We start from the raw sequence: 144,179 nt of genomic DNA on the forward strand, positions 1-144,179 counted from the left end.
AGGTAAAGCCTAGACCTTACTTCTTAAGAGTTTTTATTTAATGGGTGACTTTAATGGGTGGATATACTAGCGACGATAAAAGCAGGTCAATTAGCCCATCGTAATGAATTCCACTAGAATTAACCACGATGGTTTCTAGAGGGAACAGCGTGGAGGTCTAGGCTCCATTAATAACAATCCCTTCCCCCCCTATTAGTCCTAAAAAATAGCAACACATATGGGGTACCATAGGCATCATAGTGTAATTTGTGACGCCATGGACATTACAATTCATTGTCCTATCTATAGGCAACTCGTACAGTCGTCTGCATGAAGACCTTTGTTCTATCCATGTTTCTGCCGAGAAGCCGCTGTGCTTGCGTAGCTTCTTATGTTTCAGTCTAAAGTGGGATATGACAGTAAAATTAAAGAACGGGCATAAAATCTTAGTCCTCAAGAATGGCAACGCATAAAGGAGTAGCATGGGCATCATAGTACGAGTATATTTTGGGATGTACAGTGGTGCAATTCATGTCTAAGTAAAAGTGCTACATTCCATCAGGTGGGTCATTAGCTAGTATGTCATTATAACTATCATAAAAAATATAAAGTATTTCTTTTTGATAATTTCATCATATATTCAATAGATGCTAATATGTATGATAAGTAAAAACCAAAATAAATTTGCTAAGTAACATTCCCAAAATTTCCAATAACGGAACAATTCCGGTAAGAATCACAAACAAAAAGTTGTCAACTAACGTAAGCGAGAGCTGTACATTAGGGTAATCAAGTACATCAATAATAACAAAATATTGCTTTTAAATTAATTATAAATAATAGAAAGTTAACAATTTCTGCAGTTCAAATTATTCAATTCAATAATGTTTTCAGTTTCAATGCAGAAACAGACAAGAAATTATTAAATACTAGTTTTATCCTGTATACAAACAGTATGTGAATTTTAAATTTAAGATTTTTTTTTATACAACTTAGAATGGCAAACAAGCTGACGGCTTACCTGATGTAAAGTGGTAACCGTCGCCTATAGACATGAGCAGTACCATGGACATAACAGAGTATACTGTTTCGCCCATAATACCCCCCATGCGTTGCCATTCCTGAGAACTAAGGTGTTATGCATCTATACCATGTAATTTCATGAGACACAGCTATTCAAACACAATTGCTTCATGGTACAAACACGAATGGGACAGTGGTACCTAAGTAGATGACTTTTGTACAGTCTTCTTCTGGTGTAGTGGTAAGGAATTCATCATCTATATCAGAGAGTTTACACTTAACTAAAATAAACTAGAATATATAAACTATAATTTATATATTTAATTTTATTATACGTGTTGTTTACAAATATTTTAAATTTCGACATTTCGAGGTGGATTCAATAAAGAAGCAGGTACGTAGGTACCTGCTCCTACGTACTCAGGTGTAATTCCTCTGTACCCAGTAAATTCACACCTGATCCCACTCTTCAAACCGAAACACAGCCATGAAAACACAACTGCTTTACGGTGGAAACACGAATGGGACAAAGGTACCCAAGCAATCGACTTTTGTACAAAGTCTCCCTCTGGTGACTATAGTTGTAAAAAAACATCAAAAGGCAACAAAAAAACAACTCACTTTGACAGTTATAATATTAGTTAATTGTAATTGAATTATAATTTATTTAAGCCAAAAATAAGTTCTATTTAACATTTTACTTAGGAAGAGATTGGTCAGTCTACATTATGGACAGTACCAGGTGCGTCTACATAAAAATCTCATAACAAAAATTTCTCGAAGAAATTTTGACATAATTTTAATATGAAGAGGTCAATTCTATTTCCACACCAATAGAGCTTAATTTGAAAGTATAAAAATTATGAGATTGATATGCAAAAGAGGCAATCTATTTGAAAAACATTCTGTGAGATTTGAGGATAACGTCACAGTCACAATTACAATTTATACCGATAATGTCGTGGCTCAAATATAAGTGAAAGAATCTTCCAATAAATAATAGGTTCAAAATTCTAAACCTAAGAATCTCGCGAGTATTAACAGAGACACATGCAGAGTAACAAAATTATAATAATTATTTTTAATACACAATCAGGACTTAACGCAATGCAAAACTATTAGGCTTTTGCAGGTAAATATTACCTACGTACCTGCTTCTTTATTGAATCCACCTCGAAATGTCGAAATTTAAAATATTTGTAAACAACACGTATAATAAAATTAAATATATAAATTATAGTTTATATATTCTAGTTTATTTTAGTTAAGTGTAAACTCTCTGATATAGATGATGAATTCCTTACCGCTACACCAGAAGAAGACTGTACAAAAGTCGTCTACTTAGGTACCACTGTCCCATTCGTGTTTCTGCCATAAAGCAATTGTGACTGCATAGCTGTGTTTCATGAAATTACATGGTATAGATGCATAACACCTTAGTTCTCAAGAATGGCAACGCATGATGGGTATCATGAGCGACACAGTTTACTCTGTTATGTCCATGGTACTGTTCATGTCTATAGGCGACGGTTACTGCATTCCATTAGGTAGACCGCCAGCTTGTTTGCTATTCTAAGCTACATAAAAAAATAACACAAATATATAAATAAATTAAACTATCATCGCAGTATAAGTATTTAAATAACAGTATTTAAAGTACTATCACTTATAGTTCATCTTATATCTTTTGAAAATCAATATTTTTCATTTCTCTGCACAAAACATTACAAAAAAAAGTAATACATGTAATCCAATATTCTTGTCTCTATTAGAGACTACCGTTTAGTCTCTTGTATTAATTTTGTGTATTAATATTGTTGACGATGATTGTACTTAGTGTCGGCAGTGTCTGTGGCACCGGTCCAGTGTAATCGTCGCAAACAGCTGTCGCGTCACGTGGCTACACGGATATTGTGCCAGCACACCCACACTTGACCACACTAACTACCAACTGTTATGAACACTAAAACCATCGTCCGTTGGTTAGCAACCTTGTAATTTTTGGTCTTTAATACAAAAGGCATGTTTCAATCTAATGTATAAGACTTCCCAGTGACTTTAATATTGACCAAATTATTGTTTAGTGATAATAATTTTAGGATGGAATCAATCAAAATTATTGCATAACATACCTACATACAAAAATAGAGCTGAATTAAAAAAAAACTCTTTTACGAAGTCTGAATAAAATGAAAAATATAATTAAAGTGTAAATAAATTACAAATATTTCTATAATTCACTCATAAGCAACTGTTTGTTGCGCATAAAATAAAAGTAAAAATAAAATACAAAAATATGTATAAAGTTTATAGATTTATCTGTCTAGATTAAAAAATACTGTTTATTTTCTGAAGAAAATAAAAAAAAATTATCTCGAAAGATACTTTTTAGTCTATTTATTAATCATGATCATCAATTTCACGAAGAAATTAAGTAGGATTAAGTAGGCGATAACTTCGTGGTTGTTCAAAATAATATTTTATTATGAGTTCTAGAATATCTAAGTTATTAGAATACTAGTTCATAACGAATCAAAGAGTCATCAACGAACTAATACCCTGAAAGCAATTTTTTAAATATACTCAGAGAGGTTTATGAGCTCGTAAAATGCCTTGAGCGAATTTAAGCTGTAGGTAATGAAGTAAAAAGATGTTATTAAGATAGATTAAATTTACTTCATAAAATTAAAAAGTAAAAATTACAAATAATTCATAATGTTAAGAAAATCACAGGAGTTATAATATATGCAAGTTTGTGACGGTTTTTATCCTGCAACAAATAATTTAAATTAAATGTATTGCAAAATGTATTATTTTCTTATGCATGAAATCATCATAATCATATCAGCCGTTAACTGTCCACTACTGAACATAGGCCTTCCCCATAAATATCCATTGTCATCAATTGGAGTACACATTATTTTTTTTAAAAAAGTATGCAAGTATTGCCATCTAATGAGCGTATGCTTGTTTGTCATCATTATGATACACTTATATGAACATATTTTCATAAATTATATTTTTTTATCCATGAAAATAGGTTCGTATAAGTGTTATTTGAATTAAACAATGTTTAATATATAACATAGTAACTATAAAACAAACATTACCATGCCCAGTCACAATATTTCTAATTTATCTTATATTACAAAGTCATCCATCACTTGTGTTTCCCCAAGGGACGGTGTATGTCCGTACTCGTCCTGAAAAATAACAAATGAGACAGAAAACTTGCCGCCATTATTCGAACTTTTAATCCGAATAATGGTGAGAAAAATTGCGTGAAAACACTAGAAAATAATGCAATATTGAAATATCTCTATAATTTTAAAAGGAGCAAATAAACGTTCATTTCCATATTGTGCAATAAACATAAACGGTACGCAGTGGTTTTATGTAAAGCAGCTCGCAGACAAATAATTTTATTTTGCAATATATATTGTACAATAAAATTTACCACTTGGTAATTACATAAAATTTTATGTATATAATAAAATTGTAATATAACACTGCACAATTGTATTGCAGGTTTATTCAACGCCTTATTCGTCTTAGCATCAACCGCATTATACCTTATTTCTGCAATACAGCAGTGATGAGAGCACAGTTCTTTTGATTTCAAAGATAAAAATAGTACAAAATCTGGGATGGCAACATGAAATCAGAGATGGCAACATCGTCACAAGATAGATAGTATTATTCGATATTTTTTATATACAACTTACAATATTTAGCCAACGTTTTTTGCATGTTAATTTATGCATGTTTTTCCTAAATAATGCTTAAAAAGTAAAACGAATTATGTAACATATGTACATATGGAGTTTAACACATAAAAAACTTTTATCCTAATTTACGTGGGTGAAACCATGGCTTACAGTTAGTGTTAAAATTCATAAAAATGGTTGATTTTGTTAGAAAGATTGGAAAGCTGAATTGGCAACGAGCCGATCTTATAGAACGAAGTACGAATAACTGTTAGATGGGAAAACAACTATAAATGCGATTTAGTGGGTAAGGGATTATTAGTAATGGAGATTAAGGGTCTCATTGCTTTCACTTATCCTGTTAGGTCGACCTCCACATGGTGTACTCTGAAAACCAATGTGGTTAATTCTTGATAAATTTATTACGATGGGCCAGCTGACCTGCTTTTATCCTCATCTATTATACCTCGCTCGTGCCCAGCCAGTATATACCGTAGCGCAGGTAGGGTTATCATTATATTTTCATTCCATAAAATAATGCGCGTTACATACGTATAAGATATAATTTAGCAATGTACAGTGACAAGCGATAATATTGCTGATTCATCATAGCAGCCTCTAACTGTCCACTGCTGAACATAAGCCTCCCCCTTGGAGGGTTTTGCCAGTAGTTGCCACGCTTGACAGGCGGATTGGCAACCGCAATTAAGCTTTGGAGGTATTTTAATAGGGACGCTGATTAATTTAATCTAAATAAATAATAAAAAATAATAAATACCAACATAATTCCGCTGTAGGCTTCATCGAATGATTTTACTTTTATATTAGGCATATCTGGATATTTGTAAAACTTTGGCAGATAATCTGGATACTTCAATTGGTATAGATGCGATTTTAAATACAATTGCATGTCTTTTGGTTTAGGGTACACAGTCGCTAAATCTGTAAATAAATGTATGAAATAGTGTTTATAATAGAAAATGTATAAACCACTCATTAAAAACTAAGAGTGTGCTTTTTTCACACGTCAACTCTAATATGATATTGTTAAAGAAATATATATAATATATATAGTAATCTATCCGTCTATATTGGCCGTGTGGTTCCAGCATAGAATGGGCCACCCCTTACTTTCCTGTAAATGTCGTAAGAGGCGACTAAGAGAACTTAATGGTAGAGAGATAGACAGCAACGTCCTTCTTAAATCGCCAATCCGCCTATTAAGCATAGCAATTACTGGCAAAACTCTCCCTGTAGAGAAGGCTTATGTTCAGCAGTGGACAGTTATCGGCTGAAATGATGGTAATCTATCAGTCAATTTTATTGATTTTCAATTTAATTACTCAATTATTTATTTATTTATTTACACTTTATTGCACCAAGTAAAAAGAGAAATAACAAATACAGTAAATATTAATGAGAAGTGATACAAAAGGCGACCTTATCGCTAAGCAATCTCTTCCAGACAACCTCAACCAACAATTACCAAGTGGGTACCAATAGAAAAAGCTAACTTCTTCAAGTAAATCTTTGTAGCAGTATGTAACTATAATGCAATGTACTGGTATAACCAAAACGCCTTACAATTCAGAAAAATAGGGCGTCATTATATTCGCTTTTAATTTGTAGTGCTTTAGGCTACATGCCGGTAAAATAAAACATGTATATAGCGGTCATAAACTGTCAGAAACTTTTGTGCATACTTTATTAATAGGTAAAATACAAGATTTGTTTATATAAATATGAGGACATATGTATGTTTTGTAGTAACTCGTGTTCTATTTTGATGGAAACGGGAGGGAACGGGCTTTATTCTTGCATTATTTTCATTCATTGGTTAGTGAAAAATGAATTTGATAACACATTTTCAATTTGATTTTCAAACAGAAGCACAAGTTAATACACACCTTTTTTATAGGCCATTTCAGCAACTTCTGAAGCTATAGATAACGACACTTCCTTTATTTGTTTTAAAGGAGGATATAGGCGGCCAATTTTCAAGTCACTCTCATGAACAAATTCCGCCAATGTCTAAAAATAAATCATATTACTAAAAAAAATCTTATAAACAAACAAGCTTAATATTCATAATAATTATAGAAAATTATTGTAGAGACATACAGGGAGTCAGTAGATGCAAGTGGCTCAGGACCGTTCAGGACAGCAGTGGACAGATAATGGCTGAGATGATGATGATGACTGAGTATTATTAACATACCTTTGCAGCCGTCAAAAAAATATAATCGGGTATATGATGCGCTGATGTTGCAATAACTCCAAGCGCTACTCCAGGAAAGATATAAGAGTTATTTCCTTGTCCTGTATGATACTCCTTTCCGTCGTAAGACACCGGTGGAAATGGAGATCCGGATGAAAAAACACAGCGTCCCTAATCAATACACTTTATTTATATCGTAATCTTTTAGAGCGCAGTTTTAGAGTAACTTCGTCCCGCAAACGCTCAAAATAAACGGAGACGAAACCTTAGCAGAGCCTTAACGAATGCCTACAAGTATAAAACTTACGAAGGCTATACGTAGAGCGCAGATTAATCGTTTAACATCAGATAGGTATAGGATCGCTTGCCCAATAAAGATTGAAATCTAAAATTTGGTAAAGAGGTACAGGTCGCGGCAAATATCTTGCACAAATTTGCAAGTGAGAAAGCTTTTATAGTAGACGTTTTAGCATACAATTGTTACTACCACTTAATACATAATTGTGTTCCCTTACAAAGATGTGTTTTAAGTCAATTCGCTTATTATGTTATTTGGTAAATGATACAAATGGAATATAAATTATAACTAATATATAAAAAAAATAAAAATATTTTGTTGTATATCTATTCATATATAATATTAGACTATTAATCTTTCTAGAAGTAAATAAATAATTAATACTAAAATAGTTTTGAAATTCATTTCATATTTTTGAACATAAAATATATACATATTTTATAAAATAGTATTCTAAGTAATTCTATCTTCCAAGAAGTAAATACATATATCTTTAGAGTCCATATCATACCTTAATATGTAAATATAATATAACTATAATATTCTCTCCTTTATCGTATCATAAGATGCGACTAAGAGAACTTAACTTCGAGGTATATGGAAGCAGCGTTTCTCTTTAAACATCACCAAAGTGCTAACTAACTGCAATTGCCAACCTACCTACGAAGCATGGGATCTACTGGCAAAAGTCCCCTAAGGATAAGGCCGCAAAAAGTTTCAACTTTGATATGAGGTAAATAACAAAAATAATAACACCAATAATTAAAAACTAATTGATGAAAATATCACGTAACATTGAGAATTTAGAAGTAGCTTAAAAACTATCATATACATTCAAACTTACCTCTGTATTGTCATAAGCAGCTTGTGCGGTACACTCTGCTTTGTTCGTCGGGTTCGAAAGCGCAAAGATGATCGGTCTTTGATTGTGTTTACCCATCAACTTCAATATGGAGGGCGTGAAAGCGCCACCTATTGTGGAACAACCTGCAATTTTGAAATAGTATATAAATCTATATTTAAGCCTATCTATACTACAATCTATTACTGTTATATACAGTATAGTATATAATGTTCCTATTACCACAGGAATAAATTATGGCACAAAAATGTTTTTGATCCATTTGCATGTACCCTCCGCGTTTCGCAGCTCTACCTTAATTTTTTTTTTACTGTTTATATAAACGTTCTTTATTTCCATTTAGTTTGATTTTTAAATAAAAATTTAAACGTTTCTTTTTTTATTTGAGATTACAACACTTCTATGGTCCACTGCTGAATATAGGTCTACCCATCCCATAGGATCACACGTCACTTGCATCCATAGACTCTATCCAATACTCGTTACTAATGGAATATGCCCCATACTACGCTTGCTTACACGAGCCACTCAAGCACCTTCCTACGTCTTCATTACTTAATTAAACTTAATTGCACGGTTTTAAATAACACATCTTAGATTTCCTCATTAACATATCTCACATCTTCTCTAATAGTAATCATTAAAATTATCTCTACTATATAACTCGATTGCCTATTTACCTATTAAACATGTTGGCTTCACAATCTCCACACATCTTTCAAAGTCCGTCTCCGGTTCCATATCCTTGCCAAAGTTCTCGGCATGCTTCGGAACACCTTGAGAACGACGCGTAGACAAGAGTCCATCTACATCAAACATGAATATCCGGTCTCGAGCATCTTTCTCTGATAACCCTTCGTCCATCATTGCTAGCACTGTTAAATTAGCAATTCCATTCGCCGCCTATAAAATACTAGCAATTCTCGGTCATCAACGTAAATTATTCCAATAGTTTAAAAGTTGATTGTTTTTTAACTTGGGCTAATTACCGTAAAGTGTAGCATACAGGATAAGTTTTTTTTGCAACTTACTACTCATAGTTTCTGTTGCTAGAACTGTTTAGAGATTTGATCTTTTTTATATTATTATTTTTTAATTTCTGATATAGAATTGGATATATCGTTATAGCGATATTAGACAAATACTTACAGATCCAGCGCCGAGATATAAATATATATTCTCTGATAATTTTTTCTTGGTAATTCTTGTAGCTGCCATCAATCCAGCGACTACCACACTGGCTGTGCCTTGGATATCATCATTAAACGTACAATATTTTTCTTGATATTTCTTTAAAAATCGTCCAGCGTTCGGAAGAGCAAAATCTTCAAACTGATTATAAAAAAAAAATATTACTGCATTAAAATAATGCAAAAATTCTTAAATCTGAAATTCGTTTAAAATTTCACTATCATCATACAACACATTTCTTTAACAGTTGAAAATGGAATGAAATGCCCATAATTACGAGTACCATACTGGCAGCTTTATACCTACTTTTCATACGTACTTTAGTTAAGGGGCTTTTGTCTTTAAAAGACAAGCCAATCCCACTGTACTACCTACACTACAAATTTTGGAATATTATTAAATTTTACTACTCTAGCTAAGTATCATAGACTTAATATAACGTATATTTCATAATCTATGATAGTTTATTCTTCTTGTTGGCTCTTACGATACTTCGAGCATAAAAAAATAAATAATAATCTCCATTGTGGCAAATACTTTTGAACATTGGGATCGATTCTGAGTCATCATTGTCTAGTCTAAACTCATTACTAAAATTAATATAATATTTCGATTTGATATTACAGAGAGAACTTGGTTCTAAGGACTATTATACTCGTAAACTATATTTTAAATAGATTTAAATACAAACTATTATAAATTTATGATTAATAAAATAGTCCATTCTCTATAATGTAAACTTAAAATATTAATTTTAGAGATAGGCTTAAATAGGAGAGAAATAGAGAATAGCGCCTCAGAATCCCATTGTATTTTTAAATCGTCGTCTCTGAGATATGTTGGAGTAAATAACGGGGATTAGAGAACTTAAAAAATGAAAACAGAATACATAAGTATATGTTTTATCTTTTACATTTCTAATAGAATTTAATTGAATTTTCGAATTCTATATGCCAGCCTACTGTTAATTACATGCTTAGGCATTCTAACATTTAATATCATTCATTATCACTGCGTCGGAGATTGACGTACAGCAAACTAGAACTGCGAAGCGAAAGTCATTTAGAAGTGCTTCTCAGAATTCAACTTCGAAAAACCTTTTTAGTCGAAAATGTTAATAGCCGTGAAAGTTATTACGATGAAATAATATTAAGTAAGTACTTAGGTAGGTGCCTATTGAAATATTAATTTTGTTAAAATTTCTTTAAGGGCAATTCATTATACCCTATAGGAAGTACCATTACGTATTACATACTATATAGAGGCCAATGTAATATATACCTACTTACATATAATTAGTCATATTTTATTCGCATTATAATTATAATATTGAGAATAAAAGAACAATATTTTAAATCCTAATACCTATTTACTCATACTTAATAATACAGATGCCGTAAGGGACCTCATATGAAAATAAATATGTCTAATCGATCACTGAATTGAATACAATAAACTGAGAATCAATATAGTGAGAATTTGTAAAAAAATAAAAGCCTGCATGCAATTCTCTTCTATATAGACAGATGCGATGGTAATAGTGGGTCGAGATATTTATGATTATGTAATATAATTTATTATTTTATAACCAGCTAGAGAGAGTTAACAAATAGGAAATTTTTTAACTTTTTTTTGTTTTACCGGTAGTGGTTGAAATGTTAAGTCATTCAAAATACTACATGTAATGTAATACAATTGTTACTTGTAGAAGCGTATTCGGTCCAAATCTTGTGATACATGCTTTCATAAATTCATCTACAAACTCGTCGTACTTTTCGCCTCGAACTCTTTTATGCCGTAGACCAATGTACAGAGGGTCTTCTAACAGAGTCTAAAATAAAAAAATAGCGCTCAATACCATAAAATAATATTCAGAGGGTGACCACTAATTACAATATGATAAATTATTCAGCTAACGATATCGATTGTAAAAGTAACTAATTTAGAACTAAAATTATAATATATCCTATATTCAACAGTAACTAATTCATATAAACATGTCATAAACTATTTTACTACAACTTGCCTTACTCTTCAAAAGGGGGTTAAAGAAGTTGCTTCAGGGTCAGCAACGCGGTCGTAACATTCCTGGTATTGCAAGCGTTCATAGGCTATGGTAACCGCATACCATCAGGTGGACCGTATGCTTATTTACGACCTCAGTGGTATAAAAAAAAATGCTATTTTTTGTCGTTCGTTAATTATTTTTGTGTATAAGTAAAAAGTTGGTAGCCTATCTGACGAAAAATAACCAGACATAATACAACTAGGGACTAGAATAGACAATATCGTTCTACATTCCAGACAAAACTACTCAACGTTGTCTGGTATGTAGACGTACAGTAGATACTTGGAACCATTTTTAGAGTTATATTTCTACGATAATTGGGATTGTCAGAGATCCTACATACTGATTATTTAAAATAATTGTCCATAGATATACATACCGAAGTAATTTTATTAAAATAATGAACTATATATAAACCATGTTATACATATATACGAGTATATAATTATCGCTACAAAATCGTACCTCATTGTCTGTGCCAACGTCTAACAAAATCGGTAAACACTGATGCGGTTTTATCCCGGCGAGAGCGGTGTACAGTGACAGCTTGCCGACCGGTATGCCCATACCGTAAGCGCCCAGGTCACCCAGGCCCAAGATACGCTCGCCGTCTGTAAACACTATCGCCCGTACATCGTGTTCTGGCCTATAACATTAACATCCTGTTAATATTGTACCCCATCTACTATACAAGGTGAAATGGAAGTCGTTGGCCTTATATAAAAATGAAATCTACCTATACTTGGAATACATTAGAACAGAAATGTTATAAATAAAAAATGACTAAACATTTTGAGCTTTCAGTATTAACTTAACACTTAGACGTATCGTGTTAGAATTAAAAGCTCAACATTTTTCGGCCATTAATGACTTATGTTTCTTTGAAAAAAAAAATAGTTTTAATTAGTAGAACAATGCGTTAAAATAATTATAATTTCATCAGTATTACGAGTATTAAATGTGTAAGGAATTTCATGTTAATGCAGTAAATAGTGTATTTTATTATGAAACCTAAAAATATGCATTTTTAGAATTTTTCAAAAGTTTTCAGTGAAAAAACCTTATCTATAGGTAAGGTTTTTTTTAAATTAATGTTGATTTTTTGAAAAAAAAAAGCTATTCGATTGCTACCAGACTTCTACTCACCAATTTCTAATTATATTATACACATATCCCTTGTCGTTAATACTGATAAATAAACCTCTTGCTCTTCTATAGATAAGTCCAAACCTCTGACACGCTAAACCTACCGTTGGGGTATATACAATAGGTAAATATTTCTCGATGTTCTGATCCAGTAAACTAAAGAATAGCCTTTCATTTGTATCCTGAAAAATATAGTATAACAAAATATATTCATTTTAAAGGTTGTATATATTGTTATATTTAAATGAAGTTTACAATTGTTGCATATAGGGCTTCCCTATATTGTTTAGTTACACATTACAATTAGATAACTATGGCAACACTGTAAAAATTAAAAAAATACCTATAGGCGCTCCGAAGTTACTATGTATTTTATTTAAATTAATAAGTATAAAAATTCTGCCTGCCCTGTCATATAGAACAACAATTATCCAAAAAGGAGTATTATAATTTTAGGATTCAGATATGTAAGAGATTTATAATTATAAATATGTACCTATAATATTAAATATGATTGCGGTAAAACGAAAATTTTGTGACATAAAATGGTCCAAGACCAAAAAACTTGTTTTATATTTTTTTAGACACCATACCTGCAATTCCACAAGATACAAATATTTATTCAAGTCACTTTTATATCTATCCACAGATATTCTCGCTATATCAATCTGCTGTTCTTGGGTTTTGAAATTCGTTGCCAATAAGCCTTGAAGACCTAAAGCCTGGCGCTCTTCTAACGTGAACGCGAGACCCTAAAAATATGTGAAAATAAATATTTATAATATACACCCAACTAACAACCATTTTCCATTTAACTTGTAATTTTAAGAGCACACAGGTTATTTTAGGCGAGCATTAGAGTTAGCCACGCCCACGTTCAAACAATAAATTTCAGGGAAAAGCTTTAAAGTACAATTAAACAGCTTGTTAGCGAAGAGCTATATTTTATGTACCCACCTAATAAAAATAAGATACTGAATAAAACATTTTGAAAAAGTTATTTATATATAGATTATTAATAATTATTTTTGGTTAAAAAAAAACTACAACTTGTAACAAAGTATTTAGAAATCCTCAAATGAAACTACACATGACGATCTTGTTTTTATTAAAGTTGGTTAAAAAGATAACAAAAATGTAGTTTATTATATTTACAACACATCTGTCGTTCACAGTTGAAATTAGGTTTCTCGTCTCATATTGCACTACAAACTAGATACTATTCCCAATTGCATCCATCGGTATATTCCTACACTTGAGGTCGTTACTCCATCTGGATTGTTATTACAATTCATGCTTCCTAACAAAATTGTATATCTTTTTTGCTTCCTAACAAAATTGTATATCTTTTTTTTTTATACAACTTAGAATGACAAAAAAGCTGACGGCCCACCTGATGGAAAGTGGTAATCGTCGCCTATAGACATGAGCAGTACCATGGACATAACAGAGTATACTGTTTCGCCCATGGTACCCCCCATGCGTTGCCATTCCTGAGGACTCACGTGTTATTCTTCTGTACCCAGTAAATTCACGCGATTAATTGTATATCCAGTTTCTTTTATTAGATCTTCGCTAAAATAACTGTGAATATAAAATTACCTACCTACGTAATAGATAAAGTAACAGTATTTTTTAGTAATGATAATGATTTGGGATATGAATATAAAATTACCTGCCTAATAAGTGGCAATATTTTTTTAGTGAATATAATAAAATGGTCCACCTACACTATCGGTATAGAGTAGCAGAGCACCGGTGAGAGATAGTAGGTAAAGATAAAAACAGATCAGTAGGCCAACGTGACAAATTAAACAAGAATTAACCAAGATGGTTTCCAGGAAGAACCGTGTGGAAATTAACCTAACAGGTTATATTGCTAGTAATGAAGCTGCCCCCGTTACAAACAATCCTTTTTTCCCAGCACCTATAATAATAACCTTACGAATCAAGATTCGTTTCATAAATTAACTAAAAATTTTATATACCTTATTCAACCGAGGATCTTTCAAGTGGTCAATTCCCCTCACCATATTCGGGACGATTACGTTTCCTGTGACTTCATGGAAATTCCGACATTGTTGCATTATTAGTTCAAGTATTTTTTTAGGTTTTTTTAGTACATACAGTAATTCTCGGCGAGTTGTTCGTGTATTTCTAAAAAGATTAGCATGTTTCAAAATATTTTTGTAAAATATTAAATTTTTCTTCAAGCCAGTGCAAACTCAAGACCTTAAGATCACTAACACATAATTAAGTCTAAAATTATATTTCATCTTTTTCACATTTCTATATAATTTAACAATTAAATATGTTCAATTCAACAATTTTGTTAGAAGCGTTCATGAAAATAATATATTATACTTACAGTAAAGATTTAGGTAAAAACATCGTAAAACTTTTCTCAAAACTTGTAATTACATGACATCTACATAGAAAATCTTTTTTTTCTGTTATCTATCCTTTTTGTAAAAAGTTAGGGCTGGTTTATATCATTAACCAGCCTTTTATTATTGCCTAGAAGTAGTTACATTGTTTTTCATATAAAGTACGTAATATTAAGTATATGGATAAAACTCGAATATTGTTCATTGAAAAACGCCTCATGGAGAACCGAGTTCGTAATATTTTATCCGTATAAGGTTTTTAGGGAAAGAAAAAGATTGGGAATTGGTAGAAAGATTCAAGAAATCACATCATCTTGTTGAATGCATAGGATCTTGTATCAATAAAACCACAATATATTTCGAACATGTTTAATTAGTAACATCTATAATTTATGTAACAATTGAACTAACTAAACATACAACTTGGTACGCCGAAAAGCTGCGTTACAGTTGCCAATGGGAGCAGAGGTAATTGACCTAACTGTAAAATTAAATAGACCCTCATAAGTCAAAATCATGGTAAACATATTGCATGATAATTGACAACATTCACAACAAAACATGTCTATAGAACATTGAATCAAACTGGGCTTAATTAAACATGTATATTTTGAATGATTGATAACATTAACTCATAGTTTAAAAATAATTAGGTATATTTTCACAGCTAAAAATCACTATGTATCATTAAAATATTTGTAAATTAAATAAATAACAAAAATTTTCTTCGCTTTGCGAAATGTGTCTCACTTTAAAAATTATAATACTATAATTTGCAATAGGGTAATCTAGATCAAGTTAATGACTAAAATGTAAAATACATTTTTCTTAAAATTATTTAAATAAAGTAGTCAAATTTAATATCATTTTTTCATGTAAAGGCTATGTAAATTATACAATATGGAACAATACAAAAACGTGTTTCCTAGTATTCATTACTGAAAATATAGTTAACAATTGCTGTTTTGTTTAATCTTTGCACATTTAGATTCTACGTTACTTTAGCCTGTCTCCATTCAAGCACAGCATAATAAACACAAATTATTGAACCGCAATTAATGTCTTAATCTGAGGCATACTGCAGTATCAATTAACGATTACTACACGTCAAACTTTTTTACAATATTTAATTAGACAATCCATACTACTTTTATTAAATTACAGTTCCATTAATTCGTTATACACAAACATACGTAAATGTGTAAAATATCTATGTCAATTATATTGAAAATCCAAGATTAGCATGTTTCTACTTTAATTTAAAAAAAAAAAACTTGACAGCAAACTGACGCGATCATATCACGTATGTTTTTGCTACACTTTTTCAAGCCTTAAGTTTATGTAATTGTCCCAAGTCGCAATTTTGGCAAAACTATTCGCTTATTTAGAAGAATAAACGAGCTTGCAAAATACGTCATTTTTGATAAAAATTTTTTATCGTAATTAACGATTTACAAAAATAATACGAATTTAGACAGGACAGTAGAAATAATTTGTAAACACTAATGACATTTGATAATCGTATAACAACTGCTATTTAGATATATAATGTCTTAAAGATTCGAGCAAATGATCACAAATTAATAAAAAAAATTGTGCCACTACAATTATACCTCATCGAATTTATGCATTTAATTAGAATAATTTTCTAACCGAGCTATATTTTTATTCTACAATCATTTACATCCAAGTTATTGTGTTTTATCTTAACATTAATTGTATAATTACAAACCTGCATGATAGATATCCGTAATATAGTTTTAATACCGCGGTGACTAGAGTATTACTTTAAAATCCATTTGTAGTTATATTGTATAATATCAAATTATCATTAAAATTTTTGCCATTCCATAAAATAATACATCGTAAGTAGATACTGTTTCGTTTTGTAACATTCATTTAAATCTTAAAAATAATAAAAAATAATATTAATTCAAGCAAAAGTGCGATTAGAAAAAAACGTTAAAACAAACTGTAATAAAATAAGTTATAAGTATCTCCAAATGTGTCAGATGTTAGTCACAAAAAAAATTATGAGCTATGATATATTTATATTATAAAAAGTCAGTTTTCGTCTTTATTATTATTTTGACAAAGAACTAATAATTCATTGCTATATTTTGTACCAAACATTCCCAACTCCAATGAGATACATTTCATGAAATTAAATCATTCCAAAGGCCACGATAAACATACATCGACGAACATTGTATATTACTTTGAACATGATTATATTATGTAGATTCAATTCGCATTTCTACTTACTACCTTGCACACAAACATACATTAAGACAAATACTACGTGAAATACAAATAGATCCAGTTACTCTATAAAGATTCATGAAATCTCGTGAAACCAAAGACATAAAATATTTTAAATAAAATAATTGTCTTTGGTATTAGAATTGTTAATTATTCTAATACGAGGTCTGTCCGGAAAGTTCGTATAAAAGTGTTCTGGAATGCGAGAAAGAGGAGTGGGGAGGCCAGGTAAGCGCAGGACCCCTTCCTTATGTCCCTAACAATGCTTCAGTTCTGGTCTGACCGCCGTGCGGTGCGAACTGGCTTGTCACGCCATCTGTGAAGTTACCTCTTAACGAAACCCCGTCGGCATGGAGCCCGCTTCCGTTGAAGAGCAGCGCGTCGTAATCAAGTTTCTCTCGAAACTCGGCAAGAATGGCCGTGAAATTTTTGCCGATCTCAGAACAGTTTATGGGGATGATGCAAACCAACCGTCCACAAGTGGCTAAAAAGATTCAGAGAGGGCCGAGAAAGCATCAAGAATTCGTCCCTCCAGGCCAGACAGTTGATGGAAAATTCTACGTCGATGTGCTCAGACGCCTCAAAGCTCGTGTGGCACGAGTTCGTCCAGAATTGGCGCGAGAGGGGCGTTGGATTCTTCACCACGATAATGCCCCTGCCCACACCTCTCTTGTTGTCCGTGGGTTTTTGAGTAAAAATTCCATTACGGTGACCGAACACCCCCCTATTCGCCGGATTTGGCCCCGTGTGACTTCTTCTTGTTCCCAAAAACCAACTTGGTACTTCGGGGGCGGCATTTGGGGGACATAAATGAGATAAAAAAAGCTACGACGGGGCAGCTGAGAAACCTACAACCAGAGGACTTTCAAGGAGCCTTCTCACAGTGGAAACGGCGTTGGCACAAGTGCATTATGTCACAGGGGGAGTACTTTGAAGGGGATAAAATTGATTTACCTGAATAATTGTAAAATAAAATTTTTAAAAAACTTTTATACGTACTTTCGGACAAACCTCGTACAATAAATCTATATCAAGTTCTTCGTGTTATCACGAAAATGTGTCGTTTAACGCCAGCGTTACGAGTCACGCAACTGGACCAAAGCCCTACTTTCCAAATAACATACGTCTATAAAGTGACATACAGATGCATTCTTAAATCCTTAATTCATATTGTAATATTATTTAACATAATATTGAACACTCCCATAAAAGCGTCATGTGTCCATTGTAGTTGACTCTTACAGTACGTGAGGCGATGTGTTTTGCTCTTATACAATAAAATAAATAATAAAATAATAATACTGTTTAGATGTTCTTCGGTACTGGTTGAATAGGTTTTACGTTGAATTTCTCTTCTGGTTTCCAATCCCACACCACTGGCATAGCGCTCTCGTAAAAATAGTTATACATTTGATTCTCGACGTGTTTCGCGAGATCTTTTGGCTCGGGGTAAACAGACGCCAAACCTGTAACAAAGTCCTTCTTAAGTACACGCACAATAAAACAAATTTTGATTTTATTGAAATCTTTAAATTTGATTTCGTCTACCTATTCTTGTCTACTTTATTATTAGTAAGTAATCTATATTACTAAAGTAAATTAAAGGCCTGTGCATAGATACAACATCCGTCAAACTATCAGTATAGATAAACAGCCAGTTTTAGCCAGTCACCTGTAGTTTTAGCCCTAAATATAATATAACAAAATATAAAAATAAAACAATAGCACATGATTTATTTACATGAATGAATATATTAACTTTTACTGGCAATTTGTAAATAATCGTCAGTGTCTCTTAAATACTACTAAAATATATCTGTATTACTAAATTATATTGTAGTTAAAGTAAATTATACATTTTATTTTCTTACTTTATTTTATTTTTTTAAAATGAAACACATTTTAAAAAAAATGTAGCGAGATATTTTATTATTATAAAACAAACGACCCGCTTATTGAGGAATGCTAACAGTCATCACTTATAGACGTGAATAATAATATTAAGAACGTCCTAGAATATTGTAAAGATAAAAGTTTTAAGCTTCTGTAAAATTTAACTTTATTACTTTCTAAATTTATACAAACAATATACGCATAGCTGCTTAATTGAAGGAATGATGGAACTGTATAATGTAAGATGAACGGACAAGTTTTAGAATTTAGTTATTTTTTGGTTATTTTAAGTAGGAAACCTTCAACAAAAAAAAATTATGATATAAATTACATAATTGTCATTTTTGCATAATTTACATAATGAATGTGCTGTCATACGATATATAAAATACTGTATCAACATCGACATCATAAGATTTTGATAAGTATAATTAAGTAAACAACTAAAACATTTAAGACGTACTTTTTGTTTACAATAGAATCTAGTTTTATTATAGGAAAATTAAATACACAAATTACAAAATGTTGTAAGGAGTAAAACTAATGAGCAGAAGTACATTATCAAAGTAAATATTTATAGTTACCTATTTGTACCGTTTCGTAAGCATCATAGATAAAGTTATTATAAAGAAAATATTTGTCTTCTTTAGAATTTTTTTTTTTTTATTTTTGTATAAATATTTTAAGGTTTCCTCTGTAGTATTTGTTTTAAATCCATTTTTTCCTCAAAACCCAGATTTAATTTTTTCGTCATAACTTAATATAAATTTTATTACATAGCTACTTTAGCAATATTTCTTATATAGGTAATCTTTCTGAACTCTATTATAATAAATTATTTTAAAATGAAAGCAACACGCGACCCGCACAGTTTTGTATTCCCCCTTCCATTAGTGGTATATTAAAATATATAATAAAAAAATATTTAAATGTTAGTGACCTTCAATGTTAGTTGTAATGACTCTAATTATATTCTATTAACTGCTTGTCTAAGGCAGGGTGCTCAAACGATCGATCTTGATCGATAAATCGATAACAACCTTGACTAAAAAAATGCATATTGTGCGGAAAACTAATATCTATGCCACGATACATCCTACCTAATGACAATCCTGCATTACAAATACTTACAGGCTCTTTGGCATGGCTTTGAAATAATGGAGTTTACGTTTCACTATTATTTTACAAACTCTCAAAAAAAAAAAATTATTGTACAGTAAAAATTGAAAAGACATTTTCCAGATGCTTACATTATTGTAGTCAAACAAAAATAGAGTAGATCATTAATATAACTTTGTAAATAAATTATTGATATTCATTTAATGATACAAGATTCCTGGGATACAAGCCTTGAGCTTAGTGCAGGAATTGCTATCTTAACGAAGTATGTAAAATCAAAAAACAAATAATGCCTTAGAGGTCCGATCAGGTTCATATATTTATATTACACATATACAGCCTTTGTAAAAATTCATAATAATCAATTGACCGATAGAATGAATTTGACCTAAACTAATAGTTAATATTTTTCTATTTAATTGCTATACACTCACCTTCATCGTATGCCATCTTAGCGACTTCAATAGCAATAGAAACCGACACTTCCTTCACCTCGGCCAACGACGGATATATGCGGCCGATTGACAGATCTTCTTCACTTACGTAGTTTGCTAATGTCTGAAAGAACATTTTCTTATTATAAACAACTGTGCATGAATTAAATAAAAGGTATATTGAGTTAAAGATAGGATAAGATCTGTGTGCCAAATTTCATAATAATCTGTTAAGCCATTACAACGTGACCAGATAACAAATATTCTAACATCTTTACAAACTTTCACATTTCTTATATTACATATCATAAAAAATAAAGATAATTGCAGTGGTTTAATATATATATACATCTGTACGCTCAATAGTAAATAATAAATGCAAATAGTAAAACACAATGGATTCATACATAGATTTTGTATATTGAGACAATTACTTTTTATTCAGCAGTATAAAGTACTTTACATACTTTTTAGAATTTTTAGAATCTAGATCGTAAAAAATTGTGTGCAAATTTACAACTGATAGGAAATACCGAATAGTAAGTAATAGTGGTAAAGCTCACACCCTGCCACACAAAATTCCAATGTACTGAACAAAATGTAGGCATGTTTAATGTATGATAATGGAATGGTAACCCTGCCTGCGCTAACGATATACGCTGGCGAGGCACCAGTGAGGGATGACAAATAAAAATGAAAGAGCAAGTCAGTTAGCCCATCGTGTCAAATACACCTGGAATTCAGCACGATGGTTTTCAGGGGGGACCACGTGGAGGTCGATTTACCCGGGTATATTGCTAGCAATAAGACTGGCGGTCCACATTACTAACAATCCCTCCCCCTCCTCCTAAATGTAGACATGTGTGACTCGATATTATATTACGTTCACCACAACGGTAACAGTCGACCAATGCCTCTGGGAATTCCATCAAAGATTACAACTGTGAACATATCTATTAAAAAATATTACGTACTCTTGCGGCAGTCAAGAACATAGTCTCCGGTATGTGGTGGGTAGCGGTGGCAATGACACCAAGTGCGACTCCGGGGAAAATGTACGAATTATTGCCCTGCCCCGTATGGTACTCCTTGCCGTTGTATTGTACTGGTGGGAACGGTGAGCCAGACGCGAATACGCAACGACCCTGAAATGAAGTATGAATATAAATTTAATTACAATTTAACAACTATAATCTCTGTACTCTTCGCACTATAGCATGATGTCGATGAGAGATTATTACTAACATAATAACTAATGGAGTCAACAAAACATGCTGAGAAAGTATTGATTATAATAATTATTAGAATGATTTAACTCTATAAATCTCACACAATAAAACTAACTCTGTAATAAAAAAATGCCAAAATATCAACTGTCGCACGCACATGCAATGCAACGTAGACCCTATGTGCATCCAATACTACAAATATATGTATAGAATAAAAAAAATGGCACATCGTACTTATATAAAAATGTAACACATCACTAACAGATTTCTATGATTTTTCTTTTTAATCTAAAGATTAACTTCCGTGTTGGACTACATCGAAGTAAAATTTTTGTGAAATAAAATTTTAAAATAATCAAGTAATATATATTGTTGACTGCCATGGAGTCATATCTACTCGTATGTTTATACGTGCAGTACAGTAAGAAAATAGTTTTGTTTATTAAAAGTTTTAATAATTGTCAATTTAACACTGCACGTAATGGGTTAATGTGTCGGTACGCCATTTCTAATTTAATTTAATTTGTTTGTATTTAATATATAAGTTAATATTTATTTATTATTAACTGTCAGTTACATATCAGATGCGAGTCAGTTGCAAGTCAGTTGTAAATCAATCGAAATATACCTCACTACCAACCTCGTCGTATTAGTGTTTTTCGCAACAATTACCACTTCCCATAAGATGTGTACAGCTTAAAATTAAACAAACCTCCGTATGGTCGTACGCGTCTTGAGCGGTGCACTCGGCTTTGCTTGTCGGATTAGAGAGAGCAAAAATGACCGGTCGCTCTGTATTCTGCGCCATTTGACGCAATACGTTGGGTGTGAAAGCACCACCCACGGTGGAGCAACCTAAAATCAAAATTTTAAATACAATTAAAAAAATTTGTGGTTGCTCTACAAAATTGTAGTGCAAATTACCGAGTACTATGATTCAAGATCTTCAAGTGACAAGCGTATTGCCTCTAGTATTACAAACGGGAACTCATTATATTCAAGCGGGCAGTGTGCGTGTTTAGCATCTTCGTTGTAATAAAATAACCCTTAGTTATAAAAACATCAAACATCTAAAAAAGTTATTGTAGCCATTAAAATGTTTGCATTTTTCATGACTGCCTGCACCTCTGCCTTGAGAAGGTAGGCGTTGACAGCCACGACACAGTTATTTTTAACTAATGTGGCTGTTATCGTACACTACCCTACTTTTGTAATTTTTTATAGTTCCAATAAATACATTTAATTTCATTTTTATTTATTTATTTATTCAGCACTAATTATTAAAATAGGTTTGTAGAATGTTTTAATTTTTATTAATAAAAAAAAGATAATCTTTACCAAAAATACAACATTTCTGTTAATAAAATGCATTATATTGTATGTATTCATCTCGGAATTTCTACCTTATTACGAGTACCAAGAACATTATTTACAAACTAAAATTTAATTCCTTTTGATTAGTTTGTTTATTTATACTTTTGCACGCATTAAAATATGTCCATAGGGAGGACTTAATGCCTAATGGCATTCTCTAGTACAGTAAGAGTAAATGGCGGTGCATATATTATATTTTTAAGTTATCGTATGTATCACTAATTTGAAAATACTTCTTTATTTAATTCTAAAACTACAATAAACCCTACTCACCAATGAGACAGCTCGGCTTTATTTTAGCGACGCACTTTTCAAAATCTTTCTCCGGCTCGATATCCTTGCCGAAATTCTGGGCGTGTTCAGGCACACCGCCCTCACGACGCGTCGACAGCAGTCCGTCTACGTCGAACATGTATACGCGATCGCGAGCCTGCCTCACGGAGAGACCTTCGGCGACCATAGCCGCGACTGTTAGATTGGCAATGCCGTTGGAGGCCTGAGGAAAACAAATTCAACATTCCGTTAATGGCTTTCATTTTTAGCGCTTGGTGATATTTAAAATTCATATTTACAAGTGAGAACACTTGTACTTCCACACGTTTTTATTTAACCATGTTACATACATCGTTAAAAAAACCATTATATAAATAAAAACCAGTATTATAAAATCCGGTTTCTGCGTATCAAGGCGTGTATTAAAATCGAAAAATAAATGACTATCAAATTCTTATTTAAATTTGGTATTATATTAACTAGTTGAAATGGACTTTATCTGCTGGTTTTATATTTATGTAACTTGTAATAGCAAACAATCTAACCGCCTAGCTGTTAAAAAGTGGTAACCATCGCCTATAAACATTAATATCAAAGATACCCTCAGACTCACATGGTATCCCATATGCATTCCTCAGGACTGTAACTACTAATGAACTGTCACTTTTCTCATATTGGGTTTGCTGGAAGAAATCTCTATTGGAGATAAGCTCGCCCTTGTGCACTATTATGTTTGTTTTTACATTTCAATAATTTTTTGTGTACAATAAACAATAAAGAAAGAAAGAAATATTATGCCTCCATGCCCTGCGAATTTACTGTCACATCCTATCTTTCAAACAGAAATATAGCTGTGCAAGCATAGCTGCTAGTGATCGAACAGAGAACATTTTGTACAAAAGCAGACAACTTTTGTACAAAATATCACTCTGGTATGAATAAAACCAGTCAAGTACGAGATGAATCCACACACATGAGGGCTTCTCCATATATAAAATAATTTGTAAATAGATAACCCACCAACAGCAGATATAGCTTATTGCGGAAAATCTTAGACATAAATTCTTAATCTACTTATTATTCAGATAATCTTATTGTTATTGTTAATGATTTATTAAATATTATAATAGTGCATGTGGTGTTCGCCTATAAAAGACTTTTACATTAGGCAAAATTATTTTTTGTGTTATTAAGTTGCATGTAAAATGTAAAAGTTGTATGTGAACCTTATTAAATAAAAAAATAGATTTTTATTTTATTTTTATATAAAAAAATATTAGAAGATAATGTGATTAATTGACTTTATGTACAAATATGTATGTATGTATGTATATACTTTGGCTATAAACGAAGCACCAGCTGAATCTAATAGTGCGCATAAAAACAGATGACCATTAAAAGATCATATTTTATTAGCATACAAAAATAACAAATAAATATATAAATAACGGGTAAACAACTGGCAAGCGACTAGGATAAATCAACCATTGATGCCAAGTGGCTTAAAGAAAGCGCATTACAGTGGTATGTAGTAAACAAATCAAACATTTGATATAGCTTATTATAAAAATCTATGATATTTGGACAATAAATTAAGTGCAACGTGAAATATACCATATTTCAAATTAAAATAGATTATAGCAATTTGAAGCTGATCATTTACTCGTATTAAATTCTAACCTAACTTAGTCAAAATTAGTCATCCATGGCTAATAGACCATACAGTATTTTAGTCATCCGATAATTATAAATAGATATTGTTTTGATACATCCATAAATAAACACGAGTAGAATGCAATCAAAATCATTAGCACATTTTTAAGGGAATGTTCTAATAAACAAGCTAAGCATTCCTTTCCAAAAAACAAGACAAAAAACTTGAACCTCTCCTATTAACACAGCGCGTTCCACTATCCAATTAATATATGTTAAGATAATTCTGTTGCTTTGGAAAAATATTTCATTTTAAATATAGAAAAAAGATGCTGAATATGTCTATTTCAACCTGTTGTTATCATAATACGTAAAAAATCCCGTGTAGCTACGCTCAATCATACTAATTTTCGAAACCGCTCAACCAATTTTAAAGCCAGTAAAGCAAAGTTTTAGTATTCTGCCACTTGAAAGATAGAATAGTTTTTATACCAATAAGTGATCAGCAAATGTAAATCACATGTATATCATAATAGTATACTCGTATTACTTACAGATCCAGCGCCAAGGAACAGATATATGTTCTCACTGAGCTTCCTCTTGGTGACCCTGACGGCAGCCATCAGTCCTGCGACGGCCACACTGGCAGTGCCTTGGATGTCGTCGTTGAATGTGCAGTACTTGTTGCGATACTTATTCAAGAGGCGACCAGCGTTCCCCAAAGCGAAGTCCTCAAACTATAATTAAAAAGAAATTTCATTTTAGCACGGCACGATATCGTACGATTTTAATATCAATATCAAGATGAAGTAAACAAAATTGCATAAACAAAAAAGCAATTTTGTAAAGACGCTTTTAATTTTTTTTTACAAGTCGGGTAAATTTTTTAATTTTGTATTTAGTGCAATGTTCTCATGTTTGTAATTTATAGGTACTTCAAGCGTCACTAGAGCCTATAGCCACCGAATCGTTAGTTAAATCAGTAAAAAAAAGCACTCAATGCAATGGAACAATTGACAATTTGATTGTTTGACTAATAGGAATACAAGTAAAACTGCTGAATGATAAAACTACACACTATTTTCCACTCCATTAATTCTTGTAATGGGCTACATACAGATAAAAGATTTATATGACATTGAAGTAAATTGAATGTAGAGGAAACGACAAAACTGACATTTAAATGTAACAAAATTAATCAATTCATCCGTCTATCGTTTTTGCTGCTGTTTAATCAAATTACTCAAGTAATCAGTATGAAAGATAATTTAACCGTGAACCTGGTCGAAGGATGGGCAACAGCGTCCCTCTTAAAACATCACTATTACCAAATCATAACTGTGGTTGCCAACCCGCCTGTCAAGCGTAGCAACTACTGGTACAATCTTCCTCATATGGGGGAGGCCTATGTTCGGCAATGAACAGTTAACAACTTTTATACCGTTTATGAATGAACCTTAATTATTGAAACCCCTGGTTAGAGAATTATTCAGACTGATAGACATCAGTCTAAAATAAAGAAGGTCTATTATAAATTATTTTTATAATAAAATATAAAATAATCTACACTTTTTATTCCAACAAAATGTTTTGGTGATTTTATCATTTTCGCATTAGATAAGTAATGTGTCTTTAAATTTTCATATGAAACCCAGTGCCGCCTAATACAAAATAATGAAATATTCCATAAAACCTGTATACAATGACATGGTAAGATCACAAAAAGCACGTCCGTTAACTTAGCAAATTAGTGACAACTTCTTTTTATAATTTTGATTACATTCCTTTCTTTGTATTTCTCTATATTTCTATTTTTTTATGTCTATCTATGTCTACTGTTATTTGTGTGCTATGTTGAAAATAAACTATGTATTTTAAAAGGTATCTATCTATAGATATCTATAGATACAGTATAAAATAAATATTGTGTGTTATAACACACAATATTTATTTTATACTGTCATCAACGCATCAAGTAGGCTAAACCACTAACAAAAATAAAATTACCAATACCCCATTAATTAAAATCGGTCAAATCTAAAAAACTACACTATGCAACAGGTTTTTACATACATTATTACATCTGTAAAACATCAAAAACCCTTTCTTTCGCAGTCGGTTAAAAAACAAAGGGCACGAGCTCCGTGGTATGAACTATTAAATAGCATTGATTCTATATATATGTAGGTATAACAGCTGCCAAGACCAGCTGTATTTACACGATATATTTATATCTTTGTATAATGCTATATTGACACTTATGTTGTTATCCTATAATCTAACTCTTGAACACACAGACGCCGCCGTTGATATGATTACATAAATACGTAATACACTTATCTACACTGATGTTATACAAAAGGTGAAATTTGTTTGTATGTGGAAGTATTTTAATGTAATAACTACCGGTTTAACTTACGTGTAATTAGATCGAGAAAGCTCGACTAGTTTCGGGATCAATTCATGATCCTTAATCATGAGCGACTGTCATGCAAGCACGAGCCTGAGTATGTGGGAGTAATATAGGAAATTGGTGAATCGTGAATACAAGACAAAAACAGATAACCGAATATGACTTTCTATTAAACATTTTTTGAAGAAATAATATCTATTTTTTACCCGCGACTTCCGTCTGCCTGACTAGAATATTGATTGACCTTATTAAAAATAGATTTCAATCCCAAATACTCCATATATGTCAAATATTAGACTGGTTGAGCGAGTAGAGCACCGAGAGGTGAATAAAAAACAAACAAACTCAATTTCATAAATATTGATAAGAATGACTTAGGGAACTAGTCGACTTACTTCAGTCACTTTACATTTGTCACACTGCATTGATAACCGGCGAAAGACAGGCTACTCATGAATAATTTATTGCCAAATCGTTACGGTACGATTCTTAGAATAATTTAAAAGGCCATAGCAAAACATCCATTATATTTTGATAAATATGCCGAAAGAACCAAAATGTTACATACATATATGTTACATCAATATACATACAAAATATAAAAGATTTTTTATTAACAAATTTTTGTTGTCATGGAAAGAACATGACAACAAAAAATGAACACACTAAATCGATCCATCTATAATTGGCATATCTTGTAGTAAAACATTACATTAAATTATTCAGTTCTACAAAAAAATGTATATAAATAAACAGAAACGGCAAGACCTATTAAAATTTAGTAACAAAAATAATTATCAATGACTACGGGCAATTATTTGTTTTTATTAGCCTAAAGTATAAATACTATAATTATGAATAAAATTGGTTTACGAAACATTTATAGTATAAACAGTGCTTAATATTATTCCAATTAATTTTAGCATACCTACCTATCTATAAAAAAGTAAACATTATATGTATTGATCATGACCTTAGTCTGTTCACACGTACCGAGTACCGGGTTATCGACCGACGCGTAGTGTATCATAACTTTCATACATTACCGAGAAGTCAAGGTGATTGCCTATAAATTATCAATCACTGTGCATAGCGCCGCGCCTTGACTCCGCGATCGATTTTATATTGATAAAAATAATTGTATTACATAAAAAAAATCATTGAATGTAAATGGGACGACCGAAGAAATGGTAGATGGACTGTGTAAAAGATAATATGCATAAAAGAGTGAGTCCAGAAATGACAGTTGACAGAGATTTGTGGCAGATGAAGACATATTGCGCCGACCGCAAATAAATGAGAAAAGGCAAAGGTAATGATAATGATGATGAACAGCACGATTGTTTCATAGAGGTAAGATGCACTTTGCATTATTAACAGGCAAATGATAGGACTAAGACAATAAAACTAATTTATTTCCAAAGTACGGCAGAAACAACACCAATATTTCCTACTGATATAAAACTTGTCAAAAATGAAGATAGAAAGCAATTATTATGCAATTTGCTACTATCATAAACTGATTGCTATATATTGCGGGAGAGGAAATCTGCAAGAATATAATCGCAGACGACTGCGAAGTGTATTCTCGTGAAAACTCGGCAGCTAAAGTATGTAAAAAGGCAATTTTATTAGTTTACATAGGTCATTTTTTTTTTATTCAATCCGTACATTTCAGTCATTAGTGACTAAACTAAGCGCTCGGATTCTTTAAGATTTCAAATACAAGTTGTTTGCTCTTATCCTTTCATTGAAGAAAATAAAAAAAAATCACGACTAATCGTACCAAAAATCAAAAGTCATTAAGCGATAAATGACCATAATAATCAACATTAGATAAGTTATCATAATAGCACAATAGATGTCAATATACTTGAATTTCCTAGCAATAAGATTATGAGTTACTTTATCTAACATGTTAAAGAGTGATTGTTAAGATTTATCATTTTATCGATCGACTATATCATGCCAATATCAACATCAATATCTAATTAATACAAGTTAAAGTAAATAACTATATATCGAATTAGTTTCAATTAAAAAATTAAAAGATTTATAGTCATTTTTAGATAAAAAATCATAAAAAATAGAGTGCACGTGTACAAATAAATACCAGGCATATGTAAGGTCATATAGATATATATAAACTAAGAATAACTTACTTGTAGCAGTGTATTTTGGCCATATCTTTGCACACAGGCTTCCATGAACTCGTCAATAAATTCATCGTACTCCTTTCCTCGCACGCGTTTCTGCCGCAAACCAATGTATAATGGGTCCTCCAATAGGTCCTGTAAAATAGTTCATATAACGTTACAACAGGATACAATTTGGAATGTAAGATTCTACAGCAATTGTGACATATTAATAATACACTGACACTGACCTAGTGTTGACAGGATAAACTAAATTGTGTACGGGTGACAAAGGCATATTGAATTACATAACAAACATTATTACAGTCTATTCACCTTGGGAAATAGCTAGAAGTGAGAGTTTTGTTCTGGTAATTAAAACTTTTAAATATTAATTACTTTTAAATATTATTTTTTCTGATACATTCATATCATATCACTAATATGTATATACAATATACATAGATAGCTTCATATCAATATAAAAAATTATCTGATATGTGATCGACTTAATGACGTAACATTTCCGAATGTCGCTGTGCGTCATACATGTCTGATGCGTCTACATTTGTTATCACAATCAGGTATTTGCAAAAAAAGTTTAAAAGACTGATTAGAGATACCTACAGCATTAAACCAGTAAACAATGTAATATGGTCATAAGATTAGTTCGATAAATAAAATACTCTATGCTATCCAGCTTCAAACTGAGCAGCAATGAGGCATTGTTAAAGATAGGTAAATATTGTAAAATAGATATACCTATGTTTTGATATTTCCGAAAACTTTCCTATTTTTAAATAACGAATATGATAATTATGATAAAAGGCCTTATAGTATACGTATTCGTTAGCAACAATAAAGGTCATTCACCCTTGTGATTTGAATCGCAGCTCTCAGCAATTCTACTATTATAATGTTAACCTTCAAACCAAAATATGCCATGAAATACTATAAATAAGTTAACCTGGTTGTCAGTGCCAACATCCAACGTTATGGGCAGACACTGGTGCGGTTTTATCCCGGCAAGTGCGGTGTACAGTGACAGCTTGCCGACCGGTATGCCCATACCGTAGGCGCCCAGATCTCCCAGGCCCAAGATACGCTCGCCGTCCGTAAACACTATCGCTCGTACATCTGGTTCGGGCCTAAAATTGAAAATGATATTAATTTTAGATGTAGTACAATGTTATTTTATTGTCAGGTGGCAATTTTGATATTGCTTATTCTGTAGGCTATGATAACTGATTACTATCAGGTCAATGATTTGTGCTTGGAGTCACCTTGCATATTTTATGAAATATATGATAAGGAGCGATGTTTCAGAAGATTACATATGTAGTGTACCAATGTTTATATATTAATATATATTTTTCTATCAATTCCTTATATAAACTTCCTTCATTAATTGTAGGTATATAACCACATTATAATATTCTTTCTTTTCTAACTACTTTTATATTACTTCGTCACCTTAATATCAAGCAATTGTGGTATTATTATTTCATTTTAATGCTCATATATATATATACATATATATATATATATATATATATATATATATATATATATATATATATATATACAAAGCAAATTTAGATAACAGACATTAAATACAAAAAATAAATTAAAGATATTACTTGAATTACATAACAGTCCCTCTAGACGAGTGGCAAACGAAAAATAATAAAAAAGAACAAGAGACCCGACGTTATTGTAGCGTTATCTCTTTCGTACGGTGGCGTAAACATATTTACAAATATTCGATTGCCTCTTGTCTAGAGGACAGGTACATAAATGTTGATTCTGTACTTTACGTATAAACAGATAAGGATAATTTTATTAGGCTAATGTTTAAACTTAAGCGATTAGAGATAAGAATCGGTTGCATCTTATTTATGCCCTCAGCCTCCTGATCGTATCGTAATTTATATAATTAAAGAGTGTGTCCCACGAAAAAAAAAACACTTCAATTGCGACAAAACCAGTTATTTTGATTTAAAAAGTAAATTACTTGACCGAATTTTATAACATTTTTATAAAATCAATCTGTAAGTATATCCTATTATATATATAAAAAAAAAATCGGTTTAGACCTGACGGAGCTTTAGCTTCTTTTTGAATTTGGTTAAAAATTAAGACCATTCGATTACTGCTTGCGAAAATCACTTGTACTTATTTCAAATATAAATAATATTATTACTAATTAGATCAATACCTAATTCAAATACAAGACACCAGTTATGAATAATAATAAACAATTAAACTGAAAGTCACATAAGATTGTCAATTATTACACATATAGACATTGCACGAAGTCAGTGGATGCAGGTGGCTCGGGACTATTCCTTATGACAGTCTATAGAACTTATGTTCAGCAGTGGGCAGATAACATGATATGATAATGATGATGATAATGCTGATTATGCATATACAAGTGTATTTATAGTTTATTTTCTTTTATTCCCTGCTATACAACGCAAATAAACGTATACTCGTTCATTCATTATCAGAATTATTTAAATGCTCTCTCCTTCACAAAAGGTTTCTGTTCACAAGGCGAATATTATACTTTTATAACCCTGGCTAGGCGACGTAGGTTTTATTTCATGTTTTTCTACTTTAGGATGGCCTAGTTACTTTTTACAACATTCTCCGGATAAAAAGGATTGGTCACTTATTGCATTTATACACCGTTACTGGACGGAAATCAATTTGTTACTAAACACTTACCAATTCTTCAAAATATTAAAAATATGTCCTTTGTCGTTGATAGTGATGAAAAGACCCCTGGGTCTTCTGTAAATGAGACCGAATCTCTGGCAGGCCAATCCCACGGTCGGAGTGTATACAATGGGTAGATATTTCTCCACGTTCTCAGCAAGGAGTCGGAAGAACAACTTTTCATTTCTATCCTGCAATAGTTCAATGCCGCTACAAATAACATGCATGATTTCATTTTATAATATAATTAATATGATTTGAACACCTAGAAATCAGGAACTCAAGTTTATTAGTATGGCATACACCTACAACTACTTATCGATCAATAAATTTATCTCATTCTTCATTTTGTATTACTTTAACAAAAAACTCCAGCCAATTTAGAATAGTTCATTTCTTAAAGTGGTCAAACCAGTAATTTAAATCTAGACCTGTACGCCAAGCAACATGGCTACGCTATAAAAGTCATAAAAAAAGATGTTGTGTAACAAATTTTTTGCTCGGCTCAAAAATTGGACCTAGTACCTCAGCGTTTTCTGCCAATATATGAAGAGTTACTCACGTAGATAGAAAATTGAGTAGACCAACAAATTTGTTCTTAATACCAATCATTACATTAACGTTACACATTTACCAACGACCTTGCGTGTGTTAATATGTTATTACCTTAATGGACAGATACCAGCTTTAACCGGATCCATAACCATCATGCTATTAAACTTAAACCACTACAGATCCCCAAAGTAACAAGCGCCCAAAATTTTAAAAACAGTTATAAAAATACAACAGTTTGTTTACATGAAAACCACAAAATTTCTAAATAAACCAAATTGATGATCATTATAAAATACTTATCATTTATAAAAAGCATTTGTCACAATTTTAAAAGATGTCATTTACTACTACCAATCAGCAGTGATCAGATACGCTGACATTATTGAAAATAAAATGTATTTAACGACTTAACCAATTTTCGTGAAATCTGGCTAACACATAGTATTTAATTTTGGCTTAGAGGACACATACTAACTATTATCCCGCTTAAACAGTATATTCCCAAGAGAAAGAGCTAGTTATTTTACATTGCTTCATTTCATTATTACACGTAACTTTGTTGATAAATGAGAGAGGATTATAATTTTAATTACGGAAACAGTGCAAATACGAGGTCTGTCCGGAAAGTTCGTATAAAAGTGTTCTGGAATGCGAGAAAGAGGAGTGGGGAGGCCAGGTAAGCGCAGGACCCCTTCCTTATGTCCCTAACAATGCTTCAGTTCTGGTCTGACCGCCGTGCGGTGCGAACTGGCTTGTCACGCCATCTGTGAAGTTACCTCTTAACGAAACCCCGTCGGCATGGAGCCCGCTTCCGTTGAAGAGCAGCGCGTCGTAATCAAGTTTCTCTCGAAACTCGGCAAGAATGGCCGTGAAATTTTTGCCGATCTCAGAACAGTTTATGGGGATGATGCTGTGAAGGAACCAACCGTCCACAATGGCTAAAAAGATTCAGAGAGGGCCGAGAAAGCGTTCAAGATGACCCACGTTCAGGACGTCCTTCCACTTCACATTCCGACGAAAACGTGGAAAGAATTCGAACTTGTGTTAATGGGGACCGTCGTTTAACGGTCAGACAGGTGGCTGAAGAGCTTAATTTGGGCAAAACCGTGGTCCACGAAATTCTAAGAAACGAACTTCAAATGAAAAAAATTTGCGCCAAGATCGTTCCGTGAGTTTTTGAGTAAAAATTCCATTACGGTGACCGAACACCCCCTATTCGCCGGATTTGGCCCCGTGTGACTTCTTCTTGTTCCCAAAAACCAAATTGGTACGTCGGGGGCGGCATTTGGGGGACATAAATGAGATAAAAAAGCTACGACGGGGCAGCTGAGAAACCTACAACCAGAGGACTTTCAAGGAGCCTTCTCACAGTGGAAACGGCGTTGGCACAAGTGCATTATGTCACAGGGGGAGTACTTTGAAGGGGATAAAATTGATTTACCTGAATAATTGTAAAATAAAATTTTTAAAAAACTTTTATACGTACTTTCCGGACAAACCTCGTATAGCCACAGTGTTACCTTGAACTCGACTCGGCCAACAAATATAAATTTGTATTATAATTATCGTGCTTACCTTGCTCATATATTCTCTCTTATAAAAACGTCAAATGTCCAATAAACCTATTATTAGTATATTGAAGTGTTTCATCTCTTCCTTTCACGATACATTCTCAATTCGGAAAAGTAACAAAGCACTAATAGTTAAATTTAAATAGGTATATTTACGGAGACCTAACGTTTTAATTAATTATAGAGAATAACTACACATTATAAGGATATCCATACAAAAAGAGATAATAAATATTAAAAATTTGAATTTTTATTAATTTATGAATTACATTTATTCTGCTTCCATTGATAGGAATCTTTAGAAATCATTAGAATCAAGTCTCTTTCCCTGTATTTATTTGGAGTCGAGATAATGTTTTCTTCTTACAATTAACTCTATTTACAGACTTTTCTGGCCATGTCATCTTTTACACAGTCCATCGAATCAAATAATGCCATATAATTTAAGTTAATTTTATATAATTTTATAATTAAATTAAATGTAATTTAATTTTATATTTAATATAATTTTATTACTAAACAAAAACACAAATTTAAAGCTTGACAAAATTAGTACGCGACCAGCACAAGATTAATTAAAAACAAATCTTCAGAATCTATTCATAATTTTCGACAATCACATAGCATATGCATAAAAAAACAGAGTCGAATTCCGAACTTCCTTTTTTGAGCTCCGTTGAAAATATAATATTATGGCTCCTGTTACAGTCGTGAAAATAACGGGCTATTATAAATAATAGAATTTAATTCTCACTTACTAAATGTATTTGATTTGAGATAATATATCTACGTACATTTTTATATTTACATGAGAGGCAATTACGCAATAAAGATAATATTATATTATCTTTATATACACACTATAATAAAATCGCAAGGAGCGGAAAGTCGAAAACTAAAAGAAATCCAATTCAAATCAGTCATTTTTAGAGATGACGTCTAATCTGATACGTCATCACGGGAAAATGCAGTAACGGATTTCAAAGAAATTTTGTAGTCGCATACCTAGGTATTTATGTGTATATAGAGAATGAATTTCAGCTCTACCCTTCCAATGTGTAATCTTGTATAACATAGAAAACTTGGTTAATTGGTCATGATTGGATATAATCTTCTAGATGGTATTATGTGTGTGTCGTAGTATCAAATAATTACTTTTTTTTTTTTTGTTGAATTCCCAGAGACAAGAGATTCTGAAACATATCATTATTCTCTTTCGTATGCTTGATACCCTTATAATAGTAATAAAACTTATATACACAACAAACCATTTCAGAATGTTAGATTTTCCTTATCCGACCCCAACATTAACTAGTAATAAACATAATCATAAAATCAATGGTACCTTTGTCTTTTTTAGTCACCTGTAACTCGACGAGGTAGAGATATTTATTGAGGTTGTCCTCGTATCTGTCGATGGATATCCTGCAAATATCCAGCTGTTCCTCCTGACTTTTGAACTTGGCAGCTAAGAGGCCATGAATGCCGAGAGCTTGTCGTTCTTCCAATGTGAACGCTAGACCCTAAAAATACACAACTTATTTACCAAAGGAGACTTTTTTATGGATAATAATATAATGCCCACCTGCACAATCAGTATGCATTGACGAGCTGAAGTGAGGGATGACAGATGAGGACGAAAGCAGGTCCGTTGTCTATCGTGATGAATACATCCTTTTAACATTATAAATGCGGGAGTTTGTATGGACAGACAGATAGTTGTTACTCTGTCATGCTAAAACTACTGAACAGATTTGAATGAAATTAGGTACACAGCTACGTCCTAACTATGCACATAGGACATTTTGTGTATCTACTAGTTTATATAATAGAAAAAAGCCAACCATACTATTTCTGCCTACGACAAAAATGGATGGATTATTTTCAATGAATTAATGCATAATTGTAAAAAATAGGTTTATCAAAAGAGATTCTATATCAATCGTAAATATATAAAATTATAATAGATCTTGAACAATATCCTAGTATTTTTTTTTCTACTAAAAAACCCGTTAGCAATTACAAAATAACAAGGAAATATACAAATAAAGGAAAAGTAGTAGTTTTTCCTTACATTATTCTTATTTAACAATTACAAAATTTGAAAAACTTTATTCTTTGTAATAAATAATAATAATACAATAATTTAACATAAAAGTACAAATAGAAGAACACGTACGTACTTATAGTAAGTTTCATCATCATCTTAGCCATTATCCATCTAATGCCATAAGAAATGGTCCTGAGCCATCTGCATCCACCGACTTCCTGCAATGCGTTTGAGGTCGTCACTCCATCTAGTTAGAAGGGACGTCCTACACTGCGTTTTCCCGTACGGGATCGCCACTCAAGAACCTTTCTTCCATATCGGTTGTCGGTTCTTCGAGATATTGCTACGTCAGCTTGCTTAACCTTTGGACTATGTCGGTCACTTTGGTTCTTTTACAGATATCCTCATTTCGGATTCTGTCACACAACTAACAACAACGCAAGGAACTTCGAGTATAGCCCTCTCTATAGCTCGCTAAGTAATTTGAATCTTTTGCATACGAGCAACCGTGTAGGACCATGTTTCAATTCCATAGGTCATCACTAGCAAGACGCACTAGTTAAAGACTTACGATTTTATTATTATTAATCGAACTTTACTCAATACAAAATAATTTCTAATTTATCCCGTAAAGTTCGTCATCGATGATCGATAACAACAGATATTCATAACAATAATTTTTTTTACATACTATTATGATTTTATTATTATTAATCGAACGAATAATTGATGTAATAACTTGTCGTAGAATAATGATTTTGGATATATATATATATATATATATATATATATATATATATATATATATATATATATATATATATATTTAATCTTTGTCAGATCCGTCAGTATTCTACGACTATGACGATTTGTACTTCATTTGTAAATCAATATCTGTAAAAACAATGATCTGGCAAATAAATCTACCTATCTATCTAATATCATCTACGTTAATATAGATCTATACCTAAACTTTATATAAACATGTCTAAAATAACTAAATCTATTTTAATGAAATCTTGTTAATGTATATTGTCTACTCCAACTTGAGAAATAGGATAATTTTCATCTCAATAAGAAAAAAATGTACCCGGAAGGTGGCGATAGGAGGCAAAACAATAAATAGCAGGTCAGCTAATAGTTGCCTACTATAAATTTCCATAACGACACGTCTCTAGGTCGATTACGTAGGTAATGAAAAAAATGTTACAAAGATCCCATTTGTATATAACAAACAGATATCACGCATCATTACTACATAAATTCGTGACATTCTGACCCACTAACTCTACTACTACAATGTTCCTTGTTATTTGACGTACAAAGTATATAACTGGTTATATGATTACTCACCTTGTTCAATCTAGGATCCCTGAGATGATCGATGCCTCTAACCACGTTCGGGCACACAATATTACCGGTGACCTCGTGGTACTCCCGACATTGCAGATTGGGGTTCTCGAGGAACGGACATTTGGTGAGCGCGAACGCTAACGCCCTGTTCGGGACTATTACGTTCGTGCAACATCTATCAACAACAATATAAGGGTGTTTTTAACCGACATCACATAATTAAAGATTACAACAAAACAGACTACTTCAGTAGTACTTTCAAGTAGGTTTATCCTTTTATATAAAAAAAGAATAATTTTCCAAATCGATCATACTGACGGAGTTATAAGGTAACATGTATAAAAGAATACAACCGAATTGAGAACATTCTCCTTTTTGAAGTCGGTTAAAAAGGAGGAGATTTTATTCGATTCTATTTTATGTTTGTTACCTCTAAACTCGGTCATTTATAAATCGATTTGGAAAATTCTTTCCTTTATCTGAAAGGTCATTTTTAGATTGATCCCATAGTTTTATCAAAATTGGTTGTGTACGAGTAGTTTAGTACACAACCAATTGTATACTAAACCACTATTGAAATCGGTTTTTTTTTTTATAGAACACAATCTTAAATTGTAAAATGAACTCCTAAAATCTGTTTTGCATTGAACACCACAAATTAATTTTTATTTGTACTAATATTGGACATTAGCAGTTTCAGGAAAGTATCTTATGGTCACGTCAATTATTCGTTTGTTTACATTTACATTACATTCTAGTAAAACAGACTATAGGTGTCTTTGTTCTTTCCGCACTGTTCCTTTACACAGAGAGAGATTTCCCCATGCATTTGCCGACATTTTTTTAGTAGGCTATACAAGAACATTCGACTGCCGCAAGTAGTCTGTGGTCTTTCCTTGAGACTACTTATATAAAACCATGAAAATAACTTCTTCACAACATATTTATCAGGTTTTCGTATAACTTAACATTAGTATTGTTTCGTATTTACAATGAGAAGTACCTCCTCATGAATTTTCTTTACGATCCACAGTACAATTGTTTTTAAGAGAATAAAAAAAGAACGAGTCTATACTGATGAAGTCACGACAAACGACTTATCTTAAAAAAAAGTTTGAATAGAAAATAAAAAAAGGTCGATAAATTAACCCTCTTATTCATAAAAACTAAAACCTTGTACAAGTTTAACTATTACACTGTTTTGTCACTTTCTTTCAAATTTGAAATTTAGTGTAAAAGAAAGAGCCAAAACAGTTCAATAGCTAAAATATGTTTATCAGGCGTTTGACGGTTTTATGAATAAGCTCTACTTGCGTACATAAAATGTACGCAAATAGAGCCGCAAATATATACAGCGAATAATTAATTATAGTACTCTTATAAGTACATGCCAGATTCATTGTTAACATACCGCAACTTCAATACGTATCTTGATTATGGCAGATGTGACTGCATTAAATGACGAGATATGTAAGAATATAGTTGAATTATTCGTAACGTTCTGAAAATTTGGCTTGAGACACTAGGTATTTCGTGACTGTTAAATATTTATTACGCTTGTCCTTCGTGCATTTGGCAGGGCTTACGGGAGGTGTGATTTTACGTCGAGACTATACCTATCACTTGTTATTATGATATCACGATTCTGATGCATAATTTTTATATAAGTACATGCTTATTAACACTTAAGCATTTAATTATTTACATAAAAATAAACATGAAGATATTTAAATATTTATTTTACGTATAAAAACAAAATACCATCTATTTTATCTATCTAAAATACAAAGTATATTATGTTGTTACGTTTATTAGCATACACTTTACGTCACGCATATACGTTTCACGACAGATTAAATAATAGCTCTGAACGGGAGGCATTCCTCCCAACTATATACATCACATACATGTTTACATCTTATATATACAATAAAATTGTAACTAGATAATGTCTGTACATGGAAGATATTTAAAAATATAAGAAAAATCAATATGAGGGATCTTAATAAGAATAATAGACCAATAGAAGCCAAAACAATATTTTTTACAAATTTTGTCTGTCTACATGTTTGTTCAAGCATCACACAAAACTATTGCACTAGATTGGATATGGTTTTCACAGTTATGTTTATAAAAGTCTGACCTAAAATCTGGTATAACACTTTATCTTAATACGCCATTTAGAACTGTATGAAGTAGCGGGCAAAAATATATAAATTTTATTTTTATTTTTTTTGTTTGTATATAATTTGTCAGTTTGTCTCTTTCTTAGCGTTTTACTTAAAAACGACTCAACTTATATGATGAAATTTTCACTGAATAGGCTCAAGATATAGACTACAAAAAAAATATAGAAGTATGTAAAAATGGCACAACGCAAACGAAATTGTGAGCACAGCTGATTTAATATAGAAGTGTGTGAAATTCATATGCACTTCTTGCACGTACTTCACGCTATGTAGTAAGTCTCTTACAGGGTATAGACAGTGAATTGAATCCTAAATTAAAACATTTTAACCTTTTTTCCATTTACAATTCAATGTATTATTCTTAGCTATTATTTCGTCACCTTCAGATGGCGGATTTATTTTTTGCAATATTACTTTGCGAGTACACCACGGCCCAAAATGCATGATGCGAGACAATTTTATTGTTTTTATTCGGTTGTTATTGTTGTCCTAATATAAAAAGTGATATTCATTTATTTTTATCAATCTTACGAGTCTATTATCAACTACCTATCACTCTGCCAATTTCATGAGACTAACCTTGAAACTCGTGAAAAGTAAATAGTCATACAAACTCAATGTGACTTTTAAAATATTCGTAGGGATTACCTATATAATTTACAATATATTTAAATTTCGCAGATATAGATGCATAAAGATATGAAAACTGCACAGCTACATCAAGTTTACAATGGAAATCAATATTGGCGAAAGATAATACACAATGCAGTGTCAAGTATTCCGTAATAACGTAACCTTGTGTGTTCAACATAGCATTATACGATCAGAAAACAACTGAAATAAAATACTTCGAACACAACTATAGCACACATAGATATTTCACCACATTAACAAATACTTTAAAAGAGAGTGATTAAAACAATAAGAATTATTAAGAGGGCTGCTGTTTGTCATTTTCACAGAGGTGTATGCAAATTTTATAGTGGTGCTAATTAGCGTCATCTCCAGGTTTCATTTTTGGCATGCTTTGTACCGTATCTACTTTTTTAACCGACTCCAAAAAAGAAGATCAAATTCGCTTGTATTTTTTATGTTTGTTATCTCATAACACTGTCATTTATAAACCGATTTGATTTCTTAATCTGAAAGGATATACTTTTAGATTAGTTCCATAGAAATTTTATCAAAATCGGTTCAGTGGTTTAGTTTGATGAAATCAAAGGAACTAGTTTGGTCAGGCTTGAAATATTTGAGGAACAAAATCTTAAATTATTTGTTTTATTATAAAATTATAACCGTAACAGCGTAACCTTGTATGTTCAACATTACCTGTCACTACAGAGTAACATACAAGTAGATACTCGTTGGTAGCATCATTTAACATTTACCGTGACCAGTCATTCCATTTTCAATTTTACGACTACAATGTTATGTCATTAACTACTTTTAGCATGGCGTACGGATCATACGAAACGAGGAATCTCAATTTAGTCCGTTGTACGTATATCGCCGTCACTCGCTAGTTAGCACACGTATACGTGATATAATAACTTATTATATTTGTTATTAGCTGCTCTCGTGACTGACAAAAATCGGTCAAATCGTTATACCAAGAAAATATTTTATATGAGTGTATCGAATTACAACAAAACAATTTTTTTTTTCTTAAAATCCTTGAATTATAGATGAATGTTGGGTACTCTTTTACAAAAATTACTAAACACATTTGAATGAAAGTACACGAATCAGTACGCTACGGGATCCAATTTATATAATAATAAGAAAAAAATTATAAATATGTAACAAGCGCGCCAAATATTAAACTTGTAGATGACGCTAAGTTTCTATAGCATTTGCATTCACTTTTATCCATTTGTCAATTTGGCAAACATGCTAGTGTTTGTGATCTTATTTAATCTTATTGATCGCGCCATCCCTTTTAAATTATTTAACAATAAGATGAAATGTATACATGAAATAAATGTCTGTGTATTCTATCTATTATATCTTGTTGTGGTCTGGGTGTATATCGTATCTTCTTTAAAAAATCGTTGGATTAAATTGAACACAAATAATTCAAGCAAGAAACAATTTTTTTTTTAATGTTATTAATTTTTTTCACTTTTTTCTATTCGAATCTTAAAGTAATGAATGAATAGTGTCTGTGTTAAAGTAAAAACCTAGTACATACCTACACAATATTTGCTAATTCTGTACGCTTCTAATATTTTAAGGTACATTCAAGGCGTCGTTGCCAACTCTCTCTCAATGGTACAGCCTATAAATAGCTAACATTGCATTATTTTTGCTAAAGATCTTTAACAATATACTCAACTATTTATTTAAAACATATATTATTGACCTGCCTTAAAGGCCTGCACATGCAATAGACATTTCGTCAAAAAAATCCTTGTACCTGTAGAAATCTTATTGTAGCAAAAAATTTTTGCGATTTTATTGAAACTCGATAAATTATAGGTATGAGGATATTATGAGAAGGAGAAGGAGGAGATATTATAAGGATTGAAAAAGGATTCAAAACAGAAGCAGCAGGAAGCAGGCTATAATTTTCTATCGAGTGCGAAACTAATCGAAAACACCCAAAGATAAATCGATATATGTAACTGTATTGAAAAATAAGGATTGATATCTAACATGCCATTGCATCTTAGAAATATAAGACAGCTTTCACAATGTTCCAGTCTTCACAGCCATAGACCGCCGAATCAGATTAAATAATATAATTGATAGTCGAAATGTATGGAAAAGGAACCTACGCACATTGTGTATTAAGAGAAAATGCATCTCAATAACTTAGTTAAACCTAATAGCTTATGCGTTTTTATGAAGCACATCACAATCACTTGTTGGTTTTGAAATAAGGAGTCATAATTTATTTTTTTATTCTTTTTTATTAGTTTTCATGAAATAAGCTTGAAAGGCTATAGAAAACACAGATGTAGACTTAAATAAATATCGCGACATGTAATTTGCATTAATTTTTTTTTGCCTTAAGCAGAATCGAAAGAGCCTACTTAGATGCTATTTAAATTCGAAATTCGTTTATGTAATTTACGCCGAACAGGTACCTTAAACCAGTACCACAAAAAACCGGGGGGGAAAGGAATTGTAATAATGAGGATCTAACAGTTCCTTTGCTAGCAATGTCATCAGGTCGACCTCCACGCGGTTCCCCCTGGAAACCATCATGGTAAATTCTTACAGAATTCGTCGCAATGGGCTTACTGACCTGCTTTCACACTCATCTAGCACCTCTCACTGGTTCCCCGGCAGCGTATATCAATAGCACAAGCGGGGTTACCATTCCATTTTCATCCATTAAAAAAAAAGTACCACAAAAAACCATTTTCAAAGGTGAACACATCAATAAATGCTGAGTAATTTCGTAGAAACTCTACAAGAAAGGAATTTTCTATCAATAAATATTTATTTTTATTACACTTCTATGAGAAGTAGATTCTCAAATCGTCTAAATTATACCAACACTTCTTTTTTCAAACGATAGTTTTTCTTTCTGTATTGGACCATATATATTTTGTAATTAGATTTGCTATTTATTGCAAAGTAAAGTCTACTTATATTATTACAGTATAAATAGGTAGTTTAGAAGTCAACACTTATATTGATATAAATTATATTAATGGATAAATCATGAATATAATATAAGATATAAAATATAATGCTTTATATCAAGAAGCTATAGTTATGTCACACCTTCCGACATAAGTCAATCATGACACTCCTAAATGCATCCTAAAGACTATCTGTTAAAAAACACTAAGTTTAAAAATCAATTGTTTGTAATATTTTAAAAAATGTAAGAAGAAATCATTCTATGAAAATTGTTTACCAACACCAATAGATCCACTGTTAAATTATCATTTTAAAATTAATCTCATTTTAAAATAATAATTTTTATATCTTATATTATTAATTTTAATCATGAATAATATAAGACTTATCACACAGACATATATCCACAATCAAAATAATAAGTGTTATTATAAATATATTACCAGTCATAAATAATAATAAAAAATCTTAGATATGATTATTGATAAAATTATTGTAAAAAAAAAAAGTATGTATCCATAATATGATCATAAATCAATGAATAAATAAATAAGACTATGTAAAAACCATTTGTACATATTCAGGTAAAGTTTGGACTGAGGACTCATACTAAATTACTTATACAGAATGGCTTAGCATACAAAATACTATGGATACTTAATTATAGAAAAAATAAACAAATATCTATACAAATAACAAACAGTTTATTTATTTATCTATCTATGTGCACATGCCAAGTCTTGTGTTGCATATTATAAACACTTGGCATTACAACTACCAGTTTGGCTCCTACTATTATTTAAAATATTTTAATGTTATGAAAAGGAAAATTTTGAAAAACTATATATTAAAGGATACCAATCAATAATTATTTATGAAATTTCTGCTGTCATTAATCCCACAAATGCAAAATTTTACACAAAGACTCTTGTGATGCTGACTTTTATAAAGAAAGATTTTCTGGAAGTCCCCATAAGAAAAGTGAGACACAAATTACACAGATAAAAGAACTGTAGTCCCATTCCAGATATTTAAAAACGTTACTAAAAGTGCCTAATGTTATTAAAAAAGTATAATACAGTACATTGTAAAAACTAAAAAATCTAAACTAAATAATAGCTATATAAAACAAAGCAACTTATAAATAACCATGTTTAATAGACGCATAAGATTTTTCCATTCCTAAAACGACGCAAATTAAAAATAAATAGGCTAAACATCCTTCGCTCTGTTAATACAGCGCGTCACGACAATAAGACTAAACTGCTGAAAAGTAATGATAATAATACTTTTACACGAAAATTCTTAAAATTATGAGTGACCTTGAATTGTACAGGTCAGCTGTGAGGCTTCCTAGAATTTTTTCATTGAAAACGAGATCAAATTGGTACCTACTTCGACATGTACCATCAACGTTTCGACAAAAGTAGTAGTAGTTCTAATCTATCCCTGTATAAACTTCTGTGCTATCTAAAGAATTAAGAATGTCAACGAGTAAAATATTCAATTCATTATTAAAATAGCCCAAAATTTTAAAGATCATACAAAAAAAACAGCTGTCAAGTTATGTAAACTACAAAAATAAATAAACGGTACTTACAACAATGACCTAGGAACTGTAGAAAACATTTCAAAAAAATATTTTCATCAATAATATCAGACCAATTAAACACACGATATTTTCGCGTAATAATATTTGAATTTAAATATCTTCAATCTTTATAGTAACGCCCTCCATCCAGATGGCAGTGATGTGACTGATGAATGATGGATCATGAGTCAGAGCACAGATCAATTACAATTCAGTGATACCAACCGTACAATGTAAATCATTTCAAACTAAATTTAAATAATGGTATTCGTACACGATTAATTAATTATTTTTAATATTCTGTTCTTATGACAAAGAAATGATTACTATCAAGTCTGTCAAACTAAGTAGTTGGACAGACATTAAAGTTAATGTATATCGTTTGCCCGAAAATCCGATAACATTTATCTCACCAGCCAAGGTTAGCTACGAAAAATAATAGCTTTACACAGGAAAGAACTTTGATCTATACATCTCATAAAGATCCAACAAGCAAACATTGAAGTAACTATACGAATTGCTATTATTAAAAATAGAAATAGTTGAAGACAACTATACTCTATGATTTTTTATTTTATCTTTGACACCTTTGACAGTTTTTTTTTTGACAAATTATCTTTTTCAGCCTGTTCCAAACGGAACAAAGTACTAAAAAAAAAAAAAAAAAAGAAAACAATTGTTGAGACATATGACTATGAGCGGTTTTAACCGTAGTATATAGTTTTTAAATAAATTATCTATTAATTTAGTGTTAGAAATTATCAGATACCATGATCCGAGAAGATGATCCTCAGTTTCGAATAACTCCATTTCAGCAAATGGCATCGGCTTGCAGTGGTGCCCTCATAACATCTCTATTCAGTAAGTTGAGTAAGGTTACATTATATTGCAGGTATTGTTTTTTTTTCCTATAATGTTTAAAATTAATGGTTATAAATGTGCAGTGACTCCGCTGGATGTGGTAAAAATTAGACTACAGGCTCAACAAAAAGCTCTACTTTCAAATAAGTGTTATTTGTATTGCAATGGACTAATGGAACACTTATGTCCTTGTGGAGAAACGGCGTGGATACCAAGACGAGTACATTTTAATGGCACTATGGTTAGTCTCTTATTAAAATTCATAATGAAGTTAGATATAGTAAGTTACATAAATATTTTGTTTAAATAAGTATCTATCATCCATTTTTATTTTTACAGGATGCATTTTACAAAATAGCTAAGATCGAAGGAGTGCCAGCTCTATGGTCTGGTTTAAGTCCAACTCTTATATTAGCTCTTCCCTGTACAGTTATATACTTCGTATCTTATGAACAACTTCGATATAAAATGAAAACTGTATATAACAGTTACTCTGGTGACAGTAAGTAGTTACAAGTTATTTATTAGTTAACATTTATTATTTTCTTTGAATATTTTTATTTTTAGCTTATTTAGAAAACAATCTGACTAGCCTTAAAAATATATTTATTTTTCTAGCAACACAACCCTTATGGATACCACTGATAGCAGGAGCAACAGCCAGGACAACTGCAGTTACAATAGTTAGTCCTTTGGAGCTAATAAGAACTAAAATGCAATCAAAGAGATTATCATATTCAGGTAGTGCTCTAAATTTTACATGAGTAACATAGCAATTATCTACCATATTATATTTCTATGTATATATGCAGGATTGATACAGGTCAATTTATATGATAAATTGATCTGTTTCGATATATCAAATTAGGTTTTTTCAAACCAGATCATCTTTGCTTATATTCTTTCTATCATCAGCTGGTATACAATGCTATTATATGTTATCTGTATGTTCAATAGTATATTTGAAAATATAATAAATAAATAAAATAAAATATTTTTTTTTATTTTATTTATTATGTATTATTATACTGTTTACCTTTGGCTTTACAGAAATCAGCTCTGCATTACACCAAGTCATTAAATATGAAGGTTTTAAAGGATTGTTCCGTGGTTTAGGATCAACACTTCTAAGAGATGTCCCTTTTTCAGGTAATTATTTGATATTTCTATAAGAACTTATGTAGATTACAAACAATAAATTATTGCAATTTCTTTGTACTGTTAAAATATTTTTACATATATATTTATCCTTAGTATGTATGGTAGACTTAGCTGAGTAATTTCTTTGGTGTAGGCAGCCTCAAACTACCTGAGGCTATAGGAAGAATTGCAATGTCTAGACATAGCAAAAAGACTATCCTTATTGCAAGTTTGTATGGATGGCTCTTACATATGTAATGCAGATATAAAATAATCCTTTATATCTTAAATGGACTTTTCTTATGCTATTTAATACTATACTACTTTGATGGTCGATCAGTGTTAACTGTCCATATGTTGCTCGTCTTCTGTCTATACCTGAGTGTACAATGCCAGCATTAGTGCAATGGTGGATACATTTATTTATTTAATTCTTATTTGTACTAAAAATAAAAAAATATAAAATGACAATTAAAAAATTCAAGTGTAATACAGTAGCATAAAATATAGATTAAAATATATACATAAAGATACAAAAAGTATCCCTATAGCAATCTCTTATAGACAACTTTTGATTAAAGTAGAATAAATAGAAGATTACGTTGCTTTGCATAATAAGATACCAAGTTTGATTTCCGGTCTGACTAATTTAGGAAACAAACTCTCTGAATTCTCTCAGATCTGGGTGTTCTCACAAACATTCATCGCTTGGTTCCTCATGACACAGGATATCATAACTTGAGAACCAGGCGATTGGTATGATTATGTGTCATTTAGTATTCTTATTGTGAATATAATCACAAACCTAACAGGCATTTGCGTTCATGTCGTGTAGGCCCGTGCTCCCCGCGTTGTTATTTGGGTAATGCTTTAATTCAGCAATAGATGTAAAAACTTTTTTTTTTCATTGTATTGTATAATTTATAGGTATTTATTGGACAACATTCGAAACGACAAAGAGAACATTCAGTAGACCTGATTCAGAAAAAAATTCATTTGTATTTAATTTCTTCTGTGGATCTGTTGCTGGCAGTGTAAGTGATTATTATTATACATAATTATGAATATTACCTGCTATTCAAACTTACTTCAAGTCTTAGAATTAGCCTCAGCTATTATGTACACTATACTGTCCATCCATTATTTTATATGTGACCCATTTGCTAAATATTCTTGACATTTATTTGTTCAATGAAAACATATTAAACAAATGAATTTAATTCATAATCAATACAAAACTTTATATATATATATATATATATATATATATATATATATATATATATATATATATATATATATATATATATATGAAAGAAATATTGCTATTTCTAATACGAACTTGTTTTGCTTTTAAATCCTGTAATTTTATTGCGAGTTATTTATGCGAACATTTGTACAAGGTCAAAAAATATGTGTAGTGTAGAAATATTTAAAGGTAAATCCCCTTCAGCTTGCCATTGCCGCGTTTAAAACTACAACCATTATTTAGTTTCATCATGTTTATTATCTCTGCTATCGCTTCGAGTTCCAATAGTAACAGCAATCTAGAGATAAAATTGGTAAACAATGTGAGTCATTTATAATTTAGTATCACGAGAAACTATTATACAAGAAATATCTGCCGACATAAATCTTATCACAAAACATTAGCAGCCTGTATGAATTTATCACAAACATAGTAATGTGTGAATTTGTGTTTTATATTTTTAGATCGCCGCCTTAGTAACTTTACCATTTGATGTTATAAAAACACATCAACAAATTGAATTGGGAGAAAAAGAGATTTACACAGGTATGATTTTTTTTCTTATTTCGTATTATTGTTACAGTAGAATTTTTGAAAAACGTACATATCTGTCTCTAAAAATTTTACTTTAACAACACTAACATTAATAAAATACACAAAATATGTGTGCATAGTTTTGCACACATATTATAAGGTATTTTCAAGCTACTTCAGAAAAAGATGAGATTTTAAATCAGTTGTGTTTAATGTACACAAAAACCTCAAAAATAGTGCATAAAAAATACTACATAAGGTATCAGCACTTAGTTAATTGATAAATCCTCTACTCATAGGTATACATAGGTTTTTCTATTATTCTAATAGTATTTTTTTTTAGATGGCAAAGTTCAACAAAGAGCCTCGAATATGAAAAATATTGCTAGAAACATATACCGAATTCATGGATTTAGAGGTCTATTTACTGGATTATTGCCGAGAATATGTAAAGTAGCACCAGCATGTGCTATAATGATTGCAACTTTCGAATATGGAAAGCAATTCTTTCAAAAATATAATACACAACAGTATAAAGAAAAAATGCAAAGGTAAAGAATTTTATCATTCCTATTTTTTTTTTTATTTAATTTTATTTGTATTGCGTGTTAATTTTTTTTTTTTTTTTTACTTTATACCTATATTTCAGACAAGGAATTGAAATAGAGATAATTAAAAGTGATAAATAACTTGATAAAATTTTAATCTCACAAAGGTATTCATTATACACTATATTAATTAAATTATCATTTCTCAAACTAATTTAAATCTTATATAGATGTCTACCACGTTTATAAGTTGTTAGGTGATTACTGTGGTTTCACCCGCGCGGAATTCCTTATCTCTCGTTCTCGTAGAAACTCTTTTTGTTTTCGGGAAATTCTTTTTAATGATATCCTTTTTTTCTTTTTATTAGTCTTAATAGTCTATACGCTTGAATAACTTGGAAATCATAATGGGCTTTTTGAGCGCTGTACTTTCTGTTACCGTGCCCCCGCTGTTTGGTTCTAATCTGCAATTTGATATTACTTAATAGTACTTTTTTAATATTTCGTTTTGGGATTTGGGAAATACTAAACGTTATAATTCGTCGTTAATACGTAACTTAGAATTAAAATGATTCTAAAATCCACTCACAAACCTAAATATTAAAAATAAGGTTATCTTTATATACTTAACAAAATTCCACTGATCACACATTCTATTTTACTTAAGTATTGTAGTGTTGAAATGACGATTCATTATTTCAGTCATACATCAACATCATTTATTGCTGAACATAAATATCCTCCATAATGTGCCACAAGGAGCAATCATGAGTCTGCATTTATCGACTTCTGCGTCACGATCGACAGGTCATCGTAGCACTAAATGGTGGGCCGCCCTAAACTGCTTTTGCCTTTATAATATCATCACTTCGAATGCATCTTCTTAAATAGCTCTTTTGAAATTGTAGCATGATACAATATCATGCAATTTTGCCTTTACAATATTTTATGATATAGTATGTAATTTTATTAAGATACATTTAGATAAATTTTTGTGCATGTCCAGATATTGTAACGGCAAACAAAAAGCGTCTGCATACAATTGCATACATTTTGCTTTAAAATTTTATTGTAATGGTAAAATCGTACAATATTATACCACAATGTGGTAAATTATAAAAGTGCCCATTTGGTTAAAAAATCTACTTCTATCGGAGCAAGTTGTCATATTCGTAATTTGTGTCTGAATAGCATATTCAAATTCTTTTTATTTTTGTAACTACATATGTATGTACAATATTATACATATATATTCACATTAATAGTTTCGTACCTCCAGTCAAACTGTTGATAATTACTCTTCTCCATTCAAAGAGATAGCCCTTAACAATAAGGCAGCCAGTTGTTTTCTTAATGTAATATTTTCTTGATCGTAAGTTTACTATTGTAATCTTAAAGAGGTAACAATAAAGAGTATCTATCTTCGAGTATTATAACCAACCCATTGCTACTTCAATTTGCTTATCCATTGATTCTTCTATGAATATTTTGTTTATTATCTTTAGTAGAAGGTAAATTAGCTCTCATCACTAGCAATATTACCAGTCAGGTTGACCTCCATGTAAACCGCTACTTCATCGTCTATCGTCACTCATTGGTAGCCTACCAGCATACCAATAGAGCAGGCGTGTTACCATTCTATTATCACCGTATTAAAAATTTCAGGCAAGTCAGAAAACTACTAACAGGAAAATCGCGGACCCAGTAGAAATATACCATATATTATAATATTAGTAAACAAATTAAATGTGTCCATTGTTTTGTATTGTTTATATTATTATTGTCAATACTGATTACTAGAATACTAGGATTTCAATTATTGTAAAGAAAATTGACGATCTATTAACACAAATACCTAATAGTAACGTTATCTAATGCAGCTACTTTATCATAACTTATAAACGGGGCATGACAATCTGCAACATACATATTGTTTTTCATAAAATTTACAACTCAAATTGTTCTTGAAACATGTATTATAGTTTAAGAAATGATGGATTAGATTTAGGTGCCTACAGCCTTGGCCAAAAGTATTATCCACACTAAAAATCCTTAGAAATTTCTTATTTACTGACCTGTACCGGATCTATTGTCGCATAGTACACGTCTAAAGGTTAAAATGAGCCAACCAAAACAACGCAGCATGTCATAAAACTATAAACACAATAGAGGTGACTTATTTCTATTATATTATATTCTATATTATTCTAGGGAAATTTTTAGTTTACTACGATTCATCATAGTGTGAAGAACTGTTGATAAATTATTGTAAATTGGTTGTTGTTTTACGGGAGGCAGTTCATAAAAAAAAAAAAAAAAACTAGAAAAATGCCGTGAATTAAGTAACGAAGAACGATAAAAAGTCCACATGTCTGAAGAAGGCAAAAATAAAAGAGAAATTGCCAAGATTATGAAATGCCCTCATAGTATTGTAAGATTATTTTAAATCGGTACAAGATGACCACAAGACTTAAAAACTTAAAATGCAGTGGAAGGAAAAACAATCACATCTGCAAGAGAAGTCGAGACTGTTAATGCGAACTTTTTTGAAAAATCGTAAGAAACCATCTTCTGAATTGGCTGCTGAACTAAGCGAGGCGCTGCGAAAACAGATTTCTGCTAAAAGAAAGCTCCAGAATGCTGGGCTCAAGGGTTGTAAGGCAATGAAGCAGCCATGATTGTCTGAGAAGAACATGAAATTATGTTTGCATTAGTATTTAGAACATTAATATTATACAGAGGAAAATTGGGCAATATCATTTGGTCGGATGAATCCAATTTTGAGTTGTGTCATTTAAACGATTAAACATTAATTAAAGACGTTTGTGATATATTGAAGTTTAATAGTTCAATAATAGACGTATTTTCAGAAATCTTATTATTTTATAAAATTTCAGATATTTAGTATTGCAGGTGCCACCTATGTGAGACGCAGAGTTGGCGAAGAATTCATAACGGAATGTATGATGCCGACTGTAAAACTTGGTGGAGGCAGTGTTCTGGTCTGGGACTGCATGTCTGCTTCAGAAATTGGAAAAATGGTCGTATGTGAAGGCCGAATGGATTCGAAAAAATATATCGATGTGCTAAAACAGCGCTGGAACCCTCATTGGATACGATGTTCCGTGATACATATATAGATGCATATGTTTCCAACAGGACAACACCCCATAAATCCAGAACCTCTACAAGTTGGTTTGAGAAAAATAATATAAAGCTTCTAAGTTGACATCCTCTGTCATCGGATCTTAACTCTATCGAACCATTATGGTCAATTTTAAAGCACAAGATAAAGGAACATTCAATTACTTCCAAAGAAACTTTAAAGAATTTTTTGATACAGGAATGGAATGCCATAACTCCAGAAGAATTAAAAATTTTATTTCCTCTTTATCCAAAAGAATGAAAGCTGTAATTAAAACTAAAGGTTATATGAAATATTAATGAAATTTTAGCATTCAAGTTATTTTGAGTACATAGTTTTTTTCCCTTTCCATACTGTAAGTAATTATCTGGGGTGGCAAATACTTTTGGCCAAGGCAATATATAGTTTTGGTTGGTGTTCATAAATTGTACAAGGAGACTGTGACATTACGACTGTGTGTTAGAAGCAACATCTTTAGTTACATGATGTTACCTAAATAATAAAATATTAAATTTACCAACTCAAAATTTGATTTACTTATTACCTTTTTAAGTTAATATAATATGATATAATTTGTAATTCGTTTTTATTTATGAAAACCACAGCTTATTAAAAATTATGAACTGTATTAACAAGAATAACAATAATTTATAGATTTTAATCTTATTCTTTCCATATTTTGGTCTAAGATATCTTTAGTCTATTAATTATAATTAAAATATTACTTGTTAATAGTATTAGTTATCTCAGTATTTGTTCCAGTCTTGAATGGTTATTAATTTTTTATTTCTTTTTTTCAGGTCACAAGAAATTGTTTTCATCAATAAGTCTAGTGGCTACTCCTAGAATTAAAGAATAAAATATACATTTACACTTAGTAAACGGAGAAAAAAATCGAATAAAACACTGACTAATTTTACTAGCAATAGTATTTTATGTGATATAACAGTATCAGTTGGAACTATTTGTGCAGAAAACATCCATCTCTCATATCATTATAGATAGATGTCTACTGGGATCAATTAAACTAGCTGTTTTCTATATAAATAGCCTCAATTTATACTTAGTTTAGTTATTAGATACTTATGTTTGACTGTGAATAGTAGAAAAGAACATAAACAGTAAAAGGTTGTGCCTGGCACATCCTATCTGCTTTGTAGCACTATGCATAATGCACATTTTGTATTGTGTATAGTTTTCTCATATACATTATAGTGCAGAGAGCTATGATATCCACTTTTACTGATTCATTTCATTTTCATCAATCATATATTGTTATGCCAAATTTTATTGTAGTAATACATGACTCCTTGTTAAGTAGATATAGTTATAACCATTTCCCCAAAATATATGTTGCAAAGAACATGTTATGCATTTTGATGTATAAGGATCAATCTGGTTGATAAAATTGTATAAATGCTAAAAGTTAATTTTTTAGACCATTTATGAAAATTACAAAAGTATTACAGGATTCTGTAGAAATGTGTGGTTAAATTTACTATGCTTGATACAAATACGTCATCCGCAATACTATGTTTTTCATTCAATTTGTCAGTATAAAATATGACCCACCAATTTTATTTATAATCATCTAATCAAAGTATGACAGTTATAATTGTATATTTTTTATGTAATGGTTAATTCATCTAAACTACTTTTAATAATTAATTTGAATATGTTAATATTTTTAGTAATATTCTAAATGTGAAAACGAGTGCTGCTTTAACAGATCAACCAATCTTCAATTAAATTTGGTATTTAACATAAGGATGGAAAGGACATAAAACTATCTTTCTATTATATCAAAAGCACAGCTAGCCATATAATAATATAAATAAGTTTTGGTTTTATTAATATTTCATGGAAGATGTTACATTATTTACAATTAATATTAAGCTGACACTACCAGCAAACAATATTATAAATCATTTAATACATCTCAACCAAAAAAAAAAAATATAATAAGGTGTCATAAGATATTGTATTGTTATTGATTTTAACTTTAGCTTTATCAATTATAGAATAATATTGTTGAAATTAGAATAGTTTTATTTTTAGTACTATGTAAAAGCATTTAAATTGCTTTTGTATTTCCTCTATATGAATCTAATTTATATATGCTTAGAAACAATATAATTGTTGACATAATAACATCTTTTATTTATTGAAATAAGAAATTTGTATTGTCAACCACTACAGATATCCTATCTACTAGAGGGAGACTAAGTCGTCTGCATATACACCTGTTGTATTAATTTTTCTACTGCCAAGCAGCTGTGAAATGTATTGAGTTAAAATATACAGTAACAAGAAAATCACTCAACATGGAGCCACAACATTTTAACTCTTAAAAATGCCAAGAATGCCTGCATGTATATCCTGATACTATTGGTGTCATAGCATATTTTATTATGCCCATAGTGATGTTAGCCTATTATTTAATATTAATATGGTAGCCTGTTAACTATTTCAAATTGTATAAAAGGGTGCTCAAGTGTAAATTTTGTATTTTCTAATAAAAAAAGACTATATTAAAAACATACTCTATTTATTATTAGGTACTTATGAAATAAATATCAATGTACAATAGGTCCTAAAGGCTCAGCTTTAATGTTGCCGAGATCGAGTCTGCTATCTATTGATTCATCTATTTGACCTACAACTGCTATATTATCTCCTCTAATTATGTGAAGTCCTAGTACCACTTGTGCCACTCCAGTTGATGAAGAAAACACTCTCTCGTGTGATTCGTCCAAAATAATGTTAATTGTTTGATCAAATCCCTTTAATGTACCGATGAAGTTTCGGCCATCTGAGGTTATCACTGAAACAGTTTGGTTCACATAATTTTCTAGTCCTGAAGCCATTTCTCCACAATGTTTCTACGATAATAATAATATACTCATTAACTTTCTATAAAAGTAATAAAATAGGTATTATTATTTTCAAATTGGTGTTTTAACTTACACAGATTTGCAAGCGTCACCACAGATTAGAGAAACTATGTCAGAAGCGTCACATTTGTCGGTATTGTATTGTGTGTAAACACAGAGTACTTTTTTAAGATTTAACTGTTTGACAGTTTGAATTTTGTGATGTACTTATTCATAAATGAGTTTAAACAGAAACGGGTTAATAAAAATGCTTAATATTGTAGTTCTCTTTTATCATGTCTTCATCGGTAGGAAAACATAATGACTATCCTGACAGAATAGTAAAAACATAAGACAATATAAAATCAGTATAAAAATATAAAAGACGGAATATGATGACCAGTAATATAAAAAGCGTATTATGATGGTCAGTAATACGCCACAGATTAAAAAAAAATCTGTAAACGTAAAAATTTGAATATTTAGGTCAATAGTAAACGATTAGATGAATAAAATTAAGTAAGCATCTTTGCCGTTGGTAAAAAATAGAAGTAATAGAAAACATAAGAACACACTTGTTGCAACACGCATTTTGCAAATCGAATCGAGTCCACTGTATATTTAGTATATTATTTTTCTATGGTAAAAATAAAAACTGAAAAGAAAGATTTAAACTATATCTGTGGCTCAGAGCAGAAACTGTCTATGCTATGCTTACCTAAAGGTATAATGACATCTGTCATGTTTATGTCACTAATCAATATTAAAATAGCATTTCGTCACTCTGAATAAAATAACATTTCTTAAATGTAACATGAATTTTATGTAACTTATTGATGTCGATATTTTTAATAGATACATTTTATAAATAGGCACAACACATTGGATGTTTGTTTATTTTATTGTATTTCTTGCGCCGATCACAAATAAATGGGAAAAGGCAAGGCAATAATGATTGATACATGTAAATGGTTGCATAAACTCACTTTCTAGTTATAATAAGGATAATGACGGTAGTGATTACTCTACGAATTTCCTATTTGTATGTAACCCAAAGGTTAAAGTTGTTCGTCCACAATTCGACATCATATTAATTTATCGTTCACAAAATATCCTTGATTTGAATAAAAATTGTGACATTATTCATGTACGTTAGTTATTTGCTTAAATTATAGGAATTAAAGTAAATAAGTAGTGATACATTTAATGAAGACTGTCTTTCATACTTAGTAGTTACAACTATGTCTAATACAATAGTTCAATATGTTTTGTTAAGAAGTGATTTGTTAAAAGATTTGGGGTGGTCAATTGGTGCTTTGGTCGCACAGGCCTGTCATGCTTCAACTGCAGTTTTACATCTCTATAGATCAGATGAACACACCATACAGTACTTAAATGATTTAGATAATATGCATAAAGTGGTCTTAGAAGTAAGTAGTAAAGATGTAGAATGAATTCGATTTTAGTTGTTTAAAACAGTGTTTTACCTTTTGTCTTTGCAGTTTCAATTTTTACTCAATAAAAATGTTTTATATTAATATTTTTCTGGTTGACTTCTATTCATCTTTAATTGCAATTATTCATTCATTTTATAACCATTTCTGCCAGCATTATATATCTAAAAAGATTACATAATAATACATATAGGTATCTAATAAACCATGTTACTTTATCTTTGGTGTGTAGTTTGTAAAGTGTAACATAATATGGTTTAAAATGTTAATCATAATTTTGGTTTTCTTAAGGAAATAAAATTAATTTACAAATATATATTTCAATACAAGTAATATATTTTACATATGTTATTGGATTATGTTTATAGCTTACCATCAGTTGAGCCGCATGCTCGTTTGCTCCCTGTGTTGTGTTGTAAACATACAGTTTTAAAATCTACATAGTACATTAAGGTTTTCAGATAATTATAAGATACTAGATAAAATTTCTTATTTAAGAAGTTGAGGAATTTATAACTAATTAATTGACATTAATAACATTTATCTATCAGAACTACTTGATTTTACCTCCTTCATGTATTTCTTTATTAGGTAGAATAATCATAATTTTTGTTTTTTGTGGTTAATGTAACATATCTAACATAATATTATATTTAATGTTCCTATTTATAAAACTATTTTATTCATCTCTAGGTTCCTAATGAAGAGTCATTGAAAAAGGTTGCAGAAAAATTAAAAGAAAACTCAATAGATCACAAGTTATGGATTGAACAACCTGAAAATATAGCTACCTGTTTAGCAATCAAGCCTTATCCTAAAGAAGTAGTCAAGAAGTTTGTAGGAAAATTCAAGCTGTATAAAGCTACTTTGGTTACTTGAATAATAGCTTATTTTATAGTAACAGTTTCTAGACTTAAGATTTTAAATAAAAGTAATTTTATAATATAAATATTCCTAGTATTTTTTTTAATTCCTTGAAATCTTTGAATCACCACATAAATTTTGTCATAGATATAGATACTATATTTAAGTGCATGATGCAAAATTTAAGCACAGGCATAATAGAGAGAAAAAAACAATAGGGACTAGAGATCCCATATGATATTCCATAATATTGAATATTTTCTTTAAGTATGTGCGATCTACTTGGGGAACAACGGGTTAGCTCATTAACTGAAGTAGCCACATAGTGTTTATTAAAGATGTAGTTAGGCTAAAAAGATAGGTAGCCGATTCAAATTTTAAATCACTGATTTTTAAAATCTGTTTACAAACTGCCTAGATACATATTAGAAACTCTTTCAGGCTACTTTATGGAGGTAAGTTTTAAGAGCGGAAAAAATAATAAATTGTACTGTCTGCGATTAGATTAAAAATAGACGCATGCATGAGTTTATATTCCGTCTAGGTGCAACAGATAGCTTACTAATCGTCTGTGTACGCTATAATTTAATTTCTTTTTTGTATTGGCAACATTTTGAAATTATGTCATTTTCGCTCAATTGAGTGACGAAAAAATCGCAAATAAACTATAGCCTGTGTACAAGAATATTATAAAGAACTAAAATTTTTTCCTTCTCATCTTTTCATCTGTTTACGAAAACATACTATTTGTTTTGGTTCTTGCGTGAATGGTGTATATCATACAATTCTTACTGAGTCAAATAGTAAGTGCCTAAAGAGTTTAACATTGTATCATTATGTCTTGTATCAATCAAGACTAGTTTTGAAATATGAGTGCTCACCTAGTTAATTATTATAACTTCTCGATTAATTAAATGCTTACATGTTTTTAACTTGCAATTTGTAATAATATATCACTTCGCTACCGTTATTTTTGGAAATAATTCTTTGACTATGTAGGCAAAGCTTAGTTTTACTTTTGTATGTAAAATGTGTGAGTCATTTTTATTTCATCGGATTCATCTCAAATAAGGACTTAATTTATATAAGTTGTTTGTATTCAATATATATATATATTATATTAGGTCTATACCTTTGGCATTTAGTGTTGATAGATACAGCAGTTATCACTTGCACCTCTTAATATTTATTTATATCTAATATTCATACATAAGTTTTTTTTGATAACTACAATGTTTTTTATGGATTAGAATGGTAACTGCACTTTCATAATTTATTCACACTACGTAGTCCTCAGTGAGTTGTGATAGGTGAGGATGAAGTCAGAATAATTGAACCAATATGGAATATTAACCAGAAATTAACAATAGTAATTCTCAGGGGAGTGATGGTGCTTAATTCCAAGAAACTAGTTGTTTTTTATGGTGGAAGAATGGAATTAATATGAAAGTAAAACTAAATTAAATGTTATAGAGAAATATAGAAAGCAAAGATTGATAACAGGTCAGTTGGCGCATTGCTATGAATTCACTAGTAATAAACCACATTGATTTCCTTGGACTTAGAGTTCGAACTCTATGTGGAGTTCAAACTGATAGATTTAGCAATACAGCTAACCTTGGGGCCTTGACCCCATTATAACAATCCCCTTCCTTTATATTTTGAACTCTACCTGTATCAAATTTAATTTTACATTTAGGAATATGTTACATTCAGGCTATTTTCATTTCAAGGTCTTTCTATTCACCTAGTCTATTACTGGCTAGTAAGTTACTTATTAAAACAAATTGAATTTAATCAAATCTGAGTTTACCAACAAAGAACAATAAAGTTTTTAAAAGTAATATTTTGTCTATATATATTGTGCTTTTTGGGTACAATAGGTACTAGGTCCAAGGGAGTTGTTATACAGCACTCTTAAATAACAAAGTAAATTATGAAACAAATCAATAAAAATATTTCTTATTATATATTAGCTATATCCCTTGTTTTTTCTTTGTGAATCTATAAAATATCTTGTGTTTTAAGTTAGAAAATTTTTTTGGTTATTTTCAGAAAAAAAGGTTATAGCAGTTGGTTGCAAACCATGGCATCATCAAATACATTACAAAAAGCTATTGATCTTGTCACAAAAGCTACAGAAGAGGATAAAAATAAAAATTATGAGGAAGCATTGCGTCTTTATGAGCATGGTGTAGAATATTTTTTACATGCTGTGAAATATGAAGCACAAGGTGAAAGAGCAAAGGAGAGTATTCGTGCAAAATGCCTTCAATACCTGGACAGGGCAGAAAAACTTAAAGAATACCTTAAGAAAGATCATAAGAAGAAACCACTAAAAGATGGCGAATCCAATTCAAAGAGTGAAGACAAAAAAAGTGATAGTGACACTGATTCTGATGATCAGTCAAAGAAGAAATTACAAGGACAGCTTGAGGGAGCAATTGTATTAGAGAAACCACATGTCAAGTGGAGTGATGTTGCTGGATTAGAGGGAGCAAAAGAAGCTTTAAAGGAAGCAGTTATTCTACCCATTAAATTTCCTCATTTATTTACAGGTAAAAGAATACCCTGGAAAGGAATTCTTCTTTTTGGACCCCCTGGTACTGGTAAATCTTACTTGGCAAAAGCTGTTGCAACCGAAGCAAATAATTCTACTTTCTTTTCTGTTTCATCATCTAATCTTGTTTCAAAATGGCTAGGTGAGTCTGAGAAGTTAGTTAAAACCTTATTCACATTAGCGCGGGAACATAAGCCGAGTATTATTTTTATTGATGAAATAGATTCACTATGTTCATCTCGTTCTGACAATGAATCTGAGTCAGCTCGCAGAATCAAGACAGAGTTTCTTGTACAAATGCAGGGTGTTGGCAATGATATGGATGGAATTCTTGTCCTTGGTGCAACAAATATACCATGGGTTCTTGATGCAGCTATTAGGCGACGATTTGAAAAACGTATTTACATCGCCCTACCAGAAGAGCATGCACGGTTGGATATGTTTAAACTGCATTTGGGTAATACATACCATCAATTAACAGAGCAGGATTTGAAAGATTTGGCTGCAAAAACTGAAGGATACTCTGGTGCTGATATAAGCATTGTAGTTCGTGATGCTTTGATGCAACCAGTTCGCAAAGTACAATCAGCCACACACTTTAAAAAAATAAGGGGCCGTTGTCCCACTAATCCAGATGTTCTGGTAGATGATCTTTTGACCCCTTGTTCTCCTGGAGATCCAGGAGCCATTGAAATGACTTGGATGGAGGTTCCAAGCGAGAAACTCGGTGAACCACCTGTAACTATGTCTGATATGCTGCGGTCTTTGGCAATTTCTAAACCGACAGTTAATGATGAAGACATGACAAAGTTAAAGAAATTCATGGAAGATTTCGGACAGGAAGGATAAAGTAAGTTTAAATTAAAAAAAAAAAATAGTATTAGAATATTAAATTACAAAATTACATTTGACTTTTAAACACAGTGCCTGTGTGTTGCAAATTATAGTATTCATGTCAAACTGTCCACATATAAGTCAACAAAAGTATAATACAGAGATTTGCTTATGATCCTTGGAAACTCTATTCCTGTATGAAATCTGGTTTTTCAATAATTGTGTCTTAAACATGAATAAAAAAGTAAACACTTATGAATTTAAATATGTAGAAGAAATTTTTTTTTCAATTTATTTTATAATCAGTTGTAGGATACACCATTTTGCCTTTATTATTAACATTACTATGTTTAATCTTAAATCTCAACAATTAGTAAAATAATAAAATCTTGAGTGTCTTCAAATTTTGCTTGAGAATAAAATTTTATGTAAGTACCTGTCAAAAGATATTTTTTGTATAAAGTTATTCATACTTATACCATTTAATGTTATAGCTATACTCACGTTGTCTTATTATTTATATAGTATAAAGTAATACTAATGCTGTGACATGCTAAGAAACCTGACATTATCTAAAGTAAAGATATAGAGGTGACAGGGTTTCAATAGGTTATAAAATATTTTGCTTATTAACATAATTAAGCACGCAAAATATAGTAGTAATTGTAATTCAATACTATCCTGAAATTGCTTATATTTTTATTATAATTTTGATACATATGTTAAGTATATTGTATATGCATCGAGTCTGATTCTGAAATATCATTCTCTAAACTTATATCTAAAGTTAATTTAATTTTAAAAAATTATGTAGTAAATGGGCTGTCCCATTGTATGTTAATAATAGTCTAATGTAAAAATATTATGTTTAATTTTTTAAGGGAAGGAGTTCAAGAGGCATAAAGAGAGAAAAGTGATTTGTTAAAAAATGATTAAAATGTTATTGCATTCATTATTACAACTGTATAATATTGGCTCTCCTTGAACCCATTCAGATATTAAAAGCTTTTTTGTAATAATTTAATTTTTGTTGTATGAAATACTGTATATTTACTGTATTCATTTTTCATTGGAATAGTAGATTATGCCCCAAAATAATGGGTAAATGTATTTTGTCATTAAGCTATTAAATATGGTTTAATTATATTTGTTTTTCCGTTACTTATATCGAAAGAGTTTTGGTTTTGTATCACTGACTCAAGTATACTTACAGCGGTCGCGACCTTTGTCAATTGAAAGTTTTAATTCTCTGGTTATATATAGTAAACACTGTTAATCCAATAGGCGTCGATAGAAATGCCGTCTGAAAGGTTAATTTTTTTTTGTGAAATGAGTTTATATCAATTTGAATACTACGTTAATCCCAACAGTTAACAATCAGTCCCCTTAATTATCTCACTAGAGATTAGGTATAGTTCTGAGTATGTTTTCTATACAGGTATTATTCGTATGAAATAATGATTTTTCTACGTTGGTATTTTTTTATATATGCAGCTAATAGGTACTGTAATTGGGTTCCCAAAGGTATATATACACCAGCTGATACCTACTTTCGTGCCAGTGCCTATGGTATATAAGTAGTTAATTCTGTCGATACATAATATGCACTTTACGACACGTCTAAACTTGATTAAGGACAATAAAAAATAATATTCAAACAATGTTACTTTATTTACATTTAATGCTTAACAAAAAACTACCTATCACGATATTTTGTCACGCACGAATATATTGATGCTTATAAAAGTCAATAAAGATCCACCGACTCCACTATAGTAACTCGCCGAATTGGTTTCTGCAATAAAAAAAGAAAATAATGATAAGTTCCGTTAATCGAGTATTATTCAGAATGTTCTTACAATGATCTGTTATCTAATGATGTCTTCACCAGTAAATAGTACCTACACTTAAGGTAGTCCCATAATTGAAGCTTTTGTTAAAGTATTTATCTATGATTAATAATTCCACACATATTTTAAATACACTATCGGGATTTAACGCGATGAAATTTTCCTTTTTTTCCTTGCCGTGATCACGAGGTGGTGCAAGTCACGTCGAAATGTCGGCAATAAAGAAGCAGGTATGTAGGTACTATTTACCTGCAAATTTTTATCACGTTAAGTCTTGATAGTTTACTTCAAATATGTGTAATCAACGCGAAAGTTTAACTATTCCACACATGTTATACATATGTGGAAAAGCTAATCAAGTACCTATCTAACGTTAGTTATTATTCTGTTGGTGAGGTATGCATATTAAAGGAGACATCTATTTATGTCTTTATCAAGATTTTCTATGGTTATATGCATATAAATAGGTAGATATATATAGTGTATTTATTAGATATTCATGTAATACTATGCTGTAATTTTAAATGGGAATTTCACTAGCGAATTCGCGAGTGTCTTGCAGTGGTATTTTGTAAACAAGTATAATTGATGACAAAACTATTTTGTTAAAGTGGCGGTGTGTAGAAGAATAGAAGTAATTGTGATATCCATAAGGAATTCAGTTTTCAAAACTCATTTCATTTCACTTATCATTATTAAAACTTATAGAATTTAAAAATTAAAGTGATGTGTGTTATGAAATACTATTTATTGTATTTCATATTCGAAATTGTACAGAATAGCATTGCTGATCATGAACTAGATATGTATTATCTGTTTTATTTACTTAATGTTCTACTAAACTATACTAGGTACTGATATAATTAAGAATATACCTATTAAGACAGTTCTTTCTCTTTTGTGTGTACCAATAGTTGCAACACAACGGAGTTTCATTCGAGGTTTAGCAGGAGCCTTAAGTCCAAGTGTGGACACCAATAAGCCTTGTGGGACAGGTTTTGCACCGTAAGCTATCAGCCAGGATCGTTCTGTGATCTGAAAATTTGTATAGAAAATGTAGGTACAATGGAATATTAGATGATTGCTAATCGTTAATGAATCAGAACTGTGTTGATGATATATATCGAAAATAATTTATATAAATTATTTCATACAAATTTTAATATATCTAGTTTACTTATACTTTATTTTATACTTTTTACTATTATACTTTATTTTGTCTTTTTTTCGTGATTCTTCTGTGCACAAAAATATCCCCAAAGAAAAATACAAAAATATTATCTTTTTGACATATAAAAATTTCGTGTCATGATTTTCATTCACGCTAATTTCCGAAACAGCTCTGAAGTTTTATAAATTTGTATTGTTTGCTTTCGATAGAGATATTAATAGTATAAAAAATAATAATATAGAAAGATAGAATAATTTTTATTTAGATGAGAAAAAATGAACTCAGTACGTGATAGTAGGAAACAGCGTTTGCCAGTTCTGTTATTATTTTATAATTATCGTTTTCAATTGTTGATTTCACTCTCTTCAGTCGTACACTCTTGACAAAGTGGTCGTGGTTTTCATGATTATAGTGGATCGCTGATGACACCCTTCTTTGTGAATGAGGTCCTCGCAATGTGTCTCCATTTACTTCTACTCACACCCGACAGAGAGCATACCACAATAGACTGTTGTGTGGCAATTTTAATAAGATCAATCCATCGCGTTGGTGATCTACCCTGACAACGTTTGCCTTGTACCGACTCTTAGGCAATTATATGTTCTATATAGTTTTCATTACGGATGATATGGCCCAAGTAAATTGAAAATTCGTATTTGAACAGTCGACGATAATCGCTCTCTGATTTTCAGTTCGTTTAGAATGGAAACGCTGGTGATGATTTCACTATTAGTGGGTTATTTACCTTTTGTCCATTAATATGCCAATATAAGTCTGGCGCTGGGAACGCTCTAGCTGAGGAGCAGTTGACGTCAAGAGGTTCGTCTATTTTGTAACGACGATCGTGACCAGTGATAATTGGACTGTCGCGAGGAAAATCTGAAAAAATAAAGAATAATTATTTGGTAAAGTGCTAGGCTAATATAGATATAGCTTTTTGCTCTTGAGACAAATGTGAATATATTTCGCCCTTTATACTACATGATCATGTGAACTTGTAACGGATAAATTTTGCTGTTCCGAATATCTGCCCAGCTGGAGCTTCTGTAGACCGTACCCTAAGGGATGTGTGTTTATGAATGGTACCACAGAAATGAAAGACATATTTATTCATATCTTCAGCACTAACTTTAATTATTTATTAACGTTCGACTGTATATGGGTCTCTGCCTAAAGAGAAGAATATAAGATTTTACTACTGTATCGGTTATGTAGATAGGTATACGATTTGAATATTAGAATGTAGACGGGTAATATGGATACTGATCAGATATCTACATATTCCCTCTGGATATTGATGGCGGAAAAAAGTTCATCATCCATTTCGATATCGTCCATATCGGTCAGACATCTTTTTTAGAATATGTTAAGTCATCCAATATTAGTTTTTGGATAACAGACTTTTAATATATTCGTTATTTGACCGATAGATATTGTAAATAAAATATATAGATATTGCTATATATTATCCACCCCTAGTATAATAATGATATCGAATTTATAATTACTATTTATTAATTTTGGAAAATTGAACCAACTACGTACAGTATTGCTTAAGGCACCGAATCGTCTTGTAGTTAGTTTACTGAATTAGTTTGTAGTAGTAAAGTTTATGTTGGTTTCAGACGCGCATGGACCGAAGTGCCGGTCCCGTCATTCAAATATGAATGGCACAATTTGGCGAAATTGGCAGAGTTGCCAACATAATACTCCTAGGACTTACGGCATAGTATCTATAATGCCTACGTACATATTTAAGGAAGTTTCGTGAGAGGAACATGACGAAATATAATTTTCTATTCGGCCATATTACATTGATGGTGTATTATACCCAGTTTAGTAGAGATAGATTTTTATATCTATGGTAAGTTAATTAATATTTAGGTATACTGTGTTCATAGCATGAGGTATTATTATTATAGTGGAGAATTTTTATAGTCTTTTTTTTATATCAATCACAAAATATAGGTATTTGATATTGCAGTATTAATTTATCATTAGACTAAATTAATCGTTGATCAGATATTCTATTCGTTTATTGGTAACTTTTTTCAACAAATTTATTTACTATTTTGCAATATGCCTTAAGTTTCTTTTTTGACGCCAATCTCTGAATTGGAGAAGGATGAGCAGCAGCGTCCCTCTTAAAACATCTCTAGTCTAATTGCGGTTGCCAATCCGCCTGCCAAGTGTGGCAACGGCTGTTAAAACTTCCCAAGGGGGAGGCTTATGTTCAGCAGTGAACAGTTAAAGGCTTATATGACAATGATGATGATGATGGATACTTAATTATCACGCTAGCAATAAATCCATTAATGATTTGCTTTCTTGACCTCAAAAGAAAAGGATTATTGTCATTGGTGGGTTATGTATAGCAAATCCTATTATTATTTTGTAAGGTGGACTTTTTAATAACCTTAGTCACTTCTCATAACATATTGCGAAAGAAATGGGATGGTTACACACTGTAGTCTTACTCTGTCACCATCAGCAAAAATAGTTTCGCGATTTCAAGTTGAATTAAGGAAAGAAGTCCCAGTTCAATTGTAAATATAAATATTTATTTTTGTGTTATTAGGACATCTTTGTAATCCTCAAATGGATTTGGATTATTATTTTTTAAAGTGTTGATTACTGTATAACTATTTTTTTTTTCAAGATTAAATGGGAACTTAATCTTAAATTATTAAGAAGTTCTATAAAGTTAATTATAAATGTCAGTAGGTCATAGTAATAGAACATTGACAGTAAGATGGGTGAATTGAAACTTACAGTAAACCTCCATGAATGCTTCGGCTTGCGCTGAATGGAATGATGGAGCTTCTTCAGACACTTCGCAGCGGTAGAGCCCTCGTGATCTCAATGTCAACTCGCGAAGGTGTGCATGTCTTGCGCTTGACTTTTCCAACTGTTTAGAAAAAGACTTGCTTTAGAGAATTTTGAAAAACTTAAGTCGTAATTAGTTTTTACCTGGGACTTCATCCACGTGACCGTGTTATGTTAATTTACCGGGATAAGAAGTAACCCAGTATGAGACGTATAAAGTTTTTGTTTATTGTAATGAAAACCAGAGCGTCAGACTATTTGATAGGAAATGGTATTTACGTGTATAAAAAAATGGAGCACAAGGCAGATTTATAGCACGTTGTTGGCCTTTTAATAATTTATGAGCATGTTTTTTTAATAATCTAAAACATTATAACGCAGAGGGAATCTTGCAAAATTATATTTCATAAATATTAAAAATAATATTTATCATATTGTTTGCTAGACTCTTTTAAAACTTAGTTATCATAATAGTATCACAGCTGAGCATTTAAGCTTCTCATAAAAGGAAGACATTATCCTACTATCAACTGGAAATTGCTATACTTTGTATTGTAATAACCAGTTCTCTATTTTTTGCACTGATGTATTGTCCCATCTGACGATATTACCGACATGGAATTGTATTGTGTTGGAGTAAAAAATACACATTTATTCAGTCACTACATTGAAAATATATTAATTTAATTAATTTTTGAAGAATTTATTTATTTTTAAATATTATAGCCTAATTTTAATTAACTTATTCAGAAGTTGTAAAATAAAATTAAGAAAACTTTACTGCAACTGTTGTAATATCTAATTTGCTAAAATTTTAGGGACTTATCTTTCTATCATCCAGTATGAGGTAGAGGGTATCGAGTATCCTCTATTCTTAAATTTTGGTTACCACTTACGACCAGGTGGGTCGTCAGTTTGTTTGACATTCTAAATAGGTACTTTGAAGAATTTTGACACAGACAAACTTACATCAACTTTAACGCCGTCCAGCCTGTGAGCGTGCTGCGGTGGCCTCAGTCTCGGCATGTATCGGTAGAACTCTTCATTATCCCTATACCATTTAACGGAATAAAGCCGGCCACCTTCTAAATCGTAGTCGCACGTCAAGATGGCAGGCTCGCCTCGTTGTTTGAACGTCGGCACCGATATGCCGACAACTCGTAGGCATATTGTTACTGGCAAATTAATAATACAAAGACAAATAAAATTACGTATTTGAAAATGTGGTAATTTTGTAGGGAATGTTAGGGTTTTTGTATACATTACAATAAGATTATTTGTAGTAGTAGTAGAACTTTGTCCCTGCTTATGTTTTTCATCTCAAAATAATCTGCACCAATTTAAGGCAAAAATGAATAGGCTATTCGTGGGCCCGCGAGGTTCTATCTTAGACCACATCGTCGCTTTCCATCAGGTGAGATTGTGATCATTTGATATACCCTTTCAATAGGAAACAAAAAAACAAAATTAGTAATAAACATTACTCGTATTTAGAAAAATGTAATACTCGTTATTTTTACTAAGTAATCTTAAAATATTTTTAGAGAAAAAATCACCCAAAAATAAAATAATAAGAGAAATAGTAATTTACGAAAATAAATAAATATTTTGAATAAAAAATGCCATGTTTTTTTACTAACACATGCAAGAAAAATACATCGAAGTTTCCACTTTATTTATTTGTAGGTTAATTAATATATATCTAATTTGGTGTAGCATCTTTATTTATGAATGCAAAATAAATTATTTTGATCATCTAAATCCGTTGATTTAACATTTAGCAATCGATTGCCGGGTATATTACATTTGTAAGGGATATAAAATTATAAGAAAATAGAATAATAAATATGAAAATGAACTCCTAATCAATAACAAAGAAGTTTATTAAATTATAATTATTAAATTTTAACATAAAATAAATTATTTTTTTAAAATAATTTAAATTATTAATTAAATTTTATTAATTTGCATGTTTGAAAATACATTACCTTTTATATATGCAAAGAGAAAGTAAATTACAATAAACTTCATGTTTCACTTTTATCATTCACTATCATTGTTTAGATTAAATATTATTTACTAAACATATTTTTTATTAATTAATGTCTAATAAAATGAATAATATTATTCTGTTCAATATTATAATATCTTTTACTAAATATACATATACATATATTTATTAAATAGATATTCGAGTTACACAAAAATTAGTAAAACATTTTTAATGACGTCAAAAGAAAATTAAATTTCCCATTAGGTATGTAAATTAAGAAAGTTCAAACGCTACGGTAACACTTCGCGTTCCAACTTTGAATGAGACGTAGGCGCGAGCGAGCGGCGTGTGGAGTGAACAGAATGCAACTGTTGCTACGAAATTCTAAAATTCGCTGCGAAGTCGTAGACCTATAGGTTACGGCCTGTTACGGCTGAAGCGTTGTTGTATATAGTAATAATATTTATGTACATGTAGGTATACAGAATAAAGGAATAATAAAAAGTTTTTGTTATCATCTTCTTTTTCAATACAGAGTTTTAGTAGATTAGTAGTTTTAAGTGTAAATTTATATCTTTTATTCAAGAGGTCTAGTAATATCCGTTTGTAGTCATATTGACAATTATCAGTGTGTACTCCATTACCGACTGTTTAGCGAATTAATGCGTCTTTTTGTAAAAAGTATAGTGAAAACAAAATAGCTCTCCTTTTTGAAGTCGGTTGAAAGTATGGAAAAGTGAAGTGTTTAATTCACCATAAAGGCTACAGCGGACTAATGTCTACCATCTGGGATTACATTCGCGAGCATATTTATTTACTTTATTTCATGTTACGAGTATAAAATATCTCTGAACAAATTAACAGTACAATGCGGGTAATGGTGAGCTAATGTCACAGTCGCTGCTAATGGAAAAGTACGGGCAGTGCTAAATAACGAAGTTTTTCATAACGTATTTATTATCGGGAGTGTTTCCTTGGGTATAGTGGTATTTTCCAGTAAAAGTATTTAAGATATACTAGTTATGTTCACGTGTATTAGTATCAAAACTATGAAACTAAATCTAAAAAATCACTACCTAAACAATCAATTAATGTACTGATTGAGTATCATTCATTTTTATAAACAAAATATTGTAAGAGGTAACTAACAAAACATTTTATACCGAGAAAATTGAAACGTAAAGCTACATTAAGCTACCTATATCCAGTGTAATGAATATAGGCCAAAATCATTCTGTTTAGAATCAATTGCTTTTTGGTTATACGTTACTGAAAGTTAACAACAAGTTTTATATTTCTATCTATATCAAATTGGAAGGAAAGGGATTGTTAGTAATGGGGTCTAACTGTGGGTATAGCTGTTGCTAGTTATACACCCTATTAGGTCCACCTCCATGTGGTTTCCCCTAGAAACCATTGTGGTTAATTCTAGTGCGATTCGTCATGATGGACTAACTGATCTGCTTTCATCTTCACCTATCATCTCTCACTGGTGCCCCGCCAGCGTATACCGGTAGCGCAGGCGGGGTGACCATTTCATTACCACTCATTAAAAAAATCTATATCATATTAGGTATGAATTACATGTATTCCTTTAAAAAATTATTGATTCGAAAGTAAAAAGTAATTGTAAAAGCATAATTTGTTTGCCGTCAACAATTAGCTTAAGTTATTTCGTTACATTTATAAAAGATACAATTCGCGTCATTTTTTGCGACTGTTTTAGATCAATATTGAACAGACTTTTACCATTATTTCTGCAATCGCTAAGGTTTACACTTGTGTTGGTTGCATTTTACATTTTTGAAGGGTGAAGCTGTTGTTATTCTACACGGAGAAAAAACTGCTTGTTGCGATACAAAATTTATATGTAAACAAGTCATATTTATCTACAATAAAAGGTATCTACGAAACATGATATTGCAAGGTATCTACGAAACATGTCATCGTTTATTGGTGCGTTTATGATTGAAGTCGCTTTTGTGGGCAATATATACTTGTGTTCTACGATAACTTTGGGTAGGTTAGAACATGCTGTTCGTGAGACATGTTTCAGCAGTACAATTTTATAGACATATCCATTTTTCAAGCTTCACGGACCGTTGGTTTACTTTGTTGTTCATATCCGATGTATTTCTGTAGACGCCATTATGGCCTATGAAATGTCGAACAATGAAACGAAGCCAGTATCGTAATTCTGTTTGCTATTATTTTGTTGTAGTTGGGTTCTATAAATAAAAAGCTTTTGTGTGTATGTGTGTGTAGTAGCATTCGTTGCTTATATTTATATAGCTTTTGCCTGCGACTTCGTTCGCGTGACTAGGACATGTTTACTGACCGGTATAAAGAATAGCCTAATACCAAATTTCATAGTCATTGGTTAAGCCGTTAAGGTGCTATAAGATAACAAACAAATTCACTTTCATATTTATAATATTTATTTATTTACTCTTATATATTATACATATATATATATATATATATATATATATATATATATATATATATATATATATATATATATATATATATATATATGTAAATTCACAGAATATAGGTCCTTACGAGTCACTACTCTTGAAAGTAATGGGAAGTTTTCATATGCAACTTCTACTCACTTATCAGCACGCTAAAAATTAGCAGGCAGTTTATAGCAGCAGACAGACATACATATGTTAATATAGATAAAATCAAGCAATATTAGATCAAAATTCTTATTTGCATTCAGTATCTATTATATTGGTACTACTGGCTTTATTACCTTCATAAATTATCTTTTTAAATTATTCGCAAAGTAATTAAATATTAAAATAATTAACCGAGACTTTAACTACCGATTAATTTTAATTATCCATTGGGATTATGGTCAGAGAATTGTTGGGCACTGTACCCGGAAATTTTAATCATGTTTACCTTTTATTGCTGCGGAATTAAAGTGCGTAAATTGTTAATTAACTTACTCATTTATGTTGGTAAGAACATTACATTTAAGATAATGGTTAAGAAGAAAATATACTTGTCTATATTCTCTGAGAGATTATTTTGTAAAAGTTGTATAAATTGTTAAAATAAAAATTAAGATATTAATAAAATTTCTTATGAATACAAATTAGGGTTCGATTAAGCGTTTCTAGTTTACATTTATTGTACTCAGAAGTCTTATACGTGGTTTACCAGATGACGGTTTTTTGTACCCTTCCACAAACGAAGCAAGTGAGAATAATTTTTGAATGATCCAAATATGAATTTTAAAAATACCGAGATTGCATTGGTAATGGTAAATAAGCTGACAATACTAATGATGAACGTCATGAATAATATAGATATAGATACTATGTCCATATAGCAATTCTCAGATGTTACTTCTGAGAATTACGCTAACTCTTGTGTCAGAAATTGCCCTGTCTTCCCATCAATTACAACTAAAATACAGTTTCGGATGTATACGAATTATCTATTTTAGTAATTACGCAATTTCAATAAATAAGACGGTGTTATTAAGGCGTTTCCGTGAGTATCAATATAAATAATGCCTAATTGGATTCAGTTCTTATTGTGAATAAATTGTGCTTCAAAGTTGACCAGTATGTAATAAGGTATTATATAAATATAATATTTCAATAGCAATTTAAAATGAAGTCACATATTTTTAAAAGCATTTTAAATACTGATTATGTTTTGGGGGGAAAGGGATTGTTAGTAATGGAGACTGAAAATCCTATTACTAGATACACCCAACCAGGTCGACCTCCTCGCGGTTCCCCCTGGAAACTATCATGTTGAATTCCTGATGAATTTATCATGATGGGCTAACTGGCCTGTTTTCATTCTTATCTATCACCCTTCACTGGTGGTATCCCGTTAGCGCAGGCGGGGTTACTATACTATTTTCACTCATCAAAAAAAAAATACTGACTATGTATCATCAAGAAAAATATTGTTTATCGACAAACGTTGGTGTATTAAATAAACTAATTTTTAAATTTTTTTTAATTGTAAAGCAAAGTTTTACCTAGAATGAATAAATATAAATTTGTAGTTAAAACGTGTAACTTATAAAACTCCAATTACCACGATCTTAAATTTTGCCAATATTAAGAATTATATATGCCAATTTAAATGTTAAATAGCTTTAACAGAACAAATTAATATAAGAGATAGGTTAAATTTAAAATTTAATGTAGAAACTTTTAACAAAAACTTTTAACTTTTAATAAATTATGAAATATAAACATAAACCCTTATAATATTAACTGATCTCCACCGTCTCTTAGACAAGTCGGCATACGTTATACAGATAGACCTCTTACATATTCAAGTAAACAACAGCAGTAAACACGTTCCATACTCGTATTAGCCGACATGCGTACCTAAGGGTCGGATAAGGGACTTCAATTTAACTTCGTCCATTTAACTAGGCGTCACGTGCATAATAGACGTTATATTGCCAACTTACTTTTTAACTAGTTTCTACTAAAGCAACGAGAGTAATTGTTATAATTGTAGCAAGACCTCAAAGTTCTGAGTAATTGAATAAACAGACGATTATTAATATTTTTTTTTTTTTTATATTCATTTAAATGCCAAAAAAATCTAATGGCCTACTGGATAAAAAGCAGTGACCGTCGCTTATTGACATGAAGGGCACCATTCGATTTATTGTTGGGATTTAAATTTATTAATTGGTAAATACTGGAAATTAAAACTTAAAAGGCTTTTCTTTTAATATTATGATAATATTGTGTTCGCGAAAAATATCGCACTAACTATTTGAATGAATAAGATTTCAGCTTTGGTTCTCGATTGGGACAATTTAGGAAACGAAGAACCGATGCCCATTGCCTAGTTTCTTATAGAAAATGCTAGTCTAGCCTGAGAACTAGCTTGTTGATAATTTGGGATGTTTTTTTATATTCACTTATTTACTTCATCTAGATCAAGGTATATGATGCCATTTAAATAAGACTATATCATAGAGTTGCATTGTCTATTTCTTAAAGTTAGGAAAATATGTATCAACTAATATATATTGATTTCAAGATTCCAATCAATTCAGTGAAGTGGTTGTCAAGTTTTAATAGACAGGTAGAGCGACGGCAAAGCTCGTATTATAGTTTGAAGATGCCTTTTGCTGTCGAAACTAAGTAAAATGTCACTAAATAATGTATTGTTATATACAAAATCAATTCTGTTTTTATGAAATATTTTGTAAAATTGCAAAAATAATCCAATGTCTACTTTTAGCTGTTTTTTTGAATTATTAATATAAAACAGAAGATAAACACAAAATATAAACTGTTTTATTAAATAATTTTTACTTGTTGTAATTGTTTGTATTGTTACGTTTTGATTATTGTTTATTTTTGAAAAAAATAAAATTAATACTTACTTAAGTTTAACGTTTAAGATAAAAAAAATTAAGTCTGAATTGTTTGGCTTTAAAAAATGCTAGAAGAAAAATATTAGTAGGTCTTTAATTTCTTATTTGTGAAAAATGGATATGCGGACATTTTTATGTGCTAGTTCGATTTGTTATGACCCTATAAAACTAAACATCCACATCTCTTAAATTCTTAAAAAGAAATATCACTAAGTCTACACATCGTAAAAGCAAAATATAAATAAATCCCTTTTATAAGCATATAAAATTCCTATATTTTCTGTCCGCAGGTATTTTATTTTTATAAAATATTGCACATAAACTTTAGCGTAAAACAAGGAGGTTTTATTGGTTCTCGACGGCGGCGGGCGACGCCATAAATGCCGTATCGTACTATAAATTTATGTGAATTGATACTTTCGGATTATACTGTCCGAGGAATAATACGCCTCTATGGAATAACCATCTTCACGGTTATTGTTTAAAATCTTATTGTCTTTAAAAACATTTAAAGCTGCAATGGGTACATTTATTAATAAATTAAATTTTTACAAATTAATTCCCGCTATTTCAGGTATCTGAAGGAACAGAGGATGATCACTAGCAACTTGAAAGTCTATTATGTCAAAACAGTTAGATCAAGCCTACCTGAATACAATCACAATCCAAAATAGACAATTCATGAGGATAAGGAGAGTCGACCCTACATGAAAAAGAAGAAAAAAAAAAACAAAGATGAAGAAGGTATTTGATTTTTTATTTATTTCAATCAATTGAGCAAATACTTTATTTTCAAATATAAGTTTCACAAAGATCTTTTCTATCGCAGTTTTAAAATATTCCTTATATTTACGAATATATTGACTAAAATTAGCGTACATTTTTTTTTTATTATTATTATGATCTAATTTGATTCTCGTAATATTTATAGTATTGTGATTTCATCATTCATGACAGAAAATTGTTATTAACGGGGACTTATAGCCCTATTCTTATCAATATGCCCCATCAGGTGGAGAAAGTGTCGACTTCCATGTATATTTTTTTTAATATCATCGTGTTTATTGTTTAAATTCATACATCTAATAATAATTCAGGCATGAAAGTTGTCTTTTCGTCAAAAGTAGCAATAGAAATGATTTATTATTAAAATATAAGAAAAATCACGATGAATTTCTGATGAAATTATCACTTTAAGCTAATTAATCTAACATCAACATAATTTATATAGAATTTAGTATTCTGTCAGTGCACAGCGTATATCTCATTATCAAGTTTAAAAAAGAAAACGAAGCAGCAATAATTTTTATACATAACCCCCATATGAAAACAATGTGACTACTATAGACTACGGAGACTGACGTAACAACAAAACTGAATATTTTAGCCAAAATATTTGTACCTAGACAAGAACATTTGGTTTTCGTGCCATTTCCTGGTATTACATCAGCATACAATGTTGTTCCACTGTAATAATAACTTTTAGTGACCCTCTTTCGTTCACATTGTCATAGTTTGTGTGGAAGTATAATATATTTTTTTCATTCGGCGTATAAACTGTTAAATTATTGTTTATTTAGAAAAAAATATGTAATGTATCTGTTTAATAAGTTAATAAAAATATTAAAAAAAATTGTGAATAATTATAATCTATAAGTAGTACAGTCTCTTTATAATTATGTAACATTAATAGAGGAAATTTTGTACAAATGTCGTTTGTATATAGTACCTTTGTCCCAGTCGTGTTTCATGCTATTTGGATGGCCTTTGGTCTTTTATCTTGAAAAGTAAGATTTGTCAGTAAAATGACAGGGGTCCATATCCTGCATAATATTTTAGTCCTCACAAATGGAGTCGTGTGAGGGTACCATGAGCATGATGGTGTAATCTGTGATGTCTATCACTTCATGTTACTTATTATGACTATGGGTGATTTTCACATTTTCTATCAGGTGGTTCGCTGGTTTGTTTATTATTATAAATACATTAAAAAAAAATTGTATTCTATTTATAAATGATATTCTTATAATCGAAATGGCCGTGTGGTCCCGACACAGAATGACTACTACACTTTCCTATCCTGTGGGCATCGTAAGAGGCGACTAAAGGAACTCAGTGGTAGTGAGATGGGCAGCAGCGTTTGTCTAAAGTTATTTCTAAAAGCGCTACTGCGGTTGCCAAGTCGCCTATTAAGCGTGGCAACTACTGGCAAAACTCATCTTATGGAGAAAGATTATGTTCAGCAGTGGACAAATAATGGCTGACATGATGAATTCTTATAATATCCCATTCTGTAACAAATTGTAAAAGTGATTAAAAAATCCAGTCTGGGTATTGGAATTCGTACTCGTAATTTAAAATTAAAAATTACAATGTCAAGTAATATTCATTAGAAGACGTCGAAATGATACAATAATGAAAATTAGGCCAGTGACTAATATTTATGTGTTTGTATACGAAAATGTAATATTACCCAAATTTGTAACATACAGCTTTTTGCCTTAATCTGCCCTGTAATATATCAGGAGGCAGCACAATGGCACAAATAGAAAGCACTGTGAGCAACAGTTAACCTAACTGTTGGCAATTTAGACCCACATGAAATAAGTTAAATCGGCTATGTACATTGCATAAATTTACAAACAAATTTAAACACAAATGTTTAAAGCAGTGAGTTGAAAATGGAACAGAAAAAATTGTGCCATTACGTCCTTACGAATTATAACAGTAGTTACTATCCAAAAAGCTTGCGCACCATTTTGGTGCTTACAGCTTGGTTTTAAGAGTAGTTTTACTAGTAAGTTGTGAAGTGCCGGTAAGCTAGATTCTGATGTCTATTGTGGGCTCAAGAGTTAATGGTGCAAGCGCTATAGAAGCCAGATATTAACCCTCATCCGGTGTCCCCATTTGATGCATTTAACTCTATGTTTGTACAATGTAACATGCCAAATGCATCATAATTACGACTTATAGCTAAAAAAAAAATATGTAAAATAAAACCAGTAAACTAAAATTAACACCAAATTTTGTAAATATTCTAAGTTTACAAAACTAGGACATATCCAAATATTGTAAATTATTTTTTAGAAACTGATATAAGTAGTATTCCTTCATTCGTTCATCGCTTTTATTCTTGGAGCTTTTGCCACCTATTATGATTATCAGCAAGTCTCTTCACTCTTGTTAAGAAGACGATAAATAGTATGCTATGTGTTAATCGTTGATTATAAAATTAAAGTTAAGTGAAACTGTAGATGTTGAATTAAAGCACTTTTAGTAGCAGATCGCTACTCGTATTGAAGGTAAAAAGTCACTTGAATATGTAGGCATTTTATATATATTTTTTCTTAAATTAGTGGAGATATTCTATATAGTAATTGATTACAAAATTATGCCAACCTAATAACTGTATAAGATAATCTTGATATCTTCTTGATTGTAGCACAATATTGATGGTTATTTTGATATTCTATTTTAATTACCAATATAAAAATGTTGTACTTTTTTTTTGCATCGGATGAATTGCTTCTTATATTAACTATAGGTATAAGCTTGTAACGAACAGCTGTAGGTATTAATTTAAATTTGTAACAGAAAGCACGTTGTTGTTATATACAGAAATGTGGGGAACTTTGCCATAGTGGGGGAGGAAAGAAATAGTAATAAAGTCTACTCGTAATTGCCCCATTGCTAGCATTGTACCCTAACAGGTAGACCTCCTCGCGGTTTTCTCTGGAAACCATCTTTGTTATACATTTTTTAAATTCGTCAAAATGGGCCAATTGATCTGTTCCAGCCTCATCTATCAACTTTCACTGATACTTTGTCAGTATATATCGATAGAGTAGGCGGGGTTACCATTTCATTATCCTCCATAAAAAAATACAGCCATAGTGCCTCAACTACTGTTTTATCGGATTTCATTGTTTTAGTATCTTTCAATATACTTGAATATAATTTATACGTATGCACTGTCTATGAAATTTTATTTTTCAAACGTGCAGCTTTGTATATGAATGTATATAATATATATAATAAATTTTTGGAGCACGGACTTCAAAATATAAATTACTTATTATTCGGATGATATTTTCGGAGCTATTATGCATTGAGGATCGTAGAAATACTGTATAATAGACATAATTTATGTGTTAAGTGTAAAGAGCGAGGGAGTGAAAACAAAAGGGGCAGTCGGGTTCAAGTGGTAGTGAAAATTAGCGCTCATTGTTCACACTTAACTGTGGCTGTAGAACTTAATAACTACTTTTGGAAGTGTTACATGCGAAGGAGAGAGTTTCATAGACTGTTTAACAAACAATGAGTACTTTTTTCAATGATAAATAGGAAATATTGTAAAATATATGAAACCTATATAGAAATATAATAAATAATTAATGTGAAATTGTTCAATTATATAATAATAATTTGTCATTTTATAAATTTTGTCCCGTGTGATCCCGGCATCAAATAGGCCATCCCTTCCTTCTTCGTAAGAGGCGACTAAGGGAGAGTGAGGGATGAGCAGCAGCGTCCTTCTTAAAACTTCTCCAAAGGTTAACTGCAGTTTCCAATCCGCCTGCCAAGCATGGCAACTGCTGGCAAAACCACTCTAAGCGGAAGCTTATGTTCTGCTGTGGACGATTGAATGCTGATATGGTGATGATGATTATAAATTTAATTAATCTGTAATGGTGTTTTACAATTACAAAATATTGGAAACTTACGAGTAGACTGTAAATAAGAGTTTAAAAATTAATAGACAGGTATGTAACTGAAAAAATATGAAATAATTTCTCATAATTTTTTAAAGGGGTCAAGGTAAGTACGGTGCCTACGTACTGTCCATGTATAGAAAATTTCCGGATGTAGTCGAAATAAATAAAATATTATAATTTATTTATTTATATAAATATAATTTGAATTTGCCCTTTTCCATAACTATTTAGAGTCGGCGTAATATTTTTTTTTATTCATCTCTGGATCTTCCTCTGCAATTATAACATTCATATGCAATATATACCTTTCTTACCACATTTCTTCTTCTCTGTGCATCATATGTGCATACTACGACAACTTTTCTATTACTGGCGTTACTTTTAAACTTCCACTTTACTACTACTTTATCATAACACACATCCATCTCAATGTTCTCATCTTAGTTATATATAGTAGTTTATTGTCAAAATAAATAAAAAAGCTTAACAAGCAATAATTTTTTTTATACTTCTTAGAATGGCAAACAAGCTGATGGTCCACCTGATGGAAAGTGGTAACCGTCGCCTAAGCAGTATCATGGACATAACAGAGTATACTATTTCGCCCATGATACCCCCCATGCGTTGCCATTTCTGAAGACTCAGATGTTATTCCTCTGTACCCTGTAAATTCACGCCATATCTCTTCAAACTGATGTAATTATAAAATTAGTTTTTCAATGCATTATTACATTTTTATAATATTTTTTTTCTTTTCTGCTTTTTTCAAATTTTGCGTTTTTTTTTTACTTTAAAATCAAAACTTAGCTCCTGTTGTCTTCATTTCTAATGTACAAAGCGTAAATCGATGGAGCGATTTGAAATAACATTGTGTTCCAACTTTAGAAATCTGTTTTACTCAAACTCCCTGTAATATCGTATTCTTTTTGTGTCAAAAAATAAAAGAACAAAACGAATAGCGTCTGTAAGCTTTTCATAAAGGCACAAATATAATACTTGGAGCCTTTAATTTGAGAGGGTCCTGCTCTGTAGAATAATATTAAAAGAGGTGCTTTGTGAGGTGTTGTAACAAATTAGCGGCGGAGACTGTGGCCGGCACGCCGCCGCCACGGATTTACAACTATACATACAGAGATTGTATTTGTCGAATGGAATTTGGTACTATAAATTTATAATACTAACCGTTTACCGCAGCGTTGCTCGCTTCTAAATATAGTTCCCGTATATCATTCCTATTGGAACTGTTCATGAATTCGGTCTTATATTGAGCCAACCACGCGTTTGAGCCGCGCAGTATGGTACCTCGTAGAGCTGCACGGTGGCGACCGGCCAGCAAGCACTGCCTCCCCCTCACCCGCCGGCCAGCGCAGCGTCTTGCTTGGGTCAATCTTAAATGATAGACATATATTTATTTAGTTCATTTAAAGAGGAATAATTCTTTCATATATATTTTTGGGTAACTTGAACCGTTTACGCAGCGCACGCAACGGAAGGAATAGATTTACAAGAGTAAGATTAAAAAAAAAACATTTTATGGGTAGCTCTGTTCTATTTGTGTATCTATCTGTTGTGAAGTAATTGTGCTTGTATGGCTGTGTTTTTTTATTTTGTAGTTTGTGGTATAGTATTTAAGGCATATCGACTTTGCTTTTAGTTACGGGTAACGGGATATCTATACGGGTAGTAGTAGATATTAGTTTAAGCGAGATACTAGAGGAGCATGAGAAAAATAAGTGGACTGCCAGAGACTCCAACAAATGGGGAAGTAGTCGGCATCCGATATGGCGAGCTCCACCGTCTATCAGTCACCAATTCGAAGGACAATTGTTAGTCGATACTTACTATAGAAGAATCAAATGTAAAGTGCCACACAAGCCCGAGAACTTTAAGTAGTACTAAAAATTCTTATGCTTTTTATATCATAAAAAATATTTTATATTCTAAATTCTTTGGAATATAAAATATTTTTTAGTACAAAATTTTTATTGAAGAATATATTATTAATAAAAAATAGATATCTTTACAAATTTTCACATCCTATTAATATTATAAATATGGAGGTAAGGGATTGTTAGTTATAGGGTCAATAGCCCTGTTGCTAGCAAGATACCCTATTAGGTCGATCTCCACGCAATTTCCCATAAACTATCGTGGTTAATTCTTATTGAATTTATCAAAATGGGCCAATCGACCTACTTTAATCCTCGCTTAACATCTCTCACTGGTGCTAAACCAGTGTATACCGATAACACAGGGGTTATCATTCTATATTCACCCATAAAAATATATATACTATAAATATAAAACAAAGTGTGAAATAAAATATTCTATATTCAAATAGAAATTGAATTTATGAACGTTAAATACTGGAGCTGTTTATGAATATATTATTCGCCTGTCTGGCGGACAGTGTGTATCTGATAATAGTGGAATATTTGAAAAGAGCGCGAATTTCCGTCGGCTCTTTGTTCACGAGTCGTGCAACTGAAGCACGCAAGTATGCCGCCTGAATAGTTTCTTACATCTCGTAGTAGGTATTGATGCATAGGTACAATTTATTTTCAAATTACCTTAACTAAGATATATGTGAATTGTTAAGCATATTTATTTATAATTGAGTAAATGTATATATATGTATACTGTGTAACAGGAATTTTATTAACTTACTGTTTTTGTTGATTCCGACAATTGTTTTGAATTCTTCCAGGTGTTTTCTTCAGAGTGAGTACGGTGCTTACGTCGTCTCAGCATTTTGCCTTGTACAAATCGCAAATGAAAATTTTAAAAATAATATTGTGAAAGTCAGTTTGATTGGTAACTGCATAGCATCTGTCTCTTTGCTGAACTAATTGATCTGATATTTTGTACACATGTAGTATTTGAGAACTGGAAAATGACAGTCTACTGATTATCTGGGTCGATCAATACATTCTTTCATGTGGACGAAGTCAGTAAAATTTATTTATTATATATAATTAATATATAGGCGATATTTACATTATATAATATGCGTTTTAAAATATAACAATCAATAACCAAAATATACAAATAAATAAAAAGTAAAAGTTGTTTATTGGTTAGCGCGTTGCATGTATTGATATGGCTGTAATGATTTGTATAATTTTTAGTAGGTAAGTTCGTTTAGATTTTAGCGAAAAAAAAAATATATAAAAAATTCACACACGACATCTACCGGGGTAGCTAGTTCATTATTTAAACCAATAAAATAATTTTTAAATTTACAAATATTTCAGAGTATGGTTAAAGTTTTTATTACACTAACTGTATGAGTATTAGTAAAATAACTGATCTTCACTATAGTTGAAACAACTTTAGAAAATTATATTAGTAAGTAGTGGAATCAGCTGCAGATGTTTAATACAACAGCATACATGTACAGTAGTACCTATTATGTAGCAGCTCGAAAATACACTAATTGCAGCTACCGTCGGCTTTGGCACATACTCGTATTATGTAGTCTGTTAACACAGAAGTTTTGTGCTGTCATTGGTTTAGAAAATGTATTTTTTTAAAGAAGTTTTTGTATACAGTACCTAATTAAGAAAATTATAATTAACAAGAGATAATTTAAATTCTAAAATCTCGAAACTCATATAGGTGATGTTATATCGCAACTTAGTTCATTCTTTGGTCAAAAATATAGATGTAATAAAAGCTTTTTTGAGTCATGTTTGGCTTGAGAGGTAGCCTGTGATATTTTAAACTTATTTTGTTTAGACGAGTAGTTATTTTAGTATTTTGTATATAAATCGGGAAGATACAAACATATTAAACTCCCAAAAAAAAATATTAAAAAAATTATTAATGTGAACAAATATATTACTACTTTATTTACGAAGATTCATCATGTGATGACTGACTAAGAATACAACCTGAAACCAGAACCGTAGACACTACCCTTAACTTACATATGATGACACTACTCTTTTTTATACTATATTAAAAAAATAATTGTTTAAAACAATAGAACAGAGCAAGAGTAAGAAAATTCAAAATAAAATGCTGTAATTAAGCCAACTAGCCAGTATGGTAATAGTAGACTAAAGTCTTTCTTTTACATATTGGCAAATATTCAGAAAATGGCTGAGAGAATGTAACGTAATCGCTTACCTATCTTCAGGTGATAATTGGCTTATATGTTATTTATCAAAAATTGCAAACATATTTTTAAATACCTAATGAAATACCTAAAGGCGGATAAATTGACGTAATGCATTCGAAGTATAAATTAGTTATAAACAAAACTGGTAAAGGGAAATGGATTGGTTGTATTAGTAGTGCATAGGTTTCCTTTGACGGAGCGCTGCATAATTCAAAGGCTTTCATTCGGTCTTCCCCAGAGTATGTGTTGGCACCTGCTTCCTTTATTATGTAACTACCTCCATTTTGTAATGTTTATACTATAATATACTTCAAGTTGTATAGTTTATTAATTATTTCGTCTAAAGTTAGTAGGTTAAAATATTAGAAAACTACCTTTTATAGTTAGTATCCGCTTGAGTTATGTACATTGACTGAAATACAAAGTATGCCCTCCTTCTTCTTATATACATGAATAACGTTTTATATATACATAACCTTAATACATGAATTAACGGCGGCAAAAGATAACAAACCCATATTTACATTTTTACTATTAGTAAGCATTATTTTGTATTAGGTTTGTAGGCATTCAAAAAGCTCGGAGTGCTGAATAAAGCGAACCAGTACTTCATCTCGGGACAAAGATTGTTATTATATAAGTCACAAATGCGATCCCGTATGGATGGACTATGAGATTGTCGACAATTTCAGGCTATAAAGTGCTATCGATCCCCTTAATTTTAAGCGCGACTTTGCTTTTCTTTGCATCCTCCACTATTTGTATAAAGGATTGTGTACTGAAAAACTCTTAGACATGATGCGTACAGTCATCTTCATCATCGTACCACTCGTCATTAGCAGGAAATCTATCTTTCTCTTCTAAACCACAGCGTGGGTTCGGAGAAGCTTTCTCCCGTGAACACTCAAGTTGTGGAATGATCTACTTGAAGATTATTTTCCTAGAGACTATGACATGATGTTCTTAAAAAAGAACGTATTAAGGTTTCTTAAGAATTAGCAATGCGCGTGACATCCCCGGTGTCATAGGCATCCATAGGTTACAGTAATTCCTTTTACAATCAGACGAGTTTTGTTTGTTTGCTACAGTAGTATAAAAACAGACATTGTTGACTATATAAACATATCTGTATATATGAAAACAGATCTCGAAAAATGTAATAAATAGGAGCATCAATCAAGTGTAAAGCACAAAGCCAATGAAAAATGGCAGAGGAAATAAAGCTTATTCGTATATAAATATACAATATAAAGTATGCGATGTTGGCGTCGACTGTAATTACAACTTTGAAATGCATCAATCAACACTGAGATTATCTTACGTTTATCAACGAGATATAAATGTGTCTATAATACGCGTAACATATAATAAGAAATATTATATGTTTTATATAGGGTTGATTTAAATCTACATACGCTCTTCTGTTTTAATCATGTTTCTGCCATTAAGCAGCTGTGCTTACATTACTGTGTTTCGGTTTGAAGGGTAAAGTAGTGAAACACTAGAGTAGGGCTTACCCTATTGTAGTTTGCCTCTTTCTTAGTAGAGCCATACCACCTTAGCCTAGCCCGAGGGATACTACGGGCAATATAGTATATTCTGTGATGACCATGATGCTGTTCATCTTTATAGGCGATGATTACCACTTTCCATCAGGTGGGCCATCAGTTTGTTTGCAATTTTAAGTGTTATAAAAACACAAATATTAGAGTCCTTTGATTTAAGATAAATCATTAATGTATGAAATAAATCAATAATGTAAACTCATTAGTGATTTACTGTTTAAATATTTTCAATCTACATGTATCCACGAAAAATTCTGTCGTTCATTGGTGTGCTTTTGTCGATGCGTTTTTTGTGGAGAAAAATGTACTTGTTAATTCAATAAAAAAACGTATAACTTTCTCAGGTTCCTAAATTATATCAAACGTGCTCAGAACTTAAATTGTTCGACGAGAGTGGAACTTATAATGTAACAACCAATTCAGCCAATTTGCTTTTTCGACTTCAATAAATTCTCCGCAATTTCAGATGGTTTGTTATTTCATAGCGATTTTTTTAAAATGGTATCCACCAATTTGTAGGAATATTATCATCGATTTAGAAAAACTTCCTAATTTACTAAGATTAATGTTTTAATTAGAAAATTCATTTAGAGACTTTTAACTACATTTTGATTGTGTTATATAAGGTTAAGCTGTTGGTTTTATTTATAATAATATCAATATCAATAAACCTTTAGTATTTAAGTATCTATTTAAGACGTGCAATTTAATGTTTATTTATTTTACTAGTAAACAAATAAAATGGTTGACTAAATTCGTATCTATAGATAAATTTCTTTACTGTCACTGTTTTGTGCCAAATCGGGTCTCACTAAATCACGCTTCCAAAAAGAGCCTGCGAAACGCCTGACGCAATGAATAAGTGAGCGGAAACCGCGAACTGTTCTCTATATGTCACGTTTAAACTGCGTGAGAGTACCAAAGGCTCGAATTCACGCGAGTATAGTATGAAAGAGTGGAATCGTAAAAGGCGTTCGGATTGAGAATGCTGAATCATCGCAGTCGAGTGGCGAGACGCGTCGCGCTACTAGTGATGACGTGCAATAACGAGTTAGTGATGTAATACGAGTTTAATGATTTTTATTTAATTATCGATGAATTTGCTAATTAAATATACCTAGTTATCTAAACTAACCTATGATGATCAGATAGTCCGCGTTCTATCTGAGTCTATCACGCCGGTTCTGGAAAATTTTAATACATTGGACAAAGCATGAGATATACCTATTTAAAAACAGGCATTGGATTCTTTCTGCCTACCACAGAAGAGATTACTACATAATACTGCAGGCTCACTTTTAACTCAAAAATTTGTCATATGTTTTAAATATGTAGTCGATAATATTTCGTCATAGGTAATATCTAAATTATAAGTAAATAGGAATAATAGGAATAGCTTTTACACAAAATACTAAAATACCTAAGTGGCGACTCTGTACGGGCAAACGCGGCCTAGAACGACCCCCCACTAAATAAAGTGACGATCTCAAATACATTGTAGAGAGTTAGTGAATGCAGGTGGCTTAGGATCAATTTTATTATAATTATGAGAATTAGGATAAATTTTCAAATCATTATCTTATATTCTTATTTTTATACAAAACTGAAAAATAAATTTTAGAAATATTTTACAAACATTTAATGTCAATTTAAAGTATAAAAACACAGAATACCTAATACAATTTCATTGTTAAATACAAGGAATACTTATTTAACAAACTGTTTTTGTCGAAATGAAATTTTCAGGTGCTATTTTCATGCCGTGTTGTACGTCTATACATCCCTATGTTCACACCATAGGAACTGGTGCCTAATCTTGCACGGGATCTCAAAAGAAAGGTTTGAAAGCGGTACACGGGAGCCTCGTCGGCTGATGAAAACCTCGCTTGAGTGTCGCTGGCCCCTTTAATATTCACCCTTCTCTTTGTCTTGGGCGATTGACGAAAATCCGTGTACTACGCCCAGGGCGAACATCATGTATGTATCGTAGTTTGTTTGTTTAGGACTGTGAACGTGTCTCGATATTCCAGACACGTAGAATATGCGTGTCAAAGTAATAGTATAAGAGGAGAGTCGTGTTTGCTTGTCCCCAAGCATGATGTCGGATATGCCATAGATTATCTATTTTATCTGAGGAGTTTTTGTATTTTTTAATTATATATTTATGTACTGTTTGTTTTGTATATCACAATAGTGCATTGAACCAGCGTCATTTATTGCATAAGATAGATACGTTTATTATCTTTTGCTTTCACTTCGACGTAGTAGTTAATTCCTATTGGAAAACTGAGAACAACAAAACTTTCCTTTATAGTCTTTGAGAAAGTCATTATATTAACTACTTTTCTTTTTCTAGACTTATCGCCATTTCAAAATTTACCAAATATACAAAATCATAGGATAACGTTGATTATAGTTTATTGTTAAACTTTGAGTTTTCTCATACGGCTAGTAATGTCACATCGAGTTTTTTTTTTTAATGATTTTATTAAAGTATGTAACTTCTAGTAGTGAGGAATTAAAAGAACATAAAAATCTAAAATAAATTTTAAAATAATATAAATTATATAACTTTCTAAGCCCCCTCGTGTATGTATACGCTAGGCGCCAATGTACGAGGTCTGTCCGGAAAGTTCGTATAAAAGTGTTCTGGAATGCGAGAAAGAGGAGTGGGGAGGCCAGGTAAGCGCAGGACCCCTTCCTTATGTCCCTAACAATGCTTCAGTTCTGGTCTGACCGCCGTGTGGTGCGAACTGGCTTGTCACGCCATCTGTGAAGTTACCTCTTAACGAAACCCCGTCGGCATGGAGCCCGCTTCCGTTGAAGAGCAGCGCGTCGTAATCAAGTTTCTCTCGAAACTCGGCAAGAATGGCCGTGAAAGCAAAGAGTGGAAGACATCCGGGGAACCACGAACAAAAAAATCAAGAAAATCCCGCTCAAATGTCAAGACAATGTTGATTGTTTTTTTCGATGTTCGGGGGATTGTCCATCAAGAATTCGTCCCTCCAGGCCAGACAGTTGATGGAAAATTCTACGTCGATGTGCTCAGACGCCTCAAAGCTCGTGTGGCACGAGTTCGTCCAGAATTGGCGCGAGAGGGGCGTTGGATTCTTCACCACGACAATGCCCCTGCCCACACCTCTCTTGTTGTCCGTGAGTTTTTGAGTAAAAATTCCATTACGGTGACCGAACACCCCCCCTATTCGCCGGATTTGGCCCCGTGTGACTTCTTCTTGTTCCCAAAAACCAAATTGGTACTTCGGGGGCGGCATTTGGGGGACATAAATGAGATAAAAAAAACTACGACGGGGCAGCTGAGAAACCTACAACCAGAGGACTTTCAAGGAGCCTTCTCACAGTGGAAACGGCGTTGGCACAAGTGCATTATGTCACAGGGGGAGTACTTTGAAGGGGATAAAATTGATTTACCTGAATAATTGTAAAATAAAATTTTTAAAAAACTTTTATACGTACTTTCCGGACAAACCGAGTAAATCGGGCATTATCCTAAACGACAAGACATTTTGGGTTTATAGGGACGAGGTCGTTGCTAGTAATGGGGACTAATGTGCCCATTGCCTAGCAATATACACTATCAGATCGACCTCAACGCAGTCTTCCTGGAACCCATTGTGGTTAATTCGATTCGAACTGGTATCCTGCTAGCTTAAATCAATAGCGCAAGCGGAGTAACTGTTACGCTGTCTTCACTAAAATACAGGTTAATATGAGACCTGTAGTGAGGCAGTCTCATAAGGTTACTCTCAATTAGGCTCTTATACTATATCACGAGTACCTAGTGCCACTATCGATTCTATGGGTCGCCTTGGTTGGTGGAATAACCTACGCTATAGAATCTTTTACTGGAATAAATAAATATAAGACCATATTAGCTATTGCGATTGTTTTCACCGACAACTTGGTGCGTTACCGATGCTAGTGTCACATTTTTTTTATGTAACTTAGAATGGTAAACAAGCTGACGACTCACCTGATAGAAAGTTGTAAACGTCGCCTATAGACATGAGTAGTACCATATACATAATAGAGTATCCTGATTCGATCATGGTGCCCCCCATGTTATCAATCCTGAAGACTAAGGTGTTATGCCTTTGTATCCTGTAAATTCATTGCCATATTCCACCTTTTAAACCGAAACACAATTGTTTGGTTGTAATCAAAACTTGCCAACCCCATACCGACTTAAGTCTCCTAATAAGCCCAAAATTATAATTTGTAACAAGATATGAATAAGACCTATGTTCTGTTTTAGTGTAGGCACTATTACAATATTCTCGGGAAGACTTCATAGTCACAAAGCAATCTGGAACTCAATCAAAGTTGCAGTGTAGACAGCAATGTTGTTGCACCAGGGACATAAAACATCTTCGCTTTATCTTTTGGCGCGTGACCAATAGTAAAAGAAACACGGTTCCTTATTGTATTTCCTTACATCGTAATGCTGTAATATATTTCTATATCTGAAGACTAGTATTTATTATAGCCATTACAACTTGTAACAGTTGTTCCTTTGTATTGAAATCAATAGTTCTATCTTCTATATATAAAAACACATGTTGCGAAGGATTTTTAAATTTTTAACTCTAGCGTTGATTGTTCAGTTGATAGTCGGACTATCAATTGAACAATCAACGCTAGAGTTAAAAATTTAAAAAATCCTTTTATATTATTACTAGAATAATATAAATATGAAAATTTGAATGAAATTTGAATGTTTGACATATTAATGTCTAGTGAAATTAAAAACCATGAGTATGTTTCAAATTGTGTGCTAATAATTTTAAATTAAATTTTAAATAATTTCATTATTGTTTCACATTCAGTATTTACCTACCTATTTTTAAATCCGGTATGCAGTTATTATTTACTTGAAATCATATCGCATCAAGTTCCAAAAAATTACTAATAATAAATAAAAAGTAATTTATTTTGCATGGGGGATATCATGGGCGAAACAGTATACTCTGTTACATATGTCCATGGTACTGCTCATGTCTATAGGCGACGGTTACCACTTTCCATCAGGTGGGCCATTAGCTTGTTTGCCATTCTAAGTTGTATAAAAAAAGTTCTAAACCCTCACGTGAAATCATAATTGAACGTATTATTCGAAACTAAATATCAATAGATAAGTAATATACTACCTTTCTTCGAAGTTTTCATCTGATTTCACGAAGGCGGAGCTTCTCAATTTGACTGTTTATTTTTATACGTAAATTATGTGTAGCATTTTTTATTATACAAAGGGTTAACTTTCCCATTTATTTTATACTATGTAATTTGGTCAAGATTAAAGGAGCTTTACTTACTTCTAGAAAGATTTTATATGAAAATAACATACAGAAGAGAAATCTGTTCAGATAGCATCTATATTGTAGACTTCACTCCTAATTTAGCAAAGAGCTGTGGTAATTGCATTAAGAATTGTATTGCAGTCCATCTGTCTGACCGCTTCGGGCGGTTCTAATATACATTATATAAGCATAATCCATCTATACTTCAAGATTCTGTCAGTATAACGATAGGTACTTACAAAGTAATGTATTGTTTTAGTTAGTACTTTCCTTTGTTATTTTACTTATATTCAAAGAAATAATGATGTGTAAGATAAAAAATCTATGTAAGCATAAAATAGCAAATCTCTTGTGAATAGATATTTTTCATTTAACTTAGACATTATAGATCTCATCATAGATTAAGAAATCATAGATTAAGTTATTTTAAATATTGGTAGAAAATACTGATTACTAAGTACCCTAGTATCTACTAACGACTTAAATATATTTCAGATTGGAAGGTAGGAAGAAAACTCGTATACTTATTCTATGGAGCCAGTTTGTGTTAGTATTCATAAAAAATGTTTTTTTTTGTGTGCATCTATCTCCACGTCGAGTCTCTTGTTAGGTATGCAGAGAGAACCGATTGCAAAAAATCTATCCTTTGTTTCCTGCATTTTAATATCTTTATCATAATTTTGAATGTAAAAAATAAAAAATAAAATAACAACAAGTTTAAACACTTCCTAGATTTCTATTCTACATTATTAGCAGGAATTTAATGGCAATATGAATGATTATAGGACATCTATCGGAAACATATTTAAAGATTGAGTGCTACATTTTACGAATGATTTTGAAGTAAAAGTTATAATCTAGATACAGCGACATCTTACGGAGGGTATGAAAAAGTACGAGGCGATGCCAGCTGTTTGAATAAAGCGTATTTATATCAAATAGTACAATATATTTCTGTAAGATGTCACTGCAAACAAAATGTAACACTATCAGCAATTTAATTTCGTTCATGTTAATTGAAACATTAATAGAGGACAATACTACGTACTGTACAATTCTTGTATATCTAAATATAATAGTTCAAATATTTACGTTTAGTTATCTTATGGATATATTAATAACATATTGAAACTATATGAAATTATAGGTCCATATTATGTAAAAATGCCCTATTTATATTAATCTATAACATAGAAGTAAATAACTATACGTCTGTATAGAAATTTATATAAGAAAAATAATACTTAGAAAATTTGACTTTAAATGTTAATTTAGTGGAAACTTATCTATTAAACGAGCAGAAGTAACAAATGATCTCCTTTAAAGTTTCGTTATATTATCAATTTTAGTTTATATAATAATTTAGTTTATAAAGCAGGAGTGAGAAATAGCAAATTGAAAATGATTCTTTAAGGATTTATTCTCCTAGTATCGACTTTATAGAAAATATATACAAGTATATTTCGATTAATTTAAAAACAAATTACGTAGATAAGTATCTGTATTAAAATTAGAAATTTTAATTAAAGTCTTGTGTAATTAAATAGTCTTTAATTTCCTCAGTACGTTGCTTTATGCATTACTCGGATGAAAGTACAAATTACAAAATTTGCGTGGTATACGCACATGGTTTATGGCTTTGCAATTTTACACTCTTAAATATTTTATATTCTTTCTCCTCTTTAGACAACAATAAAGGGTAGCGCTTTTTAGGTATTTAATTATTTTAAATTAAATGTTAAAGAAAAAGAAGATTATTTTATGTAATTAAACATTTAAGCATAAGAAAAATTATTCTCATATTTATTAGACAGTTTTATTCTGGGAGATATAACAGAAATATTAATGTTGCAATAATAATTATCCCAAATTAAGGAAGAGTCTTTATTTTAGGGTTCTGTCGTAATAAGTGAATTGTAGAAACGCATAATTTCTGAGTTTAGGTTATTACAGTGTTAACTTTAGAGTAACTTAAAAACAGTAATTGTAAATAAAATATTGGTATTTGTTTCAAAATATAGAAGCATTAATGTATAAATGATTTTTGATTTAAACACACAATTATAAATTTCTATTACTTTTTAGCTTAAACTTGTCTTCTATATAATAAGAAAAGTTCTTGCATTGCAATTAATCTGGTAATATGATAGCGTAGTATAATTAGCGTAGTATATTATAAATGAAACTTCCACAAAAATCTATATCCAGATTTTAATTAGTTATGACAACGAGTCGTGGAAAAACATTAATTAGTAGTCAAACAAAAACATCCGCTGTGAACTGAATAACGAATAATTTGAAGTCAAAGATTGAGAATGGACTAGAACTTCTTTAACAAAACGCACTGAATCCAAATTGTTTGCATGTATGGGGTATAATAAATTTAGATTTATAACATTGATTTGGCATTTGCTGTTATAATGTTATAATTATTTTTAATGAATAAATAAATAAATAAAAAATATTTTAAGAACCAAACAAAATGTATAATCCTACTAATATTACAAATATGAATGTTCATAAAGATGTTTGGCTGTATTTTAGGTATTTAATAGTTAAATTACATATACAGATGTGCCATATTCCTAAATAAACATAGACTTTATTTATTTTAATTCAAAAGGTCATCTTGGTCAATTAACATGATCCGATAACGCGGAGGAAGTTGTAGACATCAAAATATCCATTTCAATCAATTTATTAGAACGAAATAAAGCTTTTAATAACTCGATATGATTATTGTAGGTTTAATTTGTTTTATTTTTTTATTGGTTTTTTATTGGTCTTTCATATAAACTGAATGAGTGGCGGTCTTTCCCTTGTGTTTTTCAAGGCACTTTCTTTCACGCACATACACGCTTTTGAATTAATTCCTATCAATATTATGAACTGATGCGACATCATAACCTTGAAGAAAGGAGCATATTCCTTTTTAAAAATTTGGCAGCACATCTGCAATTTCTTGGGTATTGCAGGCACTTATGTGCGGCGGTAGCCACTTGATATCAGGTGAGCCGCATGCTCGTTTCCTCGTGTTATAAAAGAAATCTGCCATAAGAAATAATCTGTAGTCATCTTTATTAGCAAACGTTGGTTCATTCTTATTTTAGTGGCATTATTAGAGTCTCTTTCCAACGTATTTTAATTGAATCCAATATAAATTACGGTTGAAACAGGAGAACCGAAACGTAATTCACGCAACTCACGATAACTAATTAAAAAGCGCACAAATATTCTGAGTTTGTAAATTTAATTATATAGTTTGGAACCTTCCGTCCGTGGACGTGTCGCACTTTACGTATTTTTTATGTCTACCGCAATAATAAAGCGGAGTTAAATGAGGAGCTAAAAATTACAGCGGCAATTATTTCACGGGTCTAATATTTTATTTAACAGACAGTGTCTGCAACTCTGAATGTTTCGAGACAAAGAGAGAAATTATAAAAAATCACATCGCAACGTCTCACAAAAGGTCTCTTAACGCTTTTTGGCGCAGAAGGAGGCTATGGGAACAACGGCTGGTACGCATTAAAAATATTTTTTCTCTTTGTAATACGCGATTTTTTTCCGACTCGAGTACCTTGGTACTTATAACAATTTCTTTCATTATTTCTCTGAGAGGCCATTGTTATGAGCGTTGTCATCATTGATTTAATGGTCACTTGGCATTTTTTTGATGGTGAGCTATTATTGATAAGGGTTTTTATTCCGCAATATTGCTTAAATTTTTACGTTACATTTTTAGCCCTGCTTGTTGGCTAGGTAGGCAGTTATTTTATCTTTGTTTTGCTTAGGGGTCAGATCACAATTATTTATTTATTTAACTCTTTATTATACCAGAAACATACAGTATATATGTATTTTTCTAAAATATATATGTCTAAAATGTGTTTTTTTTGTATGCAACATAGAATGGCAAACGAGCTGACGGCCCACCGGTAACCATCACCTATAGACATGGGTAGTACCATGGACATAACAGAGTATACTGTTTTGCCCATGACAACCCCCAAGCGTTGCCATTCCTGAAAATTCAGATGTTATTCCTCTGTACCCTGTAAATTCACTGTCATATCCCAACCTTCAAACCGAAATACAGCCATGCAAACACAACTGTTTCACGGTAGAAACACGAAGAGGACAGAGGTGCCCAAACCAACGACATTTGTACGTTTCCCTCTGGTATTAATTTATTTTAGATTTCTTATTTGTATTCTAATATAGCAGATAAAAATAGTTAAGTATTCTTTCATATATAGTTTGAATCTACCAATCGTGCCTCCAATCAAACTGTTTATAATTACTCCTCTCTATCCAAAGGTTGCCTGGAAGAGATCGCTCTTAGCGATAAGGTCGCCCATTGTTTACTCATTGTGATTATTTCTTGTAATTGTTTATATCTAGAATAAGGTAATTATTGTAATCTTTTGGAGTATACAATAAAGAGTATCTATCTATCTATATATGTGAACAGTAATTCTTAAGTAAGAACAATAACAGGAAAACTCAAAAGCCTATAATTAGCCACTTGGCTAGCGTAGTAATAATACAATAATATTTTCCTCTTACGGGAAGAGACCCGAATTCGGTAATGGGACGTTAATGGGTTGTTATAGTTATAGTGGTTTACCTAAACAGACGAATTCTCTGAGTTTGTTAAGACCACTTGTTTGGCTAGTACGAGATAATGCATTCGTAAATCACTTCTCTACTACCATAGCACTGAAACGCAAACATATTGATCTCAGAATTGCATATGCAGAGCCGCTCGACCATTAAGGAGTTTAAGTCAACACGATAATTGGCATCTCACTGCAGGTCGGTTTATCTAGGTTTATGTGCACAAGAGCAGTTTGATTTCAGTTAGGTGCACAAACATTGTCGTCAAGGATCGAGGACAATAGGAAACTAGCCTGTGTTTACGTGCAAATCTTATAAATGTGGAACTAAAATGCCAAATTGTATAGGAATGGAGTATGTTTACCATATAAATGTTATGAAATAAACGTATATTACTATCGAGCTAAAGTCGAGTACTTATCGGCAGATTTTATACGGACAAGGCTCCAGTTGTGTCATTTACACATAACTAAGGAAACAAAGTATCTCATCAAAAACATTAATGTGAAATGAGAGCCAAGTTTAATATTACGAATATGTGATTTACATCTTAAGTGAAATAAATACATTGTGGAAATAATTGTCTATTAGTAGTTAATAGTACGGAAAAACAAGAAATTGTTTATTTATTTATTTACACTTTATTGTACCATTTATAGAACAGTAAATATATTTATATATATATATATATATATATATATATATATATATATATATATATATATATTGAACTTGGCTCTCTCTTCTAGATAAGCTAAGGGTCTTTAATAACTGTGACAAATTTCATGTATGTAGAGATAAATAGGTTTCGAGTTGTGAGGGGGTCAAAAGCTGCTCGAAATGGTTCGTGTAATATTACACTCGGTTGCTGCGTCGCATGTACGTTTTTCTTTGAACTTGACAAGACACACTACCGCGTGTCGTGTATAATATTATATATTCGTATATAGTTATATATTGGTTATGCATAAGTATAGATACGCTAGTGAAAAATTAAAAAACTAAGAATAAAGATTATAATAGAAAGATATTTAATACATGTGCATATTATGTATAACAATGCTCAAACTTAATACCTAATTCATTTACTAAATCTAGATAAAACAAAATTTCGACCAATGATCTTCGGAGATGGTCGGTCCCTTCTGATAGTGTGACCCACTGTCTTTATAGATGTTTCTTAAGATAACATAAATAGTCCTCTTATCTCAAATGTATACCCCGAGTGACCAAAATTTATATACTAAAGGAGGCTATAAAACAGTATATCTTTACGTGAAATATTCGTAATGGTTAAATAGTTCATATTATAGTTTAGTATTTTAAAGATAATATAAATAATAATTAATTTAATTACAAACAAGCAGGCGACTTTCCTGATAGTAATTGTTCATCACACACTAGAAGAATATTTATTATAAAAGACACCCGTATATTGTTTAGTTAACCTAGTTAGTTATTGAAGGTTCTTAAGTCAAATAGTTGAAGGTTATTTTTACAAATTGGTCTCATAAAAAAAATATCAAAATTGGTTAAGTAGTTTAATTTTTAGACTAAAATAATTGGCTTTATAATGATTAAATTCGGTTTATTTTAGGACACAATCTTTAATTATAAGTATGTAAGATATCCATCATATCGATCAAGAAAATAAATTCCAATAACATGTTTCATTATTACTGTTAGTACTTCACAATATATTTTCTCTTTTTATTTTTTAATGATTTTTAAGATGAACTTTTCTTAGTAAGTCTGTTATATCATAACATAGGGTCAGCAAAGCGCTCATGGCATCCCTGGTGGTTATAGACGCTTAAAGGCTATGGTAATCCCATTTTTGTTTAATACCAAAGTAGTAAGAAAAAAAAAACATTACTGCTAGGTATTAAATTGTTTTAAACCAAACAAAAAAGTTAAGGATTTTTTGAAAATACGAAAACTAATAGAAAGCGTGCCGCGTCCTTATAGTACTAGGTAATGGTATGGTCATATCATACAATGCTCGTACTAAATGAAAATCCGTTGTCCCTTTGATACATTAGTGTAATGGTCTTCATGATTTACGTTAATGGGGAATAATAGTCAATAAATTGGAGTTTATGTTGACACAAGCCCAGTTGCGTGATAAATGTTAATCATTACTGCGGCTTGGGCACATATGATCTCCGTAACTTAGATATGTGGTACGCTGCTTCGTATAAATGAGGTTTTGATATTGATCCTCGGGCAGGGTAATTTGATAGTTTGAAATTTTCTTAATTTGCCCAGATTATAATTGCTTTTTTAAAAATCTGTATTAAATACCGATTGGGGGGGAGGATTGTTAGTAAGGGGGGGGGAGATTAGTCTTTAAACTAAGGTTAGTTAATACTAGGTTGATATCCACGCGGTTCCGCCTGGAAACCATCGAGACTAATTTATCGTTGAATTCGTCACGATGGACTGACCTGCCTTTTCATCTTCACCAATCATCTCTAACTGGTACCCCGCCAGTGTATACCATAGCACATGCAGGGTCATTATTTCATTATTATTAAATTTATTTGCCTGAAATATTATATAAAAATATATATTATATAAATAAATAAATATTTTAGGCAAATAAAATTAATTAATTACATTTTATTTTATTTTACACTGCTTCTCTTTTGTTCGGTTATGGGTTGGTTCGATGCTAGTACAATACAAACTACATATTGATGATTATGTCTGTTTGTATTGATCTTGGTGTTTTTTATGTATAATATTTATGTATTTATTCGAATAGTATTTAACTATGTCTACCAGTTGTACAGTACCTACAAAAACTTTTGCTTAGTTTAAGAATAGATAGTGCAGTGTTTGTAAACATATTATTCAATACAAATTATTTATTAATTCAGAGTTTAAAAAATTGTAGAAAATTGATAATAACAGAATTATAAATGATGTTTTTGAAAGGGTGTGTAGTTTAGCGTGTGTTGGGCATATTATCTGTGGTAGTGAATTGTAAATCTGGGGCCAAAAATTGGCAAGCAAAGTCTATGCAGATGTTATATATATATATATATATATATATATATATATATATATATATATATTATTTAATAATACACATTAAATTATAATTATGTATTACGTAATATAAATATTAGTCTTATTCTTTCTGTATGCCTACATTCCTATCCAATATGAACCCAAGGCTGCCAATCAGTTACGCTCGCCCGAGCATTTGTTACTTCAACTTACACTGTACACGTAACACGTTGTATTCCTTCATTTTGATCGAAACCCTTGTTTCGAAAGCCATCAAGCGGCCCAATCAAGTAAGAAATTGGTGATCCCGCCTGATGCCTCTGGTCCCTTTACTCGAAGCTGTTACTGAAGATAAGCTCCTCGGGATGGAATGGAAATGTTACTCGGAGCAGAAAATTTACCACAAATGTAGTTTATAAAGGCTCGCTTTAGAGATAATGGAATCCTGGACATTCTTGTGTATAAAGAGGATCTTTAAATGTGTATAATTTGTTGTAGTGTAGTCGGCTGAGGTTATCTACTACCATCTCACAGATTAATGATATTTACCAACTTTATTATCCCTGAAATGATGATCTAAGCATAAGTGTAAATATTAGTGATAAGCGTTCATGACCATTGACGGTTTTTGAGTTAAAGTAGCATTTTCCAAACGAATAAAAATAGAATTATAATCCCGTACGTATTATTGGCTTACTCTGGTTTGGCGACCAGTGACGGATAATAGGTGAAGATGGAGTCAACGTAGTTAGCCCATCGTGATGAATTCACTCCGAGAGGGAACCACATGGAAATCGATCTGTTATAAGACGATGTGTGTGTGTGTGTGTGTGTGTGGAAGCACGTTGAAAGATCATGTAAAATTTACTCGTATTAAAATATTAATTAATTATTGACTTACTTACTAAATTGCATATTTCCATGAAAAAAGCAATAAATAAATACCTAATCTTTTCTACCTTGTAGTATATACATACGAAATCCTGCAAAAAGCAACGTTTATTCGTAAGCTACTGAATAATGCTATTAGACCAGTTGAAATGTAATTGACTAAGGCGATTACACAACACACCGCCTGAATAGTGAATGTGTGCACTACGGGTAAGCGTTAGTATACCGTGGATTCTATTCATATTACTTCGCTCTAAACATACTAGTTTAATCCCTCGCCATATATTAGGTTTTATAAAAAAAAGCATTTTTATTTAAAAAATATTGTTTTAATATATTGACAATTATTGAGATAAGTTTGGCCTACAGAGTAATAGTCAAACTCTAAAATAACGGCTAATGTTTAATTTTTTTTTATAATTTTAATGGCTATTATTATTCAAAAGTAAGGAAATATACTAAAAATCTTAATAAAGATCATAACAATAAAGTATTTTTTTTTTCTAAGAATGTCTTGCATTTATATAACTTTAAAATATTGAGATTGAACAAAAAAAAAAAGAGGATGGCGGAAGAAGAAAGAATAAATATTTTTTTTCATTGTCATCAAAATAAAACACAGATATGCTATTAAATTTTTGTTTAATGGAATATTTGACGTCAGTATGTATATTTTTGTTACAAATTACAAGACTGCAACACTTAACAAATTGTTTACTAAGTATTAGATGTAATAAAAATAAACTTAAGAAAATTAACATAGTATTTTATTTATGTAAATTTCTATACCAACAATAAAAGCTTTCAATGTATTTCTCTTGTGTGCAACATGTTCTCGTATGATGTGTTAAAATAATTGAAATAAATATTTTTTTTTCGTGTGTGTAATGCTATTTTTCTATATATATAGAGCGTATTTTCCTTACAGCTTGATATAAACAAGTTGCCCTAGAATATTGATATTTAAATGTAAGCTTTAGTAAAGACATGTTAAACCAAACAAACAGTATTTGCATTCAAAAGCACTGGCTTTTAAATGCAAATGTTGTTTGTTTGGATAATATACTATTATAGTAGAACGTTATACTAAAAGTAAATATATTTCTTTGTATTCTTACAAAAGTAACATTTTAATGAAAAAGTATACCAACGGACGTAACTGTTTTCATTTATATATATAGGTCCCGACATGGGTCACCCCTTCCTTTCTCATGAGTGTTGCAAATAAGGACTAAGGGAAATTTTATGATAGAGGGATGACCAGTAGCGTCTGTTTTAAAACATCACTAAAGTCTAACTGCGGTTGCCAACCCGCCTGCCAAACGTAGCAACTACTGGCCAAACCTCTCTTATAGGGGAGGCCTGTATTCAGCAGTGGTCAGTTAATGGCTGATATGATGATGATGATATCCAATCTAATGTCAGTAAGTACCTATAAATACCTGCAAACACTTACAAATGTGTACCAAGAGTTTTTTACCAACCTTACACCTTACACTATTTCACTATACATAGTGAAATAGTGTAGTAATATAATATTATTTATATTAGGCTATTACAGAAACATTACACAAAGATGGGGATATTATAAAGCTGAATAGTTGATGTAAAGACTTCGCAAGTTTATACCGGTAGACGCGTTTCAACTTTAGGGTTGCTTGCTATGCTCATAGTTTGCATGACGACCGTCGCATAGTTTTCTGGCGGTGTAAAGTGGGTACTAGATGTGTTGAGGGTCTGGCTGAGAGCCAAGTAGTCGCTGACGCGTCATAAGAGACCACGTACATGATCTATTTACATTTTAGCTCACCTTATTATTCGCAAGCAAGAGAAGGTAATTGGAAAAATATTATTTTTGTAATAAATAATTTTACTTTCACCCGCAACACGCTTTTGTCCGCATGACTGACATATGTTTACTAAATGGGATAAAAAGTAGCTTAGAACCTTCTCCACTCCATATATGAATAGTATATTTATATTAAAATTCAAAGTGATTGGTTAAGCCGTGTAGGTGCCAAGAGGTAACAAAAGGGTTAAGATTATTGCTAAGTTAAATATCTATTAGATTATGGTTTTCTATAGGTATCATATTTAAAGGATTAGAACAATATATAAATATGTACATGCTTGCAGTCTCTATAGTGAGAAAGAATAAAAGAATTTTTAATAATGAGTACTAACAGTCTCAGTATATACTGAATAGTCCTTTCCCTTAGAAATAATTTTGGTTAATTCATGGGAATCTCTCACTGGTACATTGATAATTTAAATCGATAGTACAGGTGGGGTAATTATACCAATATCACTTTTTAAAAAAGTTTGCATCATTATGTCTTATATAATTTATAGGTACATTACAGAAAGTCTATGATATACAGAGAAAGAGAAAACTATAATATATTTCAAATTAGGAACGTTTTCGTTAAATATCTATTAGTGTCGTAAATTGGAATTATAAAATGTTTGTGAGTTTTAATTGCAAATTACCCTATAGTAGGAAATTATTCCATTCGTTAATCCTCGAGATTTGCGTACGTAATTTGAGTAACAAACATTTTCGCATTTATAATACTGAAATAAATCTATGCATAGTACACGAGTCTATTGATTTTCATGTGTGTATTTTTGATTACTGTTTTTAAAAAAAAAACATAAAAAAAAACAATTAATAATGTATATTATATAAATACATTAAAATATAAATAAATACATTAATATTATTTTATAATTACATAAAAAAAATTAAATTTAATAATCACGGTGGGCATAAATGGGCACTGATAGGCACTGATAGGTATTAATGAGCAATTTATTGATAGGTAATGGAGTATTTCTCCATAAGAGATGTGAGCTTACTGCTATGATATCTAATAAGTGGCTTAATAATATATGGTTTTGTACGTATTTAAATAATTATTACAATACATCCATTCTTCATACTTTGTTTCAAAGCAAGGCTCTGGGCTACTTGCATCCATCGAGTTCCTACAACAGTATTAAAGTTTGTCACTCTATCTCACGGGGGTCACACAATACTGCTTACTATTTATTTGAATTTGGCCCATTAATTATGGACAACACATCCTGTTATTAGTGGGTACTTCATTTGCCTTTATTTAATTATACAAGCTTTTTTACCGACTCGTACTACACGATTAGAATGTTACACTTGCATGTAATTCAAACTAATAGTGAGTTGGCATGCAATGGCCACATTGGTACCAGCCGGCTTTAGCTAACGAGAGGGAATAACCCACTAAACCAATCCGATCCGACCAGGCTAATGTGATTTTCAATTCCGAGCATACATCATCATTATAAATTCTAGAATTTCCTTAAATACGATATTAATTCCGAAGTAGATGTTTTATTAGTAAGATATCTATATGTTATTGTAATTTGTCAAGATATCCAAGACAGTAGTCGAATAGTTTTGTAAATTGGATAGATTACGTAAGTTTTATATACATAAAACATTAACAAGTATTTTAAACTATTAATTAGAAAGATACTAAAAAACCAAGACCCATAATTCTTTATTGTTGTGTACTCGTATAATAAATATATTTTGGGAGTTATGAAATTTTTTAACTTCTGTTCTAATATTTTATAAAAGATTGCCATTTTCATAATCGTAAGATCCATAAACTAGTAAGCTTAACGCTAAACACAGATCCAGATATATACGTTTATACGTTACAACAAATAATTATCACAAGATTGTTTCGTACTTAAACTTATGTGAAACACCCTTAATGCGACCAGCATTGGCTGCTAACGCGGTGAGCTGATTCAGCTAAATACTAACGATAATAACGTGTCGAGTAAACGATGTAGCAGCTTAGGAACTATGTATGTATTGATTTACAGTTCCTAAAGTACTTAAGCACACATTTGTGTGGCTAGATACGAAATAACTATGTGGCATATGAGATGTGAAGCAAGAATGTATTCGCTGGGAAATGCTACTAAAATTTGCATATATATGGATAAAGCATGAAGTTGAACAAATAGATTTTATAATTGTTTTCTCCTATGGTTTAAATCTGTTTGAATTTAAGTTTATTACATTTAGTTCCGTAAAAAGAAAACAAACTTCAATTGTGGACAAACACACACACATGCACGCACGCACGTAAGTGCACACGCGTCCATGCACACACGTACACACACAAACTCACACGTATACACACACACATTATGTGTTTACAAGTAGATTTGTGTTGCACAAAGAAACATGGTTTATGATTGAGAACACTATGCCAGAAGTTGTCGACGAGAATGTGTACGTAGGCAATCTGTCCGATTACATAAGTCCAATTTTGACTGAGGGGTCAACCAACGAATCCAATTCGGCTAGGCAGTGGAAAAATACGCCACATTTTCTTATTAAAAATACTTCTAAGTGTGAAGACGAAGGTCTTTAAGTAGTGCGAGTTGCCAGTGATGACCTATGGAGCCGAAACACGGTCCTACACGGTTGCCCTTATGCAAAAGCTTCAAATTACTCAGCTGGCTACGGAGAAGACTATTTTCGTAGTTTCTTTGCGTGATAGAATCCGAAATGAGGATATCAGTAAAAGAATCAAAGTGAGCAAAATAACCTGAAGGATAAGCAAGCTAAGTGGAAACGGGCTGATCACGTACCTCAAAAAACCGACAACCGATGGGGAAGAAATGTTCATGATTGGTAACCCCGAACGGGCAAACGCGGTTTAAGATGACCCTCCACTAGATGTAGTGACGACTTCAAATGAATAGCAGGAAGTTAGTGGATGCAGGTGGCTCAGGACCGTTCCTTATGGCTGTCTATGGGAGAGGCTTATGTTCAGCAGTGGACAGATAATGGCTGAGATTAAAGAAATATATGCAGTTTCAATTGTCACATAATTAATAGGGGAGCAAATTAACGGCAGTAAGTCTATTGACTGCCAAATTAACTTCAAAATTGTATCAGAACTGGTGAAGATATTTGGTAACATATACACGAACTAAAATAAAATTTAAACGTTTATTTACTGCTGATTTAAATTATTTACGAGAAATACTATAGTGTTTCATTTAAGTGAATATGTTGGGGTTGTCTCATTAAAATGTATAAAACAAAGGTGTAGTAATTTGCAAACTCATTAGTTTGTGTATACAAATGAACGTAGGCAAAACACTAAAATAGATTTGGGCATAGGTAAGGATTTCTAAAGCGTATTTATCTAATTATTATTATTAAGGATTCCAGTAATCTATTTTCCTGTATTCAAAATGTTGACTAAGTTTTTATTAGTTCACGGCACTTATTAGATGATCTCCATGCACTACGTCGGTAAAGGTGTTTGTATGTTTATTGCTCTATCACGCTTAAACAAAGATTTCAGTGAAATATGGTATACGGGTAGGTTGTATCGTTACTTATTACATAGGATATTTTATATACTAATTCACGTGGAAAAAGTCGCGGACAACAGCTAATATGGAATATATGTGAGATTTGGTGAGATGTGATAAAATAGACACCCCCCCCCCCCCCCACATATAAGACTGACGAATTAGATTTTAAATAATGAAATTTATATGAATATTCGTAAATATTAATGTATTTGTTTACTTCAGAGAAATGTAAATGAAGAACAAAATGTCCACGTGATTTTCTATACTGAGAGATGATATTTTTTCAGATCTCTTCCCCTATTTACAGCTTAGATAATTAATGATCGCTCTTTTATGTAATGGTATAGTTTCTTTTGTATAGTGTCGGTTTAAGAATGTAATGTATTATCACAACACTTCATTCACAAGATGCCGTTACAGATAAAAAAAAACATACTTATAAATACAAATATTTATGCGTATATTTTTCTATATAATAATGTACGTATATTTATAATTTGTTTATAATATACAAACTCTGCGAAGTTTAGGATTAGATAGTGCTATGTTAAATGATCAGGGGCATGATTTATATCCAGTCCTGAAGGATAAGTAGCTAGTGTAACCTCTGACATTAGAGGTATGATAACTTAATCCTTAGGAGTGGCAACATAGATTAAGGACAGTACCTGACATTCCCTTTCTATGAGTGGCAATGAATGAGGCAGTTTCATGGGAATTATGTATAGTTGGGATTATTCATGATATTCGTGGCAGTGTTCGTATTTATAGATGACAGTAACTAATAACAATAATGTCATTATTATTTTCAATGAAAACATTCTTTAATGTTTAAGGCAAGTAATATTTTAACCTCCAATTCACATCCTACTGCGGGACCACATGTCCCATAGGAGAAGGATATAGTCAACAATTATCTCATCGGCTAAGCAGTTTAATGCAGTGTTATTTTGAATTTTCCTTGTTTTGCACAGGTTACATAATAACTAGCCATGTATTATTTGGTAATACAAATTATAAAATGATAACATAATATTTTTAGTGTAGTTTGCAAGTGCTGCAAGTATAGTAAATTGTACAAGAAGCACTAATAGCGGTGTTAAAGTTATAGAAGTATAGAAAACAATCAAGGTTGACAAAAGTTTAAATTTTAATAAATTTAATTTTTTTTTTGTGAATTTTGGTAAATTATGTTCAGTATTTTCATTACGTGTTAATAAATTACAATGGAGGTGTACTAATTAAGTAGTTAAAAAGTAAAATGAATTATGATATTATAATAAGTATGGTATTATAAACAAAGAACCTGATTATTTAAATTCTATAATAAATTATTTATAATTAAATTAGTTTTAAAATATCATTACATTTAAAATTTTCGATATAAAGACGACGGATATTTTTATTCTCTTATATTACATTCAATATCATTTCTTAAACAACAAATTAATATTACATATCTTATTTCTAGAAACCCTCTGACAAAACTTAACCTCCACATTTTTGGATCAACCCTAAAGACCATGTGAGTTGTTGAGAGCACCTTAAACTTGGAAACCTCTCTAAATCTAAACTTTTTCTTCGTTGACAGCTCCTGAGACATTACTTTCTAAGTTATTGTAACATTTGAAAACGTGTTCAAAAGAATTTTCTGCGTCCTCAAGAGATATCGATATTTGAAGCTCAGGATCAATGTGGGTATTGCTGGTGTTGATATTGCTTTGATATATTATTTTACTAGCTTTAGCTTGTCGCTTCGTCCATGTGATTGCTATATGTTGATTGACAGTGGCTCATCCTCTTTATTTCACAATGTTCACTGTCATTTAGATACGGATACGAAAGGTACAATACTTACTGCCCTTCATCATCATCATCATCATCAATGTCATATTAACCATTATCTGTCTACTGCTGGACATAGGCCTTCCCCATAGACTGCCATAAAAAAAGGCTATTTGCATCCACTGACTCTGCAATGCATTTAAAGTTGTCACTCCACCTAGTAGAGTGTCGTCCTACACTGCGTTTGCCCATACAGGGGTTACTTCAAAACTTTTCTTTCCTTCCTTTTCGAGCTATGTGACCAGCCCATTGTCATTGTAGTTTCCTTTGGGCTATGATGGCCACTAGATTTTTCTACGAATATCGTCATTTCAGATTACATCACGCAAAGAAACTCCGAGCATTGTCTGTCTATTGTTCTTCATCATTTCACGGTTTTAGCCGTTATCCGTCCACTGTTGGACATAAGCCTCACCCATAGACTGCCACAAAGAACGGTCCTGAACCACCTGCATCCACTGACTCCCTACAATGCATTTCAGATCATCACTTCATCTAGTGGGGGGTCGTCCTACACAGCGGTTACTCGTACGCGGTCTCCACTAGTGTTTTTACTCATTATTAATATTATAAATGTAAAAGTGAATTTATTTGTGACTTCTTAGCGCTCTAACGGTTTAACCAATCACTACAAAATTGGATTTACGCGTTCTGCATACGTACGCGTAAAACATTCATTACTTTTTATCGCGGTCAATGAAATATCATTGCGGGCATTAGGTCTAGGTTGCGAATAAACGTTTGTACATCATAATTTGTACCCATGCGAAGCCGGAGCGGGTTAATAGTTACATCATAATTAAATTGTACTAATGACTTTACAAAATGGGCCTTGTAAAATGTCGATATAAATTAATTTGCAATCTTGAGTATTCTAATGACTTTAAATCATATTATAAATGTAACATTGACTAAAATGTTGCCGTTTTCAATCGAACTCTGTGTAAATAATTTGATTGCTTTAATTAATTAAATTCACGGAAAACGTAGCAATTAATAAAATGTGAAAGCGAGTTTGTTACCTCTACTTGTCGCCTTAACAGATTTACCAATCGTCATAAAATGAAGTGGTATTTGGGTTAAATAGTACAAGCGTATTACATGTAGTATTTTTTTTAATGGATGACAATAGAGTGGTAGCCCCGTCAGTGCTAACGGTATATACTGGCGGGGCACCAGTAAGGGAATGATAGGTGTGATAAAAAGGCAGGTCAGTCCATCGTGACGAATTCAACTATATTCAATATATACAATATATATATATATATATATATATATATATATATATATATATATATATATATATATATATATATATATATATTACTAGCAATGAGACTAGTAGTCCGCATTAAGAACAGTCTCCCCCCCCCACATGAAGTATTTGGGTTGAATAAGAACCTTGATTATTTTTAGTTAAGCGGGTGAAGTCGCATTACAGGAAGTTGGTGGATGCAGGTAGCACAGGCCAATTCCTTATAACAGTCTATAGGGGAGGCCTATGTTCAGCAGTGGACACATAACAGCTGATATGATGACGATGAGTGAAGTCACAGGTGCAGCTATCAATAAGTCTACAACAGCCACCAATATTTTTAAGAGACGGAATGTACGTATGGATATTTTTAATGTATTAAATGTATTTGGTAACTAAAGATACCCATTAGGCAGGTGCTAATATAACCTTAATCTACGTGTGAAAAATTTATTTAATAGATAAGAGGTAGTCATAGATTTACTTTATGTAGGTGCTTATAAAAAGAAAATGTATTGAAGCATTTCTGATAAATTTTCCTCATAGTACAAGCTTTGCTTACTTTGAAACTAGAAGGCGTTGTAACATACTATATCTAGAGTTTTTTATTTATACATACAATAAGACGAAACTTTTATATTGCAACAATTGTAAAGCTGTTACGAAAGGTTAGTAAAATGTATATATTTTACTAAACCTGTGAGCGCTGCAGATAAAATGCTGAATCAGTAAAATATAAAAGTTAGTTTATTACAGGGGTTGAGAGCTGCTTCATTAACTCTGTTAAATGTAAAGGTTCAATTAACTCGTACTCGTATATTGTACAGACTATTACTTTTCAGTTGGAACACGAGCCAAACGTGTATGAAAAGACTTAATTAAAACAAAGTTTTCATACACAGTACATATTATACAGCTTTCCTAATACTGTTCACTATTTATTATTTGCCAGATTAAATCACTATTTTACAATGATATTACTATTATTTATCTGTGTTAGTTTAATAAGCGTGAATTAAGATTAAAAATTAGATACTTTTTATCTTAATAATAATAAATTTAAAATTTGATAAATAGAAATGGATTTGTAGTATTTAATTTATATTAATTATATATTTGTTTAAAATCTTTTCAGAATACATAATTAGGATTGTTTATTATAAATTTATTAAGTATTGTATGAAAAGATATTTCAAATATATAACATATTTAAATTATATCTTATATATATACATCTAATCCATACCTAAATATTTTATTAGAAACAGTATAAACATTTATCTGGAAAAAAATACTATTACACAAATTAAAAAAGAAATTCAAAATTAAATAAAAACTTAATACCCACCCATAATCATTGTTCCCTAAATAAGGAGACATTCTTCATAACAAAGTCAGGAAAGGAGGTCAAATGCCAGCGGGAAGAGCATTATTAATATTTCTGGACAAAAAAATCGCCTTGTACCACGACATTATTGTTCGCAATTTATAACAAGGAATATAACATTTTCTACCTGAGCCAAGACTATAACTAAAATGTAATTTTTGTCATAACAATCGGGGCAGGAATAAATCCGAACCATTCGTTATGCACTCTTATTATTAAGTTAATGAAAAAAAGAAAGAACAAAGAAGCTAAATAATAAATTTATGTTACAATTTACATTTACTTTGAAACTCTTTAATTAATATAATTAATATATATCGCTCGTAAGACTTCTATAAATGTATAGATAAAAATGGAAGACAGGCGTGACGGATATGTATGTACATATGTGTGAATAAATAAAACTCAATTATCGAAATGTATGTAAGCGCATCATATCAAAATGGCTGTACACCTGTTTGACTAATTAATTTTTTGTTATGATCGTCACGACGAAGTTTGTATGAATAAAAATGAGTAAATAAATCATGGATACATGCAAGGCTACGGCGGGAATTTATTTTATAGAATCGTTCGTTTTTAGATAATCCTTTTGGAAAACAAACAAAAAAGTAACAGCTGTGCTTCTTGTCCGTTCTTCTCAGTCGAAATTACATTCTGAACTAGACGATTGTTTATAAAGAAAATTACTATTAATAAATGGTTATTATTAAATTTATATAAATAAAAATTATTTATTACTATTATAGTATTCTTATATCTAAAAATGAATAAATAATAATATAAAAAAATCAATTATATGTTTCGATGTATTCGACTTACATTTTTTATTTACATCAACACTGAATCGTAACAATCGTATTATCTGTAGAAAAAATAAATAAACTTGATTATTTAAGCATTATTTGTTTTTTTTACGCATTTCAGTATGGAATAGACGCAACTTTTACCATTACTTGAAATGAGGTTGTTTCGGTGCTTTCTGTAATTTTCTTCCTAAGTCTATTCCTGTAATTCGGGATAAGAAAAGTATAGGCTTTCTCAAAATACCAACGAAATATATATAGAAACGAAATGTATTTATTTTTATCATCATATTGGCCGTTAACTGTTCACATAGGCTTGTGAACATAGGCCTTCTCCATAAGGGGCGTTTTACTAGTAGTTGCCATGCTTGGCAAGCAGGTTATCGCAATTAGAATTTGGAGATGTTACAAGAGGGATGCTGATACCCATCCCTCGATTATTAAGTTTCCTTAGTCACCTTTTACGTTACCCACAGGAAAGGAAGGAGTGACCCATTCCATGCAAGGATCACACGGCGAAATTTATATTTTTTGATAATTAGATATTATTACACAGTAAATTTCTTTCCAAATACTATTTATACGTTAGAGATTTTTAAAATTGTTATCGTTTTGAAGAAAATAATTATTCCGTAGTTTAATATTAAATACCTATACAGAATTAAAAATTGGGGAACAATTGAAAAACAATAATAGGTAAACAATAATTTTTATATGGAAATTTTGTTGTTGTAAAGTTGTTTGTATTATTTGCAGCATGGCCTATCATGGTGCGATTATAGAGATAACATCATAAAATTTAGGAGAGGCATTACATAAAAAGTAAGAATCATAGCTATCATAGTGTACACTGTAATATTCCTGGCGCTGTTCATTTATATTGATGATGTTGTATTAGGTGGACTGTCAGTTTATTCACCAGTAGTTTTAATAAACTAAATGGAACGAAAATAAATATTCTAAGAAATATGGGACAAAATTTTTACTGCAGTTATATCAGAAGATTCGCCTATATATGGAGTTAAAATATTAGTCTCACGGGCAATTTTTGTGGGTCAAATTTATTGGGGACCCTCTCAGAATTTGAATATAGAAGAGCAATATGATCGATAGGGGAAAAGTCGCCAAGTTTCCGCCAAGTAGAAACTATGATCGTCCAGTTATTTAGGTACAGTAAAATTTTCCTATGTTAGTTTCAAAACATAGATTTTGCAAAGTTATGGACGATTATATAACTCTCGCTCGATAATATTGTATTGTACTCACTCTAGGGAAATCATATGATAGAAGGCAATTTATATAATGTTTCTATATGTTATTATTTGTATAGTGCAAATTTAATGTAGCTATTACGGTTATACATATACTCGTATTGTTGTGAAATAATATATTTGTAATATAGCTTTAAGCTCCTTATTTCGTACACGTAGGTTTTTAAAGCAGGAAACTCAATTATGTAGATAAATTTTAAATGGCATATAAAGAGAAAACATATGTCAAATTATAAGTTAATTCCTAATGAAGTTAGTTCCTTCAGGAATACAACTGCGAAAACTGCCGGAATGAATATACAGACAAATTGACAGATAGATAAACACATAAACTCTTAGACAACATTTCTTAAAATTATTATTTTGGCTTCTATTAGTATTATTGAGACTTTTCATAACAATTTTATTATATTAGTAAGATTTTTTTATACAACTTAGAATGGCAACAAGCTGATGGGAAGTGGTAACCGTCGCCTATAGACATGAGCAGTATCATGAACACAACACAGTATATTGTTTCGCCCATGATACCCCCCATGCGTTGCCATTCCTGAGGATTCAGGTGTTATTCCTTCGTACCCAGTAAATTCACGCCATATTCCTTCAAACCGAAACCCAGCCATGCAAACACAACTGCTTTACGGTTGAAACACGAATGGGACAGAGGTACCCAAGCAATCGACTTTTGTACAAAGTCTCCCTCTGGTAATATCAGATAATATCAAATAGGTAAGAATTATTACTGCGTTATATTAATGAAATGGTATGCATATTATTTTATTTGGATTACTATACTGAAATCCTTATTCTTTTAAAATCACAAGCATAGAACAAAGATTATGTCAAAAGAGCACAACACTGATGACTAAAAATGTACATGCTTTTAATAAAATTGTTACACACAGAAGCTGTACCATTTTATAAACATTGAAAGCGATGAAAGTAGAGGTATAGGTAGTTTTATAAATGTAGCCTTGTACGCAAAGGAAACCTTCACTTACTTTTACTTTGAAAGACGGGACAAGGCATAAAGTAATCTCATTGTGAGTACATCATAACATATGCTGAAACCTTTACAAGCTGCAGTGCCGAGATAGTGTCCGTATCACGCATACCTTTACAACAACTATTCTTTTTAATTTAAACAGGTCTAATTTCTTTTTGAGTTTTTATTTCCGAATCAGTAATGTAGATAAATTAGTCGCTATTGTTCTTTAAAAAAAGACACATATGAAACGTAATTTATAAATAAATTTTATAATCGGTTTTTAAAGGGCATAATTTGTTTTGTATCATAATTCCAAAAACTCTTGAGAATACATTTTCACTTTACATTGATAATCAACATGCAAGAAAATTAATAATCATAAAAGACAAAGAAATAAAAAAAAATATTTTTAGAAAGTATCGTGGCTACTTGCTATTAATTCTTATACTAAAAAGTCTATAGCAAGATTTATTAAATTATTTAATTTATTATAAACTTTATTTAATTGATTTAAATAGAGTATAAATATACTGGTAATGTTTATAATAAAGTTGGAGATTATATTTTTTTTTTATTAGTTACGTTTACTTTTTTAAACTAAATAAAATAGACTCTAGAACAGCAACACGTTACGTATATTTTTATTATAACAAAGGGTCAATAGAATTTGCGTTTGGAATTGAAATGGCAACAAGAGTCCGCAAAACACTCAAACGTTGGAAAGGCCATCGTATTTTATTTACTCAGGACAAAGCTGTTATTTGTAGGACGCATTGAAGGTTTTAGCGAATGTTTATTTCCATTAAGTACATAAATGGCATCCAATTCATACATCGATTTTGGCATTAATGAATTGAAAGAAGCCGATAAATGCAACTGACAATGCACTATTAAATGTATTAAATTGCCGTTAGTCAGACGAACAGACAGAAAGTTCTCGGTTTTAACAAAAATATGAATATGAACAGGATTAGCTAATACAATTATATTAATTTATATAAAAACTGTACGTTTTAGAGGTTTTTCGTTAAATATTTTTATTAGGTTTTCAAATATAATGCAATACACGCAGTTGAAACATATTTTAATAAATCTATGAAATAACTAATTATATTGGATTTATTTACTTATAAGAAACATTATTTATGGTTTCTTCAAATGTAGTATGATAAAATATTTTTTCAAATTCAAATTCAAAATGTCTTTATACATGTAGGTCTATTACAGACTCTTATGATATGTCAAATCTCCCGTCAGTTCGGGATGATTTCGAGATGACAAGAAACTCAGCTCGTATTCTTTTCATATAAATTTTATACATGTTAACAATAATACAGATTATTTTTAAATTCAAATTTGGGAGAATAGAGTGCATATGCAGCATATGCTATTGCAGAAGCAAATAGTATAATTAGTGTTTGTAACCCAAATAAACCAGCCCCCACAAGCAGCACCCATTCACGAGTATGACGGATGAGCCGGCCATCATTGCACTCAACCATATTAGAGGGAGCACATCGATTATAATTATTATATATTACTTAGTGAGTCAGCCAATCGTTAAGGGAAGAATTATCTCTATTAATTTGTTAGCATCCATGGTCCCTGAACTCATTTTAGACTGTATTATGAAGAATAGTATTTTTTAAGATTTAGTTTTTGTTTAATTTATTTAATTAAACTACACACACAATAATAAATACACACCTGTACTCTTATTAAATAAAAATATTTCTTGTTCATTAAATTGCCTATAAAGTGGCAATATTATGCAATGGCGTAACGAATCTGTGGTTGACATCATCCTTCTAAACTTTACCGTGCCTAACTCGGATTTCATCAAAACTTTGAACAAATCATTACAACTTTTAAGCTGCGCCATTTGTTTAAATACCGAAAAAAATCTTTGAGTCTTTAAATTAATAACGTCATGATACTTAAATTAAATTACAAAGTTCTCAAAAACAATTAGGACGGTACAAGAAATCTTGAGATGTAATAAGTGTTTTCAAGTGATGGCCACTTCATCACAAACTTCCCATAAAATACTTTTTTTCGACCTCAAAATTAAAAATAAGTTTCTTATTTTGAATTTTAAATATAGGATTTCTTATTAAGCAATTAGCTAAAAGAGTTTATAGTCTAGGAGGCGATTGCACGAACGAAAGTAAAATGAAAGCAAAAGTAATTAATTGTGAGTTAGATTTATATACCCAGGGATCCGCAGTTATAAAAAAATAGGATAAATTGATCTTAAAAAATTGTTGACTGTACTGCATAACTATGTTTTTTACGACGGGAAAGTATAGGAAAATAGGCCCAATCTATGCCGAAACCACTCGGTAATTAAAGTATACATATTTCTTTTTTCAAATTATTTCTTAAAGGATGTAAGTTTCTTTTTGTAACTATTTTATCTGTACCTATGCAACAATTAGAATTGTTGAACAAAGTTAACATTAACGCAAACAATGGCACGGGTAAAAGCTAGTGTAAGTACGAATATTTTCTACAGTCAACGATAGATATATAATACTGGTAAGACTTTATATAAATAACGTAAGTCCTTCACTTACTAAAGTTATATACATAGTATAGTTCTTTGCACCCTTGGTGTTAGAAAATCCTTATACACATAACACGCATACCTTTTACATCACAAGAGTTGTCGACCGCTTTCATGAATTTGAACGGGCATTTTCACAATTTAAAATTCGCAAGCTCAACAAAAAGTTGACTTACATCTGAAATTCTCTACAAATTGTAAACAAAATAAACGAAGCGACAACAACAAAAGAGGAAGAATTTAATATCCACTGCGTCACGGGGCATGCTTGTAACAATTTGTTTTCTTTCCTCGCAACATTCTTTTTTGGGGTTCCACATACTTATCAGGTTATTTTTCTCGTTTGTGTCTGTTACGAATCAGAGGACGTGCTTAAATTTTATATTTAGTGCTCGTGTTTTGAGTATATAATATTCTCTTCGCATTTTTGGGGCTTTTTTTGCCAAGTCAATAACCTGAGTAGGTTTACCGTGAGTGCGTGGAAAAGAAAATGTTTGCAAAAGTGAATAAGTATCTAAAATTTGATATTTTTATTTTAACAATGTACTGAAGAGCCATTGAATTATGTATATGTATATATATAAATATTTACAAGCAGATCTGTAAGCCAAAAATTCGTTGAGGATCAATGATTTATTCAGAGCTTTGTATAGATTGAATATGGAGCAATGCAAAGCACATAATTTGTTGTTATTGGCCAAAGATTGATATGAATTAGGGCCATACCGTTTGCAAATATTGAATAAAGCGAGTAATTATTTATATAATTCATATTAAACGGATTTTAATATGTTATACCATATTATTATTAAAAGATAGATAGATAAATACTTTATTTGAGACATTTATGACACACGTAAATTAATAAAAAAGTTTATACAATCTGATTATTTACATTTTTTCAAATATAAAAGAAAAGATGAAGTATGGAGAAATGTTTTTACTAAGACCAAAGACGACTATAGTATACCATACTATGGTCATGTGGTTGCGGTTACTATTTTTTATTAGGAGGATCGGATGTGAGAGGATTGGATGTGAGTACACTGCCATATGGTTGCCGACTTTCTGTCTATCTATCAAATAAAATATTCAAACTCATTTACTAGGTTAATTTCGTACAGCGCTAAAAAATAAGTATCCAGCTAGCTGATCAGCACCAAGATGATAGGATGGCATCATCGGTTGCCATACATAAAAAAATTGCACTACATAAATCAGGTGTCACCGTGAAATGAAATTCTGAATTTTTGGACTTAATTTCGTGTTTTTGTTCATAGATAAATCGGAAAACCAGAAAGACAGTAAATGGAACTTAACATTTCGTTCGTCATAACTCCTACCATAAAAGTCCAAAAGGAACGATATTTAATTTTTTTTATCATTATAATATAATAATTTTTTACATGAAATTTGTGTTTTGTTCTCTCTCTCTCTCTACATATGTACCAAATTTCATTTTGGTTGTGAGGATGAAAATTAGTATATATGGTAAGTACATAATTATATATTCTTGAAACTGATTTAATTGAATTTATATAATGCTTTAAAAAAATCCTATATTAATTTTATCCCCTAAATTATAGTCGGAACTTCAAACAAATCTTTTAGTTAAGAAAGTAATCCACTAAATTATTATTACCTTCTTAGTTCTACTTTAAAATCAATGTAGAAAGTGTTTTTACAAGCTTTTTTCATTAACTTTCATTTTATATAATTAGGGGATAAAACTTGAGAAATACTGAAAAAAAGGAAATATACAGCCCGTTTGATGGTAAATGGTCACTGTAACCTGTGGACGCCTGCAATGTTAGGGATTTAACTCTTTTTGAAGAACCCTGTATTTTAGGGTCTAGGGAAAACTCGTCTGAAACCATCATTTAGGTTCTAGCGTGTGAGGATGAATTTCCTGTCAATGGCAAGCGGTGCGATGATAGGTGGCTATTTCTTATTATTTGTGTAAGCCATAAAAGGAATCTATTGTATTAATTTGGTATTTATATGTACAAGTACGAGTAGGTTTGGCAGTGCGTTGATGAGTCAGTCATCATGATGTTCTCCTTTCATCCCTTTTTTACACACTTAGGGGTTGAATTTTGATAAATACTAAAATAATATTTCGATATTTTTATTTAAGAGTATTATTTATGACAAAATTTAAAGTATCTATCAGTATAAAAAAATCTTATAAACTTTTATACTTATAATTTATTATACTTGTATTGCTTGTGTAGGTCATAAAAGGATCCTACTGTCAAAATTTGGTAATTCTATTTTTAGTAGTTTCGGCTGTAAGTTGATGAGTCAGTAAGTCAACACTTTTCTTTTTATATATAAGGAACTTAATTATCACTTTTAAAAAAATTATACAGTATAATCTGTAAACTTATCTAAATTTACAAGACAAGGTGTCAAACCTTACGAAAAGCTACAATGCATACTTGAAAATGATTATAACTTCCGTAATAATACTATATAGTAGTGATTAAGATAAGACCTTGTCTACACAAGGAGGTAATTTGCTACGGACTGTCTCGCGCGACTTCATACGCCCTTTGATGAAATTTGAGGTGTCACGTAGTAACTATTATATTTTACGACCTTGGTTGTGTGCCTCACCTACCGATAGCTATGGATTCGATCTTCGCACATTAATGTTATAATTTGTATTCCGGACTGTATGTTTATATTGGTTTGGGGATATGTAAGTATTTCTATCATTTGTGTATTAAATTTGTTGTCGCTCGATTTTCAAGAGAATTTAAAAAGAAAACATTTTATTTATGACTAAGGTCTCTATTGGGAGATGGCGTTGATAATGGAATTTTATTTTTCAATAGCTTAGTTACTTTTTCAATATTTTTCTCATTAATTTGAATTATTGAAACTTTTCTTTCACATGTTTTACTTCGAATGTTTAATAGATTTTAGACCGAGTTGCTATAATAATATGCAGGTAAGTAGTATTGCAATGGGTGTAACAAAAAATATAATAATTTCAAATTTTTCAATATACTTCTTTCATCAAAACATTATATGGAAATTCTCACTGCTGTGTACGGGTATATTGCGCAGTGTTTGTAAATTTTTCATGTAAATCTATATCGGTATTTTATATTATATATTCGTATAAAATGCAACGTGACTTGTACTTGTATGCAATCGATTGCACGTTAGTCGCCCGTTTCACGGCCCAATATCAGCCGAAACTCACTTTGTCTTGAGAAATGGAAGTTGGGAACGAACCTGTCTCAAATAGATCTACTATAATGGAAAGGATTAGGTACATAATAGCAACTGGGACCTGAAATATCTTCCGTCTCGGGATCAAAGAGGACAGACTCTTCGGGTTATGACTCCATTAGCGGAGTGAGGTTCAGAGCAGTATTGGGAACGTATTGGATTGAGATTTGGATCAAAGCGAGTCTGCAGATAGGAATATGACTCTTATATGTTGTTTTCTTTGCGTACAGTATTTAAGTCCATATCTGCGAAATATTACTCACGTTAATACTTGAATAAAAATAATTTATAGTTAACTAAACTTAATTATAAAAAATATTGTTAATGGTATTTTTTTAAGCTTCCACCACCATTATTATCGCACTAGTTAAATTAGACTGCTTATTTTATTGCATCTTTTAATAAGTAATTTAGTAAGTTGTAAACTTATTTTTTATTTATTTTAGTTCATTTAATAAATTTGGTGACAAGGAAATAATAAATATAGAAAACAACTAGGTAACGCTTAAGTAAGAAAATAAAATAGTACATACGATAGCTTGATAAAGATAATTGCCTATGCTTGCAATAGATAATAATTAGTATTATTTACAAGTTACAAATTGTAATTTACCTTTGATGGAAAAGCCTCGTGTCTACCAGAGATTATTAATGGCTTGTTAAGGTAAGCTAACCTACAAATTCGCCACGTGAGAAGATTATGTTATGGTATTTCGGTAAAATTTTGTAGGTATCACTTTGTAATTCGCCTTGTCTCACACGACGGTGTAGTGCGACAAGGCAATATATGATTAAGTCTTACTCGAAGATAGAGGAAAATACTATTAACGGGTACTATCAACTTCATTTTTATCAATATAAGTACCCTGTAGGATCGCCTTCCATATGGTTCGTGGTGAAAAACATCGTGATTAATACCTAGGGAATTTGTCATGGTCAAGTGACCTATCTTCGACCTCATCATTCATCCGTCAATGGAACTCCGGGTGAATGCTGGGATTAGAAATCGAAATTTAAAATATGTTGTAGGTTATTAAAAGTATTTATCGAAATATCGTTGAAAAAAGATGTACAGAAATACGCGTGAACAAAACCAAGGTAAACAGATAGTATGCAAACTAGAATCTATAGAAACGGAGGATGCAAAATGTGGTCGTAGTCTGGTCATTGAGTTAAGTAAGTGACATTAACTTTTTTAGAACTCTATAAATATTAGTGAGTTAATGACCTCTATACAGCCTTTCATTATTACCCTATGTTATAACTATTTTAATATTTACAGCTTTACTTTCATTACAGTTACAATCTGCACTCACGATCAAAGCTAATTGCGCATTTAATTTCTAATAGCAGAATTAGTACTTTATGGAGCACTTTCTACATGTTTCTTAGTAATTTATTTATATTTTATACGACTTAATACATGGTGAGGTATGTGCGTAATTGTATTTAGTAATTGAAATTGTTTAAAGTCCTATTCACACAGCCCTACATCAGGGGCTTCTAAGAGCATTTAGAACTTATATTTATATATATCTCTGATATATATAAATATAATTAATATTGATGTTCATTGGTGCTTTAGTGTTAGTACACTTTATTATTAAATACAGAAGATTCGCAATTTTAAATAGTTAGACATTACACAAAAAAAGGACATATTATGTAAAACGATAGAATGTCATGTTGGAGATGTGAGAGATAGTATTGGTACGCACATATGTCAGAGCGTAGTCCAAGATACTCACTATAATGAGGACCTCAGCACTCGGTGTCAGTATGTATCAGACATGGAATTTCGTTCGAAAGTATTCGTATATATAAAATACCCGAAAGCTTTTTATTTATTATATATTGCTGCTTATTCACTCTTATCGCACATTGAAAGGGGATCAGACAAGTTCTGTCTGATTCCCTTTCATCATTCTGTGAATAGCGTTTAAGGTTTTCTTTTTCACGAAGACTGAATTTTCACGGAGGTATAATATATTACGGGTAATAATAAATGGCTTATACAATGGTGGTGGTGATGATGATATATTTATACTTAAACGCGTAAATACATAAATTAATACAGACTGAATACTCTGTATTAATTTTCTGTGTTGCTTACAAATTGCTTATATCTAACCGTAAGATTGGTTTTGCGAATAACGGGAAGACCTTTGTAGCTAATTACGTATACGTATATGAATAATCTTGTCGAATAATAACTATCGTGCGATCCCGAATTCTACTGAATTATAACTACCTATTTATGTCGACATAAATCTGATTTGATATCTAAATTATAATAGTGTATTAAACTCAGTCAATTATTAAGGTGCTGCTCGTGACACAGTTGTGAGACATACTCATCAATAAATGAAACTATTCCGACAATCTGATATGAATAATTTTGATGTCTTTGACAATGTTGCAGTTTAACACAATGTTTCATCAATGGTCGTAGATTCGATTCTCGCAATATAATTATTTGTATTAATGAGTGTCTATTTTATTGGTCGGATGAATTTTAGGTATGATATGTATGTACCTCCAAAAAATTATTTAAGTATTTCTATTAGTTGATTAATACTTACAGTTTAAGCTTTGTTTAGTTTAGGAATAGATGGTTCTGTGTAAAATATATGAAAAGTCTTGTTAGTTGCGAAAAAATGGGAACACTTTACGGATATAAATCGTTTCCTCACTAGAGTATATATTCCTTTTTCAGTTTAAGCTTTAATCTAATAGGTATACAATACAATCCCGACTGCACCGAATCTCTTCAACACACAGATAAAGCCGGAAATGGCCGCACCGATTTCCACTATCCAAATCTAGGAGCTTCCACAGAAAAGCTAGCTTAAAATAAACTGAAAAAATCTTGTGAAAACGTTTCAATTATTTTGAAGTAGTTTTAAATCTCAATGTTAGAGCGTTAAAATAATTGATGATTTTAAAAGTTTATTTGATATTGGTTCACTACGTCATAGAGTCATAAGTTCAAATCTGGTCAACGTCTAATACAAATTAAATTTTAAAAAAAATCTCAAGTGATTAAAAAATTGAAATGTTTCTATTTTCTTTTTATGGTGAAACGTTTTATATAGAAGTGTCATAAATCATTAAACTGATAAGTCTTAATAGCGTCTCTTTTAAACAGTATTCCTGCTTATAATAGCATACAATTACTGGCACGCGTACTTCGTGTTACAGGCGTATTATAATCCGTTAATGTTTGTTTTTTTTCTATTAAGGTGAAATTTAGGCACGCAAAGGGAAAGTCAGATTAGAACTGAATTACTGGATTTTTAGTTCTTTAGAATTGAATAAATTGATTACGATGGTATACGTAGTGATTAGATCACGTGCCGAGTTTTGATTGATTCATACGAGTATAAATGAATAAATATTTTGGTTTATATTCTACATATAAACAGGTAAACATTAATAAATGTAAACATAAATGATGAATCAAATATAAATTTGATTCATCATTTATAATACATGTTCAAATAATATAATCTTTTCGTTTATTATTATTTGAATAGATTTTATGCACAAAAATATATTGTATTTTTTTTTAAATATCAACTTATATAACCAAAAAATATGTCTTAGATTGACAATTTCAGTGCTACATTAAATACTTCATATAAGAATAATTAAATTGTATTCTAAAAAAGAAACTCACTTGAATTAAAATAAACTAACTGGTTTAGTTTTTAAACCAGTTATTTTGGTTTAAAAACTAAACCACTGAATTGATTTTAATAAAATTTCTAAGAGACCAACCTATAAGCATATCCTTTTAGATAAAAAAGTTTTTTTTTTTTAAATCGCTATACAATTGACGGAGTTATGAGGTAACAGACAAAAAATACAACTGAATTTAAAACCTCTTTCTTTTTAGTGTCGGTTGAAAATGAAATTGATTGGTATAAATATTTACAAAAATAGTTTTATGATAAATTTTGCCAACATTTTTGCCAAAAGAAATACCTAGGTATAGGTGACCAAATAAACATACGATACAAAGCGACCTTAAAAATAAAACACATGCAAGCAAGACTAATTTATTATGTAATCACTTATTCTAAAACCACAATAGTTAAAGATTACTTTTAATTGCTTACCAGAAATAACGTTAACATTATTTTATGTTGGTAACTAATTGAATCAAAAGTATTATTAAAGTCATTAATTAAAATAATTAATGATTTCAGAATGAAAATATGAGAATAAGAACGCAAAATTAATTGATGTCACTGAGGCATGCAATAATTATAGAGCTGCACAACCATTAAACTCATAAATTACTCGAGTGCACGAAATGGTGGAAGCCATTGAGGTATTAGAAATGAAAACTTACTAATATCATAAATGTGAAATATAGTTAGTTTGTTTGTCACTTTTTGGCGGCTTAACTGTTCAACCAATTGTTACGAATACATAATGATGCATATAATATTCGGAATGGAGAAGGTTTATTAATAGATCACGCGGACGAAGGCATGGGTAAAAATTAGTTTTGAAATAAATAATTCTTTATCGTTATACGAAGAGAGCTTATAACACACTGCGTGTGCAATACAATAACGCATTCCGAGCGATGCTCAACTTGCCACGGCGGTGTAGTGCGTCTAGCATGTTTGCAGAGAACAGGATTAATGATTTTTTTGCTTTTTTACGTAATTATAAGGCAAAATTTCATCAAAGATTAATGACAATAAGTAATCATATTGTAAAGACTGTAATCCTCACTGCATACCTGACGACAAAAGATTTTAATAATGAAATAATTTAAATTTGTATTTTTTTTTTATACAACTTAGAATGGCAAACAAGCTGGCGGTCCACATGATGGAAAGTGGTAACCGTCGCCTATAGACATGAGCAGTACTATGGGCATAACAGAGTATACTGTTTCGCCCATGATACCCCCCATGCGTTGCCATTCCTGAAGACTCGGATGTTATTCCTCTGTACCCAGTAAATTCACGCCATATCCCACCTTTCAAACCGAAACAAAGCCATGCAAACACAGCTGCTTCACGGTTGAAACACGAATGGGACAGAGGTACCCAAGCAATCGCCTTTTGTACAAAGTCTCCCTTTGGTAAACTAATGGTTTTGTAACTAATATTTAAAAATAATAATAATAGTTTGTATAATTAATAATGTACTGTAAACTATGGGTATATATTTGAAAATAAAGAAATTTATTATTATTATTATCATATCAAGCCATTTATATCTCACTGTTTGGTATAGATCTTTATCAGTAGGCAGGTACCAGTATCAGTAGGTAAGGTATCAATTTATTAACGCAATGCTAACTAGGTATATTTGTATGGGATTTTGTTAAGATGGTTTCTCTTTATAATTTTGTAATTATCAAAACAATAGATGACATATTTCACACATTCATTTCTTTATTATGGTATTTGGGTCTAAATGTAATTAACGAGGTGTATACGGCGTACTTTATAGGAATGCGCAATAGGTAGTAATCAGAAATATAAAAGTAATTTAAATATAATTTATTTGGCCTAGTTACTGAACAAAGTATGTTTAAGTTCTTGAATGTATGCCAAGAGATTGTAACAATTAAGGAATAACTGAGTAATCAACGATAGAATTTCAAGCAGAGTGTTATATATATTATTTTATATATATTTATTTAAAGGAAAAAAATGTTATCATACTATTATATAACTCGTCTGGCTTTATGTCTGACTCTTTCATATATACGACTTTGGTATATATATATATATATATATATATATATATATATATATATATATATATATATATATATATAAGTATATATATATTAATATATATATACTTATGTAGATTTTTTTATACAACTAAGAATGGCAAACGAGGACATGAGCAATACCATGGACATAACAGAGTATACTGTTTCGCCCATGCTATCCCCTATGCGTTGCCATTCCTGAAGACTTAGGTGTTATTCCTCTGTACCCTATAAATTCACTGTCATATCCCACCCTTCAAATCGAAATACAGCCTTGCAAACAACTGCTTTATGGTAGAAACACTAATGGGATAGAGTCTAGTCCAGAGGGATCTGGTAAGATATGTTATGGTTATTTTTTGTATATACATAGTTCATTATTGTTATTATGAAATAAAATATGTAATGAAGTACGACGTTTGTGATTTACTGTTAATTCCAAAGGTTGTCTGTTAGAGAATACTACTAGGATTATAAACATCTCTTGTACCATATTTTTATTTGGTTAATAAATTTATTTAAATAAAATGAATAAATGTTACTTGTATTCAATAAACGATACTAAAATATTTTTAGTCAGTATACCAGAGGCAGATTTTATATAACATGTGTATTTTTGTCCCACTCGTTATTCTGCCTCGAAACAGCTGTTTTGTAGGGCGTGTTTTGGCTTGAAGGGTAAGATGAAAGGTGTCATGGGAGTGACAGTGACTTCAATAAAGTACTGATGTTAATGGCGTTTGCCTGTAGGCGATGACCACCAGTTTCCATTAGATGGGCTATCGACTTATTCAATATTCCCTGTTCCATAAAAAATATTTTATATTTGATTTAAAACAGTTATTAAATGTAACAAAATCTCGTCGGCACGAAATAAAAGACCGCCGTACGTAGCTCTGCAATCAAATTGTAATAAAGATGTCTATCTATAGGTATGTATATAGGGTCAAAAGCTCATTTTGTAGGTGTACGTGTAATATAAGACGGTAACTTCATATATACTAAATTTCATATAAATTGGCGTATAGAGATAATAAATAAACTAACTGTTGCACTAAATATATTAGTAAGATCCTTAGAGATTAAAAACCCAATTAGGATATAGATTTTTATTTGTATGTACTCATATATAGCTTTGTTTATGTAGATAGCTTCCTTATTAATCCTGTTAATATACATATATAAATGCGAAAGTTTATAACAATGTCTGAATGTTTATTCGTCTTTCACGCAAAAAGTATAGAACGGATTTGAATGAAATGATATGGTACACAACTGGGTTATATCTTGACTTAGTACATACGATACTTTATATACTGTCTTACTCGGGTGAAGCCGCAGGATAAATATAGTATCTAAATAAAGTCATAGGTACAATCGGTAATTTATGTGAACAATAAAAACATGATAGCTCACAGTTGATGTGTTACCAAGTGTGTGACGTCTGGTTAATGCTAAGTGACGACGCAATGTATGGAAATTTATTTCGGGAGCCTGTTAAGTTTTATAACCGCGGGGTTATGAGTGAGTTTATACGTGTGCAAGCGGATTTATTACTGACCCACCTCGACCCGAAATCGTAATCTGGAAATGGTAATTCAACTGTGACTGTGTGTAAACACACACACATATATATATATATATATGTGTGTGTGTTTACTATGGAATAAAAATTGTAATTATTTATGGCATTTATACCTTTAGATTAAGATTCTTTATTTGCATTAAACATGGTTATATTAGATGTTCAGTTGTATCACTTCGAGCTACATGTTTCACCAAAATACTGGTATGCAAAAATTTATTTAAATACTATAACCTAGTCATTTTGTATATAATATAGGTATGTATATTGTAGAATATGAAAGATAATCTCGGCCTCCACTTTAACAGAATCTTAATAATGGATTCCTGTAATTTAATTACAAAAATTCGCGGCTTATACATAAGGAATTACATATTTATTTGTGGACAAAATGTTCATCGTATGGTCAAATATTTGTAGTGATAACATACAGTATCATTAATTTTTTATACTTATGCTGTTGCTGGAAGGAGTTGGTGTCGTGTCGTATCAAGAGGTGAAGAGACTCGCCGAAAATCATAGTGAGTGGCAAAAGCTCCACCGACAAGAGCGCAGCTCTTAAATAGATAGATAGATGCTGTTAATTTGGTTTGTTGGGTCTTAATACGAAATTATTTAAGAAAAAAATAGAGTATGTACCTCACTTGTTATTGCATTAGTCATGATATCAAAGAGATTATATTTGTGACATTTAATAAATTGGAATATCTATAAGAAATATATTACAAAATATCGTTCAATAACATTAATGTTTGCCACTGAGGATTAATTTATAATAAATTGCACTCTAGTCCCCTTTTAAAAGTGCAATCATTCGTGAAAGATAAGTCTTTCTTGTCAGAGAGTGTACTGGTTATTTAACAGTTAAGATCAAAACAACAATATAAAGATTATTGACAAAATTCACAAAATTTAATTTAACTAATCCTGTATTTAAACAACATTTAAACCATTTGCACTTTTATTGAATCACAACATTATTATTATACAATTATTTATATTACCTTATGTCATCTAAATAAATAACACTTTAATTGCAATTATAGATAAGGCCATATATTTATCTTCTATCGAGCCAACATATCTACTTTTATATACCCATGGTATCATACGCTTGTCATATTATCCTTCATGTCTAAACAAATTACAGTCGAGATGGAAATTTTATCTAATTAATATAGTAACAATAATGATAATAGTTATATATATATATATTTTCTTACCACAAAAACTTTTAGTATATTAGTAGCAATCCATTCCGGGTTCGTATGGGTAGTAGAACATATATGTTTATATTTTTGACATCAATTTGTTGCGTCGAGTATGAATTAGATGTAAATGTAATATATTATCACACTACTTACAGTATTTTTAAAGAATTTTACGCACGTATCGTATTTTGTATGAAAACTGTAAATAACTATATATTTAAATAGCTTTTGCAAATATTACAATGGGTATCCTTAAAATCTATCTTTAAAAGATAGACATATGCCATCGCGGACATATTTATAACTTATAAGAGACAACAGATTAGGTAACGTCATATTTCAACCACTTTATAGAAAACCTTAACAAATTATACAATTTCTCAGGAATTAATCTACTTATAAATGATATTCGCATAAAAATCCGTTCAATAATTTTTGAGATTATCACGTACATACCTACATACAGACAAAAGCAGCGGGGGACTTTGTTTTATAATATGTAGTGATATATACTTAACACGGTTGTTACGTACGTGTTGGCGACCCTAAAAGCAACTTGGACAATCAGAAGGGTATCTGCTTGTTTGCTGATTGTCACAATGGCCCATACCCAATTACGTTACAAGGAAGATACTTTAGGCATAACAAATACAATTATGTGAAGATAAAGATGTGTTTATGGATACAGTTAAATGGTATTGATTCATTCTGCCTACATTGGATTATAGGAGAATAAAGAAAATAATTTATTTTTCGTATTTAAATTAAGAATGCAACTACTATTTTTGTACTTTGTACTATTCTTGTTTTATAAATTTTTCTTCCGTCTTTTTCTTTTGTAAATATTTTGTGGATCAGATAATATTTCGCTGTAGCTATCGGAAATTCAATAAAGTTTCCTTGTTATAATACTTAAATATATTTATGATCTCGAAAATATTTGCAAAAAACTTGAGTTAAGAATTATAAACGACGGGCGTGAATACAAAAGTAGATAATAGAAAATTATCCCTATACGGAAAATCCGTGACACATGATTGGAATACACTTTATCAATATCTGTTCGGAATGTTTCTTTGAAAGTATTCACAAAAAGGTATCGCAATTAACAATCTTATTTATTGTTATTCGAAACATTGTTTTGCCATTTACAGCACGATAAGAGATGGCGCTTTTGTTTATTGAAGTGTCAGTACGTCACTCATCGATGTTATCCTGAAAGGAAAGATGAGGGTACAAAATAATATACACAATTATACAATACTTCCCTCTTTGAGTAAATCTGTAATATTACTTTATTAAAAATATATTAATTATATATTAAATATAAATAATATTTTTACTATTTCTTTTACAGTTATACTATATAATAAGTAATTTATCGTTTTAGAATAAAATCAAATATATTACTTATTCATAGTACATACATATCTGTCTCGTCTTTTTCTCATTGTGGAAGGTAGAAATAATATATGTTACTTATTTAATGAGAATTGTTCTCTTTAGGAGGTCGTGAAAGTCGATTGTTTTAATTTTATAATAAAGTAAGTAAACTGGTGCTGGAGAAGGATGGAGAAGATTAGCTGGAGGGATCGAATTAGCAATGAGGAGGTCCTGTTTAGGGTTAAGGAAAAACGACAAATTATTAGAACTATTGAGGACAGAAGGGGAAAAATGTTAGGACACTTGATACGACACGACGAACTTATGAACATTATAATAGAAGGTAAGATAGAAGGAAGAAGGGGGAGAGGGAGACCGAGACATAGTTACATCAGGCAGATCAAGGAAGGAGTTGGTGTCGTGTCGTATCAAGAGGTGAAGAGACTCGCTGAAAATCGTAGTGAGTGGCAAGAGCTCCACCGACAAAAGCGCAGCTCTTAAATGGATAGATAGATAGATAGTAAGTAAACGAGTATGCAACTCATCTGATGGTGAGCGTTTACCGCCGTCCATAAGTCACAGTATAAGAGATGGTAATCTTACATTAAAACACTATACGAAATTACAGAAAACTGCAGTCCTCTGATTAGGAGAAACATTTGGATGTTTCTCCTATTTATATTAAGTACAGCAGTAAGATTATCTGTGTATGGATGTTTTTTGTCATCTTATAATGATAACAATTATGATTACTGAGAAATTATTATTACTACACACACAAGTACCTGCATTTACGTTTACCTGTATACTTTTAAATTTAGATTTCATTAAAGCAGGGAATGGTATATGCTTTTTAAATTATACTCTATTTTTTTTTTGTTTGGTTTATAATTAATATTGTTTTTCGCATAATTCAGTGAAAAAATCTTTTCTTTCTTATGAATATTGCAACTAACGTGTGAGATCAACTAACGCCAAAAACGTTTATAATAAGTCCGCAGACAATCAAAAGCAAGCCTTTATTCCCAGAAGTATCTACAACAATAATAACAGTTGCTTTTGTAAACCGTAAATATTGTCCTGTAGCAAGTAACAATGCTAGAACAAGAGCTCTTAGGGGGAATAGTTTAGGGTTGGTAAAGTGCACGTGATAAGAAGAATCTCGTACCTCTATAGTCTAGAATACTATTGTTTCTGTTGATTAAATAGGTACATAGTAATATTTTATTATTACTAACGCTACGTAAGTAAAATTTATTCTTTGATAGATTCTTACATTCTTTCTTTATATTTCAACTCTTTTGCTTACTCGAAGGAGTAACAGACTTTTTATATCCTTTGAAGCAAAATATTTGCGATAGACAGGCCTCGAGTAGCCGACACTGGCATCAAAGGTAAAGTTAAATTGATGGAAATACCGACGGGCGCAATAATACAAAGAGCATTGTGGAAATTCTCAAAAGTTTTGCATATGTACCTACGTACCGTGCATGTGCAATTTTTATTTTCACATGCGAGCGATGTTTACGATATATGGTAAATGCCTGGTTTGATATTGTTTTTATGAAAACATGTAGACCAACAGTTGAATTATTTATTTTTTAATTTTGTCGCGATTGAATTCGCTTTTTTCTGCATAATTCAGATATTCGGGTCAATGCACTTACATTGTCTTTTTATCTAGTTAGGAGCATAATTTTGGATTTTCAAGTAGACCTAGTGTGTACTTATATTACCTAATTACTAATTTTTTAAACTATTGCTAATATATGAATGAATGATGGTGTTTTTATTGTTTTTATTAGTCATGCCTGTGATTTAATTTACGTGACCGAAATAAAAAGTCGTCTTAAGTAATCGTAGACTCAATTAGCCATTATTATTATTAGTCCTTCGCCAAACTTTTTGATATTTAGTTAAGTTATTAATGCACCAGATATTTACAGTTAACTTTCTTTTGAAATTCGATGTATTAGTATCCTATTATTATTAAATATGCATTACATTTTATTTTAATAGTACGAGAGATTTATTTTGATGGATGGTAATGAACGGCTGCGCTAACGGTATATGCTGGCGGGACATCAGTGAGGGATGATAGGCGAGAATGAAATGGCAGGTCAATTAGTACACCAGGAATTCAGCACGATGGGTTCCAGGGGAACCACGTGGAGGTCGTCCTGACAGGGTATATTGCTAGCAATGGCATTGTTAGTCCGCATTATTAACTATCCCTTCACCTCAGTACGAGGGATTGGCAGTAGTAAAACGTCACCAAAGTAACTGCGGTTGCTAATCTGCCTGCTTAGCGTGGCAACTACTGGCAAAACTTTATGTGATAAGCCTGTGTTTAGCAGTGGATAGTTAACGACAGATACGATGATGATGATTTTATCTTAGTATACCTACGTAAAGCACCTACGTTAAGCATTGTATACTATCTAAATAAAGCATAATGGCAAAATCAATCATCTACATGTCCCTATATTATGTTAATATATTCAGAATGTTCAGCATCCTTTTACCGTAATTTTATTTAGCTTCACTTCACTTCAGCATATTTTCCTCCTTACATCGAATATACATATTTTTATTATATAACATGTATTTTAATATCTTTTAGAGATTTAGGTACTGTTAGGATTTAGGTAGATTTTGAATAATATTGGCCACCGTCAAAATAGACTACTTTCGGAATTAATTAATTATGTTCGATACCATCTTTTTTATTCTATATGTTCACCAATTTCTCTGAAATTTGTTCGATGATTTATGTTCCTCCATTCTTTTTTTTTTTTTACTTGAACGCATATAATTTTATGGTATTATCGAGCTAATTTCATTAAAATAACAATAGGTTATTCTGTTTACAAAATATAAAGGAATATCTAACAGTAATTTTATTAACAAGGTCATAAGTGAGTTGTTGTTTCACTCAATAGACCTTTGCCCTTCAGAAGCCCCGCTAGCTTCCTGTTTGTCATGTAGGCACGTTTCCGGATTAGAATTACTGATTCACAAGAAAGTGTAACACAAATATTTGTACATATAACAAGAAATACGACGAGAAAATGTTAAGTTCGAAAGTAATGTATATCGATACAGTCCATCAAGCAAGGAAGACGCGCATAAATAACATTCCATAGTATACTAGTAAAAGAAATTTATTTTGTTTTCATTCGCTATTTTGATAGTGATACCCGAAGATAAGGAAAATACTCTTTTCTAGCTAAATAAGTAATCGATGTAGTGAGAATAACACCTTTTGTTTAGCTATAATTTATCTCTTTTCTATGGTCTTGAATATTCCCGTAAGAAAGGCAATTATAGACTTGGTTAAAATGAAACATGGTTCGTAAAGAAAATAAATAGATATAGAATAAATTTTTAAACTAATACTTACATAATTACAATGTGTGAAGTAAATTAAAAACGATTCCAAACCATAATTTGGAAGCCGTTAAACTGAATCCGTCAAACAGCCAAAAAAATTCTGTTAATAATTTTAAACAATTTCAATAAAAAAAAAAATATTAAAATATAGATACGAATATTAAAACTACTAATATTATAACTAGAATAGGAAAACTTGTCGTTTATTATATAGAACGTCGTGGTGTAGTGTTTTTTTTATACCACTGAGGTGGCAAACAAGCATACGGCCCACCTAATGTTAAACGATTACCGTAGCCTACGAACGCTTGCAACATTAGAGGTACTACGCGCGCGTTGCTGAGTCTGAAAAAATCTCTTTACCCCTTTTTTAAAGAACTCCATGCTGTAGTCTCTTATAGAAACCTCGATATGCGAACTCATTCCATAACTTGATCGTTCGTGGGAGAAAACATCTCTGGAACTGCATTTATGCATGATTCCTCCAATAATCACGGTTTTAATTCCTGCAAAATACATGTGTATGATTATTTTGGTAGTAGGTAACACTGTGTAATATGACTGGTTCATTAAAAGTTCAGTCAAATGCTGTGTAATTAAATTTGTGTAAACCATTTATTTGTTATTACTCGTGGCTTCGTCTTCCTGGCCTGGGCACAATGGATTGACTTGGATCGAAGCAGCCAAAGTCTTTCTCATTCCCCAAATAGTATATGTGTATGCCAAATTTCGTGATGATTAGTAAGCTGATAAAAAGCCAAGAGGCAACAAACAAACTATTATATTATAATATACAAACCATTTATAATATTAGTTATTACCGATGTTTATTTTTTTTTTCAGATGCCCTTATTATAATTTACCTTTATGATATTAACTTTACATTATATTTGTAGGTACAGTACCTATTCATGTGTAACGACGCGTAGGTGCCCTCTAATTCATCCCAGTCACGTGGCTTCCGTCCCTTCGCATCAAGTTCGCGCCAAGTTGCCAGCCCTTTAGTTTCCTCGTCACCCACAACTTCCGGACCCTTTTTGTGTGTATCGTAGTTTTATCACGAAGCCAATGTTACTGTGAAATAAAATGATGTTTCTGTGGAAAACTGACTTCTCAGGTGTACCTATTCACGTAAATGTCGCTCGTGCTTGACAATTGTGAAGGATAAAGGGTATTTTGTATGTATTGAGGTAGAACGTAATCTGTAGAACACGAAGTCAGCTATAATTCAGTTTCGATTCTCTTCTAAAGAAGACATTATTTAGATTATTTTGGAATGAGATATGCCGAAAGGCTATAAAGAAATTTTGTTTGTCAACTTTGTACTAGAAAAAGCGTACTTAATATTTTAAGTTTACCATTAATACTTATAGTGACAATGTATGTTATTAAAAACAAGTACTCCGAGAGTAATTTGCAAATAGTCGATTACCTATAAACTAATTTTTTTTACAAAATTTATATAAAGTACAAAGTTATTTTTAAGAAACCCAAAGGAATTTTAGGTGTTTTACAAAATCGATATAAATATAAAGTCATAAATATTTTTAAAAAACCGTAGGGTATTAAATTTTGGGCTTTAAGTGAGTTTAGGATTGAAGATACGTTGAAAGTAACAAAAATATCTACTTTTTCTCTACAATATTTACGTTGATTTTTATTTTTGTGGTCATTGTTCGGTATATTGTGTGTAATAAGATTATTTCTTACAAAATGTACTTATAAATAAATTCTACTTATTGCAGGATAAATTTACCTTAATGGACGCTAAGTCGTACTTATAACTCGGGCGCACGTACGTAGTTAGGGACTACTTACTGTAGCAAGCTTTACTTTTATTGTTGAATAAAACAGTCTCTAGTTTCTTTTAAGCCTTTGCTCGAATAGTTATACGAGACGGAACTGGAATTAGTTTCTAAGTTACTAACGACCAGAGAACTTGATAAAGGTTCGATATTTCTATAAGTACTTACAAGGCTTCATTATATTTATGTCATGTTTTCTTGTAGTTATATGATGATTCGTGGTAATTGTGATTTGAGAATATTTCTCGATTATACAAACTGTTCCATTTTAGTTAAGATCATATTAAATTAGAGATAAGATGATCTAACTCAGGAAATCAACAAGAAACAAATAAAAATTTATATAATATTGTCTTACCGTACTTGTAGGCCTGTACAAGTGTACCTATTATTTTTATTGCTTACGTTTATTTATTTTTCATTTTGTATGATGCAAATAAAAGTATACTCATTTAATAAGTATTTAATTATGATAAATAGTAAGCGTCACGACGCTACTGCACTATTACGAGGCTACGGCCTAGCGGAATACTACAAAGACCTCAAAGGTCATTAGTTCAAATTTGGTCGATTTAGTCATCTTTGTGTGTACTATATAACATATCAACCATTTACTGTCCACTGCTGAACCTTCTTTTGCCAGTAATTACCGTACTACGCAAGCAAATTGGCAACCGCAGTCACTGGTGGTATTTTAAGGGACACGCTCGTCCTTCAACTATTAAATTCCCTTATTTGTTTGTTGTTGACACCCACGGGAAATAAAGCGATACCCCATTCTATGCCGGGATCGGTCCGGCAATCATTGTGTGTATTTTAAAGTTCCAACTAACTCACAAATGATAGAAAACATTTTAAACTAACTTAGTTCGTTGACTCTTCTTATTATGTCGAACTCTAATATTCTTGACGGAACGTGGGCATGTCCAATTTTTCTAAGTACCCTATAAGGGATTACAGTCGTGAGCGTATTATTTATTTAAAAAATACAGTGAAAGGAATCAAAAGTAATTACAATTAATTATGTATTAAAAGTAACCTGCTTAATCCCTGAATTACTAAGTATCTATTTCAAATAGTGAAATATCAAATAGTGATCTAAGACACGATCTATATAACATATTTCATTCAAATTGGTTCAAATGTTAAATCATAAATGAGTAATGAACATTCATCGTGACAAACTTTTACAATTATGTAGGTATGTAATAATAAATAGGAAGTGAGATTAACTTATTGCGAAAATACGTGAAAGTGTGAACTCGATTTGATGTGTGTTTATTTAAAGGGCTTAGGGAATGGAGTTGCAAACTATCACGCCAGTGCGAAAACTTTGATGAGTTGAATGTTAGAACGAGCAATAATCCTCTTTGCATAGTTCCTGGCTTGTTATTTTCCGCTATATTACTTTATGTCTGTTGGTAATTTCAAATTATTTGTAATAGTTAAAAGTTGTAATAGTTTTTATATTAGGAGGTATGTCAATTTTATTCTCTTTAAAGCATTGCCCACAAAAAGAAGAACACAATTAATCTATATTATTAGCGAGTATTTACATATGATTCTACTTTAATTATGTTACGATTTAAAACAATCCTTGCGCACCAAAATTTGCCCTGTCTAAGTGTATTAAGGTTTAACAAATAAGTCATTATACTATACAATATCAAAAAGCTCTATTTAGATCTAAAATATTTTTAATTATGCCAATTAGTACTAAAATATTTTTAATTTTAATTTTAGGTTTCTCTGTAAATGCCATTATATAGGCATGTAATAATTAACCTCATTAGATGTTTATGTAATGAGATTTACAGAGAAACCGACAAACCTTTTTGACTTTCTCGGAAAAGTACATTACTAAGATTGACCACTAAATTGAGGAATGAGTTATGAGGTTAATACATAATAACGTATGCCTATTGTGATGGTCCCCCCCTTTCTGTACCCCTATATAAAAACTACCCTCTGATATAACCTACACGTGGAAAACCTACAAAGCCTATGAAAAGCCTACGAAGGCTTAACCTAATGAAAATCCATGAAAATCTAAAGAAAACCTACCCTAAAGGATAGCCTAACACCCTCAATATAACCCCATACCTATATTGCCTTATACACCCCAAATATCCTATGAATCATATAAACCCTTACAATAAAACATAATATTGAACAGATCTTTAGTAGAACACTTGATCATTTGGCCAGATAAATAAATGTGTGATCGTCTAGTAATGTAGGACCCGTTGTGTGTGTAATAACCAAAAGGTTCTTTAATTGGTATATGATAGGAGTTAAATAATGAAGATGATTGATAAATCTTTAAGGATTAAGAATAATTAATGAATTATACTCATAATTCATGAAACTAGAAGGTTATGTTAATTTAATAGTAAATTACAGAATAACTGTAATAATAAAAAAAAATGGGGGAGCGGTCGGGCCCCTCACACGCCCGGACCAGTGGAAGACTTTCCAACTATCTATAACTCTTCCTCCTAAAAGGTAGGGAAGGGTATTACTATTTATTAATGCACTCTGATGGTAATAAGGGAATGAGTATTCTCAGTTCCAAACCAAACATAAGTACATTTACTTCAACATTACAGTGGCTCCACCAGCCCCACGATGCTTCCAGTATAAATTAGTGTTTGCCAGAGGCAAACGGATCGAGAACTGAAATCCCAGGATCACTCCGACACGAGAGCTTACTCATGGGCGATGACCCTTTCAGTCCTATATGGCGACATAGAGATCACCCACTAACAGTACGAAACTGTTTCCCAGCGTCACCCTGTTACGAGCTTACTCAATGGGGGTTTCCCTTCGGCTCCACAAGAGATCAGACCAAGAAGCGAGATCACCCAGACACCAGAACCTACTTTGATGGGACATAACCCTTCGGCCCTATAATGTGACATTAGAGATCACCTGTGAAGACAGTCCGATAGAGATGAAGATTTGTGTGATAGGGGATACCTTCCACACCCTGGAATTGGCCAAGCCATATAATGTTGATAATTGCTATATCATAACATAGCATTGTCAATTTAATATTATTTACTTAATACCAAGAATACTCAAGGTTCAAGTTACATCTGTTGATTAGGCCAGAGCCTAAGAACGAGTAGTCCAACCCATAGGTCGAGAGCTACTAAAAGTAATGAGTGCTATTGAATGAACTATAAGTCCAGTCAATTATATATAATATTATTGTTGATTAACCACATTGTGAATTAACCAATTATTTATTCAGAGAGATATATCTAAAGGAACTATAAGTCCTTTAAAAGACACTGATTAATCACAAGTTAACAACGTCTCGTGAAATAACCAGTTGGGTTTTCTATAAGTTTGAGGACACTAAGTCCAACAAGCTATTATTGTGTTGAGAGTAATAGAGATCTTTTGTAATATTTGTAGAGGTTTGATTAATCACATTGTGAAATAATCAGATTAAATAATTATGTAGCTTTATAGAGAGGACTATAAGTCCTAATTGGTTGTTGTCATAAGTACTGATAAATTACACATTAAAGTGCTAGGTCAAATATTATATATAGGTATATAGGAAGGACAATAAGTCCTATTTGTGTCTGTTGTAGTAGTAGATGTATATTGAATAATTATAATGTGAAATATATATATATATATATATATATATATATATATATATATATATATATATATATTAAATATATATTTGTATAGAAATAACAGTAAGTCCCATACAATTATTGTAGCTGTACTATAGTTATACTATATCTACTTCCTTTTAGTGTCTTAGTAAACCTATTTACTAAGAGGATTTCTCAGATAAACAAGTGTTTTAGTGTTTAAATCATCATGATTAAATCCCTAAGAAATTAGGTCTTTAAATAATTATCATATCATTTAAGTGAAATTTCTCATATAAATAATTCCAATATTTCCCCTACAGTTATTATAAAATAACAGAAAATTATATAAATTTTCTATAGACTTAGATATAGAATCATAACGTGTATAATCTCCTTTTGTTTGACATCTGTCACATTAATGACGTATTGAATGACGTATTGATGTATTGAATTGAATTTTGATTATCTATCACAACTGTCAACGTAACAAATACTAGCAAGTTTGTTTATTTGTATTTGTTTAATATAATTAAATATAAAATCATCATATATCAACCGTAATATACAACTAAATTATCAGTGACATAAATAATCATGGTTTACACCAGAAATAATTAATAGTATCCAGTAATGCTGCAGTTTTATATTCATATCAGTAGCCAAGCTTACTTTCAAATTCAAGAATGAACAGAAGATTAGAAGTTTAACATTCTTATTGCAATTGTACTTGCAATAATATATACATACAGTACTAATTATCAAGAACATTCCTCAAATACATGTGTGGTGAAGATTTCCCAATATGCTATCTATTTGATTCCTAACCTCTAATGTAAATTTATTAAAGAAGTGAATGATCAGTGTTAGTGTTAGCTTTATTAATATTTAAAGTAATTGTCCTAACTTGATATTAATAGGATAATATCTCCTTGGATACAGCCCAACATATACAACTAACTCGATAATGAAATTTATAAAATACTAATATTATATTTTACTACTTGTATATCTCCATTCTATTGCCATAAAATATTCAAAATATGTATATTAAATATAAATCCAATAAAGATTCACTAATATTAACCTGAACTTGTCTAGTCAATATAGCATGAACAAACAACACACATACAACTTTATCGCCATGACAACTTTCTTCCTAAATATGAGTAAAATACATAACTCATACTTGTCATTTAGTACTAATTTTATACTGTACATGAGGTACAGTTACCTAGTTAATAGTAATTATAGTCAGAGAATCCTTTGATAATTTTATTACCACTAGGAATTAAATCCACACCTATAATATCAGCATAATTAAATATTATTAGAAACCAGTAATACACACAGAATTGTTATTATCAGCTTGTTTACTACAATAAAATCAATATTAAAGTTTATAATAAATCAAGACAAAATATCTACTTAAACAATACAGGCTTGTTTACCATAAACATCCCACCGTTACATGAATTTATCTACTAACACAATAATGTATTAAAAGTAATACATTCACATAAAATCACCTGCAACAGCTAAGCTGTTTCTCTGTACATCTGGTGTAAAACAAATTCCCACATGTAATCATGGGTAATTAAAAGTATACAAAAGAATCATTAGTACAGTCGACCGAGCAATGCTATGAAAACACTTTACCATGAGACGTTAAGCATGAGCAGGTGTTCCAAATCAACACTGTAATAGTGTAATAAATACAACTATTCCATCATCATCATCGTCTCAACCATCACCAATCCACGACTGAACACAGGCAATTCCCCATAGACTGCCACTAGGAACGGCCCCAAACTCCTGCACCCACCGAGTCCCCATAATACACATAAAACAGTCACTCCAACCAATGGAGGCAGCCCTCACCACACTTGCATATACAGAGTCGCCACTCAATAACATCTCTGTCTCATCAATGGTTGTTTCCCCAGCAATGAGACCAGACCACAGCCACCTCAGTCTATTTATCCTCAATAAATAAATAATTTATAGTAACTAGATATGAATTTAGTTAGTATTATAATAGTTTAATAGTTGATTCAATAAGTATTTGCCAAACTGGACAATTAGAATATTGAGTCAAATCGAGGAAGTTCTATCAAACGACCATATAATTGGATTTTGTATATGAGTAAAATAACGTAAGTACGTAAATTATATTGATGTAAACTTTGTTTAAATGTGATTGCATTCAACGACATACGCATTACCTAAAGGTATATGGACTCGACTAAATACGTATTTTAATAGTTGTTGGGAAAAATATTAAGTATAGACTTTGCCTGTGATCACAGTCAAAAATCTAACTACGTAGTAATAAATGGAACAAGCTCACCGGATTCTCCAGTCTTCTATTGATTAATTTCACACACTTAATCGATAGTGATACACTAAGATCTCAAACCCCTTCATCGAACCAGTTCCTCCTAGAACTATATCCTAGTTATTTTTTTTATTTTATTGCGCAGTTCCTTAAAACACGACTCCTGCGCCATTTTTTTTTTTTTTTTTTTTCTTTTTTTTTTTTTTTTTTTATTGCGCAATTCCTAAAAAGCGGCTCCCGCGCGCCCGCCGATCTGCCGTCCCTCTTTTTTTTCTTTATTTCTTTCTATTCTTTCTCTAATAACGTCATAGATTATGTCACCGAAGGGTAGATACTTCAATAATCAGATTTAGCCTATTATTCGAACTGAACTTTTCTTCAAATTCAATTTAATTATATGTTAACGTATTTTGGTATTTTCTATTAATTTTATTATCGAATTTATAAAACTTTAAAGGCTCTCATAAACCTTATTAAACTGTGTTGTATGCATCCTTTTTACACCTGATGATAAAAGGTAAACTATAATTTGGTTATATATAAAATATAATATATTTTTGTTTAATTTATTTAATTTTCTTGTGACATCTACTACACTTTGGAAACACATCAAAGGAGTTTCCCTTCTGTGTCAATATTTCATATATGGTAACGTCTTCTCTGTATACTATTGTGAACCTTGACTTTAAAGTTTGTTTATATTAAATAGCTCAGCTTTCGCAGCGGTCACCCATAGGAACCCCTGTTTCTTTTCTATGTACTTATATGGTATTGAACCTATTGTACTATAGGCGAACCGTCACATCCGGCCCCTTAATTATCAAGGAGTTTACCGGATTGATAATTACAAATATTCTGTTGCACTCCCCTTCCCCTCTTGAATCTATTTCCCTATAAGCGAACCGTCACATCCGGCCCCCTAATTATCAAGAAGTTTACCGGATTGATAATTACAATAAGATAAGTTTTATATGTAATAAATTCAATGCATGTAATTACAATGTCATAAACAGCATAAATGAATACAATCCTAAATGTGTGTAAAGGAATCTATAAAACCTAAATGTTTGAAAAGCCTAAGTTTGTGATGAGTCTAAATGTATAAAACCTGAATATGTGAAGAGCTTCAAGTAAAGAACCTAATAGATACTCTATTTGTATCAGTAAATTTAGATAAAGTATCTATTTAAAGATACAAGTTAAACATCTAAGTGGAAGTTCAGAATAAAAGCCTAAATATATGAGTGTAATGTATCAACAAGCGAAAGAGCCTAAATAGAAACCTAAAGCGAAATGAAGTGAAAAATCTAAGCATTAAAATGTAATAAATGCAAAAAGAAAGAATCCTAAAATAATTGTCTAAGTGTAAATAAATAATTAGATTAAATCCCTAGTACATATATTCAATTGAAAGATAATTGCTATGTTACTAAAAGCATAACTAGAATATCCCAATAGTTAAAAATATTTTAATTATTTATTAACATATAATTAAATATTAAAATGAAGATGTTCAAATAATTTTGTTAAAATAAATTCAAACAATATGAATAAAACTTTATGAAACGTCTAAGTTAACCAAAAATACATATTTTATCTAAGAAATAAACCTAGTGTTCATTGAATAAAAAAATTAATAGTCCCTAACAAAATTCAAATAAATTTAATTTTTATTTATTAATTTTAATCATAGAAGTAAAGCTTATATAAATAATAATTTATCACCACCGGCCCCCCTGTCTGACAAATTTTGCACGGCCCCCCAATTTTAAGACTCCTATAAATATGTTGCATAAAATAATACAAACGGCCCCATAGTTTAAAACTCTTATCTGTCTGACAAATTTTGCACGGCCCCCCAATTTTAAGACTCCTATAAATATGTTGCATAAAATAATACAAACGGCCCCATAGTTTAAAGCTCTTATTATAAGAAATTCCTTTAATATACTTAAATTACCAATGACTATTTCTTAATACTCTCAGAAATAACATGATCAATAAGTTTTATAATAAAATATTATGTAACCCCATTAGATAGGTAGATAGACACCCCTCATCACCTCCTCCAAAAGATCACAACAGCAAACCCAACATAAATACAACTAACTATATTGGATACATCAATTAATTTATTTTGTACAATAAATTATCATTTAAAAAGATACAAATGTCTTGTGTTATGTGCAATTACAAAGAGCAAAATAAACTAAGTGTGCGCAACATCTAAGTATGTAAAATGCTTAGGCATGTAAAGAGTGTATGTATAAATAACCTACAAAATCTCCCTCTGATATAAGTATAAAGTTTTTTTTTTTTTTTTTTTTTTAGAATAAGTGTCTAAGTCAAAATAAGCGAATAATCAAATAAAATCTGAAATATAATTGTAAAGTGGAATAAAGAAATTATGTATAAAACCATAAATAAAATATTATAATGGCTTCCTAATAAATTGTTGGAATTAAATTTAACAATATGAAAACACCTAATTAAATTTTCAAATTTAGGTAATCAAATAAAGTAACTAAAGGCCCTAACTAACCTTAATGATATTTTATGAAACGTCTAACTTTCAATTTGAAACCCCCTATAAAACATTGTATAAGCTATTTAAACATTCTAAATCAAAATCAAATCATAATTATTTAATATATATATATTTTTTTTTTATATATATATAATCAATGTCACTGCATCATAAAAATTTATGAAATAAAAGTCAATTGGTTATTTCCTCAGAAATAAATAATGTCATTAATTCATCTTAAATTATTTCTTTGATAATAAAATGAAATTAATCAATTTTTTGTATAAGTTATTATAGCATAATTATTGTCTATAAAATTAATATAATGTTAAATTAATAGTTCAGTAAGTATTGAGAATTAATGAAGCAAAAGAATAATAAATGTGTCCTGTAGCATAAAATTAGATCAATGTGAACTGAATATAACCTAGTAAGCTATCCTCACTACTATTCTTATGTACCTATTAGTGTAATACTTAATATTATTTACTCAATTGATATAGAGTAAAATTAAATATAAACCAAACCATGTAAATTTGTTGTGTAATTGACTCCAATAGGTAACCACTAAATGAATTTGATAAATTAAATCCTAAGAACATGAGATAACAGTAAAATAGCCTATTTACCTATAGACATAGAAATCATGAAATTAAGTCCAAATCCTAGATCTATATAATTATTATATGGTATAATTATTTAGTCATAATCATCAAGTTGGTTTTGAGTTACACTATTAGCAGATATTACTGTTTAACTTTATAACTCCTTCATATTTTAATAACCAATCCCTAAAGTCACATGCTCCAATTGTGACCAAGTGTTCTTATTGATCTGATACGTAAATAGCCATGAACCAATCATATCCTGGTCACGGCACCAATTGTGCTGGTCCCCCCCCCTTTGTGTGTGTACCCCTATATAAAAACTACCCTCTGATATAACCTACACGTGGAAAACCTACAAAGCCTATGAAAAGCCTACGAAGGCTTAACCTAATGAAAATCCATGAAAATCTAAAGAAAACCTACCCTAAAGGATAGCCTAACACCCTCAATATAACCCCATACCTATATTGCCTTATACACCCCAAATATCCTATGAATCATATAAACCCTTACAATAAAACATAATATTGAACAGATCTTTAGTAGAACACTTGATCATTTGGCCAGATAAATAAATGTGTGATCGTCTAGTAATGTAGGACCCGTTGTGTGTGTAATAACCAAAAGGTTCTTTAATTGGTATATGATAGGAGTTAAATAATGAAGATGATTGATAAATCTTTAAGGATTAAGAATAATTAATGAATTATACTCATAATTCATGAAACTAGAAGGTTATGTTAATTTAATAGTAGATTACAGAATAACTGTAATAATAAAAAAAAATGGGGGAGCGGTCGGGCCCCTCACACGCCCGGACCAGTGGAAGACTTTCCAACTATCTATAACTCTTCCTCCTAAAAGGTAGGGAAGGGTATTACTATTTATTAATGCACTCTGATGGTAATAAGGGAATGAGTATTCTCAGTTCCAAACCAAACATAAGTACATTTACTTCAACATTACAGTGGCTCCACCAGCCCCACGATGCTTCCAGTATAAATTAGTGTTTGCCAGAGGCAAACGGATCGGAACTGAAATCCCAGGATCACTCCGACACGAGAGCTTACTCATGGGCGATGACCCTTTCAGTCCTATATGGCGACATAGAGATCACCCACTAACAGTACGAAACTGTTTCCCAGCGTCACCCTGTTACGAGCTTACTCAATGGGGGTTTCCCTTCGGCTCCACAAGAGATCAGACCAAGAAGCGAGATCACCCAGACACCAGAACCTACTTTGATGGGACATAACCCTTCGGCCCTATAATGTGACATTAGAGATCACCTGTGAAGACAGTCCGATAGAGATGAAGATTTGTGTGATAGGGGATACCTTCCACACCCTGGAATTGGCCAAGCCATATAATGTTGATAATTGCTATATCATAACATAGCATTGTCAATTTAATATTATTTACTTAATACCAAGAATACTCAAGGTTCAAGTTACATCTGTTGATTAGGCCAGAGCCTAAGAACGAGTAGTCCAACCCATAGGTCGAGAGCTACTAAAAGTAATGAGTGCTATTGAATGAACTATAAGTCCAGTCAATTATATATAATATTATTGTTGATTAACCACATTGTGAATTAACCAATTATTTATTCAGAGAGATATATCTAAAGGAACTATAAGTCCTTTAAAAGACACTGATTAATCACAAGTTAACAACGTCTCGTGAAATAACCAGTTGGGTTTTCTATAAGTTTGAGGACACTAAGTCCAACAAGCTATTATTGTGTTGAGAGTAATAGAGATCTTTTGTAATATTTGTAGAGGTTTGATTAATCACATTGTGAAATAATCAGATTAAATAATTATGTAGCTTTATAGAGAGGACTATAAGTCCTAATTGGTTGTTGTCATAAGTACTGATAAATTACACATTAAAGTGCTAGGTCAAATATTATATATAGGTATATAGGAAGGACAATAAGTCCTATTTGTGTCTGTTGTAGTAGTAGATGTATATTGAATAATTATAATGTGAAATATATATATATATATATATATATATATATATATATATATATATATTAAATATATATTTGTATAGAAATAACAGTAAGTCCCATACAATTATTGTAGCTGTACTATAGTTATACTATATCTACTTCCTTTTAGTGTCTTAGTAAACCTATTTACTAAGAGGATTTCTCAGATAAACAAGTGTTTTAGTGTTTAAATCATCATGATTAAATCCCTAAGAAATTAGGTCTTTAAATAATTATCATATCATTTAAGTGAAATTTCTCATATAAATAATTCCAATATTTCCCCTACAGTTATTATAAAATAACAGAAAATTATATAAATTTTCTATAGACTTAGATATAGAATCATAACGTGTATAATCTCCTTTTGTTTGACATCTGTCACATTAATGACGTAT

At 31.1% G+C, this 144,179-nt stretch overlaps 7 protein-coding genes across 12 annotated transcripts; 3 read left to right on the forward strand and 4 right to left on the reverse strand.

The window, feature by feature from the left end:
- Positions 1–3,724: 3,724 nt before the first annotated feature.
- LOC113519006 (NADP-dependent malic enzyme-like) lies at positions 3,725–14,705 on the reverse strand. Of its 4 annotated transcripts, none has more exons than XR_004224234.2 (13): positions 14,481–14,705; positions 13,086–13,244; positions 12,493–12,674; positions 11,812–11,992; positions 10,981–11,109; positions 9,237–9,419; positions 8,768–8,990; positions 8,070–8,212; positions 6,928–7,098; positions 6,617–6,740; positions 5,492–5,651; positions 4,113–4,205; positions 3,725–3,772 (listed from the first exon to the last, which is right to left on the reverse strand). XR_004224234.2 is itself a non-coding variant. In XM_026904048.3 (13 exons), the coding sequence occupies exons 1-12, from the start codon at positions 14,577–14,579 to the stop codon at positions 4,143–4,145; spliced, it is 1,821 nt and encodes a 606-aa protein (XP_026759849.3). In that variant the 5' UTR covers positions 14,580–14,705; the 3' UTR covers positions 3,725–3,772; positions 4,113–4,142. The 4 variants fall into 4 exon arrangements, 3 of the variants coding, with proteins under 3 accessions (XP_026759849.3, XP_052750086.1, XP_052750085.1); XM_026904048.3 differs by having other exon boundaries at positions 5,488–5,651; XM_052894126.1 differs by lacking the exon at positions 3,725–3,772 and having other exon boundaries at positions 4,112–4,205.
- Positions 14,706–15,234: 529 nt separating this feature from the next.
- Positions 15,235–45,473, reverse strand: LOC113518819 (NADP-dependent malic enzyme). Its single transcript, XM_026903818.3, has 13 exons — positions 45,301–45,473; positions 37,918–38,092; positions 35,879–36,037; positions 32,398–32,579; positions 30,632–30,812; positions 29,692–29,820; positions 25,671–25,853; positions 23,464–23,686; positions 22,529–22,671; positions 21,562–21,732; positions 20,588–20,711; positions 18,153–18,607; positions 15,235–17,296 (listed from the first exon to the last, which is right to left on the reverse strand). Exons 1-12 carry the CDS (start codon positions 45,327–45,329, stop codon positions 18,447–18,449), a joined length of 1,860 nt encoding a protein of 619 aa, XP_026759619.2. The 5' UTR covers positions 45,330–45,473; the 3' UTR covers positions 15,235–17,296; positions 18,153–18,446.
- Positions 45,474–45,950: 477 nt separating this feature from the next.
- On the forward strand, positions 45,951–54,919 carry LOC113518822 (probable mitochondrial glutathione transporter SLC25A40). Its single transcript, XM_026903820.2, has 9 exons — positions 45,951–46,152; positions 46,236–46,393; positions 46,492–46,654; positions 46,771–46,893; positions 47,203–47,301; positions 48,220–48,326; positions 49,006–49,087; positions 49,419–49,626; positions 53,569–54,919. Exons 1-9 carry the CDS (start codon positions 46,062–46,064, stop codon positions 53,612–53,614), a joined length of 1,077 nt encoding a protein of 358 aa, XP_026759621.1. The 5' UTR covers positions 45,951–46,061; the 3' UTR covers positions 53,615–54,919.
- Positions 54,920–55,299: 380 nt separating this feature from the next.
- On the reverse strand, positions 55,300–55,846 carry LOC113518947 (U6 snRNA-associated Sm-like protein LSm8). The gene is made up of 2 exons (XM_026903983.3): positions 55,736–55,846; positions 55,300–55,650 (listed from the first exon to the last, which is right to left on the reverse strand). The coding sequence occupies exon 2, from the start codon at positions 55,633–55,635 to the stop codon at positions 55,345–55,347; it is 291 nt and encodes a 96-aa protein (XP_026759784.1). The 5' UTR covers positions 55,636–55,650; positions 55,736–55,846; the 3' UTR covers positions 55,300–55,344.
- Positions 55,847–56,607: 761 nt separating this feature from the next.
- On the forward strand, positions 56,608–58,762 carry LOC113518943 (putative peptidyl-tRNA hydrolase PTRHD1). Its single transcript, XM_026903978.3, has 2 exons — positions 56,608–57,071; positions 57,789–58,762. The coding sequence occupies exons 1-2, from the start codon at positions 56,883–56,885 to the stop codon at positions 57,972–57,974; spliced, it is 375 nt and encodes a 124-aa protein (XP_026759779.1). The 5' UTR covers positions 56,608–56,882; the 3' UTR covers positions 57,975–58,762.
- LOC113518780 (vacuolar protein sorting-associated protein 4) lies at positions 58,598–62,499 on the forward strand. Of its 2 annotated transcripts, XM_031909251.2 has the most exons (3): positions 58,598–58,762; positions 59,330–59,462; positions 60,015–62,499. In XM_031909251.2, exon 3 carries the CDS (start codon positions 60,046–60,048, stop codon positions 61,366–61,368), a length of 1,323 nt encoding a protein of 440 aa, XP_031765111.1. In that variant the 5' UTR covers positions 58,598–58,762; positions 59,330–59,462; positions 60,015–60,045; the 3' UTR covers positions 61,369–62,499. The 2 variants fall into 2 exon arrangements, with proteins under 2 accessions (XP_031765111.1, XP_026759570.1); XM_026903769.3 differs by lacking the exon at positions 59,330–59,462 and having other exon boundaries at positions 58,599–58,762.
- Positions 62,500–63,019: 520 nt separating this feature from the next.
- Positions 63,020–69,610, reverse strand: LOC113518781 (uncharacterized). 2 transcript variants are annotated; one of them, XM_026903771.3, is made up of 6 exons: positions 69,189–69,610; positions 68,170–68,375; positions 67,147–67,282; positions 65,120–65,253; positions 64,079–64,238; positions 63,020–63,148 (listed from the first exon to the last, which is right to left on the reverse strand). In XM_026903771.3, exons 1-6 carry the CDS (start codon positions 69,229–69,231, stop codon positions 63,057–63,059), a joined length of 771 nt encoding a protein of 256 aa, XP_026759572.1. In that variant the 5' UTR covers positions 69,232–69,610; the 3' UTR covers positions 63,020–63,056. The 2 variants fall into 2 exon arrangements, with proteins under 2 accessions (XP_026759572.1, XP_052750084.1); XM_052894124.1 differs by lacking the exon at positions 69,189–69,610 and having other exon boundaries at positions 68,170–68,617.
- Positions 69,611–144,179: the final 74,569 nt, after the last annotated feature.

Source organism: Galleria mellonella, unplaced genomic scaffold, assembly GCF_026898425.1.
Source record: "Galleria mellonella isolate WM207_F2 unplaced genomic scaffold, CSIRO_AGI_GalMel_v1 utg1914, whole genome shotgun sequence".
In the NCBI taxonomy this organism is placed as follows: Eukaryota; Metazoa; Arthropoda; class Insecta; order Lepidoptera; family Pyralidae; genus Galleria; species Galleria mellonella.

Excerpts from the sequence above, each read along its gene's own strand:
- LOC113519006 (XM_026904048.3), bottom strand. The coding sequence starts at position 14,579 with ATGCAACAATGTCGGAATTTCCATGAAGTCACAGGAAACGTAATCGTC. Across the intron at positions 12,675-13,085 it reads TGTATCTTGTGGAATTGCAG|GATACAAATGAAAGGCTATT; the intron begins GTATGGTGTCTA and ends TATATTTTTCAG. Across the intron at positions 11,110-11,811 it reads ACGTTGGCACAGACAATGAG|ACTCTGTTAGAAGACCCTCT; the intron begins GTACGATTTTGT and ends TTTTTATTTTAG.
- LOC113518819 (XM_026903818.3), bottom strand. The coding sequence starts at position 45,329 with ATGTTTTCTACAGTTCCTAGGTCATTGTT. Across the intron at positions 36,038-37,917 it reads GGGATCCTAGATTGAACAAG|GGTCTAGCGTTCACATTGGA; the intron begins GTGAGTAATCAT and ends GTGTATTTTTAG. Across the intron at positions 30,813-32,397 it reads TTTAATATTTTGAAGAATTG|GCCCGAACCAGATGTACGAG; the intron begins GTAAGTGTTTAG and ends TTTCAATTTTAG.
- LOC113518822 (XM_026903820.2), top strand. The coding sequence starts at position 46,062 with ATGATCCGAGAAGATGATCCTCAGTTTCGAATAACTCCATTTCAGCAA. Across the intron at positions 46,153-46,235 it reads CCTCATAACATCTCTATTCA|TGACTCCGCTGGATGTGGTA; the intron begins GTAAGTTGAGTA and ends ATAAATGTGCAG. Across the intron at positions 49,088-49,418 it reads AGAAAAAGAGATTTACACAG|ATGGCAAAGTTCAACAAAGA; the intron begins GTATGATTTTTT and ends ATTTTTTTTTAG.
- LOC113518947 (XM_026903983.3), bottom strand. The coding sequence starts at position 55,635 with ATGGCTTCAGGACTAGAAAATTATGTGAACCAAACTGTTTCAGTGATA.
- LOC113518943 (XM_026903978.3), top strand. The coding sequence starts at position 56,883 with ATGTCTAATACAATAGTTCAATATGTTTTGTTAAGAAGTGATTTGTTA. Across the intron at positions 57,072-57,788 it reads TGCATAAAGTGGTCTTAGAA|GTTCCTAATGAAGAGTCATT; the intron begins GTAAGTAGTAAA and ends ATTCATCTCTAG.
- LOC113518780 (XM_031909251.2), top strand. The coding sequence starts at position 60,046 with ATGGCATCATCAAATACATTACAAAAAGCTATTGATCTTGTCACAAAA.
- LOC113518781 (XM_052894124.1), bottom strand. The coding sequence starts at position 68,463 with ATGTATACAAAAACCCTAACATTCCCTACAAAATTACCACATTTTCAA. Across the intron at positions 67,283-68,169 it reads TGGACGGCGTTAAAGTTGAT|TTGGAAAAGTCAAGCGCAAG; the intron begins GTAAGTTTGTCT and ends TTTTCTAAACAG. Across the intron at positions 64,239-65,119 it reads GGCATATTAATGGACAAAAG|ATCACAGAACGATCCTGGCT; the intron begins GTAAATAACCCA and ends ACAAATTTTCAG.